This window comes from Plectrocnemia conspersa, unplaced genomic scaffold (genome assembly GCF_051122295.1).
Source record: "Plectrocnemia conspersa isolate PC_06_02 unplaced genomic scaffold, ASM5112229v1 ptg000005l, whole genome shotgun sequence".
NCBI lineage: Eukaryota > Metazoa > Arthropoda > Insecta > Trichoptera > Polycentropodidae > Plectrocnemia > Plectrocnemia conspersa.
The window spans coordinates 9,780,311-9,924,489 of record NW_028277169.1 but is presented as its reverse complement, the minus strand read 5'-3'; the positions used below and the strand labels follow the sequence as shown (position 1 = coordinate 9,924,489).

At 27.2% G+C, this 144,179-nt stretch overlaps 1 protein-coding gene and 1 long non-coding RNA gene across 4 annotated transcripts; one reads left to right on the top strand and one right to left on the bottom strand.

Annotated features, from left to right (window-relative positions):
* Positions 1-31,630: 31,630 nt before the first annotated feature.
* On the bottom strand, positions 31,631-140,227 carry LOC148234827 (uncharacterized). 3 transcript variants are annotated; one of them, XM_088186222.1, is made up of 6 exons: positions 139,945-140,227; positions 80,393-80,466; positions 57,954-58,043; positions 50,096-50,142; positions 43,816-44,607; positions 31,631-34,277 (listed from the first exon to the last, which is right to left on the bottom strand). In XM_088186222.1, exons 5-6 carry the CDS (start codon positions 44,564-44,566, stop codon positions 33,823-33,825), a joined length of 1,206 nt encoding a protein of 401 aa, XP_088042348.1. In that variant the 5' UTR covers positions 44,567-44,607; positions 50,096-50,142; positions 57,954-58,043; positions 80,393-80,466; positions 139,945-140,227; the 3' UTR covers positions 31,631-33,822. The 3 variants fall into 3 exon arrangements, with proteins under 3 accessions (XP_088042348.1, XP_088042347.1, XP_088042346.1); XM_088186221.1 differs by lacking the exons at positions 50,096-50,142; positions 57,954-58,043; positions 80,393-80,466; positions 139,945-140,227 and having other exon boundaries at positions 31,631-34,238; positions 43,816-45,236; XM_088186220.1 differs by lacking the exons at positions 50,096-50,142; positions 57,954-58,043; positions 80,393-80,466; positions 139,945-140,227 and having other exon boundaries at positions 43,816-45,235.
* Positions 64,719-67,035, top strand: LOC148234828 (uncharacterized). The gene is made up of 2 exons (XR_015809645.1): positions 64,719-64,825; positions 65,606-67,035. It is a non-coding gene; the product is annotated as an uncharacterized LOC148234828 (long non-coding RNA).
* Positions 140,228-144,179: the final 3,952 nt, after the last annotated feature.

Sequence of the window (144,179 nt, the reverse complement as noted above, 5' to 3'; positions counted from 1 at the left end):
TACTGACTTACCCTGTTGTAATGCACTGAGCCTACGCTTGTCAGGTTACAAAGGAAGATTTAACAATATATGTATTGTTTATAACATTGATACTTTATTTGTGTCATATTATTTATAATATGATCGAATTAGTTTATAAAATTTGAATTTTTTGTGATAATTTATACTTTTATGAATATTATAATATGCCCTGGTCGCGATGAAAATGTTAAACATTCAAGTAGGTATATTAAAGGTAAACACTTTTTTAAGAAATATAAAAAAATGTTATAATAAGATTTAGTTCTAGAAATATAGTCTGATGAAATATTAACTGCACTGGAGGAGTACTTGCATTAAGCAAGCATCGCTGCGAAAAGGTTAAGCATTAAGGTGCTCATTTTTTAAGAATTATGTAGAATTTTTTAACAAGATTTAGTGTTAGAAATATAGTTTGAATAAAAATCAACCGCGCTGGAAGTGGCGAAAAGGTTGAGCGTTCAAGACCGTATATGAAGAGGGGAACAAACTCTTTTTTTTAAAAATATGAAGAAAAAGTCTACTTGTTCATTAGGAAGCTTTTGATACTTTTTTTCCATAAAATAAGGATATTATACTCACAAAACATAAATATAATTAATTATACATACGAAAAACCCATTTGTTAAATAAAGAAGTTTTTTTAGTTTTCTTTTTACCTACAAGGGTTGCTAAGTGTCAGTTTTCTAAGTTTCATGTTGAGTTCGCCCTTAATATTTTCAAAGTATTTTAATATTTTTTTTTATTTTAAATCGAACTTTGCTATGTTATTATTTTTAGAGCTTCCCCGAATATTCAGTAACTTAAATATACTGAGGTGACACAAAACAGACATTTCGCGCATCACTGAAATTAAAGCGATATTTTGACTTATTTACATCTACGCACAAAAAGACATGCACCAGCTGCCTGATTGACTCGCGAGTTCACAATTGTAAATAAATTGTTAACTAGGAGGCTTTATATAAAGCTACTATCAGTCAATACACAGAATATGTAACTTTTAATTTATAATTTTGTCAGTTTCTTGAAAAAAAAAACAAATAATTCTTCCGTTTTGTATATAAATTACTCATTATTATTTAAATCAACTAGAAACTATTTCTTATCGTGTTTCGATATATATAATAGTCGTATCTTTTTGATCACACCGTAACAAAGTTATAAAAGGCGCACAGACAGTATTTCATCAGAGCGAGACAGAGCTATACGAACGCTCTGTGGAGGAAATAAGACATCAACTCGAAATCCGGGGAAGAGCTTACGCTGGAGACTTTACTGCCATTGAAGCCGAGAGCGAGAGAAACATACGGATTTTTCTTATACGTGCGAGCGAGAAAGAGCGCCTCTATCTTATTGGACGCAAAGCACTAAACATTTTCAGAGAATTTTATAGTTAAGGCTTCGCCGTTTCCCTCATAGATGGTGCCAGTGTAATAATTTCGAGAGTATTGTTGTAAATATAAATATTATTTAGATACATTTATAAACATAGGATCTGAGCGTATTTTTTTAGCATATTATAAACACATTTTTCCGATGACAAAAAAATACACGAGAAATATAAACGGTGGAGATCAAATAAATTCGCAACGCGAAACGGATCGCAAAATTGTATAAAAATATAGTGAGATATTTTTTTTTGTATTATATGCTTATAAAAAATATAAAATTTATAGAAAATAATTTAATAGTACATTAAATAAGTGTATAAATTAAATTTTATATGTAATAATAATTAATATTGTATTTTATTTATATAAACATTATACTATTTTAAGCGACATACATATTTTAAAAATATTTTAGCGTTGCATTAAATAATATTTATACATTAAATCTAATATGTTTTTAATAAATTATTTATTAAATGTGTTTATTTACTGTTTATTCATATTTGTATTTATTAAGAAGATTTAATTTCAATTTATAAATATTAATTAGTATCATAATTGTCGCGAGTCATGAGATATTTTTTTAAATTTTAACACGATGAAACTTATACTTGTGTTATATATTTATATTTAAACTATATTGAAATATATTGTTAGAGTTATTAATTAATTTATAAATCAAAAAGGACCTACCTGATAATGACGGTTTGACAGTTGCGCGGAAATATAACCTCGCTGTCGCGAAACGTCAATACGGTCGGAGTCGCGGCGGCATGTGAGCCATTCGGGATGTTTAACGACATTGATCGCCAATTTTTTTATTATAGTTTATTAAATTTGCTTCGGTGTGCGTTCCGAGCGGTGTACACGTGTCAGTGATGTTTTGACAAATGACAAGAACGGGAGCAGGGAGCCGAGAGGCGTCGTCGCGAGTGGCACTGTAACCAATAAAGCGCGTCGGAAGAGACGCTCCGCATCCGAGTATCTTCTTTTATGTCAGGGTATATCGTAACTTTCCACCACATCGATATAGATCTACGAACACTAGAGAGTATATTTTATATCTGTGTGGTGGACACGTGTGTGTGTGCTCGGGGAACTAACGTGATTACCCGCGTTGTCGGATCGCACAGGGCAAGAACCCTTGGCCGACTCACCTGTGTGCCCGAGTTTACGATTGAGGAGAGGTGGAGACATATTTTTTGGCCCGTGCACGCATATAAAATTCGGGGAGATGTTGTTGCCATGGTGACGGCAGACACAGAGACGGAATAAACAAATTAAGCGGAAGGGGAAGAGAGCAGATCAGACATTATTGCCCTTCCGGGCCGGCGAGAGGGCGAAGGGCGTCGCTCGAAAACCGATGGTTCACGAAACCTTTTGTTTAACTATATCAACGCTTAACACTTTGCGTAGTCTAATTAAAGCATTTTCATCAAAACTATTTTTTGGAGTATACAATGTTCAAAACTGCTCATACCTCTTGAAAGATACATTTTCTTCAAAATACCTGTAATGTTTTAAAACATTTTTTATTACCTCTGAATGTGATGTTAAGATTGAAATATAAGTGCTAATATGAAAAAGTATTATATTGCGTCATTTTAATATTATTGTGCAATAATAATTTACATATTAAAAAATCAGATAAAACGATGTTTCAAAATATAAAAAATAAGGGTAGTTTTAAATAAAAACAGATATGTTAGTTGTAGAAGTATAATTGAAAAATTGGAATGATTGGATGTTAGTGAAATATTCAAAATGAACGTTTTTGTATTTTTATAGAAGTTAGAAAATAATATGTTATCTATTTTATAGTATTTTAATAAGTATTTATTGATAAATAAAGATGTTCATAGATTAAATAGTAAAAATAAAGATAATTTTTTAGTAGATATGTATAATAAAAAGAGCTTGGCTAAGGGAATATTGTACGGAAGTGTAACTTTTTATAATAATATTACTAAAATAATCCGCAGAAATAAAAAATTTGCAGATTTTCTTAGTGGAATAAAAATAAACATCTACTAATGTATTTTTTTAATTTTTTTTTCACTTTATTTTATTTTTTATTATAAATCTAACTATCATAATATAATAAAATAATGTATCTGTTTTTATATTTAAAATATGATAAATAGTAATTTATAAGCTTCTCCAGATTGTTAATTGCTATAGCTATTAATTCTTGACATCAAAACGAGGCAAATTAAAATATATTTAAAAAATAGAAGACATATAAAAATAAATTTGTAAGTTGTAGTAGTTCATATTTTAATAAATGACGTATAATTTTTTTTTCATAATTTAGCGAAACACATCAGTTTAATATATTAAAAAAAGCAAATAAATCTATGCAACTACAATATTTTGTATTAAAATACGGATTTCGGAAAAAATCGAATAATATGACTGAAGTTTTTAGACTGATCTCAAGTATTAAAAATCAATAAAACTTCTACTATTTAAAGAAATTTTAAAAAGCTTGTACCGATACTGTTGATCATATCATATATTATATTAAAATATCTATGCTATATATATATCTTGTCCTGCATTTAATTTCTTAAAAAGGCAGAAAATAACACTTGCGGTATACCGCAGGGAGCAATTCTGCAAATATATAAATGCTTCTACATATTCATTATTCTACATAAATTTGAAAGAAATATAGGCACAAATGTAAAAAAATCTAAATGTCACTGCGGATGCAAAAAAAATAATTAAAAAGCTGTTTAATGAGTATTAAATGGATATATGTATTATAAATAGTTTAATAATTTATAATTAAAAAAAAATAAACTATACAATATTTATAAATATTTAATAAAATATTAACACAATTTTCTATTGCCAAACAAATTATATTTTAAAAAATATTGTATAAGGCCGAAATTTTGTATCGTTTTCAATCATTGATATTTTTAAGACCACTGTTTTAAAAATTATATTAAAACATTGATATAAAACAAAAGAGTATTTAAAAGACAAAATTAATTGATATTTAAATGTATACATTCATTTATTTTATGTTTATAAAAAAACAAATTCTATCTAAATCTGAACTACGACTACATTGTTATTAACGTGTGATTATTGCGTGCTTTTGATTTCTGCCCTGTGATTGTTTGAACGCCGTGAGGGGTGCGCCAATACGTATAAAGGTCAGTATTGTTATTTTGTTCTTAATGTACGGTTGTCAAGATTATTACCTTATCGCTCCCTTTGCTTTGTTTTTAAAATATAAAATTGTCTATGCGAACACCGATAATAAATGTTGTTCTAGATTTGGTGTAGGTTTTTAAATCATAAAAATATTCTCCTAAAAGGGTATTTGGTTTTTACAAGACAAAGATATTTTTGCTTGTACTTTTATTATTTATTATGTTGGAGTATAATATGAATTTAATATTTCATAAAAATTTAATGCTTAATTTAACACAATATCTTAATAACACAGAAAACTATTTTTTTTATATTGTAGAAAAGTTGTTCTTACAATAGTATTTGACGAATAAATAATTAAAGTTCCTTAAAACACAGCCGAATTCAGCTTGTAATTTGTTCATTAGTCATTGTGGCAAAAATCTTGTTATACACTGTTGCTTGGATTTTTTTCATTTAAATAACAATGGTAATTTGAGTCTGTGTGAATTATAAATATAAAGCAATTAAATAAATATATATTACATATGTTATAAATAGTATACAGAGTGTTTCTCTGCAGGGGTTCAGATGAAAAGATTTTAGTGGTCGCACGCGAGTTTTCTAAAAGTCGTTGGTGGCCACATTGTAGATGAATGATATCGTAAATCATATCATTTTTTTATTTAGATTCTTCTGAATAAATAGAAAAGTATTTTGTAATGAAGCGATACTAATATCAAGTTAATTAGTATGCAATTATTTAATAATTAGATGAAAGATTTGATTTGACTGATTTGTTTTTTCGTTAAGGTAGAAAAATAATTTAGTATTAACTCATTAGCGTCAGGAAACAAATATTTACGTCATTCGTTGTTTGAAATTCTGACTGCTTAAACAAATTAAACTTATAACAATTTAGATATAACTTTTAACAATTAGTGAATCCATGTAATACTGGAATTGTGACTGTGCCCTTGCGCTTAAAATTCAATTTTACTACATAGTCACTTCTTTACCTTTTATTAGCTACTAGTGTCTTATTTATAATGTTTTTAGTTAAAGGTTGATTACAAGTCTGTTCTCAGTTTTATATATTTTTAACCAAACGGTTTTGTAGTATTATTTAAATTTATTGTAAATATTATTCTACCTATCTACATAATACAAATTGTAGTTCCTGTCAGTAAAAATCGCAATTAGATTAATATAAGATAAAATTTACCATACAATAGACTATTTTGTATTAAATGACTATGTACTCGATTAACCGCGCCAATAAATAATTCAGTTGTAAAGCTCCTTAGCGATATAAATTTAGATTAAAAATATAATGTATGCTTTTATACTGAGAAGCAGCGATTGTCAATTTTAAATGTTAATTTATATGCAGATTTTTCTCAGAAAACAGAACGAATACATGTAGAGCTTAATCTGAATCATTGTAAACGTAAACGTGAGAGTTAAGATATGGATGAAACGATTTGACTAAATTTACATAATGAAGCGATTCTTTTTATCTCCAATCTGACTCACTAAAGCAGAACGTTTATCGTTTGATAAAATGAAAATTGAGGAAAGCTTCCGTTCAACATATCGTTTTTTGTTTAATTTATTTAGTTTAAAATATATTATTTACAGTACCAGCATCTTTTTATAAATACACTATCACTCATATTCTACCCCTTCAAGCCCAAAAACAATTTCTTGCGAACTTACCGACCCCTGAAATACATTCAAATAAACCTTCTCAATACATACGCACGAGCGAGGAAACTTTTATTAAGCTTTCATCGACGTAGCCATCGGCGACTGTAGCCAGCTACAGCGTAGCAAAGTTTTACGACTAGATTCCCTCGGCTCGGTGCGCATGCGCAATGTTGGAATTGCACACACATACACTCTCAAAGAGAAGAACCTTTACTATATTATATCGAGCCACCTGCTACCTATGTACCTGGATGGGAGGGAACCGTGTCACCTGGACACTTATCATGTGGTTATACATTTTTAAATACGCAACGTTTTATAGCCCGATACAATTTGGGTAACATGGGTAGGAACTTACCTCTTAACCGGACAGGAGGCGTGTATGTAATATTTCAACGTAGAGTTAATAGTTTATTATGAAATGTGCGAAAGCGTTTAAAACTCTACTTCATAAACTATTAAAGCGCGGTGGCGAAAAATCCCTTTAATTTAAACATGAGCCGAGCCAGCCCAAGGAGGGTTTAAGGGTGGTAAACTTAATGGTGGAAAGCAGTTGTGGTTTACTATTTTGAAAATAATGTTAATACTGTAGATATAAATTTAATTTTTTTGTCATGAATATTCATGTCATGCTCTTTGTTAAAAAAAACATAGAAAAGTGAAAGTTGAAGGGGAAGTTTTTATTAAGTTACTTGCAATAAAATTTTAAAATCTACCGGATAATAAGAAACACCTGATTAAGTTTCAGAAGTATTAGTTACTTTGACGTGGCAAATTGAAATATTTTAAATTTATTGACGATTTTTCATTTGCATTGAGATTACTTTTAAATACATCTAATTAAAAATATACAATTAATTTATTTATCAATCATATTTATTTTAAATTTATTATAAATTAATAATTGAAATACATAAGTGAACATTATTATGTACATTGTATGATTCTGTGCCGAAATAATATTTTTTAAGGGTGAATTAATTATGGTTATTGTTAACAATATTATATAGATTGTATTTGAGCTTTATTGATATATAGTATATTGTATTGTAAGGAATAATTAGACCGTAAATTAAATAAGTCGTACATATTTCGTAATACGTAAATTAAATATATTTAGCAAAAAATATACATTATATTTAATATCAAAGCGATAATATTTTTGATACTTTAAATAACCCTTTCTACTTTCATACATTTTTTTTCTGACTGACTTGGATTAAAATTTTCATTGAATTTGTTAATAATTTTTTTAAATAATTACTATTACATTCTATACATTTTAATATCTTTTATCTGATGTCTTAAAAGTTTTAAAATAAAAATGCAAATTTGGAAAATAAAGTAGCTAATTCATAATTTTTAATTTGGCACTAGTGTAATATTTGCTTACTCATTTTTTGGCCTCATTTAGGCGATAGATTCTAACTGAAAAAATATTTTCATTACTTAAAAAAATGTCTTATAATGCGTATATCTTAAAATCATATTTACTGTATATTAAACCATTTTAGACGCTTAACATTTTTATTTCTTTTTAATATCTTTAACCATTTAAACGCAAGCGACTTTTTAGTGGGTCGCATGTTATTTCTTTTCACGCGTCGGTATGTCCTTCTAAAAATAAATATAAAATACTTGATTTACTGATAAAGGAAGCTAGTACAATAATCTTTATTAAAAAAAAATTATAAATAATTTCTTAACTTGTTTTAAAAAAATAATTTGTAAAAAAAATCAATAAATGACGCTGGCGTTTAAGTGATTAAGAGTTTTCTAGAGAAAATAATGGTATTTCTTTAAAATAATATATAAATTATCTTAAAGCTCTATCAGTTTATAATCGTATAAATAACTATCATTAAATATGCAAATATTATAATGAAAGTAAAATAATTAATATATATTTAGTTTTGTACTACAACAAAAAAATATACATTATGATTTTTATCGATTCTAAGTCTTTGTTGAAAAAATCATTTTGTAGCATTTACTTTACAGTAAATATTTTTTGCAAACCTGTACAATTATAATATTCATCAGGAACTAATAAATAAGTTGTCTTTCTTGCAATGCAATTTTAACTATTCCAAAAATAACGATCATTTAAAAGAATTTAATGTATAGACGTGAAAAAAACTTATTACTCTATTTATTACCAATATTTAAAATTCCATTTACTTCATTATTATATTAAATAAAATTGCAATTACTTACAAAATATAATAAAACATAAACAAATAAAATTTTGACATGTACAACTTTCATAATAAACACAATATTTAAATATTTTATCGTATAAGCTAATTAAAACGCTTATTTAGTTATGTATATTAAATGTAATCCTTAATCTTAAATAAGCACTATATTATTTTTAGTGGACAAAGGTGGGATTATTATAGTCTTTAATAAAAGTATTTTTTTTATTTTAATATTTTTTCATGATAAAAATAGTAAAAATAAGGTAATAACTTTTTTATTTTTAGTTATGTGCTCCTTATCTTAAATAATAATTTGCAAAAAAATAATAATTAATAAATAACGCTGGCGTTTAAGTGATTAAGAGTTTTCTAGAGAAAATAATGGTTTTTCTTTAAAATATTATATAAATTATCTTAAAGCTCTATCGGTTAATAATCGTATAAATAACTATCATTAAATATGCAAATATTATAATGAAAGTAAAATAATTAATATATATTTAGTTTTGTACTACAACAAAAAAATATACATTATGATTTTTATCGATTCTATGTCTTTGTTGAAAAAATCATTTTGTAGCATTTACTTTACAGTAAATATTTTTTGCAACCCTGTACAATTATAATATTCATCAGGAACTAATAAATAAGTTGTCTTTCTTGCAATGCAATTTTAACTATTCCAAAAATAACGATCATTTAAAAGAATTTAATGTATAGACGTGAAAAAAACTTATTACTCTATTTATTACCAATATTTAAAATTCCATTTACTTCATTATTATATTAAATAAAATTGCAATTACTTACAAAATATAATAAAACATAAACAAATAAAATTTTGACATGTACAACTTTCATAATAAACACAATATTTAAATATTTTATCGTATAAGCTAATTAAAACGCTTATTTAGTTATGTATATTAAATGTAATCCTTAATCTTAAATAAGCACTATATTATTTTTAGTGGACAAAGGTGGGATTATTATAGTCTTTAATAAAAGTATTTTTTTTATTTTAATATTTTTTCATGATAAAAATAGTAAAAATAAGGTAATAACTTTTTTATTTTTAGTTATGTGCTCCTTATCTTAAATAATTTTTCATTAATATATTTTATTTAGACAAGCTTACAATATTTATATGCCCTTCTTTCCTTGAACTAAACCATTTCAACTCTTATTTTATTAATTAATTTTGTAATATTTGTATTTTTTAAACTTATCCATTACACTTAAAATAATCATGTTTTACAATATCTTATTTTAATCTTTTAATTTTTTTATTATAGGTATACTCAAAGTAATAATTTTCACTAACCAATTATCACTTTAAAATATTTTTCATTATCCATAATGAATTAATATAAATTATGTTCCTTATTATTTATTTTACCTAATAATTTTCTTTTTATTTTCAATTAAAAAATAGTTATGAAATGAATATTTACATATATTATTGCTGCACAATTACTGTATTTATTAAGTCGGTAATATATTTAAGCATTTAATAGTTATATTAAAAAATTACTAATTATTAAAGGCATGTATTTTTTTATTAGTAATTTTGCTTGTCATTTGTCAATATTTTAATAAAACGATCAGTAGTTTGTATAAATAAAAGGACAGTAATTATAATAAATAGTAGGTATATATTTTGACTTTTTAAATGTTTCTGCTTTAGTTCTAAATTATTTAATATATTAATAAATTGTTTAAAAAAATGTTCAGTTACCTAATTTATTTGACCATTAATATGTCAAATGGGGATTAATTAATAAATAATACCTTTCAACTTAATCGCAAGACAATATGCATTAAAAAATGCTTCGTAGAAATCCATTATAATTAATTTGTATACAAAAATCATATAGAATCCTTTGAATAATACTTTTACAAATTTACGTATTAGTGTAAAGGAAAAATATGTTAGTTCTGTTATTGACGATATGGACAATTAAATAACGATAATTAGAGCTTTTTAAGTTACTAATTTAACTTACCGCTAATTAATAAGTTTACTAAACATTATATAAATATTACTTAAAGTTCCATTATAAAAGTATTTAAAATTAAATTTTTATTTTAAGTCATTCGCTCGTTTTTAATTAAATATATTTATTAAAAATTTACAAACACTTTTTCGAATAGTATTATAAATATATGTATATAGTATATACATATACTATATATGTATAATAAATTATATTGAATTTTGATATTGATTACTGTATTAACATATAAGATTTACTTACCGTTTTTGAGAAATTTATGATGATAATAACTATATATTGACCCTATAATTATTTATTTCTGAAAACTGACGTTTTAAAAAATTAAATACATTATAAAATAGTTCTCTAAAAACTCACAGATTATTCATCGAATAGAATTATTAATTTATGTATATAAGGAATAAAAAGTTCAAGTAATTTTAATTTACTTATTCTAACTATGACGATCTGACATTATAAAGTTATATATATCCAATCATTTATTTTCTAACATTAATAAACTGTCTGTTTTTGTATATAATATTTAGGTATTCAATTAAATGCATTAAGTAGAATTTCAATAAAAAATATTTTTATCACATACGCTTAAATGATCTGTTGAATAATAAAAAAAATAACTTAAATTTTTAGTATTTTTAATATGATGATTTAATAGTTATTATCACAGCTTTACTAACAGCTTATCAAAATTTTACTATTAATTATTAGTAACTGATCCTAATAAATAAAATAAAATGACTAGCCGTTTAATTTAGAAGTAATTGACTGTTTATTGATTTAATGTCGATTTAATATGTACATACTTAGCTTGAAATGATATAGAAATGAAGTTTTAATGCTCATCTATCGATGTGTATTCGTAAGATGATTTTAATGATGAAAATAGCCATTTGGAAAGCAAATAAGTATATTAAAGCATGATTTTGGAGATATTTCCTGAAATCTTGATGCTGCTAAATAAGTTAATTGTTAATTACATTTTACTATACTATACTTTTCGTTTATACGTTTCTTACTATACACATAATATAATAATTTTATAGATAATATTATTGTAAGTCGTTGCACACATTTATAAATAAAGCCGTTGCACATATTTATAAAGGTTTTTGTTGTAGTATATATTTTTTTAATATTTTGTGTAATGAGCTTTCTTTTAATGTTTATGAATCATTAATGTATTAAACGACCAGTGCCTCTCCCATTATAATTTCCCGATATCTTTAGTTATGAATTTGTATTTTTTCTTTAACATTAAATATTTGTTCGATTATTTTGGCGATACTACATTGTATATGTCATAAATATAAATTATCATGAATATCGCCTTATTGGTGAATATATAAATATTTCATCGGTTAAATTTCAGTAGCTGACGTTGCAATTTCATGTTAATGTACAACAAAGTTGCAAAAACTGACCGGATATACTGTCGGCTGTGGTACTTTAATATTCGCCAATAAGCTGTTCAACCATGTCCATAAATAAAATTTATGCTGGATTTATATACTACACACGCTTATAGAATACTTTGTATTATACACATTTATATGCAAATGTTTTGTAGTAAGTCGCGTTCGTTATTACATTTTATTTAATATCAATAATATACGATTATTGTTCAAAAGCGAAATGTTTATATATATATATATATATATATACGACAATCTTGGGACGATTCCATTAGTGAATACTTTCGTAAGTAACATACGCAAAAAGGAGTGTGGGGTAACAATCGCTTTTGTGGGGGAGATTGAAGCGAGGGAAGTTTCTTCCCCTTATAATAATATTGAATCTATCTTTTGAGAGAAAATTTATATCTATTTATTTCTAATAAAAATTACATCATAATTGTGTTTTCAAATTTGAGTGAATTACGAATGCCTTCATACAAATTTATGTAGGTATGTAAATGTTTGACGCTATTGTATCGCACACAATGGTTTTAACCCGACATTGTAATTTTTTGCTCGAATCCTTTGGACGACTTAGACCGTCGTATCTGGAGTAACTTTCTAAAATATCTACTCCTTTACATATTCATAAATATGTAAAGCAGTCACAATGAGTGGCCTACTTTCTAGAGCGGAATATCGGTTACTATTGTGAGGCGAAGATTTATTGACGGATTGCACAATACATTTTTTTTTCAGTAAGCTCGAACTTTTTTTCATGCGGTCAGAGCGAAAGGACTTACTCAAATTTCGGTCAGTTTCATTTCGGTTGTCTTGTGAATAAGTTGCTATGTTGCTTTATTTAAATTGTGTTATTCCCGTATTCAATATGTGAGTGTTTTCAATATTTTCATTAAATATAATAATAGCTGTTTTGTATAAAGCCATTGCATTAGGGAAAGATTGTATTACACGCTTGATCATCCACTCTCGGTCATAGGTCAGAGAGGAAAGTCGAGAGATTGAGATGACGTTTTTTTTTCGTGTTCCACCCCCCCAAAAATATGTCAGGGTGTGACTGTAATAGAAAAGAAACGCGATAAAAAGACAGGGGTTGCGCAGTAATCCTATATCTTATCTTAGAGAATGTTGGACAAATCTCTTTCCAGGGCATCTCTAAAAGAAACGAAGAAGCTTGTAATATAATGAGTATTGCCGTCATACACACAAAATTCTAAAAATAATAGTGTTTTGTATTAATTTATTAAGAGTCTTTTGCAATAAAATCAAATGTATAACGTTTGATCGATAGCATGATATGAATTTCTAATTTTGTTAAAAGCTATTTTTCTTAAGTGAAAAATTTATGTGTTTTTGGAGCACTGCGATAAAAATATCGATTTTTTCAGTCGCATTTTTACAGTCAACATATTTAATCTTGGCATTGAGAGTGTGGTTGTGGTTCTTTGAAGAATTATAATAAAATCTTTATTTTATTTCCTTGACTAAATATAATAATATAAGACACATATTTTATTTGGCTTTATTGTATGTTATTTAAAATAATGTATCAGTTTATTTAATTCGCTTAATTTAAAATATATACATGTGTATTTATAAATAAATTTATATTTAGAAAAAGAGAACAGTAATTATTGTTTAAAAATGTGTAATAATATAAGCATTAATTTACATATTATAATAACACATATATTTTTATTAAAAAAAATAACATAGGTATATTCAATAAAATTTTAAGAAAAATATTTTTTTTTTTAGTAACAATAAATACAAAAAAATATGTTTAATAAAATATTATTTATATTATATATTTAAAAATAATAGTTTAATGAAAATAAATCAGTGAATTCCAGTAATTATATTGAGTAGTTATTCAATATATATATGTAGAAAAAAATACTATATTTAATATTTTCAAATATGGTTTCTAAATTGTAAAAACATGCTAAAAACTTCCCATAAAAATTATGCCCAGTTTTTTTTCCCACTAAATCATTACCTTTCTTTACGTATAATATAAAAATTATATGTTACAAAAATTAGATAGATTCTTTATTTTTTTGTAACGAACGTTAGGTTTTTTAATATTTATTTTTTCATTAGAATTAAGTTATTTCATCTTTGTGGCAAAAATATTGTTGTACTTAATTATTTCTTCTCCTTTAATTTCATTGCGTTAAAATACACCGGTGGCGAAATACTTTTTAATAATGATATTAAGAATTGCTTATTATTTAAAAAGTTATTGATTTGTTAATCAACACATATTTTTAAAGAAAAAAATATAGAAATTTTGTTTCACTTATAAAAAAATTGAGTGGTACTTAAATGGACAATGATACAGTGAATTTTGCTCTACAAATTAACACAGTATTAAGTTCTTAAAATGTACATAAAAACCCTCAAGTTTATTGAACATTGTACTTTTTTCTGCCTTAAATAACTTAAAAATTTTTAATTAGACAATACTATATTATATGTATATATTTTTAGTTCACCTTTATCTTATCAACTAGGCAATTCGGACAATTCTGTTTTCAAAACTTTTGCTTTGATAAAATATTTAAAAAAAATTTTAAATGCAATTCTATCATTATTTAATGGTGTATGACAATTTACATTTATTTAAATTTAATTTTTGTGCCGTGTATTGAAATTATGTTTTCTTAACCTAAAAAGGGTTATTTTTTTAGAACTGAATATAAAAGTTTTGTTTTGACAAGATTATTTTAAATTGCACCTTTTTATTGCTTGTAATGGATTTCATGCTTTATTAATTTAAAGTTTTGTGCATTTTTTTAAAATCTGACTACAAAAATCATGTAGTTTTCTTCTGACAAAATAATTTTAATAGCCGTTTTATTTTTAACTATATTTATTATTTCATTAATTTCAAGTCTTGTGCTTAATACTACAATTATAAGTTTTAATGTATAAAGAGTTATTTTTAAAGAAAATAAACGTTGAAAATCCGACTGCAAAAATCAGGTAGTTTTGTTTGGACAGAATATTTTTAATTTTACGTTTATTATTGCTTATGCTATAGTATAAATAATAGTTCATATTTAATTAATTTTAAGTCTTGTGCCGAATATTGAAAATATATTTTTTAACATAGAAAAAATAAAATTTTAAAGTAAATAGATAGCCTTACTGCAAGAATCAAGTAGTTTTGTTTTAACAAAATATTTTTAATTGCGCCTTTTTATTAATTAAAATCTAGTATGATGAACATTTCATATTTAATTAATTTTAACTAATTTACTAAATACTAAAATTATATTTTTTTTAAATTTTTGCCGAATTTTTAACGAATTTTTGTAATGTGAACATAAAATGTCTGACCACAAAAATCAGGCAGTTTTTAAATTGCACTTTTTTATTGATTTTAATGGATATCATGTTTTATTAATTGAAATTTTTGCGCTCAGTATTAAAATTATGTTTTTTAATGTAGAAATAATGAATTTTTAAAGTAAGTAAATATGTTTACATAGAAAGTGTGACTGCAAATATCAGGTGGATTTACTTTGACAGAATATTTTTATTTCCACTTTTTTATTGATTAAAATTGAGTGTGATAAACAGTTTATATTTAACAAATTTAACGTGATATGCTTAATATTGAAATTATATGTTTTAATGTAGAAAAAGTGAACTTTGAAGTAAGTAATCTTGAAAATGTTAGACAAAATATTTCTAATTTCATTTTTTGATTGATTATAATTAAGTATGATATTCAGTTTATATTTATTTATTTAATAAAATTGTTCTTTATATTGTATTAAAATTATATATTTTTATGTACAAAAAGTGATTTTTTAAAGTGAGTAAACTTAAAATGATTGACTACAAAATCAGGTAGTTTTGTGCTGACAAAATAATTTTAATTGCACTTTTATTTTTTTATTATAGTAAAGTATTCTATGGATTTAATATTACAGTAATTTTATAGTTTTGTGTTTTATAATAGACTTTATATTAGAAAATTATATTAAAATTTTAGATATATTAAAATTATATTTTTTTATGTAGAAAAAGTGATTTTTTAAAATGAATAAACTTAGTAAGTTTGATTATGAAATCAGATTGTCTTGACTGAATATTTTTAATTAAATTTTTATTATTGTTTATGCTGAAGTATGGATATACAGTTCATATTTAAGTAATTTTAAGTCTTTTGGCATATATTAAAATTGTATTTTTTAATGTAGAAGTCTATTTAATTAATGTATGAAAACTTAGATATTGACTGCAAGAATCAAGTATTATAGTTTTCTTTTGACAACATATTTTTAATTGTACTTTTTATTGGTTTTAATGCTGTATGTTTTAGAGTTAATAATTTATTTTTTTAAAGTATTGTGCTAAATACTAAAATTAAATATTTTAATAGAAAAACTATTTTTTTATAGTAAGTAAACTTATAACAGTCAGAGCTGTAAGAATCAAGTGGTTTTGTCTTAACAAAATATTTTTAATTGCACTTTTTTATTGATTATAATGAAATATGATGTACATTTAATATTTCATTAATTTAAAGTCTTGTGCCTAATAATAAAATAATATGTTTTAATGTATAAAGTCTGATATTTTAAATTCAGTAAACATTGAAAATCTGACTGCAAAAATTAGGTCGTTTTGCTCAGACAAAATATTTTTAATTGCTCTTTTATTGTCAATTATGGTCAAGTGTTATATACATTTCATATTTTTACTTATTATTAAAAACATATTTTTCAGAGTTAAAATGTGAATTTTCGTTGTAAAAAGATGTTACAGAACTTTAATTTAGTATTTGTTAAGTGTGGATGGAAATTATACATATATTTTAGTTAAGTAAAATATTTTAAATGGAACTTAATATAAATATATATTTTATTCTTCTGTAACTTAGTTAATTACAAATTACTACTACTAATATTTCTTTATATACTTTTTTTATTAAAATAATTTTCAGTCAGTTTTCGGATTTACTTAATCAAAAAGGGCGGTGACCCATGGGCGTCAGTTTTTCCCCCTAAGCGAGTAACCCCAGGGTAGGACTCGGACCACTTGTGTGCGTGGCCATATTGAGTATTTTTACACCACATTACACAATCTTGATAAAATTATTCAACAACTCCCCATTAGGACGGATTCCGGACGCAGAGATACTAAATCACATTTAAATGACTTAACGTTCACGTAATAGTATTTTATCTAAATTTTTTACTACTCAAACACCAGTCAAAACAAACGTGATTCATTCTATTATCAACTAATTTAGACGACGAATTAATTTATAGCATTAAGCACGTGTTTGGTGTTAAATCAATAGCGACACGTTGTTTTGTATTGTTGTGTAACAAAACAACCCAACAACAGTAGTTAGCTGTCGTTAATTATTTTCAGTGAATTAATTAACGGTCGTACGCAACAGGTGAGACCACGCAGCTTGTAATTTAACTTTAATGAACTTACCGCTAAGAAGAAAACGTACTTGAAACAATAAATGTGAGGCTTGACTTGAAAGTTAAATAACGATGATTATATACGTATGTATATAAAAAAAAACGTTTTTTTATCTAATCTGAAATCAAATGAAAAATTCCGTCTATTTAACTCGCATTTAATGCGGAAATTCCATTTTTAATTGGGCGATAATGAAAAAATCGCGACGAAAAAATGTTAAATGCGTATTGTCGTGCGTAATAAAATTGTAGATATAAAAAATTGAGTTTTTTAAGAATCACAAATAATAATTGATTTAAATAAATATTGTAAACAAGTCTTCCTTATGTCTTATTTTCGTCACAAATTTTGTTATAATATATTTTTAGTTCATTCAACAGTTATTATTTGACTTCAAAAGCACTTAATCTAATTGTTAATATCTTATTTATTATAAATATGTTAGTGACATGTAAATATTAAATAAAAAATAGTTTTTAATTTCGTGATAATGCAGAAATAAATATATTTTGAGGTTATTATGTTAATATATTCAAATTGCTAAGAAATGATACAGTTTGAAGCAAAATATAATTATGTACATGAGACATACTTGTCAACATTATTTTAATTGCCATTTTATAATAATCAATAATCAAATTCAACGTTATAAAGTTGACATTAAAAACAATATGAAGTCAAAGCAATTTTATTTATGATTTATGTCTATTTTAATTTTATTTTAAAATTGTTAATTTATAATACAATGCAAATTGAATCTATATGTATTAAATAACCTTTGCAAACGTTACTTTGTTCGTATTATACATACGTTTATTGATTTACGGCCGCTGTAATTGCTTGAATGTTTATCAAGATTTCCACGCAGATATTATAAGACGTTAATGAAAATACACACACATACATACGCAATAAAAACAAAGTGGTCACATGTCGATGACAGGCGATTGCACGCGATCTTCAGTAGGCTCGCGTGATGGCATACAGTTTGCTATAAGTATGTATAGAGGAAAATGGCGAGCACTTACCATATTTGCGGCCGCATACGTAGAAGGGCGTGCAGACTCCTTGACAGGTCACCGTCAGGACCATGAATGCTAATCATCAGGTCCCCGCGGCTGTCAGCCGCTCCTCGTGTCGGACATATTTCCCGTATCACCCGTCACCATGCTTGCGCTCACAGATATAAAGCTGAGTGAAATTTTTTCCAATGGTCTATTAGAGTCGTTCCCCCTCGTCTCGCTCGCACACCCCTAATCCCACCCAACGAGAGACAAAGACAACCATACTTCCCGACATTCTCCATCGGCTCAATGTAGAGCCAGCGTCAGGTTTTGCCTTGGTGCACATTTTTATTACATTAATCTTTCGAATTGCGTTCCGTCTTACGTTTCGACGTTCGCCGGACGTTTAAAAATACTATTATTATTATTGTTCAATTATCGCGATGGCGGACGTGTATAATTAAACAATTTTTGTTTAGCCCAATTAGATTATGGAAATTTTAGTTTTTGTGAGATGTTTTTTCAAAGTAATTATTAAAAATTAAACGCAAGTCCTTACATGATTTCAAGTCTCCCAAATGAACTCTCCCAAATAACTTTCTAATAATTTTTTTTTGCCACACAAGTATTATTTACAAATAGTTTTGATGTGAATCTTTAAATTTATATATTTATAGAAAATTTTTAATTTTCATCTCCTTTGAATAAAACATTTCATATCAATGTAAACTCAAAATAGAAATTTTAATATGTACATTAAAACTATTGGTAAATAATGTATTTTTAAGTTTAAAGCGTTGCCAAAAAAATTCATAAATTTATGAACATAAAGATGTACAGCGAAACTACTTGTAAGTAATGCTTCTTCTATGTGTTTTTAAATTTAAAACGCTCCCAATTCACCGCCAGCAATTGATCGTCGCGTCAATTGACCGCATAAACAATTTATAGTCTACAAATGATCGCTAGCATATTTTACCTTCTATAAGCAATGATATGTGTTTATACAATCTCACCAATTTAATATTTGATAGATAGTGTAGCAAGTCGAAAAAATATTTATTTTATATCAAGACGTATTTTAAGAGGTTAGGTTTGGGTTTTACCAGCAAATGGACGTTTCGCAACGTTCGATTGTATAAATATATTTTTACTAACTAGGCTAGTTAAAATATATCAAAAAACTGATTTATATTTCCATCAGTGAAACTGTATTTATTTAATGCGCGGGTGGCAAAAAAAACCTTACTTTCAATTTAAAATGAGCAATAAATTTATATAAATTATATGTACTGCCTGGCAATATAATTTTTAGGCTATCAATTGATAATTAATTGCTGGCGATAATTTTTCTAGACTCCGATTCTTTTATGTGTTCTTAGCTAAAAAAGTTAAGAATTATTTGCAGTATTATAAAATAATTTGATGAATTTTTCACAATAAAAAATAAATAAATTTGTGCGCTCAGGCTATTTTGATGGGTAGTTAAATTAATCTCAGTATGTTCTTTAATTTAAATAGTTGATTAGGAGTGCAATATTCTAAGATTTTGCGCTGCGGGTCCAAAAAAATAGAAAAACTAAAATAGCAGCCAAATACATTTACGCTACAAAGATAATAACCATTTATAATAAAAAAAAATACACAACATCTTCACTTAAATGTTAGCATTTTGCTTAAAGAAATTGTAATAAATTCTATGCATTTTGAATAAATAAATTTGTTTAGTAAGAATATCAAGAAAGTATTATAAAAAATATTATTTACTCTAAATATGATAAATTTTTAATCGATTTCTTTTATTGATTTCCTTTTTTATCAGCTGCAAAATAATATTTATTTTCTTAAACATTTTCTCTGAAATCTATGATATGAAATAAATATTAAATCTAATACATACATATATTTAAGGTAAGATAAATTGGTTGTGAAAAATAAAATAACAGCTAAATATCCACCAGTTATTTAGACAATGCTAATTAATAAAAAAATCGCACAACGTCTTTAATTAAATGTATGCATTTTATTTAAATAAAATAGACATTTTCATATTATTATTTTAGTTAAAGAAAATGAGTTAGTAAGAATATTTCAATATTTTATTTCAAAAATAATGATCTTCAGGTTGTGATACAAAATCTAGTTTGCAATTACAATCTGTAGGTTGTGATGCAAATAATTTGCAATCTGTATATTATGACATAAAAAATTGTAATGTAGATAATTCACAATCTCTAGATTTTAATGATTTAAAAAAATGTAATATACATTTTATAATTTATATAATATGTTGCAAGATTATATGCTAGATCGTTCTTAGATAATAAAAATAATGAATCAAATACATTTCTATATTTTGAAGAAGTTTTATTTTACTATTAGTAAAATAAAGCGGGATAGCTAAACTAATCTAAATATTTTCTTTAGTTAAAATAGCTGATTAGTAGCAAAATATCTTAAATTTTTGCGCTACGCATCTAATTTAATGTAGGATATATAAAAAAAAATAGAAAAAACGTAAATAGCAGCAAAATACACATCCGTTTTTTAAAGCATATTTAAAGTATTTAATTAAATTACGAAATTTTGATAACAATAATAGCAGTTGCAGAAAAAATGACAGTAAAAATTTAAAATGTAAACAATTTGTAATTTATAAAAATATTTTTTCTTCAAATATGTTACTCGAAGATTTTTCATTTTACATTATAAAAAATTGAATATTTTTAAAGAAAAAATAATTTTACAGAACTTTAAAACAGAATCCTAACTTTTTTATGCTTTAAATAATTAATTGCTAAATATTAAAGTTATTCTTTTCTAAATACATTTTAAAATAAAAAATCAAAAGCCTTCTTCTATGGAACCATAGTTTAAGATGTTGCAAGGTTTTTGATGATTATATATGACTTCTGTTTAAGTAAATTATTCTGACTAATCTAACCCCTGATATTATGGCTAACACTGTATAATTTCATGATAGTAGATCTAACTTTATGATAGGGTGACTAAAATTTTTTTTCTAAAAAAGTAAAAAATAGTTCCATATTTTCGGAGAGTTTTTACTTAATGACTGGTGCTTTATAAAAATATGAAAAAATAAAAATTTCAGAGGACGACCATTTATATTTTTTTATTTAACATTTATGTTTTTCTGAGCCTGAAACTCTTTTAAACATAAGAGACATCTGCAATGACGTGTTACAGCAATAGAATATATGTTACACAAGTAGCAAAAATTACGTTGGTATTATTTTATGAATAATACTATTATTTGTTACAAATTAAAACGATTTTATCTTTATTCAAAGAGTTTATTATTAAGTGCTTAAAAGATGTGAGTCAAAAAATTATTTAATCTAAATATTATTCATCTAAAAAATTTAAAATATGCAAATTTTAATTTATTGCTAAATAAATAAAAAAATAAAAAATATTAATTACGTTATTAATAGCTTTAGTTATACATGATTATTGCTTCTCTATACCAAATATAGATATTTAAAAAAAATATAAAAAATTTGAAAGTTGAATTCATGCGTCGGGTGCCATTTTGTCGTACGCAACCGTAAGGTTGTATCCGGGCGCAGAGGCGTTGCCGCCGGCGCGCATTGGAAGACCGACCATCAAACGGGCGGACGTGCTCCCGAACGATACACACCCTCACCCCCCTCGAGACTCCCCTCGGCAACACACCCCAGCCATTTTTATACAAGGCCTACCCTTGTGTGTGCGCGAAAGCTTGCCATTTTTACGCGGCCCATTACCGAAGCTGGCCAGATTTCGTCGAGGGACGAAGCGATTCGCACCAATTAACACGGACGTTGAATGCATTGTTTTTATTTAATTTAATTATTTTGCCAGATAATATTCAACCATTGAATAAAATATAGTTAAAGTTTAGTAAACCTTCTTTTAAAAAACAGCTAACAAGTTAAAAAGAAATAGCAAATTAAATTTATATTAATTTATCTAGTAATACTTTCTGTAAAAAAATTGCTATAAATTTAAAAATATGAAAAAAAAATTTTTTTTATGATGTCAGATTTAAAGCATTTAATATTATGGATGATTAAGGTTCAGTGTGCCTTTTTGTTCCATTTTGCGAAAAAATGCAGCTCATATTAATTGATAATATATAATATATTTTATACATCAACAAATAAAATAATCACAAAAATAAAACACAATCTCTTATCTATCCCGCATTTAATACGGCAATAAATTAAAAAAAAATTGTAAAATGAAACATATATATAAAATATGGCACAAAAAGTAGATATATAATATAGTATTTTAAGTCTTAATGTATATATATAAATTCACACTTCCATAGAATATTGTATTTATTTTATATATAATTATAATTCAGACTTACATTTTTTAATCCTTAGCCATACACATTTTCTTATACCTACAAATCCTTAAATTAGCGCTTTTTTAGAATTAAAACCATGTACATATTTAGTACTTAATCATTCTAATCTTACACTATTTTCTAATTTATATAGAAATTCATAAAAACATTGTTTTTAACCTTTATCTAAAATCGAACCATTCTAATCTTTCAATCCTACTTCTACAACCAGTAAATTTATTTTTATTATAACTACTCTCCGTTTTGTAACATTGTCATATCTGATCCATTAAGCATATAGAATATTATTATACAATAATTGAATAAGACAATATATTTTTTTCGTATAAATTTTCCACTATTTTTTTGATTAAATATTTACTGTGCTCTTTAAAATGTATTTTTGCTTACTGTTTATTTTTATTTATATTGAGTACATCACTATTTGACCACTTTTATATTACATATAAATCATTATCGAGTAGTTTTTTAATCCTCTGTTAATAAATATATTTTACATTTTATTTAAAGCGCAATAATTAAATTGTGGATTGATTTTTGTATACAATAAACGTATTCTTTACTACAGTATAACTTAAAATTTACTAACCACTCCTAAATATTTAATATACTTACCTATTTTAATTTTATTATTATTTAACGTATCTTAACATTAATAAGCATACATTTATTTTTATATACATAGTTTAAATACATATTCGTCAACTAATTAAACTTAATTTAAAATTCAAGTTATCAATTAGTTCTTTAGCACAATCGCTAATACAATAAATAAATATGAGAGAGTGTTTTTTATATTCATAATTATTTCTGTTTTTTTTTTTAATAATATAATTAGTGCTTTTTTTATATATTTTTAAGCACAGCATTAAAATACTATTACAGAATTTTTTTTGTAGTCACACTTATTTTTTGTATTATTCTTAAATATATTATCATATATTTAAATTTTTTTATTATCTAAAATATCCTTATAATTATTATTCTAATCTAATAATGAGCACAAGTATAATATAAAAGTAATAGTTTTGCTATTGTCGCTATAATATGATATAAAAGCGGCAGCTAGAGCTTTATTGACCATTTTTCAAAAATTTGCTGACCATTAATGAATTATTTAGGGACCTTATAATTTAATTTGTTGCAATTTTTTAAAGCATAATTATTATTTATATTGAAACGCTTATTATATGCTTAATTTATAATTAAAAATGGCCGGTAACATTGTTATAAACGGTCAGTAACTGTCAGTGATTTTTAATAAATACTTACAGTATTTGAAATATTAGGTATGATATTTTTATATTATATCTAGCAAAACATATTGTGTCACTCAGTTTAAAGAAGATATTATTTAATATAAAAAATATTTTTTTCTAAATAATATCTGATCATTCAAAAAAGCTACTGACTAAAAGTTGTGATCCAATAATAAATAATGACAACCTTTCAGAAAATAATGTGGTTTTTAATCGCAAGATTTATTACCTGATTTATTGTAATTACTAATCATTTATTAAAGTTACTAATCAAAATTAAAGAAAAACTCAAAATTAAAAATAAAATATACATTTATGTATTTTTATCTTTGATTCAATGTGAAATAAGGATAATGAATGAGCTACATATTTACATTTTAAAGTGATACTTGTGTAGAGATAAATATTTAAAATTTGGACACTAGAAAAAATTAACGCAAAACTATTGAATAAACTACCGATAAATATCGATAGATAAATAAATAAACATAAGTTTAAATAAAATATGTATTTTTGGTCTTTAACCATTTTCGTTCGTTTTGACATTTTTAGTACAAAATAATGAGAAGAAATCTAAATCTGCGAAACAAAATATTAGTGGTCGAAGTTTAATGAGAAGTATTATAATTTAAATTGAAAACCATTTGTAATTTTCATTTGGCTAAACAACTATTAAATGTGTGCTTTTGCTTCTAAAGCAAATGTTCTTATACTTAAATTTGCGATTGTATTTAATATATTTTTAATTATTAACTGGAAAATTAATTGGCATTTTAAAAAAAAATATAAATAAAACATGTACTGATCCATCTATAGAAATATTACTTGATTAAATATTGTTAATGATATACATATTATTATTTATATTTAATCAACTTGGGTGAGTCACTCGGTAATTATAAATCAACCTTAGAATTCACATAGAATTTATATTGAAGGCATTACTGCCTCATTTGCAATTCAACATCTCAATTCAATGTGCTGTAATCGAGAAGCAATAATATATAATTTACATACATACAGTGACAGAAAAATGCGATCATGTTTACATGCAAATATATTATTTACATTTGACATAAATTAATAAAATATATGAAATAATAGTGGTACATAAAATAAATGTTATATTATTTTGTAAAATATATTTTAAAATTATTTCTTATAATATAAACAATATTATACAATTATTTTTATTTTAAAAATATTAGCGTCATCGTCTTAGATTAAATTCAACGCGCGTGACTATATTTCAACTATGAATGGTATGTCAGAAATTATTTTATAATTTTTTACGCAATGTTAATGTATGAAACTATATTTTTTTATTAACACATAATAATATGGATATGCATATCTATAGATTTTTATCTCTCAGATGAGAAAGGTCTGATACGTCATTGAAGATAATATTTTTGCGATTTTATATTCTCATACATACCTTGTTTTGTTAAAAGGGTTATTTGGGCTATGCTAGCGCTATGTGAGGTGAAGCTCGAATAAAGTATAATTGAGTGCATATTAGTGTCAGGGCGACTGGCCAATCGGAATGACTAAAAAGTCATTCTCTCTCTTGATTTGCCGCTATACCGCATACATAGTAGACAGACAGTCATTTAATATTTCGATGAAGTTATTTTAATATGGAAATATTTTTTGTAAGCGTTTCTATCTGCGTTGAATTTTTTTGTAATTTAAATTAGGTCATTAAGGTTAGGAATATTATTTATAATAGTAAAATGCAGTAAATTATGCAAAGTAGATATTAATTCAGGGAGTAGCTTTTTAATAACATAAATAATACACGAAGTAACTTTTTATTGGAATATTTTAGTTAACTAGTTATCTAGTGGTTTATAAATACGTATAAATGTGCTAAATATGGTAAAATGTATGTAAATTTGTATTGTTATTTCAGATTTGGGATTAAAACCATATTTTAAAATAATTTGTAGAATTGTAATTATTATTACAATAGTTATTTTAAAGTTATCTACATGTAAATATAAATATCAAATTTCTAAATATAATTTATTAATACTTGGTATATGTAATAAAAGATAAAGCTAAATATACTGTTTATATTTAATAAAACTGAGAAACAGTTATCATTGTACTAATTTTTCTAATGAACATTTAAATGCTAAATTTTTAATCAAACTAATTAAATATACTACTAACAGCAATATGTTCTTAATGAGCTTTTCTATTAATTTTAATTATAAAAAACACTATATATAAAATATTAAAATTGCACCTATTTTGTTAATACAAAATAAAATTTCTATTAGATTCTTATACGAATATTTTTCATTCTAATTATGAAAAATAAATATTTTCCATAAAGAAGTAAAAAATCATTGAAATAATAATAATGATTTTTATTAATTTAATAATTATACTTTTTTTCCTAGACTTTAAATGATGATATATTTGAATGAAATATAATCTTAATCTTCGATATGAAATTACTTAATAAATCAAAAATAATATTAATTACAAATTGGTTAAACTATGGAAAGTTGGTTAATTAAAAGTTGATTTCGAGATAGATAAATTCAGAGAATATCAGATAACATTGAAAATAAAATTTGATTGTTTTTATTTTGAAATAAAGCTGCCAGATTAATATCTAAGCTCCCACTTTATCATATTAACCTTTAACGAATAAGGCATAACTACAGCGAGACTTGTACTGAGCTATTTTGAGATACCCCTCTCAGATTAAGATCACAAATCTTATAAAATGTGTACGCGGTAGGTTTAAAAGTGTTACCAAGTCGTCTCGGATTAACTCTGAATGTCAAGCGTCGGCCATGTTTGCATTTAAATTATTTGTTATTGGCTCGAATGGAAACCTTGGCGATCATCATCAAGAAAGAAGGGGATAAAAATAAACTTCACAATGATTGCGTTTAAAATCATAAAGATATTATTTAATGGAATATGGCTGACGTTCAGATACAATGTAACGTTGAGCTCAAAGCATTTTTCTCGGATCGCTCGTATGTAAATCCAGATCACCTGTAGGTGATGAAAAAAATCGGCCACCTGTCTGAGATATTCTGTTTTTTTTATTCGAACAAAACGCATTATAAAGGTGCGAAAATAAATTAAATCTTTCAACTTAAAAAAAATCGGGTCGATGGAAAATTCTTATAAGAATTATGCTCCCATGTTTGCTCTGACAAGATTCCTACAAGAAGCGTCAGATGATTTTTCTTAATTTATTGTTTAACGTACCGTTGAAGGAAATTGTAAACGTGAGTTTAAAATATCAAAGAGCACATTTCATTTATGATGAATATGTCACTGACTAATAAGTATTTTTTAGTTTACAAGAAATAAAATTTATGAAGAGTAATCATAATAAATTATTAATACCTTTCTTAACTAGAGCATTTTATGTTTATATTTAAATTTATTTTGATCTTTTCTTAGTCACCGATTTTAGAGATTAGTGGGTTAATATGGTGTCATATAATATTTTTATAGTATTTATCAGTACCATTATTACGATGTTTTATAAAGTAAATTATGAAGGTTAGTTGTACATTATTTTTACTGCATTTTATAAATATCGAAATAGCTGTTTATATATTAAAAACATATTTTTTCTGATAATGGGTGAAATTTCGGTTATTTATTAAATTAAAATATTAGATTTGTACCAAAAAGGTAAACTAAAAATTTGATAAAATATTATTTTTAAGTAACAGTAAAAAATAGCAAACTCATATCAATAATTAATTAATAACATAGAAACAAATATTGTCACCGAAATATTTTAAGAATTTTTGAGTTTAAATTTAATTGAAAATGATGATACATTTTGTTAAATATAATAATGTATAATGTATCTATTTTTATATAATAGTATCTGAAATATATTCACTGTATAAATGAAAACCAGGTGTATAATATATAAATACATTTATAACGCAATGAATAAAATTTAACCGAAATATTGTGAAAAATCTCCTAAGCAAAAACGATACAAATAAAATAATTGTAGACAAACTAAATACTAATATTTGGTCAAATTTAAGTCTGACCTTTATAACAATAACTGACCTTTTAACAACTGAACATTAATCAAAATTACTGATCATTTATTAAGGCCACTGACCGATTAATTAAATTACTGATAAATGCGATAATAATAAATATATATTTATAAATTTATACCTACGTAGTTATTTTATATGTGAAACAGTATTTTTAATTTAGAATTTGTCGTTAAACTTTTATTTAAGGTTTAAATATAGATTTATTACATATTAATCTATTAAGATATACATTTCATTTTTCAGATATTTTTTTTTATTGGGATTGTAGTTTTTCGAGAATTTAATTATAGAAGAATATAATTCATTAATAATTTTTTTAATGCAAAAATAGATTGATTATTGATTCATGGGGCTTTTTTTAAGTAACTTATTTGTTAGTAATTAGATAAGCTTTCATTTAATAGTTTTCGAGATATTTTTTTAATTTTTGTAATACCTTTGATTGCTCTTATGTAATATTTAGGGCGTAAAGCGATAATGACTAATTTTTATTACATAAATTATATTTTTAATTGAATTTTAGTTTCGGACATGCTAGTAATGGTAATGTGTTAATAACGCTAGAGCTCACTGTATGTCAGTTCTTATTGCTTCCTCAAAAATATGTTCTACTTTATAGCTAAGAAAAATATTTCAATATATTATAGAAAATTATGAAATAATTTCGTTTATTCTCTGTAACATACATAATATTTTCTAGCAATACGCTTTTAAAAAAAAAAACGTAAACCAATTTAATTGTTTTTAATCACAAAAGTGCTTCTCAACGATGCTTCGATTCTTATTTTGCAGAATGAATAAATCAGGCTTATATAGTAACATATTTTTAAGCGGATGTATATAATATATACAAGCATGCAATGAATGCAGATAAAACATAGACTTTGATAAATTATAATAAGGGTGTCTTAAGGACTTTTTGAACTGCGAAAAATATACATCTTCAAGACGACCCATAAAAGAATTGACTGTCTTATGTCAAATCACAAATACTTGAGATAAAGATGGATAGGACATATTCTCAAAATCAAGCCACAAAAAATAACAGAATATATATATATATCTAAGACCACACGGTAGATACCGGAAAATCTGGAAAAAATAATATATTAAGAATGATATTTAATTTTAGGTTAATTATCAAATATTTAAAAAGTTGTTAAATAATTGATTTGTAATGTTTATTAAATTTTAAATTAAAAAAACATGTTGAGAAAAACAACATTTTTATTTAAATATTGTAATCTTACATCTTATACTTATTTTTCTTTTTAGTCCATAATTACAGCATTATTAACGAAAGTATATATTTCTTTAATTTTTTTGCAATTAACACAATTGTTTATAATTGTAATATAAATATATTTATTCATTTAATAATAATTCAAAAACCTACTTTAATTTTTGATTTGCGCATCTTTTGAATTTCTTGCGCAGAATCTGGGAACGCATATATACGTCATTCGTTGTTTGGAACTATATTGCTCTAAAAAATATAAGGGTGAATTGATATAATATTACAATACTGTTGAAATGTATCTTTATAATATAATTTATTTATATTATATTTTTTCGATGATTTTCAAACTATGTTCTATGTATCGCTGTCGCAAAAATGTTTAACAATGGTTTTCTAATTTTATATTTATCATTTCTAGTTTTTTAAATAAATACTTGTGTAATAATATTCTTTCGACAGCAATAAAGCGAATTTAGCTTATGAACCATATACTAATAAGCAGTAACCCTTTATCATCGGGAAACGCATATATGCGTCATTCGTTGCTTCGAACTGTGTTACTCTAAAAAAATGTAATTAATACAAATCAAGTTTTAACTTTCTATTTAAGGTGAATTATTATAATATTACAATCTTTATAATATAATTTACTATATTCCGCATATCGCTGTCGCAAAAATATTTTAATAACAATAATTTTTAAATTATTATTTTTTTATTTATAGTTATCTGAAATAATTATACTTGTAATTCTTGCGACAGCAATCAACCAAACTAAGTTTATGAACCATATGATAATAATTGAGTTTATAAGCAGTAATTATTTATCATCGGGGAACGTATATATGCGTCATTCGTTGCATGGAACATTATTGATCTAAAAAATGTAACTAATACCATCAAGTATCAACTTTCTATCAAAGGTGAATTAATATAATATTACAATTATATTGAGATGCATCTTCATAATTTAATTTATTTATATTATATTTTCTCTATGATTCTCAAACAATGTTCCGTGTACTGCTATCGCAAAAATGTTTTAATTTTTTTATATTTATGGTTCTTAGAAATGATTATCTTTGTAATTAATTAATTCTTAAGTTCTAAGTTCACAAACCATATACTGACAATTGCGTATTTATAAGCAGTAGTTCTATATCTGCGGGGAACTCATATATGCGTCATTCGTTACTTGTTACTTTATTGCTCTAAAAAATGTGTGTAACAATTGTTTCTAAATTATTTTTTGAGTTGCATTTTTCGCCTTCAAAAAAATATTGTTTTTTACCTTTATTGTATAGCGTTGTTTTAATTTGATATTTTTTAACATAAAAATAAGGTATCTTTACAGTTTATTATTCTTCACAAGTTCTCAAACTATATTGCCTTACTAATTCAAACATCGCAAGCTATTTAACATATATTTAAAGCTCTCAATTTACGCATTGTAATATACTCACCAAAATATTCTTTAGAAGACATTTCTCAGCACTAGAGTAAAATCCAGCCAACGCAAAAATCTAAAATATTCAAGTTTTAGTAGTATTACATTATTAAACCTAAGTTCTGAGATATTATAATATCTGCCAATAGCAAACAATTTTATATAACGTATAGATTTAAATTTGTTCAAATAACTATTTTTGGAATTATTAGCAGAAAAAGAACAGAAAAATCTTCTTAAATAAATTTTATATTGTCAGGAAATAAAAACATATAAAAGAGAAGACAAGGGGTCACTTTATCATAAAAGAAAAACTTGGAACTTCAAAGCCGATTATTAATCAACATATTTGAAGCTCATAAAAGTGACTTCTAATTTTTAGTAATTCATTAAATTATTCAAGGAAAATACAGATACCATTTCTGTATTTTAATAGTTTAAAAATAAAATACTCTCAAGAACTGGCAAATCCAGGAAAGACTTATTTGCTAAATTACATTTTCAGAAAATAGAAAACTATAGTTGAATACATCTAAAAAAATACTATTAAAGGTCATAATGTTTGATGAAAATATAATTTTATTCTTGTTTATTATATTATGAAGTTTAATAATTATGTTTCTTTTAAGAGTAATATGACTAAAAACTGTTTTTTTCACGTAATATAATACTTTTGAGTGTAGATTTTGCAAAAAAATTTTCGTTGAATGAACTGATTTTCTTAAATAATACTTACGATGTTCTTACGACGTATACTTACAATTTTAATGATCGTATACTGCAATAGCTCGTGAAATAGGTTACATACTTACTTATAACGTTCCATGTCTATTATTTATTAATATAACAAAATATGTATTTATAAAAAAATAATAATAAATGTTTTCATTTCAATGTATTTCGAACAAAATATATACGCAATAATCAGTAATTAAATGAGTTGAAATACAATTTACACTGGGTACTATGAAATATCTTAACAATTTATTATACGATCAGTCAAAATAAATAAAGGTGAACACACGTCTGAAAGTAATTTTATTATGTTTCATACAAATTTTTCTTTTTGTAAGTTTTGCATTATGAAGAACATTAATATACTTAAACAATAGCTGTACATTCACTTACTTATAAATATTATGTTTCTATAGGGATAGTAACACGATCATATAATAATGTTTTATCATTCCTTACAATAATTCGTTTGCGAATAAATTATAAACTAAATATTAACAGAAACGTCACAGACCAATCATTTATATGCACATTTTCACTCAGTTTTATATGAGTTAAATATTACTTTTAATAAAAATAATATTCCATAGGAACACTTCGTAAGTTTGCGAATACACAAAGAATGATTAACATGTAAAAATTAACAATAAGTTCATGGTTGGTCATAAGCAACAATGGAATAGAAAAAGTAACAGCAAAATTTTGGCAACGTATAAAACAAAAAAAAAATAATAATAATAACAAAATAGACATATTAGATATTGCATCGTCGAACATGAAAAATTAATAATTATATCACAAAACCTTAAACTAATCATACGAAACACGACAAAATTATTGACCAATGTTACACCCATGTATCGTTCACATTTACACTTAACGACTCTCCATTTTTAATATCATTGTAGTACTAAAAAGTAAGCATCAAATTACACACATCGAATTTAAGTAACTTTATACAATAATAAAATACGTTCTTAATATTATGTATAATACATACATGTCAATTGTTTTAAATAAACATTTTACAAATATATATATATAATATATAAATATATGTATCAAATTATCGTATAAAAAACAACGTTTGTTAAAATAAAATAAAACGGACATAAAGTAATTTGTACATAAAATTTTCATAATTTCGTCAATATTCGTATAAATATCGTATAAAAAATAGTTTTTCACAACGTAAACAAGCGGAAAGCGAAAAGTAAAAAATAATTGTCAATAAAACTAAATTAACAATAAATTGTATAAAAAAACCTTGGGTAACGTAAGGACTTACCTAATCATATGTTCACTATTTCGTTTTAAATTCGGATATCTAGAGAAGTTTTCCTTTTATAATATTAACATTTGGTTAATGTTTTTATTTTCATTATTCTCTTAACGACATTGAAAAATGTACAATTACTAATTCACATCTAATAAATATATATAGAATAGTTTGTTGACTAATTATTTGTCAAATAATCTTAAAATCTTGTCTCGTCTAATATTACATGGAGGGTTTATTACATAAAAAAATAAATTACGTTTTATTCGATGACATTATAGATACATATGAATCGCTACTATTTTGACAAATTTGAACTCATATATATTTTTTTAATTTTAATTTCAGTATCAAACGCTAATACATATATTAATAGTATTTTATTGTACGAAAAAACGCAAAAAAAGTAACAAGATTTCAAGAAAACATCGTCAACGTCATAAATAAATAACAATTATATTAAAATAAAATAAAAATAAAACAAAGAGGTAATGCACCTGCCCTTAATCGGTCGATAAAGTTATATTGTTGTATTATAGTGATTTTTATGGTAGAGTAAAATAAAACCGGTTTATTACGCGTTGATATTAGAGTACAGATATTATTGATAACATATTGCATATAAATAAAACGATTGCATCTCGTCATTACAATAAGCAGTCTCACATAATAAAATTTCACATTGAATTATATTCTCTATTTTAACGACCTATCTATATGATATTTTTAAACAATTAAATAATTATATAAATCGCAAGTATATCACCGCAGATACACTTTCATACGTGTCATGTGTTTACATTATAGCAGTTTATTATATTTATATTAATATATAATTCGGTTTCGATAAAGGTTTGACTTGATTCTCTGGGGCATTGTGAGTCCAAATTGCGCACCGTTCAAGAATTCCATATCAATAAGTGGTAGATGGGGATGTTTTTTGCTTAAGTTTAATTTAAAGTAACACTAGCGCGCTGTTTTTAGCAAACCGAGCGCTTAGCTGACCGTGCCCGGGTGGTGGTAATGGTGCGGAAAGGCCCCAGAGAAAGGCGTGGGTCACTGGTGGTGCTTGACAGTGGTGCCGTTGGCATGGTGGTTCAGGCCATGGTGCTGAGCGTGACCTCCGTGGTGATGGGCCGTGTGGTGGTTGTGGTTGTTGGCGTTCGAGTTGTTGTTGTTGTTGTTATTCTGCACCTGCGCCGCCTGTCGCTGCGAATTCTTCTTGTTCTTCATGCGCCTATTTTGAAACCATATCTTCACCTGTCTCTCGGTGAGGTTGAGGTTCCGCGCCAGCTCCCATCGCTTCTGCTTGGAGACGTACGCGTTGAACAGGAACTCTTTCTCCAGCTCCAAAGTTTGGAACTTTGAGTATGGCTTGCGTTTCTTCCGGACGGTCACAGAGCCGGCCCACTCCAGAGGGTTGGTCGATCCGCACCCGACGCCGACACCGACTGACATCGACGCCAAGGAGCCTGCGGGGAAAATAGCAGATGGGGAGGAACCCCACATCACTTTAAAAAGTTAGTATGCTTTAACAAGTTTCGTTTTACATGACATCTCGATACGCAAAATTCACACCATAAGACATACAAGAGCCAAACTGAGCATTTTCAAATTTTCATTAGCTTAAGAAATTAACACTTTCATTGCCGAAATCCGATCTAGCTGTGATTTATATATTATCTAGCTTAATTATATATGTTTTGATCTTTTAATTTGCAATTTTATTATAAGAAAAACGTTTGAAGAGAACTATGCCATTTTCACAGAGAGAAAAAGTAACAGATTATCGATTAACAATTTCATTGCCGAAATCTGATCTAGCAACTTTCGGCAAGAATGCCGGATCCGAAAGAATCGGATGCATTTTCAATGAGCTATGGGTTATATATTATATAGCTTAATTATGTATTTTCTGATCTTTTAATTTGCAACTAAACCATAAGAAAAAGTATTGAGGAGCAACTAGCCAATTTATATAAAGGGTTGAAGTAGCAAATAATTAACCTTTTGATTGCCAAAATCTGATTTATCAGCTTTTGCTATTTCAGCGAGAAGGCCGGATCCGAAACAATCGGATGCATTTTCAATAGGCTATGGGTTAAATATTATTTAGCTTAATTAAATATTTCCCGATCTTCTAATTTGCAACTATATCATACGAAAACTGGAATATTTTTAGAGTATGTGTTAGTAACAAATCATCGATTACGACTACTTTTATTGCCGAAATCCGATCGGTATTTGGTTCAGGAAAAAAGCCATTTTTTATTATCAAAATCTCTTTTTTACATCGATATTTCTATAATTTATATATAATTTTTATTCAAGGTTATTTTATTATAAAAGTTATTCGTAAAAGAGTAGGCAAATAAAAAATAAGATTATGTAATACATCGTTATTTAGATAGTAAGTCAAAGTTAAATAAATTTTGTTATTATTTTAATACGATCATTAATCAGATAAAGGGATTTCTTAGTATACCTAGTTTATAGCTAAAAAAATATATAGAAAATTGAGTAATACATCGTTATTTATATAGTGATTCAAAAGTTTAGGAAATCAAAGACTTAAATAATTACACAAAACTGCATTTTGTACACTAACTTTACTTGATAAAGAATTATACTTAAAAATGTACTTGGTTTGTTAATCAAATATAAGTCTTATAGTTATTTAAAAAAAAATAAGTTGAAGCAAATTTGTCTTTCTTTCAATACTTTAAAATTGTGATAATGAAATAATTCGTCATTTAGACAGTAATTCCAAAAAGTTCGGTAGTCAAATGGTTAAATAATCATACAGAACCGCATTTTGTATATTAGTGGGTTTGTTAATCAAAGGTAAATCTTTGCAGTTATTTAAAAAAAAATTGTCTTTCTTTTTATATGATCATAAAAAAGTTTAAAGGCTAACTAATTATAACCATACTCTATTTGCGTTAACACAAGCAGTTCGAGCGCTATCTATTTTATCATTACTCATAATTGAGTTTGGGTTTAGGCTTCTACTATTAGCTCTAAAGCACACGATACAGATATAAGTTCGATATATCATTACTCCGATTCATTGATAAATATGAAAAATATAGTAATGATTTAAATTTCCATAAATTTGTTCAAAATATAAACAGGAATACATAATAATACATATATCAAGCGTATATCCGCATTGTGTGCTTTAGAGCTAATAGTAGAGGCGTAAACCCATCTCTTTCTCAATATAGATAGCTCTTGAACTGATTGTGTTAACGCAAATAGGGTATAGTTCCTCTCTGCGTACAAGAGTATATTAATGATATAAATTTGAGATTATGAAATAATTTGTTATTTAGATAGAGATTCCAAAAGGTTCGGCAATTGTAGGGTTAAATAATCACACACAACTAATTTTTAAGAATTGGATTTGAAAATGGAATAATTGTTAATTAAATTAAAAGCTTTCTTAAAAACTATTTTTTTTTAAATAAAGTTCAAATAAAATTTGTCATTTTTTAATACGATCATGAATCAGACTTAGTAATAAATCTTGTTTTAAATTTAATTTTAAATAGAAAAATGTTTTATTCCTAAAAAATTTAGACTATTTAAGATTTAGCCAATTTTGAAGCCTTAAAAATCGAGAGAATTTTGTGTTGAGGAGCAACTTGAAAGTTATCAATAACGATTGAACAGTCAATTCATTCTTATAGTTCAGAGTCCAAAGATTCATTAAAAAAATTTGAAAGGTTTGGAGACATGAGATGGGTACCGCACGAATGTGTTTGTACATACACTTTTACTGCACAAGAAATATTACATGGAAACTGGGGATGAAAATGAATACTATATATAATCTAAGTAATATAAACAACTAGATTATCGCAATAATTACAATAAAAAATAACAAAGAATAGTTACACGATATTTCAGCAATATAATAATGGTAAAAAACATTAACGGATTGATATGAAAAGTGTCAATCATCCTCTTCATCATTTGTTTTGATCAATGCAACATTATTTAGAATGCTTCTAACATATTATTATTTTGCATCACAGCCTGAAAGTTTTTATAAACAAGGGATCAAAACGCATCTATCGACAGACGTTGTTAAAATTTTTTTTAAGAAAATGATGTTCATATATTAAAACGATTTATTGCTTATGTACCCTTAATTAAATAAATATTTTAATTAGCTACGTTGCAAATATGTGACATAAGAATTATATTAGTGTTATCCTGAAATTGAAAATTGCTCTCACAAACTGCACATAATTTCTGTGTGCTAAATTTGAACCATTAATCAATTTGGCTGCTGTTGCTCATTTCATCTATTCATATTCCACTTTTAACACACAAGTCGCACGATATATAACAATATGATCAATAGACCGATGATTGATCATAAATAAAAATATATTAACGCAATCCCGGTGTATATTATAATGTATAATAAATAATACATAAAAGTTAACGACGCGGTGTCGCGAGGCGCGCGTCGATGTGTATGAATTTATCACGAACCAAAGAACATAAAACATTTATTTTTATGCACCGACATACAACACATAAATTTCACTCCAATAAACTCAACATAATGAGATAATAAAAACTGACCTACGCCACTCGAAATCAAATTGTGAATTTTTATTGCCTCTAGTGCGGTTGTGTAAAAAAAAACGTTAAACGTAGTAACCGTGTTTGTCCGGCCCACATTTGACACTTTGCCACTGGGTGTAAAAAATACGGGATCGTGATCAGATTTTACGCATGTCGTACCGGCGAACGTCAAACTATTAAGCGAAGGGTCCCTTTTTCTTTTACTGACTCTTTTCACGCATCTTACATGGGTTTTGATTTTTTTATCTTTCATTTATTAACGGCAATAATTTATGTTTTAACTATAGATTTAAAAATAATATGCAGGAGTAAAAGTAAGCTAGAACTCTCTGAAACGATGTACAGTTAAAAGATTTTGAAATGGAACACCGTTCCGGTTAAAAAATATTATTAAAATAGCGACATTTCTACCCGATATAAATTCCATTTTACGTCTTGATGAAATGATGCGTACGTTGAAATAGGAACGGCCTATTTCTACCTGAATTTTACAATTTCAGTGTTTGTGGAAGTCCGTCCTTACCTATCGTATCGCTTTTATCTCAAATTGCCTTTAATAAATTAAATAGCTGCATTTTTACCATCGGATAGAAATGCCAATATTTATATTTATATATATTATATCATAATATATATTATTTTATTATATTATTATATCGATAAATGCATTTTTTACGTCTTCATGAAATGATGCGAACGTTGGTAATGGAACGGACTATTTCGGCTAAATTTTACAATCTGTGTTTTTGAAAGCATGTGCTTAGCTAGTCTCACTTTTTTTTTATAAAGTTCATGACAAGTATTCGTTTTTATTATTTTTTGAAACGCAAAGCAATGATTTTAATCGATTGTTCTCAATTTTCACCAGTGAAAATAAAGTAATAAACATATATCAATAATTATGAGAAAAGAGCAGCATTTTTAGTTTTATTTTATAAAGGTAGATATTTTATTTTATTTTTTATATTCAATAGTTTCCTAAAAATTTAAAAAATTCAGTCTAGGTTTATTATTCAAAGAATTTGTGGAAGCACCGCATTTCGTTATTGTAAGATTATTATTATTGATCAATTATTTAAAAGTGGGAAAATTATTATTTTTAAATTAATTTAATCTGTGCAATTATTAGTAATATTTATTCGCGTTCTAAAATATCTAGTTGAACTATTAGATTCCGGTGACTTTTTAGCTAGAAGAACAGGTCTGACACTAAGTGGGAAGCAGCTGCCTTTTTTTTTAATCATCCGTTGTAATCTATCAGGCGTAAGCCCAATGCGTTACAATGGGTTAAATCTGTATCAATTGGGTGAGTCAATCAGACATAATAAATTATTATTTTATAATAATTTTCATGCTTTTAAATTATATTTATTTATATTAGTAATGCTGTTTTATTTATTTAAAAAAAATGTTCTTATTCGGATTTTTTGTTTTATTTTAATGAAATGACGGTGTATACGCCATGTTACCATTTATATAATATACCTATTAGGGTTAGAGGAGATTCTTCGCCTTTCATACTCTCGATCTTCTAGCTAATGCGATGATTGAGGGCGGAAACAGTCTATTTTATATATCTAGATATAATTACCACTACTTGACGACGATGATTTAAGAATCGGGAGTTTTTAAAATAATGTCATTTTTATTGTGTATTGGCACAAGTGCTCTCTAATCTTTTCAAATATACTGTGCTTGTACCATAAAAATAAAAAAAACTTCTTTGATAATCACGATTAGTTTTACAAAGGTTTTCATTGTGACAATTATCGTCTCACACCCAAGGGGTAGTCCAGACAAATATTTCATGGCATAATACTTTAATTTTAATTATTAAAAACTGTAATTATATTATTGTTGTTGTTGTTATCTCAAACTGAGTTATCATTCAATTAAAATAACACTGCTACACTGAATATGTACTAAGGTGAAGGGGTTATCGTCTAATGAAATGATTAATATGTTTCTTTAAAACGAGCGAGTAAAGCGTCTTCTCTGCGTTTACAATAGCGTTAAACGTTACGTAGCGTCGTAAATATTAAAACGCCATAAATAAGTATACTACGTGCAATAAAAAAGCTTCAAGACAAACATCGGTGCGTAACGTAGTAATAGTAGTAGTATTTACTACGCTTGCGTAGTAAAAACTCGCAAGCACGTGACTCGAATCGTTTTTTTTTTAAATTGGGTTATTGTCAATAAAAACATATTTAGTATGTTTTACGACGTGCACACATCATTGTGGCCGTTGTAAATGATCATAAATCCACCATAAGAGAGCACTTTATAATCCAATAAAATGATAAAAGCACAACAGACACACACATACACGCGTGACACGTCACGCGATTCCTTGTGACGTGTCGCGGCGCGTCACACATTCGGAGGGCCAGAGCAGAGCTAAGCAGAGGTGGCGGAACTGTAACGCGTTTCCATTTTTTATTGGCACTTGGCTTTCGTTTTATTCGTTTATTATGAGGTAATCAATTAAGGAGTAGTTTGTAGTCTAGACGGATTATACAGTCCATAAAAAAATCACCGCACATCGCCACGGCAGTGGTAGCGGGAGTTAGCCGCTGTAAATGTGTTTTAAACTTTTATGGTGCACGCTTCTGGCGTTTTGTGGATTGGCCGCAATTTTATGGCGGAAGGATATTGTTTCATAACAATAATAATACAACACACGTCTTGCCAGTATTATGCAACGGTGGGTGGAATCGTGCGAGAATTGCGGTTTTGCAGTGAGTGACGCTGCAGAACCGGATGACGCGATGAGATGATTTTGTAAAACTGGTATAGAATTTTTAATAAAATTACCATTAATTAACTAAAAATATCTATAGAATATATAATATGGCTTAGTTCAATCAACCCATTGATTGTTTGTTTTTATTAAATTATAATTTAATAAATATTTTTTTTAATAGATTGGATCAAGCAAACCTATTTATTTTTCATTAAATCGTATATGATAAAATTAATTATTTTTTACATGTGCGATTTCAATAAGAGTAAATTGGCTAACCAGTTTAGCCAATTTTTGAAAAAAAAATTTACAATAATCGTAAGAAAACATATTTTTTGTATTGCTTCTTATTTAGTTAATAAATATGACATACAACATTTTTGTACTCCCATTTCTCTTAAGATTTTTTTAACGGAGAAAATATTTTATTATAGCCGCCATGTTAAAACAATATATCGGATTAGACTGGACTTGGCCAATTTTTCAGAAAAAAATATTTGGAAATCAGATTAAAATTACCTTTTTAAATTAAGATTTATGGCGGAACAAACCGCCTAAAGGATTGAGCAAATTTTTAAGAAAAAAATATATGGAGATTTTTAAAATATATTTTTTTACTAGTAGCTATTTATTGAACTTATGGAAATCTTATTAACATTATTATTTTTGCGAAGTGACTATATGCGACAAAATTCTATTATCTATAATGGTATTGATTTTATTATATATATATAGATAAAAATATTTTGGTACTGTAAAAACTTTTTTTATTTTTGAGAGCTTCAATTATTATATGTATATATATAAACCTATTTGTTATTATATATAAATTAGTAGTTATGAAATAAGCGTTCATGTTGTTAATTACTGTAAATTGACTATCATTATTAACTTTACAGGAAGCAGTGTTTAAGAGCCTTTTAAGATTTTTATCTATATTTCGATTTATTACGTAATAAAAATTTTTTTTTTACCTCATTATTATTTTTTCAACGAAGACGTCAGATCTGACAATTCTCGCCAAAGCAGCAAAAGCCAATATACTAGATTTTGGCAACTAAAGGGTTGGCATACTAATAGCGCAATAGCTAGTCCAGTTCATCCACAAACATTCTTTCAGTAAAGATGAAATCGTCCAATTCTTTCAAGACGCTCTTTTAGATGCATCATAATTATTATTATTTTATCCGTGTGAAATTTTTTTAATCAGAAAAGATTTTTGATTTATTTTTCAAGCAGTTTTCCGGTATGGTTATTGCATAATCCAAGGTCGCAACCGCTTCGAGAACACGCGTCAAGTCGGACAATAAACACATCTTGCGGTATCTATTGTAAAGCCGCTGTCACACGACCGGCTATTACACCGCGTGCACAATTTTCTCGCAACGCGTCGACTTTTACGACGTAAACAGACCGTTAACCCCTCTAATCGGTTATCTATCGGCACTCTCGTTCCTCCACGTGACTTTGTCGCGTTTTTCGGTATCGCGGCGATCGTCGTTACGACCACGTCGAACTCGGGCACATCGGCCCTATTACAGAAACTGGTTTTTCCTCCGGTTGCGCAACTCGCATATTTTCACAGGCGATATGCTAATTTAGCTCGGAAGCGCCTTCATTAAGCTTTGCGAATAACCGACTGCGGCTCTTGCGAATTTCAAATTTTAATACCAATTTTATAAATTGAAATTTCAGACCTCCGGCGAAGCCGCCTTCCTGCCTGATGCGCTTTCCGAGCAATTCGAAGCCGCGTCGCTTTCCGGTACCTACTGCAGTTGCCGAGGTTTTATTGCCGATGTAAGTGCTCGCGAGTTACGCGAAATGCTTCGACCTTTTCAGAGGTAAGTTGGATCATACTTTTTTATGGTTTTTAATAATCGATTATTATCATGCCATTGTATTCATTATTTCAAACAATAACTAATATTTATATATTTTTTTTACATTTTTTAATTTTATTTATTGGATTGTATTGCTTTTTCTAAATCAATATTTTTTTAATTTCTATGTTCCGATGGCAATAAATATTATTATTTTAACAAAAACCGTTTCCAAAATAGATTTTGAGGAAATTGTTTCACATTTTTTGCAATATTTCTTATTAAATATTTAAAGCATAGTATTTAGATTGTATTAAAAATAATTTAAAGCATTTGACTGAATTTAGTTGTTTTTCTTTTAATTATGAATTTTAAGTATTAAAAAAATGAATGGAACTTTTTGAAAGTTTTTTTATAATATTACAATAGTCTTATTTTCACTCTATATACATAATTGCCTAAAACGCGAAATGCTGCGAATTTTGAGAGAGGAACGGACCATTTCTGCCAGAATTTACATTCTCATTTCTTCAAGCATTTGAATGAGTAAATAAACTTTTTTTTTAAATTAAAAAAAATACTATAATAATTCGATCGATTGTAGTTTAATAATCAGTCGATATTTTATTATTATTAAATAAACTTTATCTCATATTGCTATTATTATTACTTAAATGCACTACATATGAACATATAAAAATGTGTCAATTTTTTTATTATTAGATAAGATCTCCTAATTGCGTTTCAGGAAGACATTTTTCTGAAATTATAGCTATTTTTTTACAAAACTATTATTAAAAAAATGCAATATACACGCATGTATGTACAATATCTACATATGAGAACGTTTGATCGATTATTCTCAATTTGTTAAATAAAGTTGATTTTTCTATAATTATCTCATAATTTTTTTTTGTAATTATTGCTGTTTTTTTTACAAAATTAATATTTAAAAAAAAATGCAATATATATTTACACATAAAATAGTTCGATCGATTGTTCATAATTTGTTAGTCAGAATCGATTTTATTCCTGATATGTAAATTTTACGTTCCTGGAAGGCTATTTTTTAAATTATTTTTATTATTTAAATGCATTTGTCATATGAACATACTATGTAACGTTTGATCAATTGTTTTCAATTAATTCGATTTTTATTATTAATTATCTCATAATTGCGTTTTGGCAAGACATTTTTTTTGTAATCATCTGTTTTTTGAAAAATTAATGTTTAAAAAAAATGCAATTTATATTTACATATGAAAACGTTCAATCGATTGTTTGATATTGGTGACAATTTCGTTCCGGTAAGACATTTTTTTAAATGATTATTGTATGAATATATAAAATATATGTTATTAAAATTAATTTTTATTATTAATTATTTTTGAAATCAGTGGTATTTTTTTAAATGCAATTTTTTGAAATTAAAGTAATTAATTAATTACGCGCGTCGATCGTCGTAAAAGTGAATCCGAATATCGATCAAGCAGGTGAAATGATTAGTGCGAAAAGAGAGCGTCGATAAATCCGAACGCAATAAAAGTGTCGGGCTTCGAGCGAAAACGGTTCTTACGGCGCAGGGGACAGGGACGGTTTTCCGAAAGAGCTCGGCGCGGGCGTCCCGAAAGAGCGTTATGAAGCAATACGCCGTCTATAAAAATACCTCAGGTTCGGTTCATTCATAAAACGCTTAGGTTCGGCAAACGCACGCGACCGGGGTCTATAAAATAGTAACGAGTGACGAGTGACGGGTAACGACGGAGGTCAAGGCGTAAGTCGCGTTGCAAAAGCGCAGCCGATTTCGCGCGGTGTCGGGTGTCGGGACGCGCGTGCGCAGTGTAAGCGCGCGAGATTCGAATAAACAAAGTATACAGTTACCTGGAGGAGGGTACGGCGCGGCCGGGACCGGTTCCGGGGCGTAGTTCCTGAGGCCGTAGGTGTCGTGTCCGAAGCCGGCAGCGGCGGACTCGGCGGCGGCCATCGCGGCCGCCGCCATCCCCGCGACTCTGCCTCGCTCCTCTCCGGCCAGATAGGGCACCTGGCCGGGGTGGTCGTGTCTGGCGGCGCCGTAGGGGTAATTCCAGCAGGCCTGGGCGCCGAAGCCCTGGTGACAGCCGCCCTCTCCGCCTCCGCCCGAGGCGGCGCCGCCGTACTTGCCGTATTCGCCGGAGCCTCCGCCCGCAGACGCCGCTGGCGACCAAAAAGACAGAGATGACGACTTTCTGTCTCTGGAGGGATCTCCGGCTAGGTTATAGTAGGTGGGCGCGTTGGAGTACTGGTGGTGGTTGAGGGAGGAGGGCTCGAAGGGCGCGCCCGCGTGGTGGGACTCGGCCGGGGAGTAGTTCCAGGGCTGGCCGCCGTGGTGAGCGTGCCTTATGACGCCGGGCTCGACGCAGTCCCCGTAGGAACCGAGCCGCTTGGCCGGGATGTGCAGGGGCCCCGAGGCGCCCGCCGAGCCGACGGAGGCCGGGCTCGTGGAGGCCGTGGAGGCGGGGGCCGCCGTCGGGGGCCCCGCGGCCGCGGGACTGGCGCCCGGGTTGGCGCCCTGGCCTGCACCCGAGGGACTGAGCGCCCCCGATTGCGGCATGACCGAGGGCGGGCTCTCCTCGTACAGGCCTCCGTTCATCATGGTCCACCAGGCTGGCCCGGCGGAGTTGCCGGATGCGGTCGCTGGGGATCCGGCCATGTTGCACAGCGAACCGGAGCCGCCCAAGCCCCCGACATTGTCAGGGTAGAGCGCGGGGGCGGCGGCGGAGCACGCCACGGGGTCGCCGATCGTGATGACGGTGATTTTGGGGCGATTTTCGCCCGGAGGTGCGCGAAAGTTTCGGAGAAGCGAAGAGGGAGCGAGAGGGAGCGATCGACGAGGAAGGCGACGAGGAAGCGCGACAGTACGCGGGATGTCGACGCCACATGTAAAAAAGAAAACGAAACGAAAAACACAATTTAGTCTTTGGTCGTGTCGGGTCGCGCTAGCGGTGCGCGAGCTCTGCGGAGGCGAACGCGCGGACGGAGTTCGACGACGTCGATCATATGTTTTCGGTTCGACTTTGTTTACGTTCGTTCAGTGTCGGTTCGCGGTTCAGTATTAGGACGGTCGAGGAAAAGCGGAGCTGCGTGTCTCGTTCGGCTGTGCGGAGACCGGAGACGCGTTCGAGCGAGTTTTCCTCGACGGTTAGTCGCGAGCGAGCGATCGCATGTCGCGCGACACGAGCTGCGCCGACGAGCGCCGGAGAGCGAATGAGAGCGTCGAGGCGCGCGCCTCGAACGCGGCCCGCAGACTGAACGTCAGCGGCCGCCCGCCCCTCGCCGTCCCCTCCGCCGCGAGAGGTCTCCCTCCCCGCCCCGCTCCCCCGCCCCCGGCGCCTGACATCTAGCGGCGGGAGGCGCAAGCTCTACTCGGAAAAGCGACGCGATTTTCCTCTACTCTATCGTCTATCCTTTTGCAATTCGGCGGTTCTCGATCTAATGAGTGTGCTTCGACGGAATTATGATCGTATCCCAGAAGTCGAACAAATTGCAACATCGTGAATATCCTATATGATGATGATGAGTTTATTGATAACAGTCGAACAAAAAATATATGCTTTCCTTTAGTCTGTCTATCAGGTGGGGGCATTTAATTAAACGAAATCGAATTGAAGTCCCTGATTTAATGAAAATCTAAAAAAAAACAGTCTCAAATCTATCACAAAAATGTATTTTAAAATATGGCATTTCAATGAAATCATATCAGAATACATTTTCACCGGTAGATATACATATTTACCAGTGAAAATATAATTTATATGGCAGGTGGTAGTAAAATTATATGATAAAATAAAATTGTTTGTCTGCACTGTTTTAAAAATATGATTTTACTGCGACTTTTGATTTAAGAGTATTGGTTAAAGAATATTCAAGACAAATTTTGGGCAATAGGAGGGCGCAAAAACAATTATCACTTCTCAGAAGTGCAAAAATTACGTCAAAAGCAATAAAGTCGTGGCGGCGCCGTGCACTGCGACGGCGCCGACACGAGTGAATTTTTAACTGCTGAAATAATTGTTTTATGCGCTCTCCTGTTGGTCAAAATTCGATTTAGTTATGCTTAATTCGATTCTCACTTATTATAAGTCGTGTTTGAACTTATCAAAAGTGACATTATCTCAAAATTTGGTTTAGATATGCTTCCTTCGATTTTAACGTATAATTAAGTCGTAATATTGTTATAAAAAGTTTTGATTGTGGCGACGACGACATACTTTTACTGCTTTTGACGTGAATTTTTGACTGCTGAGAAGTGATAATTGTGTTTTGCGCTCTCCTATTGGTCTAAATTTGGTTTAGTTATGCTCCATTTGAGTCTCACTTATCAAAAGTCGTAATATATGTGATGTTATAAAAAGTCATAATATGAACGCTAAACAACCGACCCTTTAATTTAGGCAGAAAAATGCACTCCTTTTAATAAAATACCATGAATCTTAATGAATTAGAAATGTTAAAAAACGAATACTGACTGGCCAACTTTTGCTTACTGGAAAAATTAGAAATCATGTCCCTGCTCCTAACGTTTTTTTATAGTTTTACAATTCGGTGATTTTCGATCTAACGAGTATGCTTCAATCTAAACTCTTGATGGTTTTGAAATCGAAGAAATTGCAACATCAATAGTTATTTTTTGAAATAACGATTCGAAATTGCAACATCAATCGTATGTTATATATAATACTTCTAATGTAGTTTTAATTATTTTAATTATTAATTATTATTAGATTATTGTAGCAATTTATGTAGTATGCTTATTATTTTTTTAACGCAAATAAAAACATTTAAAATTTTTAAAGATTAATTACTTAACGAAAACCGAAACCAAACTGATATTATTTTTAACTGAAATAAAATGAAAAAATAACAGTTCAATGCCCTGGATTAAAATATCACAGAAATTTGACTGATGATAGTTTGGAAGTTCACTGATAATGTTAAATTTACAATTTTCATAGGAATCTTATGATTCGCAAGATTTTTTGTTTTCAAATATATTTTTTTTAGATAGTAAGTATGTTACATTAGATTTTTAAATTCTTTACTATTTTCTCTAAAAATAAATATACAAAGTTAAGATTTTAATTTATGGCCAATATTTTGAAACAATATAGAAGCTCATATTAGCCAATAAACTTTTTATGCAGTGTATTTTTAATACAATTTTGACTCATATCTGATTAAAATGTTACATAAACTTGTATATATTATATATAGTATATGTATATATATATATATATATATATATATATATATATATAAATATATATAGACTGATGATTGTTTTGAAGTTCGCTGTTAATAGTAGACGAAAAAAGTTTCAATGTATGAGAGATTTATAATTTTAATAGGAATCTAATTATTCACAAGAAAAAATTGAAAATAAATTTAAATTTTTAATTTCAGATACTAAATATATAAACTTATTTCTATATAAATATATAAACTTATTTATTGTAGAATATTTTTACTTTTCACCTTTTTTCTAAAAAAAATATTTATGGAGTTAAGATTTTTTTATAGTCGCAATTTTTTGATAGTCGCGACACTATAGTGTTTTTTTTTATATAATTTTAATTAATTTAATAAAAAAAAATTTACATAATGTTTAAAATTTCGCAAAAACTTTTGTATTCTATATATAGACTGATGATGCTTTTCTAGTCTATTGGTAATATTTAAAAAAATACATTGAATTTTTTTTGGCAAATTTGCAATTTTTATCTAAAAATGAGAAAACAGTAGCTGATTTCTATATTATATTTTTTAAGTTGATTAATTATAGCCAAATAAACTGCATAGTATGTTTAAATATGTAGTAAAGATCACATATGTAAAGCATAAATAAAAAATCTTAAAAAAATAAAGGTAGATCTTTATTTATTTATTAATCTTAGTTTATATAAAACATTTTTTAATTACAAATTTATTTATATTTAATTTATTGTTAATTGTAAAAGAAAGGTGAACTTATATTTTCACTTCAAATTTGCGATTTTTATCTAAAAATTAGAAAACATTGTCTGTTTTTTATTATATATCGATTAATAATACTCAAAGAAACTGAATAGTAGTTTAAAATATGTAGCAAAAATCATCTATGTATAGCATAAATAATTTTTTCATTCATTTATTAATTTAATTACAGATTTAATACGTTTTTAAATAGCTGCAATTTAAAACAAAGTGGTGAATCAGGGTAATTTGTATTTTAAATTTAAATATCTGAATAAAATTTAACAAAACTAAGAGTTGAAGAAATGTAACAAAAAAACAAATAAATTTTTATTTGTGAAAATTTGAAAAAATTTGAAATATATTCAAATCTATATTTATTAAATTAAAGCTCGAAAGAGCTTGCTGATTTGTTTCCAACGACTTATTTTTTAAATGGCTCTAAATGGAATTAAAGTTAGGCGTTCAAAAATGTTTTATATCATATATAATAACTATTAAAAAATCCTATATAAATCCTACATTAAAATATAAGTAGAAGGGGGAAAAATCTACTGTAATGTTATTCAGACTAGATCTCTAATTAATCTTGTTGCAAAATGGTTGTTTTTAAAAAAATATACGTTTAAAAATGTATATTAAAAGGGTTTAAAATATTTATAAACTAAAAAATAAATAATTTTATTAGGCTATATTATATATTTACTTTGGATATCTTAGTGATAAAACTGCATTGAAAGATGCTAATAATTTCTATCGATATTCACCTAAAATCATTGAAAAATTATAAACCAGCGACTGAATGTACAAACATACATAAATTTTCCTTCACTATCGCATACACATATAACAATTAAAAAAATCAAAGATAAATTTATAAATATAGAATTTATTTTATCATAGTATACTTGAAAAAGGAAATATTTCTAAAATTTCTTTATTTAACACAATGAAGATGTAAGAATGTTACTAAATTTATTATTTATAAAACTTATTGTGTATGAAAAAAAAAAAATCTATATATTTATTTCTTAAATTATAAATTTAACTTTTTTTTAAATATTCGTTTTCCATATGACTTCATATTTAAATTCAATTATAATTCATATTTTTTGTGCATTTTCCATCACATTTTCCTTCGAAAAATATTATTAAATGGTCCTTTGTTGTAAAACAATGTCGCAAACACGCCCACTGTTGACTCTTTTTCAATCCAATTAACAAAATCCCGTAATAATTTAACGTTAAAAGTCGAGCTTTCGGTATAAAGCGCGCCTGTTCTTCGTAGATATCTACGTCGAGTCCGTCCCGTATAAACTCGGTAGTCGGCGGGTTTATACGTATACATAAATCTTGCGTACGTACGTATCCATGTATAGGTACGTATCGCTAGAAAGAGGGTCCGGAAAAGCCGGGATGAGGCGGGAGGTTCCGGACCCCCGCTGCGTGATTTCTACTCGTGTTCCAGGATAAACTCTCGAATCCACCCCGAGGTGGATTACGAAAACGGTGAGCGTTTTATTAAATTTGGCGCGCCCGAGTGACAGTAATGTATGTATGCGGAGGATTACAACTAATCGAGGAAAAACACCGCCAGCATCCAAGCGAGACCGATCGGAAGATGGCTATAGAAGCACGTGCCAGTTGAACGACAATAGACACTGTCTTATATCGATATCGATTCGCGGAAAATATATGCGAAAATATATTATGAAAAATCGCAAAATATATTTTTCATTAAATATACGAAGAGTGAATTCTATAAGACTTTTCACAGTGAACGAGTAAACTTTTGAAGTAAAAATGATGTTGCGTACATGATTAAAAATCATTCGAGAGAATTTTGGGCCGTTTAACATTTTTACTGTCATTATATATTTTAGTGCGTTCGCGACGACCGATTTTATAACGCGCCGTTAAAGGTGTTAAACGACGTTTCTATTGCTCGAAATATGTTTTATGCGAGCTATAAAATTAATTTTAAACGCCGCGTTAATTCGCACGTAATTGAACGATCAATCAGCGTTTCTTTTTGTTGTAAATTAATTTATTGCGCTTTTTATCGCTCTTTCAACAACTTTTTTTAGCACATATGTCGACAATGACGTCACAGTTTTGTTCGCGCGTTCGCCGATGTATAAAAAACATGATCTATAAAGAAATTGATTCATACCTTGACGCAAGCTTGCCAGAGTGCTCTGCGCAAACGGGCAGGGGAGCCTGAAATGACACAAAAGTTAGGGTTAATAATTAATACCCACCAAGATATTGTGATATTGAATGTACCGAACGTAGTGGAGGATAACCGTAACCGCGCAAATATCAAATGTATTATTCAGCGAAGGCTATTTCGTAGATTATGATCCATTCGTTAATCGATTGTTCTGCTATCTGCATCCCAACCATTCGCCACAAGATAACTGTGCATCTTAACGGAGACTCCAACATATAAATACAAATGTCGGTTTGCAACATGGCGGCGGTAGGTAAGTCGTTTTAGCCGTCGTTTATATTTAGCATTCCTGTAAATCAACATTCACTTGTGGGCGCATCTATTCTACACCGAGCGTTTGTCTTTCGTGCGAGACGTTTACAGTCTTCTCACTTATCTACAACAAACCGGCAGATATTGTTTATGCATCGGAAGACAGGCGAATCGACAGTAAATCATGCACTGTTTGTTCGGAAAGGTCCCAGGGCCCTCGAGGATTGTTTACGACAGTTTTGTTTCGAGTGACGTCTCCGTTGCGGGGAGAGGAGACTTCGGCGATAATGTACTCCGTAAAAGCTCGTATGAACGAATAACGCTGATGGTTGTATACAAGAAGACAAAAAAACAAGGGGAAATAACCCCGACAGCAAAATCTCTCAGGGGCGTTTACGAAATCGAACGGAAAAATGAGGAAGCTCATTAAGGAAATTGAAAATTTTGAAATTTGCCATTTGACAGAGAAAATAAGATTCTTAAGCTTTTCTTAGATGTACAAGAATTCTGCTACAAATATGATTTATTTAAATTTATTATTTTTTGCCCAAATAGTCAAGTTGGATTTTTTTAAATATTCTGCAAAATTAATTGTTATAGAAAATATTAAAATATATTTTTTTTATTTTTAATTATATAAGATATTGATACATAGTATAGATTTGCTATGTTTAAAAATATTTTTGGGCTTTAGCTTATAATATAATTAAGTCGAAAGTATAAAATATTAATTATTCTTATCTACAATATAAGAAAATATGTTTAGTTACGTATGATTTACAAATTTTAGTAGTTTTTTTATGTTATATATAAGAATTACGATTATAAAATTGAGATATTACGTTTTTATTGTATCAATAAATAGAGCACTACTATTTTTTTATAATTTTCTTGCTATGCTTATTTAATAATTCCGTCATAATTCATAATTTGTCAACATTTTAATTTTACATTATATTATTTCCGTAATTAAATAATTTTAATGCAATATTACGTTTTCATTGTTAAAATTTAATTGTATTTTTATAAAAAGCTCTATTTTTAAAATTTTTTGTTGTTGTGGTTATTTTTTTATTTGTTGCTTTAATATTTCGGTCCAATTTCTATTTTTTTTAAATTATATTGTTCTTGTAATTAAAATGTAATTAAAATAACATATTTTTAGTAAAAATAATATCACATTAGTATAAAAAATACTATTAAAACTATATTTTTTAATTTTTTGATTAAAAATTTGGTGCAATTTTTTACAATCAAAATTTAAATTATGATAAAATATTCAGTTCTTATGGTTAAAATATAATTGTATTTGGTTTAAAAAGCACTACATTTTTTTTGATATTTCCTGATATTATATGTATATACTTTACATTTTTCTCTATTTTTTAGGTAAATATTTGTGGAATTATAGGATACGTAAGTGTATCATACCAATGTAAATTACTATTATAATTGTAAAATATTTATAAAACATCTTATTATTAAATTAAATTTTTCCTTAAAATTTTAACATAATTCCTAGTTTTTGAACGTTTTTTTTACATTATATTATTCTCGTTATTACATTATATTATCATATTACGCCCTTACAGTAAAAATAAAATTATATTGGTATAAAAAGCAGTACTAAAATTTTTACTTTAAATTTTGTTTTTATACAACCTTTTTTACCTTATAAATAAAAAAATACACTTTTGCACAACAAAATAATTAAAATGTGATAATTTTAATTCAGTCATTATTCTTTTCTATTGAACAATTTTTTTTATATAATCGATATTTTTTTTGTGTTTTACTATTATTGTGTTTTTTTTCAATTAAATCATTGATATAATATTTTATTGTCATACAATATAATAAGATATGTACCTTAATGAATAAATATTTAAAAAATATATTACATAAAGCTATTTTACAATGAATTTTACGAAAAAGTCATCTTATAATATGTATATTGTGAAAACAATAAATAATGCGGAAAATTAAATGTATATAAAAATAATTTTAAAATGCAAACCTCGTTGTTACAACATGATTAATGTAATTTGGTTATTGTTCTGATATTTTTAAACACCATTAAATATAAAATATTAGATTATATAATAAAACTCTCGAGAAATAATTATTTAGAAGAAACACGAATAGCACGATATAAAATTTTTTTCATGTAAAACTAAAAGATATTTTTTTTAATACTTTTTCTTAATAAAATATGATATTTTAATATAAAGCGTTAACTTATAAAAACACGTCTATGACATTGTGTAACAAAATATGTTTAACTTTGTCTCGACTTTCTTATTCAATACTATAGATGTGCTAAATGTCAGAGAACAATTGAAAGGCACAGACGTATAATACATACAAGGTCTTTGATACTGTATCGTTTTGCCTTTCCATTATAAAATTGTATTGATCTCTAAACCCAAATTTGTTTAATCTGCGTTTTTTTAATTCTTTATATGCGTGTAAAACACGATCGTAAATTACCACCGAGCGCACAATGAAAAATTCGCATGACTAAACATTGAACCAAAATAACTAAAAAAATAGGTTTAATATATTGAATGTATACACACACGAGGGTTGAATTCGCAACTTGGAACGTTATTCATAAGGGTAATTACTTTGACGCAGTACACACCCACTTTGGTTTGAGTAATGGCTTTTCGTGTTTTGGTTACGTCGACACCCCAAGTGAAATTATCGAAACTTTACTGAGAAGGGTTTCCACCTAAATCAAGCTCTCTGTGGCCATAACAAACATACGCGCAACATAAATAAATATATATAAATTTATGTCTTTCGAGAGCTTTGCACAAGACTTGTCAATTGCTGGTAAGCCACACCGTACTATCCATAGTCACGTATTAAGGCGTTTCGTATCCGCCTATTTTTTATAAGTATATGAAAATTTTCATCGGTTTGCGCCTGCGTTCGACACAGACTATTCACTCAACAAATATGTCGTAAATAAAAAGAGGAAGAAACACGTCAACGCAGTTATTGTTGGGAAAAAATAATAAAACTCTACCGAATTGTATTCCCTCCTGTAAAAATTGAAATATTGTTTTTGTACGAATGAAACTGTTGAGGCGAACGATGCATTGTTTATTAAAACCGGACCCAAGAAGAATGCATCGTTGTTAATAATTATACTTCAGATACATGCACATAACTTCTATTCATTATAATGATTTTAAATGTTAAGTTTATTTTCTATTACAGGGTTATATGCATGGTAATTATTATTAATATTAACGATTTGTGTACTAAAATGTTTAAGTGTTAATAAGTAGTCTTTTTAAATTTTATTATTAAAATTAATTTTTTTATTGAACAGAAAATTTAATTTGATTGTAATTCTAAATAAATAAAACTATTTTTCCATATGTAAATTTTCAATATTAGGTGCGCCGCTGACAAAAATTTAACTATTTTGATTAACTTGAAAGTATAAGAAGAATAAAAACACGTAGTAGAGTCTCGCATAATTTTACTGTAATGGAAATCCTTTCAGCATTCAAGAACATAAAATCAATAGTGAACGCAAACGACCTCGCTTTGAGATTGGCCATCGATCGAGTAGTATTTTTTGATATTTTCTCTCTCTCTACCAAAGCGCATTATCTGTATTAGTATCATAAATACTATTTTTTAAAAACAAAACGAGACTGTTTATCTGCTGAGAGCTTAAACACACAGAAACCGACGAAGCTGTAGGGTAGCCGTCAACATCCTGACTTCGAATAAACATTCTTATTTATGCGTTTCCAGCGAACAAATTCGATTGTTTACGTTTTCGAGACAGTTTGTGATTGGTTAATCTTTACGTTGTGTTACGGCGGTGAAAGGAGTCTTGGGTTGAATTTACAAATAGGACGTGTATATATGAAAAATGTATTAAAGTGTCGTTCCGTATGTGCGCCATCGACTTGGTAGGAATTTGTTTTTCGGATCCGAACCGTGGAATTTGTGGCTATCGGACGGGTCGATGAACTGTGAATTACAAAGAAAGTTTTTGGGTTTGTTTTACGTTTTAAGTGTACAAAATACGGCGCTACTGGACACGATAAGATTTAAATTCTATCCAAGAAAGTTGAACGAACCAATAAATATTAAAATTAATCCTGAACACCTTTTATAATATAAAAAGTGTTTAGAAAAGATGTGGATCATATATAATTTATGTCATCCATAATATATTGTAATAAAATAATGAACGATAATTTCTAGAATTTATTTACATAGGTAAATAAGTATTTTAAAAAAACATACACTGTTCAGAAATTTTCCATATTTTAACCACAAAATATTGTACGCTTTTCTAGATCTGCTAAAAATATGATAGTTCATTGTATTTTTTTAATTTAAAAATTATTAAGTTTAATTAAATCTAAGTATATAATAACTCTTTATGTTACAAAAAATTTTTAAAAGATTTTCACATAAAAATTATTTTATTAGAAAAGGTATTAAATATATTATAAAATGCAATAAAAATATTTTTTTGATACAATGTCAAAACAAATGTATTGAAAAAAACATAAGATGTGTTCTACCATAATCTATAGTAAAAATAATATTTTTTATAAAGAAAATCTATAGTTTTTTATATAGAAAATAAAAATTTATATAAGGGTTTAAATCCAAATCTAATTTTCACGGAAAATCATTTGTGTTTTTCATTATATATAAAAAAATATATTTTTATATATCCAAAATTAAGTTGTATATTATTTTAATACTATGTATCATATTTATAAAAATACAATTAAACATATTTTTGATATTCTCTCTAAGCAAAACCTTTGAAAAACAATAACAATATATAATCAATTTTCAAAAAGAAAATCTATGATACCTATAAAATGAAAAATTATTAGGAAATAAACGATAGTTTTAAAAAATAAAATCTTCCATAACTAAAATTCATATTGTAAAATTAAATAATTTAATATCAGTGTTTAAATACAAATTACATTGTGAAGATCTTTATGGCAAAATATAGCCGGTTCTACTAAAAACAACTGTTTTAACTGAAAATTCTCATTTTATCACTTAAAAAATTCATAATTTAAATCCATACTTTAAAACTTTGCTCTTAACAAATTTAATAAATATCATAATACAATAAAAAGTTCTTTTTAGCATTTTGTCAATGCAAAACTGTTCAAGAACAAGATTTTTAGCCTAAAAAATAGGACATTTTTATAAGATCTTTCAAATTTACTGTTCAAAATCGTATTTAACAAAAAGATTTTCAACTAAAAAAAAAACAATTTTTGAACTGAAATTCGTACATTTTCTTACTTTAAAAAAATATAATTTTAATTGCTCTAAAATACAGTTATAATAAATAAAAATACAGTTTAACATATTTTTAGTATTCTGGTAAAGCAAAATTGTTGAAGGACGATAAATTTTAAGCTGAAAAATAAAATATTATTACTAAAGCTTTAAAAATTGCGTGTACATAAAAATTGATTTTTAAAAAATAACTAATTTCTAACTAAAAATCGTACTTTTTCTTAGTTTTCTACTTCACTGACAATTTATGTTGACCTAAGCCGAAATAATAAATCAATGTTCTAATAAATAAAAATACAGCTAAACACATTTTTAGTATTTTGTCAAAGCAAATAAATGCAAAAAAAATACTAAGAATTAAAAAAATCTACATTAATAGAAAAAAATATACAATTGCATATTATACATAATAAAAGCTTTATTTACTAATAAATACTTTTTCACATCAATCATTATTTTTATGTATTTTTAAAAATAAAATCAATCATAGCTATAAAATGAAAACTTAGTAGGGAATCCTGAAATTTGAAATCAACGTTTAAATAAAAATCTTTGTAACAAAAATTTTGTTCTACTTGAAAAAGTGGCTTTGTTTAACTGAACTTAATTTTTAATTTAAAGTTATACATCAAAATTATGTTTCATATACTAAAAAATACATTAAAATAAAATAACATATTCTAAAAGAAATTCTTAGCAATGAAGAAAAGTCATAAACAGTAAACTATTTTATTATATAATTATAGACAAAAGCATTAACTAAGATAAAGTATTTCATATTATTTAACTTTACTATATATTTTAAAGCTATATTTACAATTATGGGAAATAACGAGAATAAACAAATATTAGTTATTCATAGCAAAAATATTTAAAAACCATAAATTTAACTGAAAATAAATATACCTATTATTAATAAATTTAATGTTTTATATCAGTGCTTATATATAAATTAAACCATTAGAAAAAGTGTTTTAATTAATTAAACATATATTTTATTAGAAAAGTGTATTTTTTTTATTTAAAAAAATCATTTTATATAAAAAAAAATTTTTTGAAAATGAAAAATATGATATAAAAGAATATTGATATATTTTATCGATGCGTTTAAAATATTTCAGTACAGTCTATATTATATTAAACCAAAAGATTTAGCATCAATATTCAGATGTGAAATTAATATCTAAGCTCTTACTAATGTAAACAACGATTGAATAATAATCTATAGTTTATCTATCTCTAAATATTTATTATAATTAACATCTACTGCGTGATTTATTTTATTACTATTAATACACGATTACAAGCGAATGTTCCAATACTAAATCCATCTCCCACAAAGATACCACTGGAAATTCAATTCACGCACATTTTTTATTAACGTTTCCGTCCGTCTGTTACGCGTCTAAAATAATTCCAAATCACTACCCACGCGAAAAAATTAAAAACACCACGTAGGCGAACGCTGATACATTTAAATATTTTTTCAAACCCCCCTATGCTTGAAAAAAATCGTTCATAATAATAATTTCACACCGACGTTTACAGGTAGTACAAAACGAATCGTGTGAATCGTTCGCTGTGACATTAATGACTCAATTTGTTACCATATTACATTGTTTGGCCTTTGGCAAAAGTCGCATGTGCTTTTTCCCATTCGCAAAGCATTATGGCGGCATTTTGTCTAAAAAATATAATACACATGTTTATAGGTACGTCTATCATATTATAAAGGTTTTGTGAATGTGTACTCAGGTGGCGGCGATTCTGAACGTCTGTCTACCTGTCGACTTGTACACATATGATAGGTACGTACATGTGTGCTTTCCACCTATTAAATGCCGTTATGGTCTCGGCATAATGTTACAATGGGACAAGACATACGATATGTGGACGTATTTATACGAATATATATATATATATCAAGAAATCATTGTTTAGCATAAAACACGTAAATATATTTAATTAAGATTTAAAAGCTTGTTTGTATATATTTTTCAGATATAGTGGAATCATAATCTACAATATAAAGAACCAGACACTGAAAGAAGACTTCTAATTTAATTGGAATCGAGATGAAGCTTTCCAAGAAATCATTTGCGGGCGGCGGTTTCTCAAAGGGTCACGGACGGGTAGCGGTGACAAGGTTATAACGTACGTTTTACGGTAATAAAAATAGTTAAATATGCTTACCAAAGGGGATGAATAGAGTTTAACATGTCTAGTTGTTTATTACCTGGTGGACAGCTCAATCGAACGGAGCGGTATTTCCAGAGGGCCGAACAGTTTGGAGCATTACTTGGTACTCTCGGGTTGAACAGACAGCCTGCAAAAATAAATCACGTTAATTATATGAAACACTTTTTGCTAAACGTCGAAATGGTAAAAAGGTCCATCGGGGCGTGTAATTGAAACGGTCATGAGAAATCTCGGATGTCGTGACCGAAATGGGGTCGCCGTCCTTTTTTCTTCGGCCTTTATACCAATTGAGTCGTAAACCCTTCGACCTTAGTCGGACGTCATTATTCCGTCTTTTGTACGAGGCAAGTGTACAACAATGCGAATGTTTGTTGATTAGGCGTATAAAAAAATCGGGGTATATCTCGTTTTCATTGCGAAAAGCTCTTTTGTCGGGAACGATTGTGTATACCTAGGACTATGTATAAAAAAGTAATTTTGCACGGAGCTTTCGTTGCGCGAGTTTAGTTCGACTCATTTTATTTCAAATTATACATTCCGCCATAGGATTAAGTTCATAAATTATTCATTGAAAAAATGAATTTGCATTTATGAAACACTGATTCATCAGCAGACGAGTCTAGCGAATCCACAGGGAAATGGATGGAAGCTCGGAAAATATAGCTTTTAATCAAATTATTTTATGAACCCTCGCTCAGACTTTGTATTACAGTTTAGGGGTATATTGGGTTAAAACATTTATTTGTAAATTCAAAAATAAGTATATGAGCGGAAGAATTCATGAGACTAAGTATTTTTTTTATATTGATCAACTCATTCAGTTCGATAAATTGTGAGCAGTAATTAGTGGAATTGATAGTTTTGCTTGATGGCTGTAGCTCATAGTATGCTATTCTTTAATGCAATGTGTCTATAATATCTTTCAAATAAAGTTATTGTAATGAATTCACTTATCGTTGCCAGTGAAGAGTTGTTTGAGAAAAAAAATATTTTATCCGTTTTCTGCTGGGAAAATTGAATTTAAGCATTAGATAAAAGTTGCGACATTACCCTTAACAGTACAAGGAATAAGTTAAAATTTTACCGTTATTATAACAATAAATTATCATCATTAGTTTCATTGAAAAGAGCGATCATCGGAGTATGAAGAACTAAAAACTATCATAAATATCGGAATTTCAGGATCTAAGGATGTAGGAGCGATTGATTGTTGAGTAAATTTTATTTGATCTCGAAGACTGAATCATCTCGAATTTAATATTTTTTTGATAAAATATGAAAAGCGAAAGCCGGTTACGTTGTATCAAAATAATAAGGCGTGGGTATAATATAAGAGACAAAATTAAATTGTTTTTGAAGATGAAAGAATATTCCTTTTAAGATTTATTAACAATGAACATCCTCAATAATCAAATATGCTAATATTTTTTTTCTTTCTCTCTTCCGTTGTAACCTGATAACGGAAAACAACTATTAACCACCAGACTTTTCAGTCTGAAAATCGGTGAATAATTATAAATTAATATGCATATTATAAACTATAACCAAAATATGTTACTTTATAGTTTTTAATTATAGCGCATTTTTAAAAAATAAAAATTCAAGTCTGTAGCCGTGATTCGAACCCGTGGTCTTTAAGTTATCTATTTAGACTTTTCTGACTACGTTATTACAATCTATTGAACGATAAAAATAACTACTGAGTCATTACTTGAATCAAATAATATTTTTTTTTAATTTAACAAAATAAAATCTTTCTAATATAAAAATATTTGTGCAAGAAATAAAAATAATCTTACTGGGAAATAAACTTGTTTTGATTTTCCTCATTAAACATTTATTAAGTGGCTAATAAAATACTGTCTGAAAAGTCCCCATTTTTAGAAAATTGTGATAGACAGATAATAAGTAGATTTAGAAGTATTAATAATATATCTAAATCTACAAGGAATTGTTTTTAAAAATACTAATTTAGAAAAGTCACGAAAATTATGTATATTTCTATATTAAAAAATCTGAAACAAAACATTTTTGCCCTTTTTATTTTTCTTAGTCATAATATTTTTGGTCAATGTTACGATTTTATATTTTTAAATAGCTCCTGTATTGAGATAATTTAAAGCTAGTTTTAAAATATTATTGCTTGTAAATACGACAAAATATTATATATTTTTTGGCACTAAAAACGGTAGGGCTCACTGATTATTTTTAACAATAAATTATGTGTGAAGTTAATAACGGTACGAAAAAGCGATGTTTTTACACCAAGCGGAGTAACGGGATAAATGTATGTTACAGCTTATTACTTATAATTGAATAACGAAGAGTTTTTTGAGAGAGAAAAAAATTGTTTTATTATATATAGAAGTTAAAATAGTTTTATCTTGCGTTTGAAATTAGTATGCAAATACGTATCTTTAGTTATAATGTAAGGAAATCCCAATACTGTGGATATTCAGTTTATGGATATACGCATATGTATGTATATAACCTTATATGGAAATATAATAAAATACATTATGTATGTGAGTCCCATGCTATGAATTTATAAGGCGTATCCTTGGTCGCACAAGCGCATGGAAATGAATAATATTTTCGGTACAATATAAAATGGTAATCCTCCTCGAAGAAAAACATCTCTCGAGCGGAGAAAAGCGTCCAGAATAGTGCGTGGAAATTGTTTGAATAAATTAGGTCCCGGGCGACATTTGCACAAATTGAATTTCATGAAGAAGAGAAGAGAAAGAGAGACAAAACGGTCGGCGGCCAAGCAACGTAGGCGGGTGTATAATAATTCCATCGGATATTTTCTCTCTGTATCTATTACCCGAAATGAGACCGGGGTACAATGGCTGCTGCGGGGTACGACACCCAAATTCCCTCATTTTCTTCTATGTGCACATAAAGCCCGGTCGGCGAGAGAGGGCTTAACCATTCTCTCTCTCCCGCCCACCCGACCCAACACGAGAATGCTTTCGACGACCGGGGAGTGTTTAATGAAAGGAAATTGAACGCTGCATGTTTTTGTAAAGTGCTCTCCGATTCGACAACGATGCCGAAAACCATTCAACGACGAAAGGTTTCGGATCAAACCGCGTTTATGGACATTGAACTCGACGGGGTATATATGTATATAAAAAAACAATATTTGGAAATGATGTTTAACAATTTTTAAAGTAATAAATGTATATGTATATTTGCCTTAATGTTTTAATTGTAGGATTTACTTCACGTATTCCTAGTAATAGCTAAATCAAGGGCTAAATGCATATGTATGTACACATATGATATGTTCATTCACATGAGTTCTACGTAATCCCTGCAGCATCTGCGTCATTATTCCAATGCCGGTTGTGCATCAGATTTTCGTGGTGGACAATAAAGTTGTCTGGATATGCGAAACGTGCTCTGTTTCTCAAAAGCCTATATATGCGCGCACAACAATAAAGCGGATTAAATGAAAAGCTTTTCCTTCGACATGTGCCGATATTATGAAATTTCTTATGGAACTTACACATGTCGTGGACAAATATGTTAGTCGTATAACCCCTCGCGATAGGATTTCTGCCCAATTTGTTTGTTTAACCCTTCGGAATAAAATTGAATTGCATTTGTCCGGAAGGGCACGCCTCGTTTGAGTCGTCGGTGACATATTTCACTACCAATGAGATTATTTTCGTACATCAAAAGCGGCTGGGAAATGCAAACAACGTCTGCTAACCATATTTACAGATGTTAAATATATAATATATATTCATACACGTCTAAATGTGTATACTACAATTATATGTGTATATACGTATACATTCTACGGTCATAACATTTCCAGCGCAATATCCTTACGAATCCAGCGCAGGTAGACGAGATAAGAGAAATACTCCAGCTTCCATTTATCTCGTATAAACCTGGTTTTGCGTTCGTGCAATTTGACGAAGGAGAGGTATTTAAACGCAGCTACTGCTTCGTGTAGATATACGGCTTACGTAAAAATAAATAAATTTTAATTTGTTAATTCACATCGAGAATTTTTGAGATGCTTCGAATTAAAATACCCGAGAGGCATTCGAGCTCGCTCGCCTTTTCTCAGTTTGTTTTCATCAAAGTTTATTAGGCGAAAATATTCGGAGCTTTCGTCTTGATGGCGTCTGAAATACGCGAAGGTGACGGTGTGGTAATGCAATAAGAAAGAGAAATTGTGCGAAAACAATGTCTAAGGGTAACTGAGTCTGGTCGTAATCTCACTTCCATCAAAATAGAGGGTAGAAATGCCTGGGTATATATTATATTCTTACATATAGATAGCTATAGTATAACATTATTTTTGTGAAAGATTCTATAATCAGACGCATATACATCTATAATATAAATTTACTCTTATATTAAATAAACTTTTTACTAATATACTTATTTTTATATTATCCGCAGTAAATAAACTATACATAGTTCAAAAATTCCACTGAGAAAAAAAAATATGACGAATATAAATTGCCTTCTTTCCCCTTGGCTATTCTATTTTTACCTCCACAAAGAGGAGAAGAGAAAGTTTTTCAAAGGGGAGAAAATCAAGCCCATACCCTTCTTCTATATTGTTATCACGTAGAAAGCTACAGAGCGCAACCCTTATTTTTTTTACAATCCCATCGTGATTTCTATTTCTCATTGTTGAATGTCTATATCAGCTTGTACGTCAATATCTTGTATTTATATTCACATTATATTATATTTTCAGATAAGGACACTATATTTTTCATGAAAAATATCCACGGTAGCTGGTCCACGTTTCTTGCTCGAATACCCATCCCTTTTATTCAGATAAAAAAGGTAGCTTATCTCTCCCGGTCATTTGTTTTGAATTGTTGCTCACTAACGGCTTGTAACACATATAAATTCGGCTGTTATCGTGGACTTTATTTTTCTCTTTTACGATCTATTTTATTAATAAATAAAATGATAATAAAATTATAAACGTCTCAATATCCGCGGCGACATCAATTACCTACCACGGACCGTCGGATATTATTTATTGTCGAACGCCTCTTCGTATATTTAAACATATTAGATATGATTAGATTATGTACGAAATTATGGCACAATTCAAAGACGGATGATCCTGAGAACTCGAAATTGCTACCCACGGATCGGGTCGACGCACTGTAATCGAAGAATCAGTGTTTTTTTACGATTCGGTTAATTAAGAAAATATGCTGGCTCAAAATTTAGCTTGTTATGCGGTAGTTATTTAGATTCTCAAATGGCAAAATGTTTTAATTTAATAAATATTAAGTAATAATAGATTTACATTAATATAATTTTCTCAAAAAAAATATCTTAACGTCGTATAAATTATAAAAATCAGTTTTTATATATATATTTTAAATGGAACGGTCAGTAATATTATTAATAAATGTTCATCAAAGCTTTGCCTTCATAGCAATAATACCAAAATTAATTAATTTGTATTATTACATATACTTATACTTAAATTTATAATATGATTCAAATCATACAAATATTTTATGGAGCAATTTCTAGCAACAAATATAACATTTGTTTAATAAAATCTAAATATTTGCTATACATTTTTATTTTAAAACATGTCATAAGAGAATAGATCATTATAAAACTAGTGGCAAAAATTACTGGAAAATTAAAAAAACAACTTTTTAGTTTTTATTAATATTAAAATTATATTTTACCTAGTTAAGTTTACTTTTAAAAATACTGAATAAATTTTAGCAAAAAACTTTTACACTCTAATTAATTTCAAACAATGAAATAAAATTTATAATATTTTCTTCGTATAAAAATAATAATTTAATATAGTTACTGATTATTTAATAAATACGTGATATTTAATTTGTTTAATAATAATATTAAATTTTCTATTTTAATTTTCAGATTCATTATACAAATATGTTTCATATAATATATCTAGCATTTACTTTAAAAACAGATCACTCAATGTATTCACTGATTAGGTAAAAATTATAGACTAAAATAGCTACATATGTATATAAAATTATAGACTAAAATGGCAGTTGGTCAAAATATAACTAACTATTTAATTTTATAAACTCATTCATTAACTACTGATAGTTTAACATCTCGTGTAACTAGTCATTAAGACTCCTAATATTTAATTAGTAACCTAGATAAAATAAAATCACCGATTTGAAAGATTTAAGCCCGTTGTTATTATTATCTCTAATCAGAAATTATTTTATATATTTGAAATTAATTTAGTTTCTTTTGTTTGTACACATATAAAATATATTCACAAAATATAAATAGATGCATTTATGCTTATACTTTTCTTATTTTAATAAGACTGCTACTGAAAATTAAACAAAATTAACTTTAATTTTGTACCACAATAGCAACATTTGATGAAAATCTAACTAAGCATATAATAAAAAAAATAACATTTGAAATTATAAAATTACTGACTATTTAATTGAATTACTGAACAATATCAAACTAAATTTCTGACTCAATAAATACAGGCTAATGATTTTTATTTAAATTAAAAATATATTTATTGCTCATTTAAGATTTAACCGTAAGAAATATAGTAAATATAATCAATATAAATATTTTTGAAAAGGCAGTACTTCAAATGAAATTCTAAATGTAACATAAATTAAGTAATATTTAAAAAAATAGTCTTTATTAATGTATGCATAAAGCCTAATTTAGCTTTTTATTTTTTTAGACATACGTCATTTTGTCAGTTGCCATATACGATCAGTTCATGCGCCGATCTATCGTGCAGACTGCCGTTGACCAATCAGCGAGCTTCTCTCTTGCGCAAAGATGGCCGCCGACGGATTCCAGCCGGTCATATTTTTTCCTGTCATTCATCCCATATTATGTGGCACAATGGCCATGTCAGCGGGAGCGCTTCGTAAGGTAAGCAGATTTTCACTCCAAAAACAATTATCTTCACAAATGTATATAAATAGTGACGTCAAGGTTTATAATAGATTTAGATCCGGCGCTTCGGCGCGCATTCCCGTCTTAATCGCAACCCCTTGGATTAATTATTAATTTAACGACACCCCTGAACACAGGGTTGGTGTGAAATAATATCGCACCTACTACACACGCGTGTGTTTAAATTGTGATTCTAGCTAAGTAAATTGAAAATATATTATTCTTGAGCTGATTCGATATCATTTATTAATATAAAAAAAATAGTAATTAAATTTAAAATTATATAAAACTATTGCGCGCGCGCCCTCTTCCTGCGCGTTCACCTGGAAATATACCCTTCCACTGCGGCGGCGGGGGATATGGCAAAAGTTAGGGGTATTCTCAGCAGATAGATCAAACTTTTACTTTATAGCTTTATGCTGAAAGTTCCGAAACTCCTGATGAGAAGTCTCCGTGGGACGCTTGCGTGAGTGTTTGGCTTTACTAAGTCTCACAACGGGCTTACGCGTACGTATAAAACGCTACCCTTCAAACTTTCTTTTATTCATGACTACACACACGCATGTGTGTTTTTAAATTTTATTTTTAAAATACATAAAACACGCAATATTGTCCATTTAAAATAAAATTATTAACAATATTAAAACTATTTAATATTTAAATGCTAAGATTAGGCCTAAAATATTTTTTTTTCCGCGTTAAAAAATATTTAAAATATATATGATTTTTTTAATTTATATTTATAATTTATTTCAGGTCCAGAATGATTAAGGAACATTTGAGGATCGTCAGATTTGGGAAAATTACTGTAATCTTGCCGGGGAGAGGATAAGAGCTCGAATTTGCGCCGGCAATCTTATATGAGAAAACCTTGTTAATCCGAACTCGGCATGCAAAATGAGTCTGGCGCCGAAACGACTGCTGCCAAAATTGCATATATCTTATCATGTTTAAAATTTAATCAAGCGAACCTTGATATTTTACATATTGGATATATGTATTTTTCTCGCACGTATCACGTCACAAAACTCGGCTCGAATATCGAAGCGCGCAACGAGCGCCAAAAGTCTAAATGTCCTCATAAGGAAACCATGAAATGTTTTATGTTCTGCTGAAGTCCGTAAGCCGTAAACCATGGTTAAAGCTCGGTCTAAAGTTAACGATTGCGAGCCCTGAATAACGGGACGAATATTCGTAGCCATTTTTCGACGGCTGAGCCTGTACCGTATTATCATTGTGCAGTTGACTGACAGTTATACGTGAATAACTAAAATCTATTGTTAGATGGAAATAGCGTATTCAAAGTTTATAAATTATTGCTATTGTATATTGAAATGAGTATAAAATGAAACTGGTTTTTGTCTGCTGTAACTAGTTAATTAATAAAATCCGCTATTGCTTATAATAAGCAGTTGCGGATTGAAAATTTAAAATATGATCATAAAAAATGTTTAGTTAAAATAAAAATATTTTGCTCAGTTTTTTTGTGACAATGTTTATTCTTAATAGTGACCATAATAAAAATATGTATATTTTAAATTTAGTTTTTGAAAAAATCACTAAATTTAATTATTTAAAAACTAGTTTATAAGTTCACATTTCTTTTAAACATTATTTATGAGAATGTTTTATTTAATATGTAGTTGTAATTATTTAAAACCATAAACAATGTTTATTTACAATATTTATTACATTTGTATTTAAAATTTTAACTGCACAAATATGTTTAAAATCATATCAGAAAATTAAGTAAATTTTTTAAGTTAAAATGAAATATTATACTTATTTTTTAAAACAATCTCTCTTTTAACAATCTTTCTTTTTGGATGGCTCTTTATAATAAATTCATTAGATTCATTAGTTTTACACCGAGATAATTACTAAACGGCACTAGATTATTAAGTTATTGTATTATGTACGACAGTAATTTTGTCACATTTTATCAGAAAACGAAATTATTTTTTTATGTGAAAACTAAATATTATGCATTTTTTTATTTCACAGTTATTGGTTCATATTTCTTTTAATATTATATATGAAAGTAATTTTGTAAAATATGTGGATTTTATTTAAATTGTCATAATAAAAATAAACTAATAAAAAAATATGTATAAAATCGAATTAATGCTCATGTTTCATCAAAATGAGGGCAAATTTTTAGTGAATACACATTATATTTTTGTGACGATCTGTTTTTTCATTATATTGATCATATTAATAAGGTGTTTATTTGGTTTTTATTTTTAAATAATGTTAGTAAATTAACATTTTTAAAACCAATATGATTACTAAATTATTAGTTTTATGTGGATTTCATATAACGTATCTTAGTAAAAATAAACTAATTAAAAATTTGTATAAAATCGAATTAATAACAATATTTCATTAAAAATTGAGGCCAAATTTTTTAATGAAAACACAATGTTTATGTGCCATTCTGTTTTTTCATAATAGTGACCATAATAATAAAGTCAGTAAATTAAATTATATAAAATCAATATGATTACTAACTTAATAGTTCACATTTCTTTTAATATTATTATTGTAAAATATGGGGATTTCATTTTAATTTTCTTATTAAAAAAATACTGATGATAAATATGTGTAAAATCGAATTAAAGTCCATATTAATCAAAAATAAGGGAAAATTTTTAGTGAAAACTTATATTATGATTATTCCATATTGACCATATTAACAATATATTTATTTAAGATGCTTTTTTTTAATAAAATCACTGAATTAAAATATTTGAAACTAAGATAAATCATTAGTATCACAATTCTTATACATATTATTTATTGTAATTTTGTATTTCCATTTTACTGTTAAAAGATTTTTTGGCTGAAATTTTCTATAAAACTTTGTTTTATAGTTTTTATTTCCAGCTTTAGTTCAATACTTGATTTTTTCAAGAATAAGTGGACAAAAATAAATTCACAAGGTTAACAGAACATAACAAATTAAAAACTTATAATTTTAGAATTAATGTAATAAATATAACATATATAGCCTAAATTATAAAATCGGTTTTTAAACAATTTTCCGTCCATTTTTTGGCGATCATCGAAAAAAAAAGTGTGCAGAAAATAGCTTACTGTTTTAAAAATAATGTGAAAGAAGCAACAAAGCAATAGCGTACTTATATGTACCGGCACATCCCTCACAGCGAACGACCAATCGTAGGACCGAAATTTAAAAGCATCTGATGATCACGCGTTGAGCTAAGTTATTATGCACTGACTTAAAAATAAATACTAGATTGTAGATACTTTGCAAAAAAATCATATGGAAGAAGAGTGTATTACTTATTAGGAAAGCAATTAATAAAGATAATAAATTTCGCACAATGATTTTTAATATAATATAATGCGGTTTTTTGCCACTGATTCTAAATTCGATGATTTCGGACTGAAAATAATATTTTTAAATATAATAATAATACCTTTATATATCGATAATATAAGTAATATAATAACTCTTTAATCAATGTTTGTTGCCAACCGATTTTTACAGTTTAACTGATGTATTACATTTGAATTGCAATCTTCTCACGAAAGATTCACAATAAATAATAGCGGTACAAAACGAGATAATTTATTGAAATGTGACACGTAAAGAGCATATTTAGATTAATGAGAAAGGTTATTTCAGGACTCGTATAGTGAGAACGCGGGTCCACATCTGGTTTGTATCATTGGATCACTAATTGACTCAATTATCATCGGTCTGGTGCCGAATTGCAGTCTGGCAGGGTGGTGTGAGACGTTTCGTTTACGAGTTAGGGAGGGTAGTTAAAAAAACCTGATATGAAGACACGTAAAGTGTTCGGGAAAAAAATAAACACGTCGAAAAAACTGTATTTCTTCGTATAAATGAATTATTGATGCGTTTCAGATTCTGCCGGCTATGCACAATTTCTCTGTGCGACCATAAAACTCAGCTGCCAAGAAGTTTTCGTACAAGAAGCGAGCACGAAAGTACCGTCGTGCTTACACCGACGACGAACCGAATTTCGTTTAACGAAATTGAATTCTCAAATCGAGCGTCTGGGTGTGTATTTTTCCATCATATAAAATATGAGTAGTTTCGCGAGCTTCTTCGCTCGCACTATCTTCGACTCTTTTACACATCCGCCATTTTTGTAATACACACACATCGGCCGCGGAAGACAAAAAAAATGTTTTATATATATAATTTTAATAAATTCCCCAAGACGTGACTGGAAGTGAGCCAACATTTTAAGCTGCTATGATAACGCGTTTGCTGGTTACAAACGTATGCATTATATTATATATACCTATATTATAATACAAATATAAACTATAAATAAAACAGCCGTGGGCGAAAAAATGCGGTTGGTCCCTCAGATTGAGATTATACTGTAGAGGGGAACTCTCATAATTAGCGTTAAGCTACAAATTATAGTATCTCTCTGCGGAATTACGTAGCTATACGTATAAATATACATGCGAAAGTATAAAGTTGGACTTTTAATGAATATTTGCCGACTCTTATAACTGAAAATGTTAATGGAGGTTCTTTTCCTTGGGGGCAAAAATAATTCTGCAAGATTACCCGTCGCAGTTCCTCTTTGTATGAACATATAATATACACACATATATAGATACTATATAATAATATATATTTACTTATTGTTTATGTATTGTCTGATTATACAATTATATCTTTGAATATATTTTATATATAATATTTAAATAATAACAATATTAAATAAGTACAAATATTTTATTATTATTTAAAATAAGCAATTATTGTCAAAAACTTTCAACCGATGTATTCTTGGGAATGTGGAATTCATACGGTAATCGGAATAATCATTATCAATAATATAAAAAAAATGTGCGTTTAATGCAGTTCAATTCATTCAGGGAAGTTCAATACATTATTATTTATATAATATAAAATTCAACACAACTATTTTATATATAAATAAATTAAGTTTTGTAATGTTTAGTAAATTATTATAACAGATTCATTGCAGAGAAATCGTATGTATTATATATAAATAATTTATCTTATTTTGTACACATAATTTTCTCAATAGATAGGAGAATTGTAACTGATGCTGTACAGTGGCGTAGCTAGGGTATGTGCCGCCCAGGTCAATCCATAAATTTGCCGCCCCCCCCCCCCATACATTTTTTACAGGGTCATAAAATCATAATTTCTTAAAATAATAAATTGGTTATTATTAAGCTCTTGTTATTCGTGGATTTATATATGTTTTAGTGCATTCAGGGTTAAGAACCACACTAGACGATCCCATCGCGAATATGCCGCCCCCAAGCAAGTGCCGCCCGGGGCGGCCCGCCCCCTCCGCCCCCCCATAGCTACGCCACTGATGCTGTATATAATATTATATGTACAATAGCGTGCAAAAAAACGCATCACCTCTTGACATCATAAAGAGTTTATTATATATATCCGTAACTCAATTTTTTTAAACACATATTAAAGGGTTTGTTTATATTGTTTCAAGTGACTTTATTTATAAAAAAATGTATAAAAATATAATTCTAAATCATCTATAATTTAGTTAACTAAAAATATAGCATTATTATGTATTAATAGCAATTAAGACAAACTTTATAATTAATCACCAGTGCAAAAACTTTTTTTTTTTAATGTAAAGATATGTGCAATAATTCGGACTAAGGATATAAATAACTACCCTTGGTAAATATCGAGTGATACTACGAAAGTATGTCTAATTTAATCTTTAGATCAGGGGTATCCAACCTTTTTTATATTCTAGGGCACATTGCTCGACAAAAAAATTGCATTTATTATTTATTTTTGATCACATAATTAACCTTTAATTACATTTTTTTTAAATTATTTATAATTATTAAATATTAAAAAATATTAGGGTGAACTTTCATTATAGTATCGACAGAAAAACAGTAAGTTCATGGAATTCTCTGGTCTTGGACTACAATTATTTTAATTTACATTTAATATTCGTATTACTGTAATTTATATATGCGTACACATATACACATATGTATATCGCCGGTAGGTCTCAAAAGAGGAGCTGTTCCATTATAAATTTTGCTTCTTCTGAAATTAATTGCTCTTCCTCGCCTCGGGTGCTTTCATTCTCCGAAGATCTTCTTTGTTACACACACACAGACAAAGCATCACACACATACACACGCGTTCACTTAACAAAAGCTGGCGAAAGCCCTCCGCGGAATAGAAAGTACGTAACCCGCCTTTTCATTTCGTTCCTCTCCGCTTTTTTTGCGAAACATTAAACTTCCAATGCCCCCGACGGTAACAAATTTTCGTATATAAAATTTTGTCGTTTCACACTTTTGGATTTTTATTTCACGCGTCAATGGTTTAACGAGATCAGTGATTACGTATAATTGAGTTACGCATTTATTAAGTCAGATAATAATGCTTCGAAAAATATTTGTAAATTCCATCCAATGAACTACTTGGGGTGAAATATACCAATTTGAACACGTGGAGATTTTTACGATATACGTTTTCATGCCCAGCACGTGACCGATTTAAACGCGTTTATTTCAAGGAGCTTTCGAAACGCGAGAACAGAAATGTATTTTTTGATTGTAATTGGAAAGGCACATATTTTGACATACTTATTGGAAAGTTTCAATGAATATTGATGTTACAATAGTGTATATTTATTTCATGCGAGATAAACATACTGTTAGGTTTATGACGGTTTGCAACACAGCATTGAAACTATGACATTATTAAGTTTATTATCAATTATTCACAATAACTTTAACATTGTAAAATACAGTACAAATAAAGGAAAATATTAAACCGCAATAATAATTTTATTGTTTCACCTATTCTGCAATACTATATGAAGATTAAAGTAATATTTAAAACTATTTTATGATACTAAATGAATAAAATACATAACGCTAGTTATTTAATTATCTAAATTAAATTGCAATTAGTTGCATGGCATCATAACGTTAAATTTTAATTTGCACTCGTTACTTAGAGTGTATAAATTAAATTTAAGAATTACATATACCATGGGTAGTAGTAATATAATGTATAATATATGTGAATTAATATACGAATTATCGTTGCCGAGAAGACGTTAAGAAAATCAAGATTTTTACATCGCGGCACGCTAATAAAGATACAGGTATTCAATTAGCCGTTTCTTTGGATGTCCAATTAAAGGTTTTTCAATCATTATATACCTTCGAAAGAGACGTTGGACGGATCAATATAAATGCTAACATATTGTAAGAAACAACACGAAAGCTCTCTCATTGACGGTTCCCATGCGATCATGATCTAAATGCTTTAAAAACACGACAGCAGCAATGTAAAAAAATGTTCTTTCCAAGGAAGTGTTCCAAAGATGATAATACGAAATGATGGGGTAATGAATTTTATTTCCTAAACAGTCGCCCGCGTTGTTAACATGCCGTAAATCATTTTTATACGCCTACGAGACTTTTATTATAGAAAAATCAATGCAGACTGCTCGAAAGCAGGTCGCGTATGAAATTTCGGAGAGTCAAAGGTCGACATGTTATTTTATCGTATTATATAATAATAATACTATACGAAAATATTTTACGATTCGCGATTGTGTTATTGATAATTATACGTAAATTATTGCGTAAACAAAACTATTATTTAGAGTGTTTTGTGTAAGCATTTCTTTTATTTATTAAATATAATACTAAAAAAGGTCATATTATTTAAGAAGAAAGCGAACCTGTTGACACCACCCGCAATTATAGCCATAAATTAAGCCATAAAAGCGTAAAAACATACATTGGATTTACACGTAAAATTAATGGCTTTATTGCATCTACTGAAAACAACTTAATAAGAAAATTATTTCAAGTATTTGTCGTCAATAAAATGCAATTTTCATATTTTACTTATTATATTTTTAAAGATGCGTTTCAATTTTTTTAATATAAATGTTATTCCATCAATAATTGATAAATATTTATTGATTCTATTTTCATTACGATTAATAGTATTTTCGAAATTCGCCGTATTATAAAAAAGGCCTAATCAAATATTATTATTTATGTATTTTATTATAAATAATAATAATCTCCTTCTTGCATTTAATGCTTCCTAATCAATAAAACAGTGATTTTCAACGTATTTTTTCTTGTTAATAAATCCAATGTTTTTATAGCCATGCTTGGAGCACCATAACAATCAATGTTTATTATTGTAAATTTTTATAATATCTATACTACTTAAATTAATTATTTTAGTGTGTCTTCTTTCTAACCATTATCGGATTTGTATCTAGTAATAATTACTTTTATCCAAAGAAACCGAATATATTTCAGCAATTAATTCGATAAAAGTATTTTTAGCAACACTTAAACGATATTTTACTGTATAGCGATTGGAAATTGTATTAGAACACGATATTTTTATTTGAAATCGGAAAAGAAACAATCACTATACCTTGAAAAAGCTCGTTTTAAAAGCTTTTTTCAAAAAGCGTTTTATCAGTGTTTCATAATATAATGCGCTAGATTAAAACTAGTCGATGTAAAATTATTTTTAGTCACAATAAATCTGTTTGATATTTATATTTTATTACTTTTGAGAACAGTGTACCTTTTATGTTTCATTCATCAATGAAACAAGGTTTTGTTGCATGGTTTCAAAATGTCGTTTTATATAACAATTCAAAGTTGTAATGTTTTCATTGCACATAATGAAAAGTGTTATCTTATATTTTTTAATTACCTTAAATATAAAATGTCACGCTTTAAGTTTATGTGTTTTAGCTATTAACATTTTGAACTATGTATAAAAATATATAAAACAATTACATTAAAAAGCGCAATATCTATCATTACACACAAATTAAAAATACAACAAAGTAGAAAATAATAACAGTTAGAAAAACGCCCTCTGTGTGTTATTACTAATATTATTATTTATTTTGTGTAAAGTGTTAATTTATAGTGATAAGTATAAATAATTAAATTGTTTACGGATTTTTAGATTTTATTTAAAATAAAATAAATAAAAATAGCATTATATAAAATATTTTTTTTGGTTCGCTATCACTGATCCTTTACTGGAAATTATACGTAAGTCTGCATATGAGCACCTATAATTATATTAAATAAAGAAAAATTTAAAAGCATGTTTAACTTATGCACTTATTGAAGTAAAAAGGGGGTAGACAAGAGGGCATGTATGGATAATGCCCATACATATACGTAGTGAGTTATATAGCAGCCCATGGATCGTTACGCTTTTATCCCGGCGCATGTAAACGAACCAACCGGTGCTTGCAAAGACTTGCATCATCATTATCTCCGTTCGTTCTGCTCTTCTGGTAGAATAACCAACGGCGACAACTGGTCGCCCATGGGCCTCCTCTTTCGAAACTTGCCGCCGCTGAACAAAAAGGAGCAGTGTCCATTATATATGTAACTTATACATTCCACTATCATTAATTCACATGGACGCTCCACGCGTGCGAGTGTGTGCCCGCGTAATGAAACCCACAGATTCCCAACTTTAATTCATAAATAATCAGATTTTTTTATTATTAATTAATTACAAAGCTTATATCACATTCAACATTGATAGTTACATATTATCCAATCTAATAGAAAGAACGTTCCTTTTAAAACTGTATAGATGTTAACCATCGTCTTAAAATATCATATCAGTTAAGATAATTTTTATTCGTATAATGTGAAATTATAATTATTAATAAATATTTTATAATTTTCGGATAATTTCATATTAGGAAAATCTGATTTGTTTAATAATATCAATATATTTTATTGTATCATACATTATGACTTGCGTCCATAAATCCAAATCCTGTAACAAATGCTATTAAAGCTGTCTCTGAACTACGTGTAGAAAGTCAATTCTAAAAAAAACGATCTAACATTGGTCAGTTTTTTGTTAGTGAAAACATTAAACATTAGTGAAAAGCTTACAACATCTAAAATTTGGTTCGATGTAAAATAATTGTCTTATGGTATGAAGTTTTCCATAAAAGAATTAAATTGTTTATCTGTGATTTATTTTTTTAACTCTGTTTTGAAATTTTATGACAAACAATAGTTTTATTTATTAGGAATTACGAACCACATTTGGAGGTTAATTTCAAAAGACTATACACAGCTTTTTTGTGTTCTTATGGATTTTCAATTTACTAAATTATAAAATTTGATAGTTGCGAAACGTCTGTTTGCTGTTCAAATCTAAACGATTTAATCTAACGGAAGTTCAATAACTACATTTAGTTTTATAACTTTCATAAAATTGAAGAAGAAATGAACGTTTCGCAACTGTTGCAGTGAAATTATATTTTCAATAGTAGAGTATAATTTTACTAACTAGGCTAGTAAAAATATATCAAAAAATAGATTTATAATTCCACTGGTCAATATCAGTGAAACTATATTTATTCACTGGGCTAATAATATAAGTAACACCCATAAAAAATATTTATAAATTATATGTATTTCCTGGCGATAAAATATGAAAGCGATCATTTGTAGGCAATACATTTATTATGCAATCAAGTGACTCTGCGGTAAACTGCTACCAATTAATTGCTGATGGGAATTGCGAGTGATAAATTTTTCGGACCCAATGAAATGTATGCATGAAAGTCGAATATAAAATCTCTTTGAATAGTATTGTAATCGGAGCTTTACTGACTGTTCAATAAAAAGTATCTACTGATATTTTATTCATATTATAAAATATTACTACGGACTTCTTTGACTTCTGAGAACTGATAATTGTTTTTGCGCACTCCTATTGATCAAAATTCGGATTAAATACACTTTAACCAATACGATTAATCGAATGAAGTACGTCTAAACCAAATCTTGACTAATTCTCAGAAGTCAAAAATCCATATCAAAAGCAGTAAAATCGTGATGGCGCCGTTGCAGTGGCACCGCTCGGCTATATAGCGTTTATATTATGACTTACAATGCGTGAGAATCGAATCTAAACCGAATTTAGACCAAAAGGAGAGCACAAAAAAACAATTACCACTTCTCAGAAGTCAAAAATTCACGTCAAAAGCAAATAAATCGTGACATCGCCGTCGCAGTGGGACCAAAATTCGGTTTGAATACACTTTAACCAATACTCTAATATCATAAATTAGTAGTAATATCGGTAAGGATAGCTAACATATTTTTAAAACATAGTGTATAAGTAGACAAACTATGGAACAATATGCGAAATGGGACTTTTGTTTGTACTTATTCTTCCGCTTCCCCCCCCCCCCCCCCCGATAGTTGAGTTGGCTTAGCTTGTATTTTGGACTGAGGAGGTGGAGAGGGGTAAAATTTGGCCAGTCAGTATACGTTTTTTTTTTAATATTTCGTTTTTAATAAAATAAATAATATTAAATTATGAGCAAATTCTCTCACTTGCCCCTCCCAAATAACGTCTCTGATTTTATTCAACAATTTTCAAGTAGAAGTAAAATAAATATATATAATATTAAAATTTATATTAATTTATTTGATGGTAGCAAAGGCTAACAGGAGCACTCCAATAGCCGCCATATGGAGTGCCAAGCGACGCAACGCAGATGGCGTACTCTCTCAGTCACTTGTGATGAGGATGATTTACGGTTTGCTATTTCCAATAGAAGAAATCATAAGTTATTGAATTCATATATATTTAACTTCTTATACCTAAATGCATATATAAAAATAATTGTTCATTAAATTATGTGTTTTGTTTAGAACTATAACAAGCCAGAAACATAAGCGCAAGTCCCAGAAAGAATACCACCACAAAAAATACTCAAATTTTTTTTTATAAAGGTAGGTTGGAAATGAAAATACAATAGTTTGCGCATCACTGTTGTAGATAACTAACATTTATATCGATCGATCAGGAAAATAAAAAAAATATGGCCCACAGTTTGAGCAGCGCAGCGTCGATTATGTGGTAAGAGACGAAGAGTGAAATAAAAAAAGAAGTAGACGATCTCCCTGCGCGTTGGATAATCATTGGAAGGGAAAAAGATAGAGGTCGTAAAGACTGGTTTAACCCGTTCCGAGGGACTGCGACACCTCCGCGGGTTTGTGTCCTCCTGGTATCGCGTATGAACAACCAGATCATACTTTGTATCGTCTCGTACTCTCATTACACTTGTGCATGTACTTTATATGTACAGTTGTATATGGAATGCTTTCACAATGCACATATACTTTATATAAAATCAATATATTGCAATAAAAATATACAATTAACAAAAATCAGAACTTTTTCTATTTCTTTTTAAAACATATGATTATTTACATATTAAATTATTGATAATAGAAAAAATATATTTAAATAGTGCATGTAATCTATTCGTCATATGAACAAGCTTATATTTATTTAATAAATAAATTAATAAATAAATATTGCTAAATAATATATACAATTGCTAATCGATTTTTCATATCTTATAAGTTGATATTTCGTATCTTATAATTATTTTTAAATTAATAATAATTTACAAAAATATTTATATATATATTTTTTTTATACTTTTAAAGTTCCTGGATGTCACATGGTTACGCCTCTTTTGCAAAATGTCGGCCATTATATAGGCGATATTACTATTTCTAGCAATGACTGCTTTCTAAATAAGCTCTTTCAAAAACGAGTGAAATGTGTCTCAAATGTATGGAGTATCAGGAGAACACGAGGGCCAAGTATAGCGACGAGCCAACGGAGAAGTCGTTTTTTACATACGAATCGTGGACGAGCCATAACATTAAACGTGCGTCACACTCATAACATACTCGCGTGCTTGGAAACATTAAAAGAAACGACAAAGTTCGACCTCCAGCGAACACCGTGCTTTAACGGCCTTGCTTTTATTGCAACCGAAAAAAATAAACTATCCGATTAAAATGATTTACTGCCGAGCACATGGCGGAAAAACAATGATTTTTCGACGGTAATTTTTTTTAAGAACGAAAGCTTGAGCCTTTATTTTTAAAATATTTAAATCGCTTCAATCCATCATTGCTTAATAATGCATAATATAATAATTATTTCAATAATAATTAAATGTACGCACTTTCGAAGTTAAGTCTTGCGATAATCAAATGGAGCGCACGAGGCATTCTCTGCGGCGGTCGTAAGAAAGAGATGCACGTATACAAACAATGCGAGCGAAAGAGATGGAAAATGTTTATTCGAGCGTTCAGAGCTTTGTGTGAAAATATTTTTCAGCAATAACAACTGTAATTTTGACCATGAATATTTTCTATTCCATCGACACAAACCTTTTTAATAAATAATGTAATAAAATTATGTTTTTGCTCAGTAAACAATTTTATTTCATACAAGGCCTCGTTGTAATACGGTTAAAATTTACATACAAAACAAATCCACTTATCATCCCTTATCTTTTCTATCAGCAGTAAACTTGTCATAAAAATTCCCCTTTCTAAAAACACGTTTTAAAATAAAAATAAAATAATTCCACGACAGACGTTCGCAAAAATAAAAATGGCCCATGGCACTTTAGGCTACAAGAAACTTTCACGGTACACGTGGCATCGCGCGTCATTGATTTTATGACAATTCTTTATTTTTACATAAGAAAATCATACCCATTTTTGGGAAAACTACAATATAACAAAAATACCATTGTCCATTTTGAATAAATTACACACACGAGCTTTCATATCACGCAAAATATATATGTTTATATAATGCAATAATATATAAATAAAATTATTAAGTAAAAGCTCTTCACAAATAAAATAATTCATAAAAATATATAAAATTAATGGTGCCCATCTAGCGGTAACTTATAAAACTTTTATGGTTACACGTAATAATTTTTTTTATATGCAACATAAATTTGATTTATCTACGATATAAGCAAGTAGTAAATTATAAAATATTTTTTATTAATTTTTCAGGTGCTTTTAACATATTTTTTGAAGTTTTATACAATTAATAAAAAAAAATATACGTAGACATCTGTGTGTGATATCTGACACTTTTAAAAATAATTTGATAATAAGAATTAATATGATTATTATTATATTTAAAATTGTATTGGTATTATCAAAATATAGTTTTTAATATTTATAAAATTTTTATGCACTGTAATTTTTCTAATGCAACATTGCGCAACAACAGGGTAAACACAATCAGCAACTAACTAAGTAGTGAGACTTCTGAATATATGTCACGATCTAGCTCGATTTTATTTTAATTTTTTATCCGTAAGATTAGGAAAAATCAATCCGCGATGATCGATATTTACTAATTCCAATCATTCATGTATTTTCAATGACTTAAAGCACTACGTTATAGAATACATTATTTAATTAAAAGCAAAAAAAATATTTTCTGGTTGTTATCTAATGCATCTGATTAAAAGACGCTACCACCAAAAAGGTGATTGATGACCGATGAGATTTTTCATAGTAAAATTTACCGGGCACTGGTGTACACGATGGCACATTTAACGTATTTATAATAATTTTAAAATAAAAGGTTTTGTGATTAAATGTACAATAAAAATATTTTCAACAAAAATTTAAAAAATCAGTTTTTTGACAAAAAACTGACTTTAAAATTACTGACCATTTAATACTACTGACCTAATAAATTGAGACTTATAGATATTTACATATTATTTTTTTCAATGTTTACAAATTCATAATGCACATTATCATTATTAGTGTCATACTGAAACTGCACTGTATTACATTTTTTTTGACAAAATACTGACCGTTTGTTAATTTTTAATAAAGCTACTAAACATTTACGAGAACTACTGACCTCATAAATTGAGACTTATAAATATTTATATATGTTTTTCAATGTTTTCATATTCATAATGGATATTATTAATATTTTTGTATATGGTAGTAAAAATTTGACTGATGTCAGCAATCAGTCAAACCATATAATTTAAAAACAAAAATATTCAATTAACTAATAATACCATTTTTCAAACGTTTCATAAGTTTTAATTAAGTTACTGACCATTTATTATGTATAAATTAAATCTATAAATATTTCAAAGTAAATTTTTATAAAGCATTTTTTATTGTATGATATTTAGAAATGCAAATACAACTAAATTTGTTCATAATAAAACCAATCACTTAATTTAAAACAATATTGAATATAAAAAAATAGCCTCTAATAATTACTGACCATTTATTAAAACTTTCAATCGATTATTTAAATTAATAAGCAAAATTAAACTACTGATGCAATAAATATGTTTAAAAACCATCATTATTTGTTAAAATATTAACAATCAGTCAAAATATAACTAATAATCATAATTAAATATGAGAAAATAGACATGATCTAAGTACTGATTGCATAACAACTGACTTATTAATTAAAAGTACTAGTTTAAAAATAAAAAAAAATACCAAAATAATTCAAAATTACTGATCTATTGAAATGGGTATTATATGCATATGAAACATTATTATTTTCTAGATATAAATTGGTTGTTGATTTTTGAACGATATTAATAATAACAAACTTTTAAAGCTTACCTTTGACGGCTTTCACGGTTTAATATATAATTTCGACGTTTTTGATGGGACGATCTAATCCATATTTGTAATATCTATAACAATATAAATAAAATATTTTGTAAATAAATGCTATTATTACCATATTTTTACTCTAAAATAATTAAAAATTACATTTTTTACGATAAAAAAAAAGCAAATAAAAACGTAATATTATATAGAAAATAATATAGTAAAATGTATTTTTATAATTAAAAAATTAATGATTGAAAGTTTTGTACTAAAATTTAGTTACTTATACAATTAAGATAAACTTAAATAAATTTCGAAATTTACAAAAAAATAAGAAGCATTTATTGAGTCAGTATTTTTAATAAATTATCAGTAATTATATAAATGTATGTTTTTAATGGTTAGTGTTATGTTTTAAAATTAATAAGTTAGTTACGCTTATTCTACTTAATGCTGATTTTTCAACAGACAACGATTATATATGTTGCAGTAATCAAATAAAAATTATTTTATAAGAAAATCTCATATATTCCTTTCATGTAATAGTATTGTATCTATAACTGATAAGTAATCGGATCTTTACTGACCGTTTAAAACATTTATAATTATTTACCGACAATTTTCCCGAATTTTTGTTCCATATTAATATTTTTTTGACAGAAAATTAGATGATAAAATCTTTATGCCTTTAAATAGTCTATTCACCTCCTCTGAATTGTGCATGCGTCTAGGTACTAAATAATTGTAGAAGTGTAATAAATGTACTCTTAAATAGAATTTTATTATTTTTTAATACATAATAAAAATAATTGTAAAATATCTACGTCATCTTATTCTTTCATATATAATATTTCCCTACGCCAACAGTCTCAATATCTATTTTCGTGTTATTCTAAATAAAATTTCTAAAAAACTAAAACCCCAAATCAAATATTTACGATACAACCCATAAACATTTTTTCATCTCTTAAAAAAGAAACCACTCGCCGGCGCTCATTAGAGACGGTTATGAAAACTTTTCCGAATTTTCTCTCCCGGGTTTTACATCGTAAAGCTGGAGTTTGTCAACGGCCATTTTCGAATTGATCCAGATAAGATTTACAGCGGCTCTCTGGAGTTGCGTTTATAAAGAAGCTTTGATCGTGATCCTGATTTATTTTCGGCGTCCGCATGTCGGCTCGACGAAAGCTTCGCAGAGCTTTTTCGTGAAAGCTTTTCGAGAGGGTAAACAAACGGAACGAGGAATGGGGCGGATCAATAAAGCTTTTCCACCACAGCCGAGATTGATCCAAGGGCGTGGTCTACCCGAAACAATCCCTTTTATAAAATGGAGCGTATACGTAATACAGCTAAAAGGTATTATAATAAAAAATAAGTGATTTTAAATTAGTTTATTATTATATAATATATTGCTGAACAATTACTATTATAAAGAAATAAAAGGGTCAATATAAAATTTACTTCTAAAGAAAGAGTATTACCAGTAAACGGTTGTATTATTGAGTATTAGGTTTTATTGTCTGTGCCGGTGGTGTTAAATGTGGTTGATTGATCATTTTAACAACAGCTAATAATATGAGTCATAAATTAGTGGCCGGGGTACATAAAACTCATTGCCATCACCTTGGGGCAGGTTAGGGACTATTGTCCTTTTTATGTTGCTCATATATGTATATATATATATATATATATATATATATATATACAACAAATCGGTCAATTGTGGTGCTATATAAACATCTAATAGTATTAGGGAACAATTAAATTTATTGCCCAACATGTTATATGTAAAGGGTAGGCACGAATTTTGAGAATCATATATATATACTTATATCATGAAAAAAAAAAATATGTTTGCGCTTTGTAATATAGAGCTAAATAATATTTAAAAAAATGGAAATATGTTATATACCTTCAAATGCATACATTAAGATATTGTTTATAGTAAAGTTAAACCAATTTTATAAATACTACAAATTATATATATGTTGTATATGTTTATAAAAATTCTAAAATTAGTAACTTAATATTAAAAAAAACTAGATTATGCAAATGCATTTTCTTTAAAAGTAATCATATATTTGTTATATTTAAATTTTAATTAGAATAAGGCTGTATATTTTTCATGAAATTAATTTATAATAATAAAGAAAAATATATAAAGACTATTTAATTATATGAAGTTTTTCATTAACTAATTTATAAAAGATCGTAATTCTTAGGCAACTAATTAAATGGTTAATAATTTTAATATTTAGAATACATGTTCAGTTACTAGTATAATTAAGAAACAGTAGTTAAGTAAAACTACTATGCTGGTATTAGTCATAGCAAAAATACCATTTTTTCATAACATTACTATGTGATTTTTGCATAAAAATATTTTATATCTGATTTTTACAAAGACATTAAATTTAATGTGTAGCATTGTTTTCAGTTAAAATACCGATTTTCTAAGCAAAATATAGTTTATCATTTAAATACTTACAGAACCTAAAATAACCACTGACAGCCCAAAAAAATATCTACAAAACACTAATAAATCTTATAATAAATACTGATTATTCAATATAGATACCGACTATTTATGTAAGCGACTGATTATTAAATAAAAAATTAAAGCAAAATTATTATTGCAAAAATTTTAGATTATTAAAAAATATTTTTTCGTTAATAAAATAATTATTATAGACTGAAAATATATTAAATTCATTTATTGCTTATTTAAAAAAAATCAGTATGAAAATCGACAGTTTATTTCCAAAAGTTATTTTTTATACTCGATTTTATTATATTTTTCTGGTTACATGTGACGCGTAGCTATTTACAGCATCAAGCTAATACTATATTATTTTTATTATATATTAGTATTATTATTTTTCATTCCATATATTTTTTTTTAAATATGTTAAAATGTCATTAGTCGATATTATTATTTATATAGATATTGTGCGTTACTATACCTTATATAATATGATAAAATCGTGGATATATGTATGTACAATTTTATAGTCATGGAACAGAATAAGATATGTACACAATTATGTAGTTTACTGAGTAGATGACTAAAGTAATATATAAGGGAGAAAAATATACATTTCCAAACTTATATTTATAAATATATTGCTAATGATCATTTATTTAAAAAAAAATGAGTAAGTTGTTGTTATTCTTATATATTCTATAAACAATAAAAATTGACAATTTGATACTTATACATACAATAAGTATATGTTATTTGCAATAAAATCTCACATATCAATACAAAAATACATATTTTTAAAATTATTTGGATTTAATGTTGATTAATTTAAGAATGTATCGCTTAAGATAAAATAGTGTAATTTTTTAAAAATTAAATAATCACAAAATAGTTTTAAAAGACAATTACTAAAGCAACGCTGAAGAATATCTAAAGAAAACTTAAATGCCAATCTGTTAAAAAATAAAATATTTGTGAATAAACTGATTTAATAAAACAGCATTGAAAATATGTTATAAGGTTCTCCCATTTAATTTTAATGAATCAAAGTCGAACACGCTTTTTTCCTCTTTTTATAAAGTTAACAATAGCTTTCTATATTTATTAATAAATATCACTCTTTTCGCAAAAAGTCTTATAAATTCAATAAATAATAAAATTATTAGTATCAATACAATATGTACCTATGGGTATGAATATATTTTTAATTATTATATTATGACATATTAATACAACTTATATAATATTAAAATTAAATTATATAAAAAAACTAGATCTAGAAATAAACCTTTACACATGTGATATTTACTTCAAAGTGATGTTTTAGAAAACACATTGAATTAAAAATGCATATCTGATTGTTTAATGGAAAATAAAAATATTTAATTCTTGAGAGGAAACACTATAAGTATGTGATTTAAGATTAAAAATCGAACCTTATTTGAGCTCAAGCGAACATCTTCGAAGTCCATCCCGTAGCCGAGTCTTATTAAAACGGCGTTTTAACGACGTCGTATAACGGATGCTGCGACAAGACTTTTTCCCACATCACGAGCGCTTCTCACTTGAAACAACTTCCCGCAATTAAAAAACGCGCACTTTCAAATTATATTTCCAGCATCCACAGCTTAATGCAGATCGATTTAATAAAAAAATAATACTAACTCTACCCAACCCGCCATCGAACGCAGACTTGAGTGAAATGATAGTTGGCGAGAGGGTAGTATAAATAATGACAATTGTTACCCTATGCACATGGAGGCGCCTGTATAAAATCCATTACATACACACAGCGAATGGCAAAAACTACCCCCATTGCAAAATGGGCATGGCCGTTGCCCACCCCACAAATTAAAATCCGAGTGGGGATAACCTTTTATTCATTTGATCGAATGGAATCCTTTGCGCAAGACAACGGGGACCAATTTCAACCCCTTTGTTATTGATCACCTTGCAGTATTGTCAGTTCGGCAAAAGGTGCGGCCAAGGTCGTAAAATCCTGGGCCAACCCTGGCCCGAAAACCTGCCTAAATCTAGAGATTTGAGATAATAAATCAAATTAAAATTTTACATGCTTAGAACGATGGCCGTTTTGAATTTCAGTGGGAACAAAACGATTTTCTGAGGTAGTATGTACGTACTTACGATAAACAGCTTATTGTGACTTTTACTGACTTGGAAAATTATATAGCATACAATGTTGTGATTTGTTTATAGAGTCTCGTTATAAAATTTACACCCACAGGTCTTGCCAACATAATACCGATTGTACATAAAATTACAATATATTGTATTGAGTAATAAATTATTATAGAAACAAGAATAACAACGATGAATCATTACCATGATAAATAAATTTTACGTTATTAGCACTTGGTAATATAAATTGTTATATTATGGTGTATAGGAAATGCCAGATTTGTATTACCGCGTATTATATTTTTTATGAAAGTTTGATTGCGCCTTATGTACTTTTGTAAAAAAATATATATTGGTGCTAATTTTTGTACCTATACTACGGCTATAAATTATGCATTGTACAATGTCACTTGTTGCAAAGGTCTAGGCCCACTCTGATGGCTCGTAAAAATTGAAAGTAATAGGCATGAATATTTATGAGGGTTGTTACTTTCTTTGCTGGCCGGTTGCCTAAACAAAAGCTTTTCACAATTTGCGTAACAATAACGCCAAGATTTTTTTGATGCGGTCGCCATTGTCAAATGATTTGAATAGCGCATTGATACAACCCCTTTGGAGAACGTAAACCCTCTCGGAACGCACCAAGGTTAATTATCACACATTCTATTTTCTATTGGAAAGTGAAACTTGTGGTTGATGTCATCGATTAGTGAGCTGCAAGCTCTTGGACAGATAAGTACGCGTCTCAATTTTTTTTCAATAAGGGTGAGTGCTTAAATTATTATTATAAACTCTTTATAAAAGTATTCATTCGACAAAAAAACAAGTATCAACCCTTTCGCGCCGCGTCAACACATTTTCCCTCTCAAAGCCAATAAGATCATTAAAAGCATTTTATAGTTTTACTCACTCACAATAAAATGTATGATCGACTTAATTATTTCAGAACGATGAATGAAACAAACCAATAAAAAGGTAAGTGCCTAGAAAACATCAACACAACAGTTAAATATTTTAACATACAATAAAATTTAAATAGCACAATCATTCACCGCTGACGCGTGTGACGTCACCTGAATACAACTTATAATAATTTAATATCGAGATGTTATAGGTACGTAGGTCTAATCGTAGTTAAGTGTGTATGTATTCGCATATGCAATTCTGTACACGTGTGTGCGATTTCGCGCTTTTAACCGATTTTATTGTTTTTTATGCGATTTTCGATAAGGTTTAATAGGCGCATACTTTTTATTTTATCGAACGTGCAAAAAAGTATATTACCGGGAAAATACCAGAATGAAAATTGTTAGAGGCTAAGTTTATAAATAAAATTGCGTGATTTTGCTATTATATTTTATTTTTAAATAGGTAAACTAATTTAATTCAATTAATATAAATTGTGATACTTTAAACAAATATGCATACCATGGCTCTACATATAAAATTTTAATTTTGCTAAACGGGCATTTTTTTGTGGAAATTATTGGTTAGAGGTTATACAATTTTAATTCAAATATAAGTAAAAAATATAGATATTTACCTATCTTTGTTAGACAAATACACAATTTTAATGTGTTTTTTGGGCCATAATGGTATTAGATTAAATGGGCAGTTTTTTTAATTATTAGTTAGTAACCTAATGTAATTAATATTTGCTCATATATGCTGTATAGGTAATAATTAACTAATAATACTGACCTAGTAAATAAATAAATAAAATATAAATATACATATGGCATACCTTTGAATAATGGCATAATAAACAAAACTTTTGATAATTACTATACAATAATTATAATTATCGAGCAAAAATTACAAACGGGATGAATATTTTTTTTATGTACATTGCACTACTGTAATTATTTTTTTATATTATGTAAAGTTTCATGTATCAAGAATAAAATTTATATTTTAATTACATTTTTGCAGCAAATATTTATTATTTAAATGTAAAAGTACAATAATTTTAATGCCATTAGCAAGCACGTTTATATTTTTATGGACTTTTTCATTTATATATCATACTTGTTGTATGGTATTATAAATTTTGTCATTCATAAAATTGTCGATAATAAGGCAATGCACGTGCTAGAAAAATGCTTTAATGCTTTGAAATTTTGGTCAGTAATTCATTTAAACGGTTAATAGTCTAAATAAATGTTCAATAAACAGAAATTTAATGTAAAAATTAATCTGATTACATAAAAGTTGGATTAAAATTAATTGGCGTATAAATATTTTGTGCTAAAATAAATCAGTTTCTTATAAAACGCACATAACGATATATTTTATGCGTAGCAAAATATAATTAGTAAATGTAGTATCAGATTTTTGTTATTTTAATAAATATTTAGTCAACATTGTATAATTAAGTATTAAGTATTTATATAAATATTTTACGTAAATTAGTAATAATCAAGCAAATGTGACAAACAAACTTTGCTTGTACGATAATTTTGATGCTTAGTCTCAGTTATTTGCCGATAGTAATTATAATAAATGGTCACAAATTATTTAAGGCTCTATTTTATATATATCAGATTATTTTTTAATTAAATGGGCAATTCTTTTTTAGCAAATAACTAAGATATTTAATATTAATAGCGATTTAAAATTTATAAGCATTTAAAATTACTCCGTAAAAATATAAGGTATTAATGTACTAAAATCAAAATTTGCCTAAAAATCTTAATATATGTGTAAGTATATATAAATTTGAAAAGATTTAGTATTGTCAATATGAACTTTACTAATCATTAATAACTATTTACTGACCATAAAATTATAAAATTACAGACCGTTTTAAAATTGTTACATAAATATGGTATATTGGATGCTTAATCTTGCATTATATAATTCTTATTTTTTGTAAAATAAATAGCTACTGATTTTTTACATATAATGTAAAAAAAAAAATAGGCAATTAATAATCTTGAATAATAATAAATATTACTCTTTTTGCTTTAACCTAATTTCATTGATATTATATATATGTATATAGATAAAATCACTTATTAAAAAGTTATTGCTTATATATTAATAATCAAATAATCTTTCTAATAATATTGTGAGTTTTAGTTTATATAATAGCAAGTTACTGGACATTTGCTTTTACTTTAAATTACTTTCATGACGAAGTTACTAATTATACTTATTAATAAATAAATATATATTATTATTAATAACCGTTAAATTTTAGGGTTATTGTTTATTTAATATTTAAAACATATTATGTAAATAAAGTATTTTTAGAATTTAATTGCATTTAATTAAATAATGCTATTTTTGATTGAATTAACAGCTATGATCTTATTGCTTTTGTAGATTTTATGTTATTTTATTAAAAAACTAAATATCTCTATTTAATAATTGCTTAAGAATGTTTCTAGTCTTAAAAAGATACTGATCATTTAAATTATTTATTGACAATATACTATTGATCACATAATCCTTGCATATTTGTTGCTAAAAAATGATCCTAAAAAGATGACCGATTTGTGTAAAATATAAACATTAAATAATTTATTAAATAGTAAGTAATTATTTATTGACATTAAAAATCATAATAATTTTAATATTTCTATGAAATTAAATTTAAATTTAACGTAAAAAATTAGTTTTAGTATTGTCACTATAATCAGGTAATTCCAGAGCTACTGACTATTAATAAAAATTAACCGACATTTTATTAATACTATTTCCTAAGTTATAGCCCTTGGAATAATATTATGAATTTGAGTTTACTCGTAAATATAATGTAAAAATAAACTAGTTTTGCAATTGTTGCTACAATCGATTAATAGTAGCAATCAGAGTGTTACTGACCACAAATTAATAATATTACTGATCATTTCAAAATTTATGCCATTTAAAAAATTGTTTATAAATATTGTGTGCTTAGTAAATTATAACTAATTGTAAAAAAATAATGATTATTTTTTTATAATTAGTTAAAATTTTAATTAATGCATTGTTTGTGATTTTTCCTAGATCAAAAAAATTATCGATTTGTGTGAAGCATATGTAATAAAAAAAAACTATTTATCAAATATTTATTGACCATATATTATTAAAAATATTGGACATTATATTAATAAATTACTGATTATTTATTCCTAAGAAAATTTTGGTGGCTTATAAATATTTAATTAAAGTAGTAGAATCGAGTGACTATTTGCAACTAGCAATAATTTATATGCAGATATTTTTATTTTATCTATTTAACGTAAAATAATCTGATCGTTAAGTATAAAGAAAGAATATAGTTCATTCAAAGCTCTTGATTATTTGTAATTTATAATAATATAACCGACCGATTGGTTTAAATGTTACCGACATTTCATTATATTTTTTTAAGTTTTAAAATCAGCATATAATTTAACATATAAATTGCTTGATTATTTTTGTAAAAATGAGGTACTTAGCTATTAAACTTTTACATAATGTAAATGACAAAAGCAATTATATGTTTTTCTTTGTTAGTAAAAATAAAGTAAAATATTAAAATTCCTGATTTTTAGCATCGCAAAAATCGCTAGTCACGAATACGCGTGCACATGTGTATTACAGGTATATACTTACACGATTTTTGCGCATTACACAAAACAATAAAATTACTCACGACAAGTGCATTCGTTATCGGCTCTCTATTGAAATGCATTGCAGCCCCTTATCATGGCGTGACATGAACTATTTTCTTTCTAAATCGTAAATGTGTGGCACATTCACATACATACGAGGCTAAAAACTTTTCCGTTTTACAGTAAATATATAATGTATATTTTAAGTAGGAGAAAAATAAATTAGAACGCCGGAAAAGCAACGAGCGCAGCGGGGAAATCGCCGATTTCAATCTCGGGATTATCGATCGCAACGCGCCGCCATTTTGTCGCAACTGCGCAAATTTTACACGGAAAATTTAACGCAGCTCAGCGGAATTACAATTTGAGCTGAGCTGTGTAAAAAGTATTAAAAATATATATATATATATATATACAAATGTGTAGAAAATAATAATGGGTATGTTATCTTTAGAAAATATTATTTGTATTTAAAAAAAAAATATTGATCTAACGCATTTTATTATAAATTAAAAATTGGTTTAAAAATATTCTATATATAACTTTGCTTTAAATATTATTGTATAAATCTAGAAAAAAAGTTTGAAAACTACTGTCTTGCTCAATAGCGCCATGAAGATCGCGAGGGAGATGAGGGTTGATGAACTTTGTTCTTTGGGGTGGATTATTTTACTGGACATAAAAAAATATTTATTTATTTACACAAGCGATTTAGATTGTCCAACATCATGTAAAGTATTTTATTGATCTTTAACGCGATATGTGCCATAATTTTTATGCACCATATAAATAAAAGCAAACAGCCAAGACTTACCTCAAACGATGACTGATGTTCGCCGTGAAAATATGTAATATAAATAAACGACGTATTTATTCGCCAGTGAATAACAGTCTTTATAAGTACACTGTGACCCGAAGATCGTTTATCTCGATATATTATTGTTCTTCAGTATGAGACCGCAAACCGAGGCTTTTCATACCGCGAAATGGACAAATGGTAACCGACCAAGTCGAGGTCCGGTAGCCGCGAGACATCGGGACCTCAGCACGTCTGTGTGTGTGTAACTTAATATTTTCACTGTCTTGAAGTCACGAAATTAAGATGTTGTTTGAGAACTTGCTGCACGCGGCCAGCGGACGCCATGTTGAATATTAATATGCATACAAACTTGTGGCGATTACCGCGAGCCAACGAAACACACATACACATAATATACTGACGAATGTATATATATACATACATATATAGAATCGTGTACGTAAAAATCACACAAACGTACGAAGCACAAGGCGCGATGTTAGTGTGTTTGTGTATTAAAATAACTTCACAGTCGGCCTCGGCTGCGTACAGTAAGACCGGATTGAGGTAAGGTCCCATGTTAAAATTCGATCTGGTTATACTGGACGATGGTAGTTAATTCTGATGATCGAAGTTGATTAGAAAAGGTCCGTATGTTAAAATAAAAAATGTGGTTGTTAATAGAAATACATATAAAACTCGGAAAACTGTATGTTTTAGTCGGAAAATTTTCTCTACTTATACTATTATTTTTAATATAAAATGTAAATATTTTCATAATTTAAGTATTTACATGAATATGATATAACACAAAAAACTATTAATGTATTGCTAGATTCACTCTCATTTACTATTTAAAATTAGTATATTACATACACGAAAGAAGCAAATTTAATTTAACTAGCATTTTACTGTTTGTACAGTTTCAAATAGCTGTATTTATTAACCTTAAAACTTAAGCCTAAAAAATGGGATTAAGACAGGTTTAGATTTATATCAATATAAATGATACAGAGCATATGCTACAATATATTTATACTATTTACGTTTGAATGTAAATATTTATTTATAAAAAAATAAATATTTTTAGCCTTTTTTTTATCTTAAAAATAATCGTATTTCAGATTGCATGTACCTAAATTAAATTATTTGCCTCGGTAGAGTAACTTTCTCTGTCTTGACATTTTCATATTTGCATATAAATATCTCTCGTTTTTTCTCTCCATCTCCCTCCGAGTCAGAGGAGGTTACAAATATGTAAAGTTGGAGTTGAACTAAATGGCCTCGCGGTCCGAGCCAAGAGTTGGCTGTCCTCCCACAGCTGCTTTTGAACCTATAGAAAAGAACTACCACAAAAAGAACTGTCGAACAAACGTTAACTTGGCTCAAGTTTTGTGCACGACATGCGCGTAAATGTCCGACTCGTGATGAAATATTCCAAGGCGCTGTTTAATCTTGATTTTTCGACTTGCTCACAATCACGCGATTATTACATAAGCGAATAATTTATCGTTTAACGTTCAAATATACCAAAAAAAAAAACATATCTACATAAATATACATTCATACATACCTTGGTATATATATTTAAACATAATTAACATATTGATAAGCTTTTCGTCGTCTTAATTAAAAAGCCTGAAATTGATTTATAATTCGATGACATTACACACTGTGGTGGGATGCAATAAAATATCGTAATAAAAACGTATACAAGATATAATAAATTTCGTATTATATGCGATCTATTTGTGGACTTTTCCGATTTTTTAGTTCGTTGTGCAATGCAGATCAACGATGTCTCAATTAAAAAGTCATAAAATGCTTATAAGTGCATTTTCAATATTATGTCATCACTATTAGCGTTTTATCGACTAGATTAGAATAATTAAAACAAAATTTTATAAAATGGCATCCATTTCAAGTTCAACCACCTTTTAAATAAAAGTTATGTTATTACTACAGAAGAATTTAAATGGTACACTCGTAATACAATATTATAAAAAGGCATGTTTATTTATTCGTATCTTGAATCGTTTATAATACAGACAAGGTGCATCAAAAGTATAGAATTCGTTTAAAAATATAAATTTATTGAATCAGTATTAGTTTTCATAAATCGTCAGTTTTTTAACGGTTATTAATCATATTATTTAAGAATTTGTTGTTTATATTGAATAATGTTTTTAAGTTAAATCATAGATATGTTTTGATCTAATATTAATAATTGAACCAAAAACGATAATATACTCTGAATATTATTAAATTATATTCTAAAATCATATACAAGATTTTTTTGATGGTTTTTTAAAATAAGTTAATTTTTAATAAAGCGGTGTTTATTGACCATAAATATTTTTGTTAAAATAAATAGCAATGATCTAAATGTATTTTTAAGATTTAATGTAATACTTTAGCATCTGCCGTAAAAATTGTAACCTAATTAAATTAATGCACTTTCAATTTATTTTTAAAAATATTATTAATAAATGTTTTTATATTCAACTTGCTATTTGTTAAATCCAAAATATATTTTAATTTATGCATTGCTTGCGAATTTGTTAGTAAAGAATGATTTTAAACTCAAAAATATGATCCATTTATGTAGGATATAAACATTAAATCATTAATCAAAAATATTTTCGGTTAATAGCGGTAATCAGAGCTTTACTGACCGTTCGAGACAAAGTTACTGATCATTAGTAAAATTTTACTGACCTTATAATATTATTTGTGAGAATATAATTTTAGTTTATTATGTATTTAAGTTTGAATGTAATCTAAAAATAAATAAGTTTTTGTATTGTTGCTATAATCGGTTTATAGCACCAATTGGAAATTTGACTGACCATTTTAAAATTGATGTCGCTTATTAAATTTATGATGATTTCGTAATAAAAATAGCTATGATTAATGTAAATATTTAATAATTTTAATAGTAGTATAGTAGTAGTATTTTTAAAATTTTTCTGTATCCAAAATAATGATAGATTTATATGTTACTGAATATTTATTCCTAAAAAAAATGTTGCCTATAAATATTTTATTAGAGCAGTAGGATCAAGTGAATATTTGCGACATTTTGCCATATTTTTGCTTTATCTACTTCACGTTTTTTTATCGTAATACAATATAATCGTTTATAATGAAAGAATATCGTTCATTCAAAATATCATTTGTAATTCATAAGTGTAAAACTGACTTTAATTTTATTTTATTTAAACTTTAAACTTCTGTCTTAAGCAAAAATAAAATATTTTTGAGCATATTGGTAAAGTTTCAAAATGTTCTGCTATTAAATTTGTACAAAGTGTAAATGACAAATAATCTGATTTATTTAATCTAAAAAATATTTTTTTTTGGTATTGTCGTTATGATCGTTTAATAGCGACAATCAGAGCTTTACTGACCGTTCGTGATACAGTTACTGACTATATATTAATATTATCACTGAATATTAAATTTTCAAGTTACTGATCATTTTACTTTGCTGCAAAAAAATATACTAATCATATCAATAGAATCGAGTCAATCACCTTTTAAAGGAAATACTTTTTTTTTGTATTGAATTAATGTGTTATAATATAAAGAAAAAAAAATGCTTAGAATAATATGCATTAAAAAAATTTATATTGTTTTGATTATATTATTAAGGTTAAATTGTTTATTTTAAGATCTAAAAGCACTAAACAATTTTATATCTACTTTGATTGATCTTTTCTGTAAAATCGAGGTATCTAGTTTTTTAATTTTAATAAAACGTAAAACAAATAATATACCTAAATATTTATCGTTGTTTTCTAAAAATATTTAATAATTAAAAAAATATTTTAACTTAAAAATAAATTAAAGCTTCAATAATATATCACTAAAAAGACATTTTATTACTTATATTGCGAAACATAATTCAAATATAAGTAACTAATGATGAAATAAGATAATTAATATTCCAAACTTGCTAATAAAAAAAACTTAAATTTTATATGCGAGCTTAAGAAAAATATTTAATTTTAGATTTTTCATAAATTGAAATATATTAAAATATATTGTAATGCTATTTTTATGAGATTAGGTACATATTTTTTTACAATAGTCTTCTCAAAATCACATAACTCTTTAATCCATTGATCCATTTGTAATTTTAAATTTTACATTGTGTCTAGGAGATCGGAATTAGTGATTATTATATAATTATAATTTGGATCAATCATCACAATCATCTCCCGTATGAATATCGTGATGATTAATTCAAATCTAGTTAGTTTGTACATTTAATGAGCTACTTCAGATAATAAAGAATATCGTATAAAAAATTACATAAATTAAAAATAGGTTTTGCAATCTATATCTTACATTGTGAACTAAAAAACTTTTTTTAATCATATCTAACCTAAACCGAAATTTTATTTGTTTTTCTAAAATGAAATTATTTCTTTACTATAATAATAAATAATTAAATGTATGTTTTATGTTTATAATATCTATATTAATTGAAAGAAAAATTGAACAAAAACCTTCTATTGACAATAAAAAAAAAAAAAGCATATTTAATGATTTATTAAATAGCACGTAAATACAATATAAGAATTGTATACATATGAAAAATATAAATATACCCAAAATTATGTTTTTTAAAATAAAGAAAAATTATTTCTATTCATTTTTATATCTTTCTCAAAAAATTAGTTATTTTTTTATTTTATATACCGGAAAACTCGGTCGGTTTGATTCCAATTGATTCCATGATTCCAAGTCAATTCTAAAATTCGGAATTTTGTATTATTTGAAAAGATGACAATTTTCTAAATATATTTGTTATAACAAAACTTAATATCCCTATCGCGACTTTTTGACCATCCTGTATCAGTATTTTTTATATTAAAAAACATTTGCATAACAAACGAAAATTACATTTTTCTCAGGTATGAAACGCGACCAACCCGTCGCTTCAACAAAATGGAGGCATGTGAACGAATTCAATATGGCCGCCGTTTCGTTCCGCCCGTCGACGCAACGAGCGCTATATGCGTCTCTTTTTCGCCAACGTGCTTAGTAAGAGACACACTATGCCTCGTTTCGCCCCGAACTTAACCGAGAGCTTTTTGGTACGTCCCCGCTCTGATCCGACATAAACATGTCAATAGGCGAAACGTAAAGTTATCCACATTATTACACAAAAACAAGCCGAACGTTCACATGACGGACATAAAAAAATATAAAGGAATTTTTATACTCGGCCGCGTTATAATTTAACAAGAAAAAAAAACGCAAAGATTTTTCACTCAGGGCAAGAATAATAAGAATTCACGAATGAAAAAAAACACACGCTAATTTATCGGCGGTTCTCCGCTTATCGTCTGAATTATTCGGATTTCATTCAAATTAGTTAATTAAGGAGAGCCTCTAAAAATTATCCGAATACGCCGGATTATCGAATAATTTAGAATTTAACGACAACCTCCCGTCTTCTTCGAATTGCGTGGACTGATAATGTATGAAATGCATTACCCATTAAATGGAAAATTTATATATCACAATAAAATTAATGGTCGAGAATGGAAATTGAGTAAATTGAAAACAGCGGCTTCACTTTTTTTGAGAAACGTAATTATTTAATGCATTCATATTGTTAATTACTTACGAATGTAGTTCCTAATATAAATATGGAAAATTTAAATTACAATTATTTTACAATTATTTATAACGCAAATTAATATTTTATTTTTAGGGTAAATATTCATTTGAATAAATCGTTTAAAAAAAGACGTTTTTTATATTATATAAATGTACTAAGAAAAATATTACATATAACAGTTATTTTATTTAGCTAGTATATCTGATAATATTACACTCTAATGTTATTATGTGATATAACACAAATAAATAATAGTTGTATATATCACATTATAACTTTTAACAGTTTCATTAAGCTCAATCATCGCAACAAGCTTTCATCGAAGTCTCAATTAAGCGCACTCACCAGTCGTAACCGCCGCCTCATCGTTACACATTCGCTACGTCCGACCGCTCATAGCTATGTGCGGTTATTAAGTTAATATCGAAAGCGAAGTTTAAGGACATCGGCGTTAAGTTCACGGTCGCTTTTAATTGCCCCAACCCATTAAAAGTTCCTCCGTAAACACGCGCTTACAAGAAATAAAATTTAGCCGCGGCCCGTTAGATTTGCTCTGGCGATGATTCGATGGCTTTTAAACAACCATTTTTAATGCCATCGATAAATTAGCAATAATGTTTTCATTATGTCACACACGGCGGACGTCTCAATAAGCTATAGTGCCCGTAGATCTCTCCGAGTGTTTGTGTGAAAGTGCCGAATACGAAATGGCCGTTTTGTGATCGACTCGTATAAAAGTCTTTATGCGACTGACAATGATCGTCGTTAAATTTTATTGTGCTTTAAGCTCTTGTACGTAAATATTCGAGATTGATCTTCGGCGGTTGCGGCGATAATTGATGACCTTACAGTAGGGTAATGTCGCTTTTATTGATTTATAACGTAATTTGCTGCTCAGTTAAGGCGCAATGATAAAGACCTCATACCGCTGAATTCGATGTTTGACGATACAACGTGGGAGGGTTTCAAGATTTCAAAAACTAAACTATTAATATAGATTAATATTATTTAGATATTAATAACTATATAATATACAAAAAAACAATTATGCCATTTTTATAACATATCAAATTTAATTATCAACGTAATAAAGTATGCTTATTAGTCTGTGCTCCAAAAAAAAAAGAAACACATGCCTCACACGTGAACCGCGATTTTTTCATTTTAAAATTACTTAAATGATAATTTATGCGTGTTAAAAATAATCGTGTGCCTACCCGTAGCACTGGGGGACTAGTGGAGTAATCAGTAGATAAAAAATACTTGTAAAGGCACTACGTTTCGGTTTTATTACTTCGATATTCAGATATCGTACGTAACCCTACCTTATGACGGAATTTATGTGACAGTAGGTTTTTCGTACGGCGTATTTAAAAGTGTAAATTATCGATTCGTATGTAACGCACTGGAAGTAATGAGATATTTATTAGAGATGTTCAGAATTCGTCGGCGCTTTTTGAACTCTTTTATTTAAAATTTATTTGAGCTTTGGTTACAGTGTTCTATCTAGTCTGGGGGAAGCTTTTCGGGCAAGAATGTTGTAGGAAGACCATTAAAGCAAATCGTGCGTTTTGCGAACTACGCCGTAATAAAACGAAAAGACAATGAAAACGCTCAAAAGTTACATTTCGTCGAATGAATATAAAATGAACGACCTATTTCTTGTGTACGCGCAGATATGTATAATACTTAATGATCATCATTTGGCGTTGATTGCATTGCGAAATTTCCAGAAGATGGCGACGTTCCAGCGATAAAAGTCGCGTTTACGATTTGTTTATGTGAAGGGTACGAGAGGTGTTAAAATTAAATAACTATAATAATAATCGGGTCAAAGTTTAAATTCAGCATGTGAACTAATCTTGAAAGATCTGAGAGTAAAATAATTATATATAATCGACTTACTTCTAAGGCGACCGGTTTCGTTTTCATTTTCTCACATAGCCAAAAAAATACTATTGTCATTTCCATACGAACCCTTTTGCATATTCACGCAGCGAGGACAAATTGTTACATTCTTCTTTAACGGCGCAAGTTTCACTTTTACGATCCAAAAAAAAAGAGTCAAACCTAAGCAACAATAGGCATAGGTAATTTTGGGAACAATGCACAAACAGGATAATAGAATTTTGTACTATTTTGAATATAAAACGACCTCACGTTTACGCAATTCACGCACCGTAGCTAATCTATTCAGAGCCCAAAACGAGCGTTTTGTTATATTATAGTTATCTTAAAGATTTAAGTTTGTTATCCACTTATAAACTTCTAAGCAATTCCACTCGTAAAATATGTGCACATCCTGGTGTGCTTATCTGCAGAGTTAATGTTTTAATCCTGCCGCATCATAAAGAGGGGTTTTTGATCGTTACGTGCAGCTACTCTTATGTGTATATGTGTTGGATCCATTTTCTCTTCGCAATTACCCCATTGGGTGGAGAAATACACTTAAGTTCTGCATAGGGCCCCCGAAATACCTCTGGTAATTATTCTAAAGGGCTCACTGTTTCGTGTTTCTCACGAAACGTTTAAGGGTCGAATACGAAAGGTTGAAATTGGAATATTTTCGCTTTTACGATTGCCTGGAGATGTTTGGACAAGGAAAATTAAAATATAAATTGTAGTCTATTTATTAAGCAAATTCTTAAATACTAAAGATCTTTTGTAAAATAATTTGGTTTGAATATATATGTGTTTCGTCTTAAGAATTACTACGCAAAAAGCGAAACTTTTCATTACTAATTTCTCGAAAATTTTATGACATTAAAATTTATAATATTTTAAGCACATATAAGTAGAATATTAATCATATGGATTGATTTAATAGTCTTTTATGTTGAAAAGAAAAGAGGAATTGATAGGTTAGAATGAAATGATACTAAAAATAAACACGATTTTGAGATTTCAATTACGAAAACTATTAATAAAAACCAATTACAGGTTTACGGAAATTATAAGAGGAGTTATCGCTGATTTTGGATTGAAAAACGTAATGTGTAAACGATTTTTTAAGAATAAATATTGCTTTGTATATCGATAAAATGTGTAATGACAAAATTATTAAAAATAGCTATCGAATGTTTAACCTTTTTTATGTACCCCAGATACTTATATATTTTCATATATAACTGGGGAAATATTAAATAAAAAACATTACAATTAAATAATATTTTTTAAATTTAAAATAACGTAAATGATTTCTATAAAAAATAATATCAATAAGCGAAAGAGTACGAAATAAATAAACTTAATTAAAAATATTTTATTTTAATTTTATAAAAAATATTGAAGACCTCTGTATTGATATAAAAAAAATCTACAAAAGCAGAATATTATATAATAAATATGTGAAATGAATTCACGAAATTTGATAATAGATAAGTGTTAAAATGAATTATTAAAACATAGTACTAATACAAAAAAAGTAGTTAAATAAGTCAAATCAATAAAACATTGATAATCACTAATTTATTTATATAATTTACTATTAATACAATATTAAATAATTTTGGAATAATACGTAAATTAACTCACTCCTAGGTGTTTAATAACAAATTACCAAATGTGTTTACATTAATTCACTACTCAAAGAGTTAAGGAGATAAGATTCGACATTTTTAACTGCTAGAAATTTAGAAAATATTAATGATAATATAATTCTAGAGCTTAAAAATAAAGTAAACTTAAAATAAACAATTATATCAGTTACTTTATAAAATTCTCTTGGTTAACAACACATTTTTTCCATAATATAATTTTAAAATACGTAAAATCCTGATTATGATTTATTTCCGGATAAAGATTTTGATATATTCGAAACGAAAGGTTAATTTTCTAGTACATAAATTTATAAAAAACTAAGGAATGTATACATAAGATTACATTTAAAAACAAGATCAATTTTTTTTATAAAGACAGCTTTTTATCTTAATATTTTCGTTGTTTCTAAAAAATTAAAAAAATATATTTTTTGAGAAAAAGCAAATTTTTGTATTTCCTATTCCTTGAAAAATTGTGAAATACATATATTAAATTATTTTATTTTAACAAAGAGTTCTTTTAATATCTAAAATATATTCTCCAAGTTTTTAAACAATGTTAATCAAACATGTACTGAGATTTGATAAAATTTAGATCAAGATTTATTTACGGGTTTATATTTATCTATGTATTTCAATATCTAGTAAATTTAGAACAATTTAAGGATTTTTTGTTATAATATATATTTATTTTGAAGCAGCTTAAATATGTCTAATTCTACCGAAGAACAAATTTCACGAAACATAGTCTAATTATTTTGCATATCAATTAAATTTATCTATAACAGAAGCTTTAAAATAATTGCGATATATTTATGAATTTGTCGAAACATAAATTACATCTCGAGTAGAAAAAACTTAATTTGCATATCAACCGAGTTTATTTATAAAAGAAAAAAAATATAATATTGAAAAGGCTTTTTCTCTTGCATATAAGCTGAATTTATCAATTATATAATGGAAATATTAAAAAAATTAAAATTCAGATCAAAATTTATTTTTGGAATTAAAATTATTAAGTTTGCAATATCAAAAAAATTATAGAAAAAAGTAACATATAAAATAGTAAAATAAATTTAAAACATAAGCAGAGAGAGAAACTATTTTTTTGATCTTATCTAACATAATTTAATATTATATAAATATTGGACTTAAATAAAAAAAATTGATGTAGGTATTCAAAAAAACTTTTAAGAAGTTTATGTTTAATGCTACGATTATTAAAATAAAATGCAAACATGCATATGAATATGCAACTAATTATGATTTTTAAAACCTTGCTACTAAATCCATACATTTTGTAGATTCAGTTTTTGTATATAATTTGCTATGTTAAGTTTAAATAAATACATTACGTATATATCTGTATATGTTTTATTGCTTAAAGAATATATATGCACTTTTTATAATATTATTATGACTACTTACTTTTGTATAAAGTAAAATTTAATATTTAAGATGATCTTAAATATATTTTTTAGTTATCCTTTTAAAAAATATATATAATTGTTTCTTAAGCAGGTTAACGTAACTATATATTTGTCAGATAGTTTGCATATTATTTATAAGAATCCAGTTCATATTATCTTTATGGCTTACGTGTCGAAGCGATCACTTCGTAGTAACGAGTTTCTCGCATCGTAAGCTTTTTAAAATGTCCACGTAGTCATACATTAAAATGCCGTAAAATTTTAAAGAAAATCTCTTATACACTCACTCCATGGTATACGAATGAACATATATTATGTGTCTTAAGTGTAACATTATATCCGAGATTATCCTTGAATGACAATATATTTAAGTAAAGCCGCCTTCGTGGCAGCATCTGGCTTCATACTTACACATAAAAACCTTCCTATATATTTTATACGTAACGCGATATAACCTTTGAAATTTAATAGCCTTCTAGTAAAGTTTAATATAGTGAGTGAATGGGTTAAAGTGCGTTCGCAAAAAGTTTGGAGAAGAAAAATTGAAACGAAACGCAATTTCCTATTTTTTTGAAGCAGAGATTTTTTCCTGCGATAGAAACCTTTCCAAAAATAGTACCTAGAATGATATTTACGCTTTTCCCTCTCGAGGATGGCATATGAAGTGTAATAAAATCTTCGTTGGGGTGATTTATGGCTGCGCATATTTGTGAGAGAAAATGTCACGGAAACCATGTTTCGTCACTCCCTTTTTGTGTTATTTTTTCGTTGATTAATGAATATTTATAAATAAGTTTGCTAATAATTTTTTAATTAATCTATATAGTGAGTATTTTTCAGTTTTAAGAGTCAATAAGTAGCTTTCGTTCATATAATAATTAATTTATTACATAAATGTATACGTTTACTGCATAAGTGGAACCTATTGTAAAATATACAGCGTTATAAATTCACACGGGTAATACAGATTTTTATTGATGGGTCGTGCGTATTTTTTTTCTTCTGCTCACAAAAAAATTTATGCTTTTAGTGCATATAATAAATTTGTTAAAAAATTAGTGAGATATATTGCCGATGGAGAAAAAATAAATAAATAAACGTAAAAAAGGGTAAAGAGCCATATAAGTGCGGTTCGCAGGTATTCTTCACTTGTCTCCTTATACGAGGGTCACAAATCATTATGGTGGCTTCTGATATCCATCAAAGTCGGGGCTACAGCATCGCGTGTCTCCTTATAGATGATACAAACAAACAGTGAACATAAAAATAAATCTAATAGCCTATAAAATGTGCCGTTACTATTACTTAAACGCGTTATGTACAATATTATTATTTGTCGGTTGTAAACGGCAATTTTCATCGCGACCTAAACTGAATCGGTTTCGACAAGGCAACAAAAATTTGATTCGACAATTAAGACGTTTAATGTGTAATTAAACGATTGTTGAGTTAAACATGTGTTGGATACATTTATACATATATAAGTAACACAAATTTATTTTTTATGCAAGGAAAAAATAAGAAGACCCATATAAATTTTAAAGATCATACCCGCTGCGAATTTATTTTGTATTTCAATCTGTATAAATCAACACTTATCTAAACAACAAAAAATATCAAACAAACAACAAAAAGTTTATATTCCATTGTGTCGCCAAAGAAAAAATCCCTCGCTCAAAAGTTATGAGACACTTCGTGAAAATAAGGGGTGTAGCATCCATTACATTATCATATTTCTTACATCTATTCTCGGCGCCATTTTGTGGACGCTTATAAAAAAATGAAAAATACACAGCGAGATAAAAATTTATACTTTTTCTCGGGATGCTAATTAGTTTTGCGACCCCAAAAATCGAGGCTACGACAGCTCAATATGGTTGCAACAAAGTTTCAACGGCAAAACACCAGATGTTTGGGCGGTATTTTCGTAGAAGAGTCTACCCTACAAAAATATTGAAATTTAAATCACGAAACAAGATGACAGACGGTAGATTGCATTTTATTCACGATGTCCATAAAGTTTCCCTTTATGGAAATAAGATTTTACATTCACGTTGCCGCGACTCAACTATGTATTATTTATATGTTCCTCGCTCTTAAAATATATCAGGTTTGACGTTAAATCGCATTCTTACTGGTTTATAAATGGATTAATTTTGGATTTGTGCCCAAGTTGTTTTAGGAGACCGCCAGACTGAACTCGTGTTTTCCAAAACACATATGGTGTATTCCACAACAAAAGAAATTCCGAATTTCATTGCGAATAATTATAAGAAAACAATAATTGTTTTCTTTGCTAATTTTCATTTAGCACGAAACAATAAAGAAATTTCGTATTTTTGCTACAATACGCGCGTATTAAAAAATCATATGGTAATAAAGTTTGTAATAAATCAATTCGTACGTTAAAAATATTGAGCTATAAATTGACCAATAAAGAGGGAGTTAAATTTACAACAGTGTACTCAATAAAAATATTTATATTTCATATTCGAAAATATGTGTATGTTTATATTACATATTATATTATGTACAAATATGCTTTTTTAAGAATATATTAATTTTAAAGTTACTTTACGAATGTAAATATAACGGACAATAAATAAGCACTTAATGCTGAAATGCAAGTTGATAATATCGCAATAATTAAAAAAAAAAAAAAAATATTTTTAACATTTAATTATTCATTTAATATTTAATCTTGCCTTACAATAATATGTATATAGGTGACTAATACTTATTTTTACATATGTATATAAAATGACTTAAAAAAAATATTGAAAGCAGAGGTAACTATATTTGTCAGGGTTTTCTATGTTAAAAGTAATGTAGATATAGAATCTTATTTTTTGTTTACCATATGCTATTATTTTTAAAAAAACATAAAGGGATAAATCGCTTAAATTCTATTTAATTCGATCAAAAAATTATATTTTTTGATCGAATTTTTATACAGAGATTTTTATTTAATTAGATCATTCTATTTAAAAGTACTAATTCAGATATTATGTTCAAAACATCTATAATATAAATTAATTAATTTATGGATTAACAAAGAATTAAAAAAGTAGTATAATATTTATTTATAAAAATAATATAATTTTGACAGTAATATTCTTATTGTTGTATTTTATAAAAATACACTGTTTGAAATTTGAATACAAATTATATTTTTTATGAACAAAAAAAATGTATAAATATGTACTGATTTTCGTGAAAAGGAAATAAAACCTTTTTAGTCCCATAAAGGAAAAATGTTAATTTTTTTTGCAGATATGTTTAATATAAATTAAAAATTAATTAGTATCAAATTCGTTCAAAAATCAACGGAGAGTTTATCAAAAGTATAAAAAAATATCCGATTTTTTCTATTAAAATAGAATTTATTTATTTACATAATTAAATTTAAATTTGTCTTAATCTAATTCTATATAGTTTTATTATGCTTAAACATATTTATTGCTAGTTTTTATAAAAACCCATAACATGTATGTACATAAATTAAATTTTTTTTTAAATTATAAATTAATTGCTTTTTTTCCATATAATAATTCTATATAATATTAATATAAAAGTATTATTATTATTTCAAATAGTTCTAATTAGCATGAAAAATTTTTTGTTGTGTTTTATAAAAACACACTAATTCTGAAACCAATTAAAAATTATTTAACTTTATTTATAAATAAATAAAAAATATAAAAGTAGACTAAATAAATTCTTATTGTCGTTAAAATTTATTTAGATTAAATATCTTTATACTTTTAATAATACATTCAGTTTCATGTGGTTATTCCAAAAAGAAAATCTAGAAAAAAGAGTCTCGAATCTATTCCGAAAATATTTATTAAAATGTGTCATTTTAGTAAAATCACATCGGAATACATTTTCCCCAGTAGATATATATTTTTACCAGTGAAAATATAAATGATTCGGCAGGTGCTAGTAAAATTATATGATTTCAACTTTTCTATATGTAGTAATATATATTAACATACTTATCATTATTTATTTACATCCGATATGTAAATGTTACATTGAATATATATTTTTTGGTAAAGTTATATTTTCACTAGTAAAGTCCAAATACATTTTCAACAGTAGATATATATATATATATATATATATATATATATATATATATATATATATATATATATATATTTATAATTGCGAAAATATAATTTAATTGATAAGCGCTAATATGCTGCTCTAAAATGTCTATGAAACTCAATTTAACAGTTGCGAAACGTCCGTTTGCTGTTCAAAACCAAACCTAACATAATGAAAGTTCTAAAACTATGCATAAAACAAACTATGCAATTCTAAAATGTCCATAAAACAAACTATGCAATTTATCTCCTATGGGAAAATAAGTGGAAGAATAAGTACAGAAAGAGTTTGCTCCATATCTGCATTTCGATAATAAACTATGTTTTAAAAATATGATAGCTATCCATATTGATATTATTATGGAAGTATAATATAAGAGGGCTGATCAAAGTATATATTTAAACCGAATTTTGGTCAATAGGGGAACGCAAAAATTATTATGATTTCTCAGAAGGCAAAAATTCACGTCAAAAGCAATAAAATCGTGTCGGTGCCGTCGCATTTGGAGCGCTCGGTAACGATCGTTCCCACTGCGACGGCAACAATAATATAAATAATTATTAAAATATGTATGATAGAGCTGTGTGTTTTTTTATGTTAATACATAGCCTATAATAATTGAAACGCAATCAAGTCGCTAAGCAAACATAACTAATGCAGTAGTTGTGCTATAAATAATATATTTTCTTATATAGAATATTAAGAAAATAAAATGGAATTAACTTATTATTGTTTTAAACAATAAATCATAAGTTTACAATTTGCTATTTCAATACAGTTTATGTTCTGTTGTGCCTATTTTTAATAGATGACAAATTCACAGCATGTTGCTATACAATCGGCGCCAATATATTTATGTCTATTATTAATATTCCACCATTGTGTTTTTGTATAATAAATTAATTTTTCTTTTATATTCTTTCAGATCTATCCTCAGCATGCCTACCCATTTTTTCTTCTAAAAAAACAATTCTATATATAAAACACACCCATCTTACAAAAACACATATAGAACCCGAGTCACGAGGCATGCTATGCAAGGGAGACAAGACGCCGCTCCAATTCCCATTTACCCGCAGTATGTGTATTTTCACACATACTCGGTTCATATGAGTGTGTGAGTGCGTGTCCCATGTGCTCTCTCCGGGTAATGGAGGAGCACGTAGGTCGGCGTCGTTCCCCGGTAAATCAAGCCCCAGAGCCCACACCGTTATTTATGTGAGTTTGGGCCGAATACAAAGCGGGCTGCGGCCCCGGGCCGCGTCCCCGCCGCCATAAACATGCTGACAAACTGCCACACACAGCACTATCTTGCGCTTCTTACGACCCGTGGCCAACGGACGCCATCTTGATTCACACATACAAGTATACGTAGGAAAAGGTCGGTGGAAATATGTGTACAATACAGGCTGAAGCAGAGAAACCTACCAATTTTCAATTTATTTCAAGGCAGTCCATTAATAAAAACTCATTCGAAGGTTTCCTGTTGATTTAATCTCGCAATAAAGCAGATTTAATAAGATCATATTCTCAATCTTCAAGGTTCAACATTTTTTTTATGAAAAATAATCCGATTGCGAATCATTTGTGCATAAACAAAGTTAAAATATTACTATAAAAATGATTGAGGACGATAGTATATGTACACTTGATTCAGAAATCACAGTTAGTAATGCACATTTTCAAAAAAAATCATGATTACTTCCATATAATTGTCAATACACAAATATAAAATTATTATGTATTTATTTTAAATCCTCCATTGCAGTATAACAGGCGTTAGCCCAATGCGTTATAAATAGAAAAACATACTCAACAACCACTAAATAAATGATGAGTCCCCAGATGTAAATCAAAGTCTATTTTAATAATTATAAACTATTATTACAGCGCACAATCAATTATCTAACTATTTTTTTTTAAATTATTTTTCACGATATATATCAATGAGATTAGGAAAATTTGAGAAAACCTAATCTGTGATGATCGATCGATATAATAATTATAAAAAAAATACTAATTGCAATCTCCTAGATACGATAAAAACACAAGTCAGGTCTTTCAGGTAATAATCGTTATTTAATAATTGTGAAAAAAGCTTAGAATTTGAATCACATGAGTGTTTATAAAGAGCCAAAAATTATATTAGGCATATTAAAATATAAAAATGTACTAACGATATAGATACAAATATTATAATTAAATCAACAATTGATAAAATTTCACATGAGAATCGAAACCAGGACTTTTGGATATTAGTTATCAACTTTTACCATAATCTATGCCTAATATTTATATTAAGAACAATTTTAAATATACCGATATGTATAGTACCTATAAAGTTTTTGTATGTGTTATCAAATATATTTAATTGATTTCTTTTATTTACTAGCTTAATTTATTTACAAATTAGTAAAATATTTTTTAATCTAATTCTAAACCATTAAAATTTAATTGTCTAAATAATCTAAAACACGTTTAAGATACTTGAATTGTTTCCAAAAAAATATTAGAAGCCATAGACATACTGTTAAAAACAGCAGAAACAATAAAAAATATGTTACATTTAATGCATCATTATTTTTATAATATGTTTTTAGAATTATAATAAAAATGCAGTTATAAAATATCTTTATGAATCTCATGAATACATAATTCAACAAATATAAACAAAGACTATGTATGATACAAAATAATATTATTCTAAGCAATCTAAAGTGAGGACACAAGTTTTAAATGCATAAATCACGTTTATGCATTTAAAACTTTTTTAACAAAGCAGAAATTAAAATTCCTCTGAATAAAATATATTGATCTGTTAAAAGAATCTTAAATATACACATTTTTAAGTAATGGACCAAGGAGATGCTTTTGTTAAATACAAATACCTAAATATGATTTCGGAAGAGAATATAGAATAAAACATTATTAAAATCTGTGTTTTTATGTTATTAATTTGTGGGTAAAATTTGAACATCAGCTGCAAATACTTAACAAACGCAAGAAAGTTGTACATTTGATAAAATGTAAATTTTCCAAAATAGTTAATGACCAAAAACAGAGATGGAGATTTGAATATAAAAAATATATAAAATTACATTTATTTTGCTTATTATATATTAGACAAGATAGTGTGTTATCGATTCAACAAGAGAGGTATTCCATTTTTTATATTTACATATACATCTGGTCTCAAACTTAATAAACATATTTAAAGGTTTTGCTGCCATTGCGACCTTAATACAAATATTAGACCAATGTATAGTATCACCACTATTAAGCCTTTATCTAATTAGATTCATAGTTATACTTGAATAAAATAAATAAATTTACTTATATTACCGGCGTTACTACCATAGGTTAATCGTATTTTATTACAGGTCTAATTATCTGTAATATTGGTCTTAGAGCCGCAATAGCAGCAATCGAATATTTAATACAAAAATTTACTGCATAATCTCTATTTATTTTTTAAAGAAGAGCTGTTTTAACCCTTCAGCTGCCGAGCGTTTTTGGACGACTATACAATTATCTATTTATTACATAATAAAAAACGCGTATGTTCAAAAAAATGTTATTTGACTCCGAAACAAATACGTGATGACGTTTAATCAGGATTTTTTTGTCAAAATAAGAGATAAGATATAATTATAATTTCGATCGATTATCGCAGATTAGGTTAACCTAGATTTTCTTAATCTCACGGATAATTTTCGTGATGAATAATAAAAATCGAGCTAGGTCGTACATATGTATCTGGTATTAAAAATTCTCTAATAATGAGCTATTTTCAGCTCATAGAAAATATATTATATATGTGCTAAAAATAATAAACAAAAATAGCAAAAGCCGATTTATTGATTTTCGGCAATTAAAGGGTTAAAATTACCAATGGATTATTAATTATAATACTACTACTGAAACTATTCTTATAAAATTATGATATTTTGATATTTTTTTTATAAAAAATATATTATTGACAACAATTTTTTTTTGTTATATTATACTCTTTATAAAACACAGTAGCTCTAGATTTTTATTAGTATATAAATATTTATTTAACTTAATAATAAAAAATAATTAATTAGGTAGTATTTTTTTTGTATTTTGTAACCTTTTATTTTATTTGTCCTACTGTTACGATTATTTTTATTTATTTTTTTACATTTTCTATAGTAAACATGAAAATGATAATAAAACAATTTAAAAAACTCTTAGGTATTCATTTTGTAATGAACATTTATAAACAATAAATAAGAATATTACACTTAATAGTCGATAGCAGATATATAGTATTTTTTTAAACAAGATTTTCTGTAAAGAGATTTTTAGGAAAAAGCAAAGCTCATAATTATTTTAAAAGAAAATTTGAGAAACTGAAACTTATATTAGATTGCTATTTTTCTATTATACTATTACTAATAGAAAAACTTTAATTTGACGAATTATAAATTTAAGATTTAAAGTTTATTTTTAATAACAGTCTCGAAATAGATTTTGTATAAAAATAATTTTAAATTAAAATTTAATAGTAATCAGCAATAGTAAAAGATTAAACCAGTTATATATAAGTTAATGTATTTATTTTTGCTTATTGGTTCTGCGTAACAATTTTAAAAATTATTATTTGATAAATATAATAAATTATGTACCTAAGTATATGATATAAAATACAGGATTAAAATATTAAAATTTACCTCTTTATATTCAGTGAATAATCAAGATTTTAGACCCTTCGAGAAGGAGCCTCCAGACCTTGGAAAAATCATTGAGTTTGATGGGTGTTTTATGAGGTCCATTACATATTTACAGCCTCGAACCACTCATCTAACGGACTACCACTTTCGTGTAATATTTTTTTGGACCATTGAACCGATAATGGATCTAAATATAAAGACCTCACCTTATCGATCGTGCATAAAAATATTAAGACGTTTATAAAACCCTTCTATTTAATTAATAATGTTAAAATATTCTTTAATCTAATATTTATATATTATTCTAATAATCACGCGATTCTAGAAAATTAATTAACTAACGAAGCGCTTTCGTTGTGTGTGTTTTTTTGTGAGTTTTAATCAAATTTAACGTTTGGCATGTCGGCGCGGACCTCGCACTAAATTAACCAAAGGACGTTTCGTGTAGACAAGATAACCCTTTTTCCAGGCTGTCTCGTGTCAGGATAATTTAGATGTTTCAAAGCAACAATGTTGTATAAAAAGTTCTACTTCATTAGAAGAATCGATATAAATTATCATTATAACTTTGCCTTGATCTGAGCGACTAAATATATTTTTAGGCATGTAAAACTTTATTTTATATTATTTTAGTATTTATATACATATGTATGTATGTAGAAAGCTTTTAGGAGAATAATACCCTCTAGCGCAAACACATAACTGAAAATCGCTGACGGTAATAAAAACTTTGAAACGTTCCTTTCTGCCAAAAACGGAATCTTCTCCCAAGAACACTAGAATCTCTTTTCAGCATTAACATTTTGTAATTTGATTTGTGCTCAGATATAAGCTACTATAATATAAAAGATAACTATTTTATTCTATAATACCATCACTGCGTTTATTGCACGCCATCTCGAGTTGTAACTTATGAGATATATTTCATATATATGTAAACTGTATACATATATATTAAAATGTCGAAGAAGTCGTCATGCATTTGTAACCCCAAAAAATCTTGAACTAAGCCATAAAATAACCAATTTATTTTGTACGCATGGAGATATATCTGTATGTTTTTTTTACGCAAACAAACGTTTTGAAATTTTTCTTGCTTTAAGAGAGGGTGGAGATACGATCTTTGAAACGATCTAACGTATCGTGTATCTTGTAAAAATATTTTTGAAATAAAATAAAATTTGTTTGGACATGTGGGTTGGCGAGATGGAATTTTTATAGGGGATGCTGATGGTCAATTGATCATTTTTTTGTAATCTTACACATCTAGATGTGTCAGACATAATATAGATAATATTATTAAAACACACATTGCAGTTTCATATTTTATGTGATTCAAGAAAAAAATATGGATATAAAAATATATATATATATATATATATACATATATAAGAGCACCTTATCTTAAATTCCCTATACGTGCTGTGAAAAATAAATATGCTTCGAAAGTGGCTGCTTGCCTTTTTGAAAAGAGCCTTATTTGAAATGCATAGAGCAAATCCCTCAGACCAACAAAAGAAAATGAGAAAAAGCTTTATAGTTTCGCCGTAAGCTCCGTAACGGTATACCAATCTTCTCAACGAGTAAATGTATAAAATAACGTTGTTTTTTTATACATATATAAATAAATAAAAATACATTTATAGAGATGCGATATATAAAATATAAATTGGTTGTATCGTAAATTTCTAATGCGAAAAATTAACTCCGTAGAGAGGCAAAGTTTCGCACAAGTGTCGTTACAGCGACGAAATTACTTTCAACTTTTCTAATTATCTCCTCCGTTTATTTTAATGCGAAACTTTCGCGAACAGAATTAAGAACTTATGTAGCAACACAAACTTAATATATCATATAAAATACAGAACAACCCAGTGTCAGATTAGTAAAGTATATATTAATTTATTTAATTATTTCATAGATATCATTGTTCATATTTCTGATATATTGATATCATATTGATTCAATGTTTCGAGTAATTTTAAAAGCACTTACTTTTATTTAACAAAGAAAAACTAAAACATGTAGATAATTAATGATTGATAGTGCTACTGAAATTAAATCTTTTGACTTTAATATATGCTAATTTTTATCACCTATAAATTAAGATCAACTTTACAAAAAACTATGTGTTATAAATTAAAACTTAAATTTTAAATCTTATAGTATTTTATTTGCATGAAAACAAAAATGCAAAATTATTGAATAGTACTTATTTATGTTTGCTATATATTTTAGTGCTCACGATTTATGCAAACGTGTGATTATAAGTATGTAAATTTTTATAATTATATATATAGTCAAGCAGTTGTAAGATGTTTAATCTTAAATCACATTTATTTATTTAAATTACGTAGTAGCTTTCACACTGCGTTTGGACGTTCACCCAACGTGCAATATTTAAATTGTGCAAAATTTGTACGACAGTCGTAAAAAAGCTGAAAGACGGGACTCGAATCACAAAAAAGAAGCATTTGCATAAAATATGAACGCGGTTCACGTAGAATATAAATGTATGTATAGGTATATAGCTACAAGGAAAGTTGCTTGCTTTTCATTATTTCTGCGCCGCTTCTTTCAGCTGAATGGACGATTCGGCTTGTGCAAACATTTTCTAATATCTTTTCGTGTATACATAGATTTGCTTTTGCGGCGGGCTGGTCCTATACACACACATTTCCACGTGGGCGCACGTGTATGTAAATGCATGCTCACACATCCGCCGGGAATACACAGGCAAAGAGCTTTTAGATGTATACGATAGACCAAAAATGATAATTTAATAAATATTTATTTTAACGAATAGATTACATTACGTTATTATTCAAAATAAATAAAACGTCGATTAAAATAAAAATAAATATTACTAAACATTGAATCCACCTATTTCAGTATGTAAAGGAAATAATTATGTAGTAGTATATAATAAATAAAATAAACATAGAAAACATAACTGCTAGTAACATTAACAACTTGTAAATATTTTAAGTAGAGCATTAAAAACATATCCATTATAGCTGAATTATTATTAAATGGTTCCTGTACAATTCAATGTAAAGACATTTTGACAATTCATTTTTAACATCAACTTCAGATTTTTTATAATATTTATTTGGATACCCAAGATGTATTGTAAATAAATTAAATCTTATGTAATAATTTATATTTATTTCTGACTAAAAAAATTTTCAACAGAAAAAATAAACTAATAGCAATGGATGCAAAAATCAGAAAAAAAGACGCATGAAAGGATATTTATTTGGTAACAAATTGGTTATAGAATATTTTTTTCTATAAATAACGGATATGTCTTTTACTATATTTTCATCTTTGATATAGATTTTTGAAAAAAAAACTATACGTACTTTCAAATCTACAGCTGAATCTCTATTTACTGTGAAGACAAAGTGCCAATTTTTCAAATTAAAAAGCCCAAATTTATAATAAGTACATAGCTATCGCATGACATAAAATTGAAATATATTTATTGTAAATCAACTAAATTCCAACTATTCATTTAAAACAAAACAATATTTATTAGTCTCTGAAATAATTTTTAATTATAAAATATACTCTTGGCACTGGACGTAAAAATCAGAAATAATCGCGTAAAAATATATTTTTTGGTAACAAATAGGTTATAAAATAATTTTGTATATTTTCATATTTGATACACATTTTCTTAGAAACATAAGATTAAAAGTAAAAAGATCAAATCTCATCTATTTAAAACAGAAAAACAATTATTTCGTTCTAAAATAATTTTTGAGAAAAAAATCATAGGTTTTTGTGAGTAATTTTTAATCGAAACATATTTCTCTTCTAGATTCTGAACCTTAAAGACTTGGGCAGTTAATAAGGACAATTATGGTATATCAGTTTTAAACTGTTTTTACCGAATAGATTTGTAAAATTAAAAAATATTTTTTAAGTTCATAAAAACCTTGGTTAAAATATTTATTTGCCTCAAATTAAATTTGATTATATATGATAATTAAAATTAATTGAAGTTACACATTATTTATTAATAATCTTTACTATTACTTTTTAAGTTAATAAAGCATTTGGTTTAAAATAAAACTTAAAGAAATCAGGAAATAAATTATATTTAAACGGTATATTTTTACTTCTTTTTTTTTTATAAAAAGTAGTAAAAATTTTAATGAAAAACCAGTGTATTAGTAATTAAAAATGATCTAATTCGTTGAAAATGTATACAATATTTTCACAAATTAGATCATTTTTATTTACTCTGCTATAAAACGCTGGTTTTTCATTATAGATTTTTTATTAAATATTTTTTATTACTTTTAATAAAAAAAAGTAGTAAATTTAAAATTTGGAATATATATATATATATATATATATATATATATATATATATATATATATATATATATATATATATATATATATATATATATATATATATATATATATATATATATATATATATATATATACCAAATTACAAGTTACTGAATTAAATACATTTTATACACCTTGTTTCTCTCAGGTAGAGCAAATAAAATAAAACACAAATTATGAAAAAAATTATATAAAAAATTATAGTATAGAAAGGATTGTTATAACTTAAACATATAATATATAAACATAACATTAACTAAGTTAATATCTAATTACTATTTAAAGCCATTTTTAAAAATGTTTATATAGAAATTTATTTAAAAGACATGCAAACTAACCAAATCGAATGTTAAAATATATTGATTGCAAAAAATATGTAGTAGTACTGAGAAATACATCATTAAGCACTATAAAATTCTTTTAGCTATTTCTTTGAAAGTTTGTCTATTGATAAAATCATATCGGGGCACATTTTTTGTACTGATTCTCTTATAGATTTTATTTTGCTTTTATTTTAATGTAAGTGAACTATTGTATTCATGTTTTAATTAAGAGTATGGCTTAGAAGTGGTTAAGTATAATTATTTTCAAGCCATTTGAGACACTTCTTAAGCGTCCATAACCAATATTTAAAAACAAGAAGATTACTCTGTCTCACTACTTTGTTTCTAAGAACAGTACTCAAAGCAATTGTGATTGCTAAAAAAAAGCTCAGCAATATATAGAAGTCACTGAAGCTTTTGATGATGTGTATAATTTTTAGGAATACAATTTTTATATAAAAAACTTTTATTTAAGCAATATAAGTCTTATATAAAAAAATATACACGGTAGAAGCAAACAAGAAAACACATTTAAATCCCTAAGCAAGATATCACTGGAGTACCTTATGGTAGTTTGCTGGGAACGATGCTCCACTTAGATAAAATAATTATTCTTCCATCGAAGAAAAATCCAGTAATAACGTAAATATATATATGAAATTATGTATATACATACTTTAATTGAAAGTGATAAAAAAAAGTGATAAATCCTATTTTGTAGCATGTATAGTTTTTCAATATATACTTGAACCCCTTCCTATTCTAATGCTAAATTTATTATTATATTATACTTGTGCGTATATATTATATTCGCATCGGTGATCAAATCGTAACGAAAAATTTCAAGCTCTTAAATCAAACAGTATATTGACTTTTGTGCTTGGATACGTGAATTTCGGCCGGCGCTTTATACAAAAACCATTGAAGCGTACTTGGAGAGTCGTAAAACGGCGCTACGCCCCAGGGGGCTGCGGGGCGGGGGGACGATGGGGCATGGGGAGTAATGGATTGTGGGAGGAAGAGAAACGAAGAGGAAGTTCTATATATGTATGTATAGGTACGTTGACACAGCACTACCGAAATAACGTCGACGCTCTTTTCTTCTCTTCCTTTTCATTTTGTACGGCGACGGCTTAAATATTTATGGTATGTTTTTCAACAACGAAATTTATTCAACGTAGCGTCACGGGAAAAATTACGTCTAGATTCGTCTTTGAATATTTCATAATAATCGGGCGGCTCTCGAGAGCACATTATGCAAGGCAAAGTTTAATTTGAAAAGTTTAATCAACTCGTGAAGAAATATAATAATCATAAAAATTTAAGTGAACTGATTTAGACCACCTTTATATTATTTGCACAATCAATTTAAGTAGAATAAGTATTGCGTAATTATAGCAAATTATTATACTTGTTATTTGGTATTTTAATCAATATCTCATAAAACGCAAATATACATTTATACAGAACGAGAATTTATAACATAAAAATATGTATAGAATTATGTGAATAATCATTTTGAAGTGTTACATATTTTAAATAATATTATGTTTAATGGAAAGTCTACTTTTACATGCGCAATCGGTGCATTGAAAAGTCTGTAATTTGTTGTATAGTTAAATAAGAATTTCACGCTAAAAATTAAATAATATATACGAAGATAAGTAAAATTACTATTGAAAATAAAATTTAAAATTTTCTTGCTAGTTTTTAAACCTATTTTAAAAAGTGTAATTAGTGAGAAAAAGGTAGAGATTTATTATTTTTTTTAAATTATTAAATAATTACCAGTAAATATTTTTTTTCAATTTTTTATAACTTAATTTATAATTGATAGAAAAATATTATATGTAATTTAATCTTAAATTTATTGCACAACTGAATAAGAATTTCATTTATAAATACATTTATTTATTTTAATACGTCAATTATGAGAAAAACGTAAATAAATAACTGTTATTAATTTAGACTTATATCAAAATAATTTTCTGTTAATTTTGATGATTTTTCAAACAATTACATTTTAAATTAATTTATAATTAATGGATATAAAATTACATCAAAACTAATTATTTAGTATTTAATTATTTTAAAGTAGTATAAATTTTAATGTAAATTGTATTTACAAATCGCCATATGTATATTTAAAAGTCTTTTATTTGTTATACAACAGAATTAGAATTTCATACAAAAATAAAATTGGAAATTATATTTATTGATTAAAAGAAAATTTAGATATATAACTGTTATTAATTAAGGTTAATATCAGATTCATGTTCTATAATTTTTGTCGACATTTCATAATTGATTTATACAAATATTATATGTAATCTAATTCAATTCATAATTTAATAAATTCGTATAAAGGTTAGTAAAATGTACATTTAAAAATCAAATAATAATTAATAAGTATACCTAATATATATATTTATATTTTTAGAGTTCAACTCATAAAAAATATTAGTAAAATAAGTAATTATTTAAAATATATTATTTACTAGACACAAAAGGAAAAGTTATTTATATATTATCTTTTTAGATTTATTTATTGTAAATGTTAATGTGTACAATAGAAGGTCACATGCTAACAACGATCATTATTATTGCTTCTCTTTAACAAGTTATCGTTTAACGTTTGACATTTAGCTGCAATTTATTCGCTTATTGTAAAACGCAACATAATGTAAGCGTATATATAATACTTCATAATATAATAATACAGCACTAGAATCGTTTATTTGATATAGTGTAAAACACAAGCACACAACATCGTTGAATTGTATGTATCCCCTAGATAAGTACTAGATAATAATATAGTATAAATTATTACACGCTGTCCAAATGGTAATTCACTTTTAATTAAAACTTTAGAACCTAATCTAATGACCGTAACGGAATCCTGGGAATTAAGAGCTGATATCTGGTTTTGTAATTATTTTAACAGAAAATAAAAATAATAAAACTGTAATTATACGCAATCTATTTTCATTTCATGCGACAGAAACTAAATTAATTCGAATACTAAAAATAATCTCCGATTGAAGATTATGATGTCACAATATAAATTTTATTTATATTCTTATTAGAATTTTCTCTGTTATTTTTGTCGTATTTTTTTTTGTATTATATAATCATATTTTACCGATGTATGATTTAATTAAATGATTACAGAAAAATATATAATTGCTGTGCTCGCAAGCGTATACAAATATATTTTACACGCTTATATCCACTATATGCGTATTGGCGTGGTACATGAGATAAGCATCGCTTTTAGACAGTTTTATGTACGTATCCGACCCGTAGCGTTCCCATCTTGTTGTTATGGCACATGCCCTGCTTTTAAAATAAATTGGAGAGAAAAGCACACCAGCGCAGGGGCATGTGCTGGAGCAATCCCTTTCAAGTAAAGCAATCCCAACTTAGGTCTTCCATTCCAACCACCGTCGGCGTAAATCTTAGCTTTGGGTGGAGCTTTTATTATACGTAGCTTCGGCGAAGGCATTGTACCCCGAAGCGCCGTAATGTTGCTAATCTCGTTTGGATTACAATAGAGAGACGGCTTTCTTGCTACCCATTCACCGATAACAAAGTCTGTATTTGTGTGCATGTATATATATATTTACCGACGCGAATTGCTTTTCCATTGTAAAGCGCGATTGGTGATAAGTAACTCGGACAGAAGGGTTCTAAATCGGCACGCCTTCCTGTCAATTGTTTGGAAGACCTATCACAATATTTTCGTGTCGAAAAACGCATAAAACCGACGCTATTCTATACGTAGCTTACTTTATAAAATTTAATGCGTTTTTAATCTTGATTTTCATAGGTGAATTGGAGAGAGTGGAGAAAATCGTTAAAAGGATCAGCTACGTCATATGTATTATATCAGTTTATTAATATCTAAAATCTATTCCAATACAGTTATATTTATTGAGCGACCCTCGTTGAGTACCAATACACGATTGCTTTCCATTCTTACGAGTAGAACGAATTTTATGGCCGTTTTTGTGTTTACTAAGCAAATACTCAAAAATATCATATAAATACGTACGCTCTGATTATATTTTTAATCTTCCTAAGAGGGTTATAGTGTATTATATTATATTATTTATGAAATTGAGAACGTTTGATAAAAAATAATGGGTGTTTTTTGGAATTCTTATAAGACCGCCCAGGCGCTCATGTAATATTCAAATTACGAAGGGAAATTTCACCATTGGATATTATTTTTGTATGAGGGAGGGCTGTATAAATTATGCATGATATTTTAACATTAATATGTAAATTATTTGTATTCATAAATAATAAAAAAAACAATGCTAGATTCTCATCAATATGATGAAATTTTAGCTAATATATTTATTAGTTCAGTATTTTTCCTTATTTATATTTTTTATAAATACTTTATTACAAAATAATAGCCTGTTTTTTTTAATTTGTAATTTTGCTCTATTCTATTCAGTATTTTTAATAAATTGTTAGTTGTCAAGCAGTCAGTATAATATTGAATGCTAAGTAAATTAAAAAAGATCTGTTTTTTTATTAGTAATTTAAAGTACACTCGGGATAATGATTCCGGTTTGTTATTGTGTGCGTGAACTGTGTGGCTCAAAACAATTTCGCTCAGAATATTTATTTTTTTTATTTTAAAAGAAAATATATGTTTATTTAACATACATACATCTGAGCTAAGTTGGAAATTTCAACGGACAATTAAAAATATATTATATAATCAAAGGAACTAGACATTGATGTCATTAATTAAATATTTGCAAAATTCAAAATCTTTCACTAGTCAAAAAAATAATGAAGTCTTTAGCTATTCTTCAAAAGCAAAAAGATATAAAATGGGGAAAGAAATTATTCGCAGATTGCTTAATGGCTCGACGACTCTATTAAATCATTAGAATCCATTGAATAAATTAAAAAATTATCATTGGCGCAACGATAAGAATAATAACTTTTTTAAGCCTTACAGAGAATAGTGTAAAAAACCAACAACGTACGGATTAATGGAAAAATAATTAAAATATTTTAATCCACGGGTAAGAGAACGAATAACCTACAGTGTATATTTGAAGCCTTGATATCAATTAACCCAGATATGCCCAAGAAATTTTGTTCTCTTAAAATTTCATTTATAAATTAAAAACAGTGGCACGAGTTTAGTGACCTACCCATGGGACAGTGGGCATATCTAGGTTAAACTAATATCAACACAAAATTATTTAAAATAAATCACTGGAGAAGATCGAACTTCTGTACCACACTGCACTTTAATGACGAATACCAGCGTTGACGAATCAGCGACTGTCCTTAAAAGAGAAAGCGAGACAACGAAGTACACGCTACATTGCTTCTCCCTCTCATATACATGTACACGCACACAATAAAAAACCGGCATCCTTATCTGGAGCGTACTCTACTTCATTACAAACGAATAGCCTGTTTCTATTAAGTCAATAATTTTGATTTATTTTACTCACTAGTTTTAATAATAATCAGTTGTAAAACAATCAGTATATAGTAAATAAATAGTATTTTAACAGCTTAACGCCCGTGGACTCGTATACGAGTCTTGAAGGAACATTTTTTATAAGTCCTGAAACATGCATTTTCTTTTATTAAAAAAATAGTCGGATACTAGTTTGCCTCTATGTGATAATCAGAGATGGTATAAATAATAGTATACTATTTCAACGTACTTTCAAAAATAAAAATAAATTATGTTTTACTTCAAATTTTTGTAAAAAGAATCGTCTTACTCTATTGTGACGCAATGCAATGAGACATCGCCTTTTTGGGGCACGTGAATTTTTTTTATGAAATGTATGAACCATAATTATTTATTTCATATAAAAAAAAAATATTTTATGTTATAAGTTTCAAGGGTAGACTATCTAGCTAGGTAAATATAAAACCAATCCAATCTAAAGAATCGAAACATCCAGGTTGATAGTATATCAATAAACAAAATTTTTCAACCTAAAATTCTGTATGTCATTTCATAATTAAAAAGTAAAATTGTTACTGTATATGTAAATAAATTAAACATTTTTACCGGGTGTTTTTTGAAAATGGAAAACCGCAATGATACACAGATTAAAAAACCAGGGGGAAAATCTACAATCGCTGTTATTGCCGTCATTAATTAAAATAATTGAAAAAAATAATATGATTACGCTTAAAAGAATCTCTAAGGAATAAAATCATGAATGAATAAATATTTATTTTTAATTCCTAATATTTTGTGTAAATTGAAAATGGTTGCAAAGGTTATAATTTAATAATATGTATGCTTAAACGCTTCTATAAATTTTTGCATACGCGATTTATAAAAATATCCGTTTATAATAAAATATAATTTGCACTCACCAAATGTTTCGGCGTCCTTTTTCTGCTTACAACTGTCACAGACACATTTATTTTCATCACATTACACGTATAAACCACACTATATCACTATTTATATTTATTTTTATTATTTACACCTTTTTATCTATTTTAATATTTTTTGATACGTTTAAAAACATTCGTCAATATGAAGAGGAATTTCACAACTTCTGCACATGTATGCTGTATCTTTCTTTATTCCATATGCAGAAAAAACACGACATTTTCTTCTCACATATTTTTCTCCGCACTTTAAATTTTTATTGGCTGATGATTTTTCAGCTTATCCGAAAGGCTTACTGGTGGATCGACAGCACGGACACGGCAAGATGTGGTAGAAACAGGTGAAATGTCTTCAGAATCGATAGATTACACTGAATTCTGCATCCATCCTTTAGCCTTACTCAAAATCTTTGAATTTAATTTTGTTGTTACGATTCAAATTTTGATTTGACACTGAACGAATAAAACAATGCGCATTGAAATAAAAGAAAAAACAAACGAATTTTGTTTATTCCATTGTTTTTTTTTAAATAATACGTAAATATGTATACACATCAATACAATAATTATTACAATTCATTATACATTGAGGACTATATATTTTAAGGCCGGTCGTTCTGGTCTATCATCTGGCTGTTATGAAAAGTAAATATCATTCTGAAATCTCTTTTCTTATTTGTTGTTTGAGATTCTGGCAGATTCCTATTTTTCCGAAATATTTTGCGAGTAAAACGCTATTTTAAAACCGTGCTACTTGTCCAGATATGGGTTTAGTACTTTCATCGCCGCGTTTACTAATCTTCCTGCATTTCCGGTGTATAATTTGAAATTACAAATATAACCGGTATCTGATTCGCCGACCATTCTATTCAACATTCCATATTTAGTTGCGGACTGAATACCCGAAAAATACGTCTATATACCTAACCATGAAATCATTCCCTCATCCAGAGAAAGGTTTTGCTTTTACTTGTAAACATTTTTGAATTTCCCTAAAAAGTAATCAACAATTGGTTTCACTTTCGCCAGCTAATCTGTACTATTTGAAATTGTTGCATTTTTAACAAAATTCAAACAAATTAAAATTTGTGTCGATTTTTCGGTTAGTTGAACTTATAACTATACCCATTATAATAGATAAACTAAACCACTTTTTCAGTTTACTTACTATCACATCGTTCCATTGTGCGATTTTTCTATATTTTTGTATTTGTGAGATGTTTGTCGATGATATAAATTTGTTTCCGAAACTATTATTTCGAACAAATCATGGCCAATAAATAAATTTCTTTCACTATCCCTGCTCCCCTGGAATATCTTCGAAATCTTGATTATCGCTTGTTGGATCAAATTCACTCCAGTCTTCTGAGCGAATATCACTAGCACAAACATCACTAAATGAAAGTAAATTCATCACATGCGGTTCACTTGAATTAGAATCATTTTCGCACATATCATAATCACTGGGGGCGTTGGACAACGCGTCTTAAAATTTTTACAAAAAGGTTTCATCTCTTTCGTCCATTTTGGGGTAGTTAAAAATATTTTTATTAAATTGAAATCAAAGTCACAAAAGATTTCGCGATACGTTTCGGTCGATAATTCAGAAGAGACTATATATATCTATGATTATTAAATGCATTTTTTTATCTGTGCCGAATTCCCAAAATACTCCAATAAATAAATTTTCAAAAAATATGTCTTAATATATTAATGTAAAAAATCATGAGGAAGCTACATACTAAATTTCAATAAAATATCTTTGTTAGTTAACAAGTTATAGGGAATTTACTAAAAAAGATTTTTGTTTGCCATTATTCTGTTTCTAGTTTGTTTATATATTTCATTACAAACTAATTGCCTGTTTTTATCAGATTTGTAATTTTGTTTTACTGTGGTCAGTAGTTTCAATATATTGTCAGTTAGTATTATATGCAATGGTCAATTTTAATCTTAATTAAAAGAAATGTTATTTTTTTATATAGAATGGTTAATAATATTTTGACTAAAATAAATTTGCTTATTAAAAAATAATTTACGTAATTAAATTTAAATACTTTTACGGCAACCTGACAGACGTGTGCCCAATGCATTACAACGAGGTAAATCGGTACAAATTATGTAAGTATTTTAACCACTAGACTGAAATCGATGAAGTAAATATAATTAAATTATTATGTGTATTAATTATTTACAGCTTGGACTGATTTTTAATGATGGCGCATTTTCATAAATAGAAATTCTGGACGGACTATGTTACTCCGACTTTTTTTAAGTATGTAAGTAATAAACAAATAATTTACTTTTAATATTTTTTATTAACTGTATTTCTTTATTAACTGTATTTCTAACTAAACATATATTGTAGATTTAAATAATATTACTAACTGTTTAACTTAAATTAATGATTCAAAAATGCAAAAATTTTACGCTAAATTTAAATTCGTGGCAAAAGATTATTAAAATCATTAATTTAATACTCAAATAAGAAATAAGCTGTAATATGAGCTAATAAATATTTAATTGCTTAAAAATGGATTCGGTACTAATGATATTGCTTCAAAAATTATAAATCAAATTTAAGAATAATAGAAAAAATATCAAAAGTACTTGAAATTTATAGAAATGTGCCATATAAATAACATTTTAATAAATATAAACTATTATTACAGCTTACAAATAATAGATAAAATTGGACATAGCCCAATTATTTATATGTAAGATTAGGAATATATAAGAAAACATAATAGATGAAATTTAAAAAATATATTTTAAGCGATTCTAGGAAAATTTATCACCCGCAATTCACTGCCAGCAATTAATCGCTAGCAGCTTACCACCGCGTTAATTGCTCTCAAAAGTAATTTATGGCCTACAAATGAGCAATAGCATATTTTACTGTCTAGAAGCATTGCATGTTCTAAACGTACGTGTACCGGATCATCCGCGCAGTGAATAAATACAGTTTCATCAAAAATTATTAATAAATTGTTTTATACATTTTAACTTGTCTAGTTAGTGAAATTAAATTCATACTTTTAAAATATAACTTCATTGTAATAGTTGCAAAACTTCCATTTGCTGTTCAAACCCAAACCTAATCTAATAAAAGTTCTACAAATAATTATAGTTTTTGAACTTCGTTTAGGTTACGTTTGAATTTGAACAGCAAATGGACGTTTCGCAACTGTCAAATTGAGTCTTATTGATATTTTAAAACAGCATATAATTTAAACCTCTTAAAATACGGCATAATTTAATAAATAAGCAAGTTTGCACTTACTTTTAAAAATAACACCTACAAAAAATTATATAAATTAATTATTGCTGGCGATATAAATGTGCTAGCGATTATATGTAGGCTATAAATTATTAATGCAATAAACTGCTAGCAATTAAATGCTGGCAGTGAATTGCGGGCGATAAATTTTCCAGATCCAATTTTGAGTAGTTATTATTTTCAATTTTGATTTTTATTCCCGAAAATTATTTAAATTATGGCATTTAAAAATATTTTTTTGCATAATTAATGGATACAAAACCAAAGTCAGTTTCACATATTTTTCGGACAAAATATCTAAATGAGCTTAAAAATATGTCACTTTCTCTAAAACTTAATTTTTTAGCATCTATTGCAAATTGCTTAAAATACGTTTCTCTATTGATCATCAATTAAAAATAATCACAAATTTAGATTTTTTAGATCCGATGGAAATTTAAAAACACTAGATTTCATATGGGTTTCAAACCAGATCTTTCAGGTATTATTCTCTAACTCTTAATCTTGCAAATTTTGTGTTGATATAAAATAAGATTCTGAAAGAAGCTCTTAGTGAAGACACAAGTGATATCATATTGCATTAATAATAATATTATGAGTATATTGGAAAATATATACAGAATAAGATGATTAACGAATTTTATACTTAAAACAATTCATTTTTAAATAAATTTGATGAAGAATTCATCAGTATCTTGACTTGAAATGATTTGGGTAGTTGAGCGACCCCATCGGATGTCGTTTTTCATTTCATTCGGTTAAAAGATCGAGTATTATAGTGTTTAAAGTATATTTAATAAGAAAGCATGTGAAATTTAGATATGTTATGGTGTACCACATGGTCCATTATTGCTTGTTATATATGTGAATGATATAGTGAATGCAGTTAGACATTTCGAAATTAATATATTTGCAAATGACAATGTATAATGTATAAGTGATTATTGTTATAATGAATTATATCAGTAATTTTAATAAAAAGAAAAATAGTGAATCATATCTTAACGATCCTAAAAGAAAGACGCTTTTTTGAACTTTTTCAATTAAAAGAGCATTCGGTTATTAGGACATATAGATCTCAATAAGTAATAACTGACGGATCATCAAAGTGGAATGCGTTGGAATGTTCTCACTGAGATTTTAAAAATATTTTGATGGTGATGAAATCGAGAAAATTACATACTATTGCATTTTCCGACACAAAGGACAGATTGTTAATCTTCATAGAAAATCTAAATCAGTCTATAAAAAGAAACATATTACATCACTTTATATTAATTAAAATAATTTCATATTCCCACAGTTGTGCCTCCAGCGTAGATAATGAACCATCATAAATTTTTGTATGGAGGCTCGTTTCGCTCCCAGTGTCAATTTGGCCACGAGATGAGACTTAATTACGGGGCTTGTGCCACGAGATGAATTTTGACCCCCAGCAATGGCGTGTGATGTGCAGGCAATTTTCCCGCATTTCGGACCCCAAACGGGGATTGGTCCCTACGCACGGGGGCATTCGGCATTGACGTTTTAATTGAAACGAGAGACCGGAGGCATTAAGCTACGGAATGAATCCTCCCCCATGTATATAGATAAAATTTAACCACCCCCACCCATCGCGCCCGTTTCGATAAACAACCCTTTGCCGAAATTATACTGGTACGGCGAACGTGGAAGCAGTAAAATCGCTAACATTTTAAAGCCATTAATCCACCATCACAATGGAGCAAATGTGGGAAACGATTTTTTTTACGGCGACGATCGTTCTTTTTATCTATTGTGATTGGTTTTTTATTCGTTCGAAATGCATTTTTCTTTTCATTTATATATTGAGAGGATTTAAGGTTAATCAAATAGAATAAGTTGTATTAATTGATTCACAAAAATATAATATAATTTAATATGATTTTATTATTATTAAATAAATAATCTAGATAAAGCGTGATCGTTTAACGTGCAAAGTAATTTATTGCTGAAATATTGTTAAAATATTGCGTTATGCTACCCGTTCCGTGTTTCTAATGTAATTTTATACTTGTTGATTAATATTGCAGTTTTATAAGAAATAAATTCACCAGCGGTAGTACAATAATTGCGTATAAAATTTAACCTTTCGCCTACAGTTAACTTACATTGTTAAGATACGCTTTGTACCTCGGCGGATCGTTAATAAATATGTTTTTAAAGCGTGTGAGGGTTAACTGAGTTCGTTTCGTGATGGTTAGAAATAAAGCGAGCTGGTACATCGAAAAAGAAAAAAACAATGAAATTCTTTGCGTGTTTTCGTCAATAAAAAAATGGAGAATTTCCGACGGCGGCATTGTGTGTGAAAAAATTATTACGCTATTTTCATATGTATACCCACGCGTGTGTATGATAAATTTATTGTGTTCGTGGCGAGTGGGTGTTTTCTAACATGAGTATGGAATTCGACGGGGAAGAAAGCGTATATAATATTCAAGGCTTACCCAAGAGTATCGAGGGTCGTAAATTACCGATCTACTTTAGATGAATATCTTTTGTGGGGAACGGAATAAAGCCTTGAAGTATTGAATTATTCATTTTTTGTTATATTAAAATGTTAAAGTGCTTTAAAATATTATAAATTATGAAAAAATAAAAACGAGGTCGAAGCTTTATAAATAGAGCCTAAATAAAATGGAACACAATAAAACAATTATTTACTTTAAATAGGTCTGCCGAGAGGGACAAACTCTCGGGGCCCGTTCTTCTTGAGAGGCCAAATTCTGGAAAAAATCATAGCAAGAATATACTTAAAAAAAGTAAAAACTGACCTCAAATAATGAATCTAAGCTAAACATTATACAAGAAATAAAAAGAGCGGAACATTGCCTTCAAAAGCACCCACTAACAATAAACATTATTATTCAAAAAGACAGATTGTAGTATTTTTACGTTAAAATTTGTTTGCAAATTATTGTTGTCTTTATTGCTTTTTGAACGTTTAAAAAAATTAGACAAAAAGATGAGTAAATTAGTAACAGTAAATTCAGGTATTAGATCTGAAAATTCAGATCGAATATCTAAGGAATAATAAAGAGATAAAGAAGAATTACTAACAGTGCCAGTTGAATTATATTAATTTAATGTTTTTATAAATTTTATTATCAGAAATTTGACAACTATTTTTAATGCAAAAAAATAAATAAATAATACATTCAGTTTCATGTGCTTATTCCTAAAATAAAATCTAGAAAAAACAATCTCGAATCTATCTCGGAAATATTTTTTTTAAACATGTCATTTTAGTAAAATCATATCGGAATACATTTCCACCAGTAGATATATATTTTTATCAGTAAAAATATAAATTATCTGGTAGGTGCTAGTAAAATAATATGCTGTCAACTTTTTTATATGTATATATATATTTACATACTTATCATTATTTATATACATCTGATGTATAAATGTTACAGCGTATGTGTATTTTTTGGTAAAGGTATATTTTTACTAGTTCTATAAGTTAATTATTATATTTTACCTCAATTCAGACTATAAATTGAATCAAAAATAGCAATAATAATTATTAAATCTTTTTTTTTACTTTCAGATGCTGCAACACTGACACTTGTGCTACTAGTTAATCACAAAACACGCCGTAAATGTACAAGCAATCAATAGTTTTTATGTGTAATTAAAATTCATCGCAAAAATGCGTTAATAATTGGAACGTACATAAATGAAATCATTTCTAATAAAATATTTTTGGCTCGTCTGTAAAAGAAATTTCCGATAATTGACGACAATTTAAGTGAGGACATTAAATTGGAACGGGGTTAGTGTAATGTATACGTGATTCAATTGTAATGTAATTTTGATTAAAGGTCCTTCGGAGTGTGCTTTTGTGTCAGTTCTTTTTCCAAGTGCGAATTTCGCGTCGTAAAACCTTAGCCAGAACAGACGGGCTCCGGCTGATGGCGCCCATAACCTTAATCCGGCCCTGTTCCATTCTCTTATTACAGCCCGAGTTTATACTTATATATAAAGGAATAAGAAAGAGGCGTGCAGAGCTCTGGGGAGAGAAAACGCTCAGAGGGAAAGTGTCTAACGCCTTTTTATGGGGTTTTCCGTCGGGCATAGTCAAAGTCGTTTCAAATTATTTTGTAAAACTTTGAGTAAAACACATTAACGATCATAAATAACTCTACCTATAAAATATTTAAAAATGGTGAGAAAATTAAATAATAAGTCAAGCAACTCTATCCTATTTGCAAATATAGTCTCTCCTAATCTTTAAGCAATATTAATTAATTGAAAACCAGTATAAGTAATTATATTATATTAATAAACACGTGCGGACATTTACCAGGCATTAAAATGATTTGTATGCAGCGAAATATCCTGAATTTATACAGTTTCACTAACGGTGTGTAATAATTCACGTATTGTATAAATTTATATTTCTTATAAATCATAAAGAACGTTAAAAGTAATACGTGGATATAAAAATGCTACCATTCGCTGTTTTGCTTCAATATAACGCCATAATCGTTTTATTGTTTTATGGAATAGTTTAGAAAACCTTCTAATGCATCGGGGTTTTGATTCAATTTATTTTTACGACCTTGTTATGGCAACGATTCGCAATTTAAAAATTTTCGGGAAACCCCTTTTATGGTGAAAGTTTTTTCGGCTATAACATTTTTATATAGTTTGGTTTACTTTGATTAATTTAAGTAAGTATATATATATATTTATGTGTTAGTGTTTAATGCATATACTGACTGATACAATATATGGTTATAAATAACATATGCGATTCTCGCGGGTGGTCTAAATGATTTAAAGTTTCTCCCATGTCAAAGTGGTTATGTTCGGTAAAAAATACGACCTTCTGATTATCTCTTAATGACGACGACGCAGATTGATTTTTTATAAGGTAAGTTAAATTATCATGTTAGATGTTTTTTAAATATTTATTTATTTAGTTTAAAAACATATTTGTGAAGGTATGTTGTTAAATATTGACTGTCAATGATTATTTTCATAGCGCTGAAGTCCGACGGCTTTTATTTATGCAGTTTCTTTAAACATAATATGACTTCATGTCGATCTTAAAAAAATATTCAATCAATTTATTAATTTATATTAGTTTTGAGCTAATTGTAAATATCAAAAAATTAAAAAAAACATACATAATAAATTTTATATGGTAATTTAAGTTTTAATGTATAAAAGCGTTTCTTAATTACATTAAAAAAAATCACTAAATATTTATTTCTGCGAATTGTTTTAAGAATACTACGAATATATCAAATTACACAAATTCAATCTTCCGTATAATATTTTTTTAACCGAAAATATTACTTATAGCTATCTACCCTTAAATTAGTGATATTTTATAATTAAAATTTCAATCTGAAGATATGTATTTAAAATTAAAAAACTTAAAAAATTATGGCACAGTTTTGCTGAACAATATATGATCTTTAATTAGTTTTATAGTAAACTAAAATTCTCTTGATATGATATTTATGTCATTAGAAATAACAATATTTTTTAAGAAATGAGGCAAAATATTTCCACTAATATATATTTGCCTAAATCTTCATTTGTTGCAAGTGTAACTATATTAGCTATTGACTAATTTTACAACGTAACAAAAATATGTATAATACAATGTTAAGCCTTAATTCATAAAGATGTTTATTTATTATATTAAAGAAATTATCTATTTGGTTTTTTCTGCGGATTGACTATTATATAAATTCATACATCCGCATAAAATTTTCTCATACTTATCTACCATTAAATTACCGCTTTTATAATTATTAATTTTCGTAAATCTTTATTTATTGTTAAATAGTTATTAAATTACTCTTACTTATATAAAAGTCCATAAATATTATTTTTTAATACTTATCGAATTTTATATTTATTTAATAATATTCTTATTGCCTTTTTTGTAATTTATTAAGCATGTAAAATGCTACTATGCAATAATTAAAATGAGTCTATAATACTATTTTAGCTGTTTTATATTTATACTCAACACATTTTTCACTTTAGAGTCTAGACAATATACTTATTTTTTATTTATAAAATTACAGTTTTCTTAAGAGTTCACTTTTTTACTATTATTATTATTTTAAACTATCTTAAAAATATGAATCTACGTATTTTAATAATCAAAAAATTTATTTTGTTAAAGTACATTATTCGTTGGGAATATACGAAACCTCGAGTTTCAAGGATAAAATTATCCGTCGGAAGGATTTTTCAGTCATAGTAAAAATTATTGCATAAACAGTAGCAACATTTATAAATACATTTAAAAGAAACATTCAGAAGCAAGGGGTAAACATTCAACAATTATAAGACATAATGGTTATTAAAATACTATTATCAATAGTGTATTATCAAATGTATAAAATTTTTTTTAAGTTTTAATGAAAGTTACAATTAGAACAATTTAATAATATTCTCAATTTATCTTTACTTTTAAATTTGGTAAAAATAAGAACATTAAGTATATATCTTAATAATTTTTATTTCATATTATATATTAAAATTTTTATTGTAAGTCCAAAGGTAATGTGTAAAATATCCAATCGCTCTATTACCATTTGCTAATAAACGATTTTTAAATGTGTATTTATAGATGTAAATAGTTTTCAGGACTATTCTAAAAAAAGGGGAGGACAAACATTTTTTCAAGTTTTTTAACAATTATGTTTCTAACACTTTTACTATCAAAAGTTTGAGAAAAAACCATCGATTTGATCAATAAATATAATTTGAAAAAATCTTAAATAATATTAATGTATTTTTAAAGGCAGTCTAGTGGAAACGTATCGTAATTTATAATGCAGTTATAAATTATTATATTGCTATTACAGTCGTCTCTGAAATTTATTTAGAAAATCAATTCATAGAATATGATCCAACAGTCGTTGCTTCTTTATTTAAATATCTAAGTGAAAGATTCAATTCTAAAAATCTATGGAATTAGGAAGACATTTAGAAATAAGAATTTTCTTGAAAATATAAAGAAAGATAATCAAAAACCTTATTGAAAAATATTAATGGAAACATTTAAAATTATTGGTGCAAAGGTTAATTGTGTCCATTTACTGGAATTCAGCAAATGAACACAATTACTGAATTCATTAAGAACACACGGAAACTTGTTATAGAACATGTTATTTACCAAAACTATTTTTTCTATGGATTTATAAAAAAAATCAATATTAAAAACACACGGAAACTTGTTATAGAACATGTTGTATAGCAAAACTATTTTTTCTATAAATTTATAAAAAAATCTTTGCCAATATATAAAGTACAGATTTTTAGTAAAGTTTTGCGGAAAAATTATGGTGGATGTTGTGATCTTAAAAATTGTTATCTCTTATATATATATACAATATCAATAAATTGACTGTTTTGTGGCAAATAATAGCCTAAAAAATTGCATTGGAAAATTTTAAAACAATACCTTCTAATATATAGTATTTTTAATTAAATTATTCTAATATTTTTTATTAAAATCGACCTGATCAACGCAAGAAAGCTTGATATAGAATATTTTAATCATCAAAATTAAAAAAATCTTATTCATTAAACTTTGCCAAAATAAATATCAAAATCGACCTATAAAGATCTTTCTTATATTTTTATTAATAAGTAATTTATCGCAAAGACTCGATAAATCTGACATTTTGGGTATAGCAAAAATAATTGATTCTAAAAGTGAAATATATAGATCAATGTATCATGAGCACAAAAATAATATGCAATACGAATTTTAAGATTTTATTGATATATTTATTTTATAAACTTGGTTGAATTATTAATTATGTGTATTTTTGGTAAGTATAAATAATGATTCAGTTTTTCGTTTCATAATAAATATTATTTTATAAATATTTGTGGAATAAAGTAGTGATGATAAATTCCCGGGACATGGGAGCTGATGCGCAGCCTCCGCAGCCGCTTGAACCAAGATGGCCGCCGATCAATACTTGAATATAGCGAAGGACCACCCCTCCAAAGCACATTTATATACATATGTATGTAGGTTTGTAACAGTGGCATGGAGTGAATAGTAGTGTATATGTTTAATAATACAATATTTAGCTATTATATAAAAATAAGAGATCTTGTAATTATATTAATATATATTGTATATGCTTAAAAAAACATGTAATATTATGTTGTAAAAATTACAAAATAGGGCGATAAGAGAAGTTTTAAATAAAAATATGTTTAATCATTGTTGAAGTATTGGATGTTTGAGAAATATTGTAAATTAATATCATTGTATTTTAATATGTATTTAATAATAAATGAAGATGTATAGATTTAATACTTAAAATCATGATCATTTACGGTAGATGAGTGTTAGAAAATTATTTATATAAGCATAGTATTTTAAACAATAAAATATTTTAAATAGAAATAATTTAAGGGATAAGAACGACTTAAAAAATATTGTACTGAGATGTGAATTTATATAATATTGTTCTTAGGATAATCAGTAAAAATAAAAATATAGTCGATAAAGACCTAAATTATAATATTTTATACATTTTTTATTTTCTGTTTATTATAATATACAATAAGCTTTTTTTATATAGGTAATAAATTTTAATAAATGATTATATGCATTTCTTTATTTATTATTTTAAAATGTACCCTATACCCTTTTTATATTTTTTATTATATTCAAGCTTATAAAAAACTATTTAATAAAATCGGTAGAATATATATATTTTTCTTAAAATATATTTTGGCAACATCACGAGCCTTCACTCCACATCATAGATATATTTATATATAAAGGTTTATATAATACACACACAGTGTTCCTCTGCATAATCCCGAATGAAATATATTCGCGGAGGGGAGACCAAACACAGCATTTTCCAAGAAATATTATGCAAAGAGGGGGAGATGTTATTTTAAGAATCTAACTAAGAAATAAATTAAGATGCGAATATAAGCTGAGTTTGGTACATATTTTCATTATTAAAATTATATAATTTGTATATTAGGTTTACTTTAAGTAATATAATTTAACTAAATTTTAATATAGTGAAAAGTATGGGTTATAAAATATAATTTTTAAAATAGAAAAAATAATAGGCTCTATATAAAAACAAATTATTTTAGCGCAATTAATAATCAATAATTTATTTACTCCTATTTTCCTTCCAAGGATTAGAAAATAAATATATTTAAAAGTGGCATCTCTTAAGAGTTAGTGACACTTTTTTCAAGAATTCCGGAATAATTGTAGAATATGTAATTGTAATATATTAAAATATTAAAATACAATTTTTTTTATATAAATTTTTATTTAATATTTTTAAAATATCATTTATTCTTTTTTTTAATAACATTATTTTTTATATATTTTTTATTAGGCTGTAAAGATATTTATAATATATGCTATTTTTACAACAAGTAATAAGTAATTCTTATTTATCATTCAAACAAATTATTATAAAAGAAATGTTATTTTATTTTATAGTTTAATGACTAATATGTATGTAATTCTGTTATTTTTTGCTAATTTAAAATTTTTTTGCTAATATTTAATAAAATAATATATATATATGTATATTTACAATTATTTTAGAAAGCAAATTATAATATAATAATACAATAGCTATTTTTCATATTTTTATTGAAATGTATGTATTACTGATTTTTTTAATAATTTATTTAATATCATTTAGATAATATTTATAGAATAATAACTATTTATGTAAATTAATTTCATGTATTTTAATAAACGAATTGTAATATACCAACAGTTATTTTCTTATATATTTTTATCAATTTGTATGTATAACTGTTTTTTTTTCTCTGATAAGCTGTAAAAATATTTAGAAAAAATCTATTTTCTTAAGAGAATGTTATTTTGAAATAGTATATATTAATATTTTTATATTTTTTTATTTAAAAAAATACTAAACAACAACATATTATTTAAAACAATAGTATTTTTCTATATATTTTTAAGTACATATGTATTATTTTTTGCTATGCTATGAAAATATTTATAAAATATCCTTTTGAAGTAGTTTAATATTTTTCAAAACAAGATTTTTAATAAATATTATATATACATTTAAATAATAATTGTTCCATCTACAGTTTCTCGCCAATACTAGGATAATAATATCCTGCAGGACATTGAGATATTGCTAGTGACATCTATGTGTTGCAGCTAATATTAATATGAATTTAGCGAAAGCAAAGCTAAAACTGAGTATCCTGATTGAAAGTAGTCGTCTACTATATCCTTACAGGATGTTTAAAAATGATTTAATTCTAATTATTATTATTCATTATTACGTATTATATACTTTTCTTGATAGCAATTACCTAATTTAATATATAAAATATATAAATAGTGCATTTATAATTTCTTAATGAACGGTCCTATTTGCAACAAATATTTATTGGTTTGTCCGCAACTCATTTATACACCAGGACTCAGAAATAGACGCAGATAAATTATCTAATAAATTCCTTTTAAGTATTTTCTCTCTCTATTTTTTAAATTAATTAATATGGAAGTAAAAAATCAAATTTAATAAATAATTAAGTAAATGATAAAGAATTAGTATGTCATTTAGATTGAGATAAGACTATGATTATTTTTCTCAATAATAAATGATCAGTAATTATAATAACATGAGCCTTTTTAAATTATAATGGTATTTAAAAAAATATGATTGCTTATATTTTAGCTTTTATATAAAAAAAACTTAATAGCATAACCACACGGTATATGAATTATGTATAAACGTGCTGGAAACCAATTATGAATGAACCGTCCCTATTGGATTCTGACTGGATTTTTTCCTCTCTGGCGCCATTTGTAAAACTCTCTTCACCAATCAGCGTCAACCAAACATTTGCATGCCCCGCCTCCAGTCGGCCATCTTGTTCGACCTTACGGAAAATTCACCCCATGTAATATATTCAGTAGGGGTGAAATTCAACTCGCTCAAATATTTAAACGTGAATTATTGACAGCATGGCGCATACTACGATATAATATTTATTATTATTATTATTTAAATCTATGATATCTCAAAATGTTATTATTATGATTTAAATCATACTATTTAAAGATATAATAGAATTTAAAGATATGTTGGATTATATCACACACTCGCTCAAATAAATTTTCATTCTAGTAAGATAACGCTTAGCAGAAAATCTTGTATACAAATATAATTTATTATTGCAGTTTAACTAAGAATATGAATATTTACATATGGTATTTTTAAAAGTTATCAGTTAAATATGTTTTTTTATTGCGTTTATTATCACAGAAATTAAATATAATAAAGCATCTTTTTTGTAAATTATATGTAGTAGTATAATATGGTTTGATAATATATTTCTTTATGATGTACTTAAATAATATATTGCCACATGTGCTATAATAGTAATAAAAATATTTGTATACCGTTTGTTGACCCTCAAAATTTCAGTGTCATTGAACGAAATCAAAAGTGATGAACCGTCATAAACGACCGATGTAAATAATAAAAAAACTACCAAGAACCAGACGAGCATACTTGCTCAATACATTTACGGCTAGACTCTAATTATGCCTTTAAAACTTTCGTGGCTGTTGGGTCAGGTCGGGAGCCGTAATGGTGGTAATAATTCGTTTATGAATGAATAGGCGTTTTGCAGCCACCACTATATATAATCTGAATAAATAAATACAGGTGTGTGCCTAACAGTTATACGACATAACAGTCCAATTAACTTATCTTTTATTGACCGAGCGTAAACAGCGAGGTAAAATAAAATAAAAAATGGTCATGGCCTTTGAACGCCGAATAAAAATACTACGTACTACTGTGCTACCGAATAGTGTAAATATTTATCCTATTAATAATTTTAAGCGTTTCGATAAGTTACACTTTATTGCAGAACAACTATATAATATTTATTGGCGGTGTAAAATTTCACCGTTGTTATTCGGATTTTTTTATGCCATTAAGCTTCAACTTTAACCCGCAGACGATAATTATGTAATTAATTATCGTACTTAACGAATTGTTATGATATATAATATATCATGTTAAATTAATTACGACTCCGCTAATAAGTTAATAGGTTGCGGTAATTTTTAATTTACACTAAAAGGTCAATAAATATTTACAATATTTTTTTCTACAGTAATTAATAAACAGTTCATATTTCAATTAAATTATTTTATGATACAAAACTAGTGTTTCTTTACAAAACTATTTTTTGAGAAGACGCATGTTTTTTTATATATAATTTATAAAGAATTATTTTTAATATTGATTTTATATATTTGGTTATTAACTTAAGCTTATACAAAAAAGCAAAATAAACGTTAAAAAAGCAAAATAAATAAATTTCATGTATATTAATAAAATATATTTCTATTGCTTTTAAAAGCTTAAAAATATTATCATCTCACGATAATGATGATTTAAGTCAAGCTTTAATTAAAGAGTTTGATGTATTTGAAACTATTAATAAATTTTATACGTAAATATGTTTTATTTTAATGTAATGTATTTATCCTACTGTTTTGTAATAATACTTAAGATAGACAAATAAAATATATGTATGTTAGTATATCTGTATATTTTTTTAGGTACAGCCATGATTTTTCTATAAATTCGAGGAATATAGTTTAAATTCATTTTCTTCAGAAATCAAAGATATAAAAAAATATAAAACACTATTGCTAATTTAATAAAAATGTAAAAATATATACAACATAATAAAATAAATAATAAATTATTTGGAAGCACTGCAAAAAAATATGATTCTAACAGAGGCAAAAATTGTATGGTACTATTGTTATATAAATTTATAAAAATTATTATTTTTACTGAAATAAATTATGAGCTTCTTATTGAAAGTAAAATTAAAACAACTAAATAAAATTGATTTACTCCTTTAAAATTCTAATGCACTTTTCGTCAAGAAAAAGGTGGATTTTTAAGCTGATTTTTAAAATTAAATACTAAGTAGCAAAATTTATGTTAAAAGGTCTAAAATCAGAAAAAAATCTGATTGTGTTGAAACCGAATATTGTATAAAACAAATTTCATCTCGGATTTTACATTTTTTTAGCATAAAAAAATGTAAAATCCGAAAATAATGTTGATGATAAATATCGATCTCTAATTAAAGAGTTTAATGTGTTAAAAACGATTAATATTAAATACAGCAATAATTGTATGAAATTATTGGTAAAATAGAAAATCATATTATCGAAATAATTTCTGAGTTTATATTTAAAATAAATTTTAATAAATAAATTAAGCAACACCGTATCACTTTATTTATTCCTTCAAAATCCTGGTAAAAAAATAAATACAACATTAATTGTTAAAATAATTCTGATTCTAAAAAAGACGAAAATTGTATGAAAGTATTCTTTAAAAATTAGTATTATTGAAAATAAAATGGAAAAAATAAATTAAGAAACACCATTTCAATTTATTTATTCCTTCAAAATCTTGGTAAAAAAATAATTATAACGTAGCAAAATAAATATTAAACAGGCTCTTCATTAGCAGTTAAAATAATACTGATTCTAAAAAAGACGAAAATTGTATGATAGTATTCTTTAAAAAATTAGAAAATATTGTATTTAAAATAAGTACCCAGCTTCTTCTTAGAAGTAAAATTATATTATATTAATTAATTAAGAAACATTATATCAATTTATTTATCCCTTTAAAATCTTGGTGCAGTTTTTGTCAAGAAAGAAATTTCTTAAAATATATAGTAAAATTAATGTTTAGCGGACGTTTTAAAAGCAGCCAAAATAATTCTAATTGTGTCAGACTAATATTGTATGGAACAAATTACATATATTGTATAATATATTTCTCTAGCTTAAATAAGCATAACTTAAACAAGTTTGATGTATTTAAAACGATTAGTAAAATTAAATTACATTTACAGCAACGATTAAACTTACGTTTACTTAAAATATGCAAAATTTTTCAATTAACCGTTTAATAATAATTTTAAAATTCAACATGCCGTTTTGTTTTATAAAATGTTACAATAAAGTAAATACATAAATAACTTAGTGAATAAGTTTAATACTAGCAAGCTTTTAAGGCTAATAAAATATATAATAAATTCGCAAAATAGTGTAGAGAAATTATAATCACTATTGTTCATTTTTCAAGAAGTGCTTAATTTCAATTTATTACAAAGATATATTATAATTTTTTTTAGTTTATTTTCTCACGTTTTTCTCAAAGAAAAAAATAAAAAACGATTCGTATCCAAAATTGTTAGTTAGGAGATATATTTTTATACATTTTGTAGTTCTGCTTTTAGTAACACTAGCAGTTCAAAATTATGTAATTAGTGACATTATTGAGGGTTTAAATGCTTAAATTTTAAATCAAAACTATAATTATTTTTACCATACCATAACAGTTTAGTTAATATATTGAGCTACTCCCATATGAAAAATAGTCTAATAGCGAGAATCGTATAATTAAAGCACATTTATCATAAGTAACATTACGTGGGATGAAATGATCAATTAAGTGAAATTTTCACTGCCATACGCTAATTTTCACACAACAAAGAAATTTTAGGTGTTAGATTGAAAGCTAGACAGACGGTAGTGAATCTATCGAGCATATTAGAACAAAATTCGAACGGAATTCCATCGTTTTACACGTTGGACGACTCGTACGATTATTACGTGACTACCAGTTGTTAAATTTACAACCGACAGTCGTAAAATGTAAAACAACCCGTCTGGAAGCGGGTGGTTTTTCGCGATCGAATGTTCAGATGTGAGTCCTATTAATAAATTTCGCGACTCGTAAAACTAATTAGTGACTTTATGAAGTCTTGAACTTTTGCAAACTGTGCACAATAGTCCGCAAGGTGCACTCGCATGCAAACGCGAAGAAAAAAACGCATCCGTCGTTTGCCTGAATACCAATAAAATATTTTATGATCGCAATTAAAAATAACGACATCGCTAACCGATTCATTAACACACTTGTAGAATTTTAGTTACACAAAAGGAGACTGTCAATATTTACGATATACGCTGTAAATCTTTGTATGGTTACTCGGTTAAATAAATAGATGTATTCCGAGTGAAGCTCCGATTTTATAAATTTTGCTTAATTTTCTCACTGGTCTAATAAAAATTGCAAATCACAGAGCGTGAGACGCAATTAAATTATACTGTTAATATTAATTATGACAGTGCAAATCAGAGACGGTGAAATAATTAAATGGAAATAGAATATAAATTATAATAAAATTATTAAGCATAAATTTTATTGCATTTAATTATATTCCTCTCATCAATGCTATTATTATCTGCAGTATCAAATCTATATATATATATAAACATATATATATTTGACTACAAATATTATTATGTATTTAAAAATCATTTGGGTATTAGTTATGCGTTATAATATGGATAAATGTTTTTATAAATAAAAGCTTTTGATATACATATGTATTACATATATGTAGAAGCAAGTATAAATTATTAAATTTCTCTTAATTTACCATAAAAAATTTTTTACATATAAGGCATTATAGTAATTGATTATTTTTACTTCCGTAATAAAAATAAATTACATGTTTGTTCAATATTCCATTTTTAAATTAATTAATGATGTTCCAAGAAAAAAATCTTAGATGTGTGTCTAAATAAAGGGTGTTTAAAACTAATATTCTAGTTGTTTAACCATAGATAATATTTACATATTGACACATTCAATTGTCACTAACCTGCAAGTGTTTAACTCGAGCGGCCCTCTTTGAAGACACCTTCGCCTTCGAAGACCTTCGTCTTCAAGTGATCATCGTCGTTCATAACACACGCGAACTGTTCAAACATGTCAATGCATACATGTAGTTGACGTTTTCAAAAAGCACTCGTCATGTTCGCAAATGTCACTGCCGCTCGCGTACGATTCGACCGTTTTTTAGGAGATGTTAGAGAAAAACTCCAATCAGATTGAGAGTTTTCTTTTAGACAGGGGTCGTCACGAGTGTCATGCGAGCAGTCTCAAAGAGAAGTGCACCGTCGTTGAGTCGGTTCCCTCGACTCCTTTCCTTGCGCAATGGCTATGAGCAATCACAACTGGCATCGCGAGGAAACCGAGACAGAGCGAGGCGTGTGCTTTTTGTCTCGCTCTATGAAATCGCGTAAATGACGGGTAAAAGCAGTGGGAAGCTCCGAAACTACGTTCGGCTTCTAGAGGTATTGAAAATTTTTGCAGACGTCGCCATCCATCGGCGCGCTTTGGCGGGTGACTTTGAAAGGAAGCAAGGTTTTATATGTACAAATATATATGTAACAATATATCCTGTATTATTAACATAAATTAAAATATCAATTTTCACAAATGTGCTGGGATATGAATATTTAAGTCTCACTGCTTTGTATTGATATTAATGTACTGCAAGGAAAAGGTAATGAAAGAAGCAATCAGCATATTACTAATTAAAGACCATTAGAGCAGTATACAGATATATAGGTACTACAAAGAAAATTCGAGATTATAAGTTAAATAGATTTAAGATAGCTTCATAATCAATTTAAATTCAGGGGCAATAAATATTTTATTTATTTAAAAGAGAGAGTAATATCCAGACCTTCTAATATGGGAGGGAAGGTTACGAATTCTCAAGGCCCGTTTCTCTTGAGCATAGCAAAAATATATTTATAAAAAAAATAAAAGCCAACCTTAAATAATGAATCTGAACTAAACTACAGTTGTTTGAGATGTATGTACTGTCTATTTTAGGTATAAGTTCCCTCTGCTCTTTTTATACATACAAGAAATAAAAGGAGTGAAACATTGCTTTTAAAAGCACCCACTTTCTAGATACTTAAACAATAAACATTCATACTGCGACGGCGACGGCACGATTTTATTGCTTTTGGCGTGAATTTTTGCCTTCACTTCAATTTAATTTCTTCAAATTTCTTCAATTTAAACATATTTGTAGATGTTTATATTATATATGTACATAGTCAATAATATAAAATATTTAGAAGTAATTCTAAATCAAAAATTTTGTACTGTAATTATATAATTAAAAACATGGTATTTAAAGGTGAATTATCTGGGAGGAGAAAAAACAATTTAAAATAATATTATTTGCCTAGTCTTAATTATTGTGTAATAATATTGTCTATGATTAAGAAATTAGAATTGTTGGATGTTTAAGAAAAATTAAAAATAAATGTTTTTATATCTTTATATAAGTATTTTATTACTTATTTAATAAGTTAAAATGTACATAGATAGATATAAGAAAATTATGTTGTACAGAAGTGTTAATTTGTAGAATATTCCTAGAATAATCCACAGAAATAAAAATTGAGTAAATTTTTGTAATTAAATGAAGAAATACTCTTATTCATTGCACCTTAATTATAATAATATATATTTTTGCTATTTTTATATATAAAATGTATTGGCAAAATTTGTAATATAGGTTATTTAGCAACTGATAATTTATTAAAACTACAGTTATTTAAACACAAAATGTTTAACCCCATAAATAGAGGCTTTTAATAAATGACAATAACATTGCGTTCATATTTTTGTATAAGACATTCAAAATTTAAGAACAAAAAGAGAACATTTTTATAATAGGTAGTACAGATTGAGCTTTAGAAAAAACTACTAACCATTTAATAAATTCGGCATGGATTAGAGTAATATATTTACATTTTAGTAACGACAAGAACAATGCTTTTTTCCGGACTTTTGCCAAAAAAAAAAATTATTTTATTGCTTTTGGGCTATTTATTATTATTTTAACTACAACTATAATACAAAATAAATTTAACCTAATAAAAAACTTATGAAATAAATTGTGGAATCTAGATTTTAATTTTAACAAAGATTTTTTAAATTCTAGTATTATAAATCTTTTTTTTTATAATAAAATATATTAATTATTATTTTAATTTTTTCAAGGCTATTCAATATTATTGTAACTAAAATTAAAATGTATATTAAATAAACTGAGCCATTAAAAACGTGTAACAATTAACGGTTACTTAATCTTGCTCTTATTCTAGATAAAAAAATTATCAAACATTGAAAAAACTCACTATCAACTAAATTTTTGTTGTTTCCATTGGATCAATCGTAAGGAAAACTGTTTTTTATTTGAATGGTTGACTTAAATATTGAAAGCTCTTCGGATTTGATATATATTTTCAAGTTCTTTAATAAACATTAATTAATTGTTTTATTACACTTATAGTTTCTCTGATATATTTATCATCAAAATATGTTTTAATACAATAATTTATTTATATATAATCTGTTTTATTTATTTATTTTAAATCTGTTTCAATACAATAATTTTTTTAGTGTTTGAAATAACCTAACACAAATAATGTTGAGTTTAAGAATTTAAATTATAAAGGTAAGTCTGTTTCTGAAGCAACTTTAAGTCAAACAGATAGTAATAATCATAAATAATAATAAAATAATAACCCAAAAATTCGGAAAAAATGATAAATAACATATTTTAACAATAAAAAAAATATATTTATGTCCAGATTTTTTTTGTAGTCAAGGAAAATTTAAATATTATGCCCTAAAAATTATTTATTCTGCAATATAATTTTAACTTCTGTTTTTTTAATTGTTCTACTGCAGAAGATTTTTATTATATGTAAATTCAGATATATTTTGACAAACTATAGTATGAAACAACATATATGTACCAAGGAATAGATTATGATTATTTACACACACATACATTTCGCAAAATCTGGGGAGGCACAGGGGATTCTAATGCGCAGAATCGGACGAGAAAGAGGCACGCCTCTCATCTCAGAACTCGTATTGATTTGTTGGTTCGCAGCATCCAGGAAGTTGATGGTATGAGGGAAAGCTGTTATAATAAATTCACTTTTTTACGAGCAAACCTGCGCATTCCCATTCGTTCGCTTGTGAATACACATAAGTATAAATATATGAAAGATAATACGGCCCTTACTCAGTTAATTTAAATTTAAATACAATTTTAACAACATTACCATAAGTAATTATGTATAACAAAAAACATAATTAAAATATCAATAATACAGAACTACGTATTTTTAGTAGAAAATCATAAAATATTTAATTTTAATATTATAAATTAAAACCCAGAAAAGATGTTTATAGCAGCGACGTTCTTGTGCATTATTATGTACTTTGTGTGTTTATTTGCTTATTATTACTAACATATGTTTATTTAACAGGTGCTAAATTATACTACCGATTCTGCAGTAACTGAAAGTGATACAAAAAGATGCATTAAATAGTGAATCGAGTATTATTTATTATCGTAACAAGCGATCGTAATTTTTTTTAATAAGAATCAAACTCAAAAAATAAATTGACTCTCAGATGTTTCATCAAATTAGTAATTTTTAGCAATGGATATTCTGTAAATACATTTTAAGGTACGGTCTAGTGCATATTTAACTATTAAATATCGTCCATATTGGATACGATAAACTATTTCTCTTTATGATATATGATATAATATACATTTCGTTGATTGACCATTTAAAGTATAGTTGAACACGAATCGTTTTGACAGGTCACCAACGGCTGGTCGCAGTGTAATATACAAGGAACGCAATAAAGGTAATCAGCTCTATCGACTGCAAAGCCACGGCACGAAATCATAAACTTTTAAACCGGTGCAATATAAAAACAACACTAAAATGCAATAAAACTAACCTGACACAATCCTATTGTGAAGGTCGTCAATGGAAGACTATCGGCCAAAATGGAGCATGATGCGCCGTTTACTACGACATTTACGAACATTTTATACTACAAATGACCACTTTGAAAGTGTCGTAGAACTGTTGTAAACTAGCGTAGTGACACTAGAATATTTATGCATTGATATGTTTAAAAATAAATACCTAATAACTACACGCTGTAATTTTTTTAATGAATGATCGCTTAGCTTATTTGTATTATAACCACATT

Coding starts and splice junctions, on each gene's coding strand:
- LOC148234827 (XM_088186220.1), bottom strand. CDS start 44,623: ATGGCCGGATCCCCAGCGACCGCATCCGGCAACTCCGCCGGGCCAGCC. Junction 34,278..43,815: donor CGCGCCGTACCCTCCTCCAG/GTAACTGTATAC, acceptor AACTTTTTAAAG/TGATGTGGGGTTCCTCCCCA.